The sequence below is a fragment of the Bubalus kerabau genome, chromosome 9 (assembly GCF_029407905.1).
Source record: "Bubalus kerabau isolate K-KA32 ecotype Philippines breed swamp buffalo chromosome 9, PCC_UOA_SB_1v2, whole genome shotgun sequence".
In the NCBI taxonomy this organism is placed as follows: Eukaryota; Metazoa; Chordata; class Mammalia; order Artiodactyla; family Bovidae; genus Bubalus; species Bubalus kerabau.
In genome coordinates this window covers 61628613-61772791 of record NC_073632.1, presented here as the reverse complement: position 1 = coordinate 61772791, position 144179 = coordinate 61628613, and the positions used below count along the sequence as shown (strand labels likewise).

Below are 144179 nucleotides of genomic sequence, written 5' to 3'. Positions count from 1 at the left end.
CTGAATGGAAGATGTGTAAAATATTTGAACTGGAATATTATTTAAGAATCCTTAGTGACCACTGGTTTGAACATTCTTTGGCATTGCCCTTCTTGGGGGTTGGAATGAAAACTGACCTTTTCCAGTCCTGTGGCCACTGCTGAGTTTTCCAAATTTGCTGACATATTGAGTGCAGCACTTTAAGAGCATTATCTTTTAAGATTTGAAATAGCTCAGCTGGAATTAAATGACCTCCACTAGCTTTGCTCATAGTAATGCTTCCTAAGGCCTACTTGACTTCACATTCCAGGATGTCTGGAACTAGGTGAGTGGCCACACTATCATGGTTATCCAGGTCATTAAGACCTTTTTTGTATAGTTCTGTTTATTCTTGCCACCTCTTCTTAATATCTTCTGCCTCTGTTAGGACCTTACCATTTCTGTTTTCTTGATTGTGCCCCTCCTTGCATGAAGTGTTCCCTTGATATCTCCAATTTTCTTGAAGAGATCTCTAGCCTTTCCTCTTCTTCTGTTTTCATCTATTTACTTGCATTATTGACTTAAGGAGGTCTTCTTATCTCTCTATGGTATTCTCTGAAACTCTGTATTAAGTTGAGTATATCTTTCCCTTTCTCCCTTGTCTTTTGCTTCTCTTCTTTCCTCAGCTATTTGTAAATCCTCCTTACACAACCACTTTGCCTTCTTGAAATTCTTTGTCTTTGGGATGGTTTTGGTCGGTGCCTCCTGTACAGTGTTATGAACCTCCATCCATACTTCTTCAGGCTCTGTCTACCAGTCAGATTCCTTGAATCTATTCATCACCTCCATGTATAATCATAATTTAGGTCCTATTTGAATGGCCTAGGTTTTCCCTACTTTCTTCCATTTAAGCCTGAATTTAGCAGTAAGGAGCTTCATGTTCTGAGCCATAGCCAGATCCAGGTCTTGTTTTTTTCTGACTATAGAACTTCTCCATCTTTGGCTGCAAAGAACATAATCTGATTTTGGTATTGACAATCTCGTGATGTCTATCCATAGAGCTGTCTATTGGGTTGCTGAAAAAGGATGTTTGCTATGACCAGTGTGTTCTCTTGACAAAATTCTGTTAGCCTTTACCCTGCTTCATTTTGTACTTCCGGGCCAAACTTGCCTGTTATTCCAGGTATCTCGTGACTTCCTACTTCTGTATTCCAATCCCCTGTGATGAAAAGGACATTTTTGGGTGTTAATTCTAGAAGGTGTTTGTACGTCTTCATAGAACCGGGCAACTTCAGCTTCTTTGACATCAGTGGTTGGGGCATAGACTTGGGTTACTGTGATGTTGAATGGTTTGCCTTGAACTGAGATCATCCTTGTTTTTGAGCTTGTTCCCAAGTGTCTGCGTTTCAAACTCTTTTGTTGACTATGGCGGCTACTCCATTTTTTCTAGGGGATTCTTGCCATAGATATAATGGTCATCTGAATTAAATTCACCCATTTGCATCCATTTTAGTTCACTGTTCCCTAAAATGTTAATTTCTATTGCTTTCTCATGTTCTAAAAATAAGAAAAACTTAAATAAAAAGCTTTTCTCTAAGGTTTACTCTTTTTTTTTTTTTTTCCTATGCTGTGAACTTGAAGGATCACATGAAATGCTGGCCTCTGTGGCTCATGTTCTGTTTATGCTAGTTGCTCATGAGCTGGCTGCATCTTCAATTCAAGGCAGTGTTTTTCTGCTTTTGTTCCAGAAACACATTGGAAATATAAGAGTTCTAAATTCTTAAATTTTTACTAACTGAATTTTTGTAGTTTTCCTCATAGTAAATAGGTCTTTGGTAATTGTTTTGCCCTGGTTGCCTTGTTACTTTAATAACAACATTAACAAGTGAATACTTTAAAGTTGATAAAATAAATGTATTATTTAGAATAATAAAAAGTTGGAGTAAATCAGATACAAGAGAGATTGGATTATATAGGAAACGTAGACGGTCAGGAATTGATTCTTGGGACATGACAGTGGCAACTTTGTGCAAAGAAAGGAAAAGATGAAGCTTTTGGACAGTTGTTGTTGTTCAGTCGCTGAGGCATGTCTGACTCTTTGTGATCCCATGAACTGCAGCATGCCAGGCTTCTCTGTCCATCACTATCTCCCTGAGTTTGCTCAAACTCATGTCCATTGAGTCAGTGATGCCATCTAACCAGCGCCTCCTCGGTTGCCCCCTTCTCCTCTTACCCTCCATTTTTCCCAGCATCAGGGTCTTTTCCAGTGAGTCGGCTCTTTGCATCAGGTGGCCAAAGTATTGGAGCTCCAGCTGCAGCATCAGTCTTTCCAGCAAATATTTAGGATTGATTTCCTTTAGGATTGACTGGACCATTGTATCTACTACTGTGGGCAAGAATCCCTTAGAGGAGATGGAGTAACCCTCATAGTCAACAAAAGAGTCTGAAATGCAGTACATGGATGCAATCTCAAAAATGTCAGAATGATCTCTGTTCATTTCTAAGGCAAACCATTCAATATCATAGTAATCCAAGTCTATGCCCCAACTGCTAATGCTGAAGAAGCTGAAGTGGAATGGTTCTATGAAGACCTACAAGACCTTCTAGAACTAACACCGAAAAAAGATGTCCTTTTCATCATAGGGAACTGGAATGCAAAAAGTAGGAAGTCAAGAGATACCTGAAGTAACAGGCAAATTTCACCGTGGAGTACAAAATGAAGCCAAGGCAAAGGCTAACAGAGTTTTGCCAAGGAAATGCCTGGTCATAGCAAACACCCTCTTCCAGCAACACAAGAGACAACTCTACACATGGACATCACCAGATGGTCAATACTGAAATCAGATTGATTATATTCTTTGCAGCCAAACATGGAAAAGCTGTATACAGTCAGCAAAAACAAGACTGAGGGCTTACTGTGGCTCAGATCATGAACTCCTTATTGCCAAATCCATAAATAATTGAAGAAAGTAGGGAAAACTACTAGACCATTCAGGTATGACCTAAATCAGATCCCTTACGACTATACAGTGGAAGTGACAAATAGATTCAAGGAATTAGATCTGATAGAGTGCCCAAAGAACTGTGGACCAAGGTTTGAGACATTGTACAGAAGGCAGTGATCAAGACCACCCCCAAGAAAAAGAAATGCAAAAAGGCAAAATAGTTGTCTGAGGAGGCCTTACAAATAGCCAAGAAAAGAAGAGAAGCTAAAGGCAAAGGAGAAGAGGAAAGATATACTCATTTGATTGCAGAGTTCCAAAGTATAACAAAGAGAGATAAAAAAGACTTCCTCACTGATCAGTGCAAAGAAATCGAGGAAAGCAATATAATGGGAAAGTCTAGAGATCTCTTCAAGAAAATTAGAGATACCAAGGGAACATTTCATGCAAAGATGGGCACAATAAAGGACAGAAATGGTATAGACCTAACAGAAGCAGAAGATATTAAGAAGAGGTGGCAAGAATGCACAGAAGAGCTATACAAAAAAGATTTTCATGACCCAGATAACCATGATATTGTGATCACTCACCTAGAGCCAGACATCCTGGAATGTGGAGTCAAGTGGGCCTTAGGAAGCATCACTATGAACAAAGTTAGTGGAGGTGACGAAATTCCAGTTGAGCTATTTCAGATCATAAAAGATGATGCTGTTAAAGTGCTGCACTCAATATGCAGCAACTTTGGAAAACTCAGCAGTGGCCACAGGACTGGAAAAGGTCAGTTTTCATTCCAATCCCAAAGAAAGGCAATGCCAAACAGTATTCAAACTGTCTCACAATTGCACTCACATCACACACTAGCAAATAAAGCTCAAAATTCTCCAAGCTAGGCTTCAACAGTACATGAAGCATGTACAACTTCCAGATGTTCAAGCTGGATTTAAAAAAGGCAAAGAACCGAGATCAAATTGCCTACCTCCATAGAAGCACATCTACTTATGCTTTATAATTACCCCAAAGCCTTTGACTGTGTAGACCACTAAAAACTGTGGAAAATTCTTCAAGATACGGGAAAAGCAGAACACCTTACTTGCCTCCTGATAAATCTGTATGTAGATCAAGAAGCAACAGTTAGAAGCAGACTGGTTCCAAATTGGGAAAGGAGTACGTCAAAGCTGTCTGTTGTCACCCTGCTTATTTAACTTATATGCAGAGTGCATCATGTGAAACCCCAAGCTGGATGAAGCACAAGCAGAAATCAAGATTGCCAGGAGAAATATCAATAACCTCAGATATGCAGATGATACTATCCTTATGGCAGAAAGTGAAGAGGAACTAAAGAGTCTCTTGAAAGTGAAAGAGGAGAGTTAAAAACTTCACTTAAGACTCAAACATTCAAAAAACGAAGATCATGGCATCTGGTCCCATCACTTCATGGCAAATAGATGGGAAACAGTGGAAACAGTGACAAACTTTAATTTTGGGGGCTCCAAAATCACTGCAGATGTTGACTGCAGCCATGATATTAAAAGATGCTTGCTCCTTGGAATAAAAGCTATGAGTAACCTAGATAGCATATTAAAAAACAGAGACATTTCTTTGCCAACAAAGGTCTGTCTCGTCATGGCTATGTTTTTTCCAGTAATCATGTATGGATGTGAGAATTGGACTATAAAGAAAGCTGAGTGCTGAAGAATTGACACTTTTGAATTTTGGTGTTGGAGAAGACTCTTGAGAGTCTCTTGGACTGCAAGGATTTTAAGCCAATTAATCTTAAAGGAAATGAGTCCTAAATACTCATGAGAAGTACTGATGCCGAAGCTCCAATACTTTAGCCACCTGATGCGAAGAATTGACTTATTGGAAAAGACCCTGATGCTGGGAAATATTGAAGGCAGGAGCAGAAGGGGACACCAGAGGATGAGATGGTTGGATGGCATCACCGACTCAATGAACATGAATTTGGGCAAGCTCTGGGAGTTGGTGATGGACAGGGAAGCCTGGCATGCTGCAGTCCATGGGGTCGCAAAGAGTTGGACATGACTGAGTCACTGCACTGAGCTGAACTGAGGATTGTCTGGTTTTATCTCCTTACTGTCCAAGGGAGTCTCAAAAGTCTTCTCCAGCACCACAGTTTGAAAGCATCAATTCTTTGGCACTCAGCCCTCTTTATGGTCCAATTCTCTTCTGTATGGACAATTGGAGAACATAAAAATAATGTAAAGAGAAGAGGGGACAAAGCAGCAAGTTATCAACTGATAAAGATTTACCAAGTAATAATAAGGTTGTATAAAAACACTGTGTTAAATAGAAGAAAAGTACAAATCTGTAAGCAGATAATTCTGGGTTCATATCTCATCTGACTATTTCAGTTCAGTTCAGTCATTCAGTTATTTCCGACTCTTTGTAACCTCATGGACTGCAGCAAACCAGGCTTCTGACTATTTAATAGCTGAGAAACCAAAATCAAATTTCTTAGTGTCTCTAAGACTCCTTTTGGAAATTTCAATGTTAAAAATAAATGCAGGCCACACTCACCCTCTGTGATGGCCCACTCTCTGCGGAGTGTGCTTCTCTTTGAATCTGAATAAATTCACTTCTTGCTGCTGCTGCTGCTGCTAAGTCGCTTCAGTCGTGTCCGACTCTGTGCGACCCCATAGCAGCCCACTAGGCTCCTCTGTCCGTGGATTCTCCAGGCAAGAATACTGGAGTGGGTTGCCATTTCCTTCTCCAATGCATGAAAGTGAGAGGTGAAAGTGAAGTCGCTCAGTCGTGTTTGACTCTTAGCGACCCCGTGGGCTGCAGCCTACCAGGCTCCTCCGACCATGGGATTTACCTAGCCATAAATAAATAAGTGAAATGGGAAAAGTTTATGGCATATTTTACACAAAAAAGTAGGCAGTAAAATTTACCCATGTTTCCTCCATCAAGATCAGTCTGTTCTTAAGGTATGAAAAATGGGAGTCACTTTCTGATTATCTCCCTATCTGTGTGGCCTCACAATGTTTTCAGGTTCCCGATTTAAGCCAGGCCCTAACTGTAGGCAGAGGCTGTGTAACCTAAGATAGCAGCATCCTACTGAGAAAATGTGCTTTTATTTCTAATGGCAGCCTGAGGAGTTGATGAACAGTATGTATTATTACAGCATTTGTAAGAAAACTTCAGGCTAGATTTGCATCCTGTTCAATTCAGTAGGACAATTTTGTGATTACCTTAAAAGTTTCTATGCTGCTAACCAGGGAAAGAATCCAACCTATTAAGAACAATTATATGTGGTTTTCAGCTCTCTACAATGGAAGTTGAAATTCTGTGTAATTAATTATACTTTATGCAGATAAAAAGAAAAGAAGTTTAAAAGCAAACCATTCTGCTGGTAAAAGTATGAAAAATATTGAAATCCCATTAATATCAGTAGTTTCATAAACATTGCTAAGCTTTGTTCTAAAATTTTAAATATATTGGGTTGAATTTTATGGAACAAAACGTAATTGTAATATTTTTTAGCTTACATGACCTTCCTTTCAAGACTCACTGAAAACTTCTTGATCACTTATTAAAGCTGCTGAACAGTTAGTGAACTTCTATTCAATAAGGACATTTTTCTGGCTGTTGAGACAGCCACCTCTAAAATGGGGTATGGAAATCCATAGGCAAAATAAAAATTGATTATAAAAGGAAATGACTCTTCATTTAATTGAAACAGCAAGGTGCAGAAAAGCCCCAGCTTTGATCCCTGGGTTGGGAAGATCCTCTGAAGAAAGAAATGGCTATCCACTCCAGTATTCTTGCCTCGAGAATTCCATGGACAGAGGAGCCTGGCAGGGTACAGTTTATGGGGTCGCAAAGAGACACAACTGAGTGACTGACACTTTCACTTCAGAAAACATACAGGTCATAATTAATTACCAAGCTTGGAAGGTGTCTGAATTTTTGGAAAACTGTCCAAAGTCAATTTCTCTTTATTCCAAAATTATTCTCCTGAAACACACAAAAAAGTTTATTGACAGATACCAGATATAAATAGCCCAGAATGTATTTGAAAGTTCATTTTTTTCAAACCAATTATATACATGAGCTATGTACTTTCTTAAATTTGCCTGTCTTCCGATAAATCAAAATACATGCATATGTATATACACACTCAGTACACACACATATAGATATTATGTACATATAAATACATACTACCAAATACATAAACATGTATAGTCTCATGCAAATGCAATACATACACGTACACTTGAAAATATACTTACACATCACACATCAGTAAGTGAACTGAAAGTCACTCAGTTATGTCCGACTCTTTGCTACCCCATGGATGGACTATAGCCCTTCAGGCTCCTCTATCCATGGAATTCTCCAGGCAAGAATACTGGAGTGAGTTGCCATTTCCTTCTCCACACATCAGTAAACATATACACAAATATACAGATACACACACATATGTGTGCCTGACATTTAAATATTTGAAATTCAAAAAATGCCAATTCTTAAATTTGCTATAAAGACGAAGACTCAACTTGAAGAGGGAAACCATAGGACAAACAAAAAGACGTGAAAGGTAAACCCTTTACAAACCTAGATGAACAAGGTAAATCTGACTTCTGTTTGTAGTATTTTTTTCAGTATTCCAGTTTCCATCTGGATCTTCTTTATCCTTGTGGAGTCGTTCTTTTCTTTTACTCCTTCTTCGAGCACATCAGTCCTAAGAATGAAGCAGGCCCAGGAACACAGGCAGTCTCTGCCTCTACTTTGGAAGGGGTAGAAATATATCATCATTGTAACTGTTAAAAGTGGTAGAGAAGTACAGCATCATTATAACTGTTTTTAAAAGATAATTGTATGTGACATTATGATTAGGTTCTATAAAACCCTACTACTCACTTAGACAATCCCTGCTTTTCCTAGGAAATCATATCCAATATGAAATCAAATCTACACAGCAAAAAAGGTAAAAAAATAATAATATCTAAACAGACTGTGAAATACAATTCATGCAGAAGAGTGCATGTTCTTATATCATTTGCTTGAATTATTGTCTTTATTCAACAAACATCTTTAAACTAGTATGTGAAAGATTCAGTGCAAGATAAATGCTTTAGATTAGCAAATGAATAAACTTGCATGAATCAATTTAAGAGGCAATAGAACAGAATAGTTCTTATCAGACTTACTACTCCGAAGGGCAATTTAATTCTGTGGTTAGGAAGCCACCACCTACATCCTTTTACCTTTGCCTCCCTGGACTCAAACCTTGCCCTTGTATTGAACTCAGCATGCTCGTTTAATAAGTGCAAAGAAAGTTATAAAAACTCTTAACTAGAGATGAAGTAAGAGAAGTTAGCTTTATTTTTCCTGCGTTTTCAACCTTTAAATTTTTAAGAAATATCTGTTTTGACAGCATCTGCCCTTTACTTCCAAAGTAGGGACATCAGATAGATGGGTTGGAAATTAGAACGTACTGGTGGCTTAGATAAGAGGAGACAAGCAAGACATAAATAAAAGGGCATAGGCATATGAGCTATAGTTTTCTAAAAGCTCTGATCAGAGAAGGATGAGTAGCCACCAACTCACTTAATTCACATGAAGTCATAGAGTTACTAAAGATATTGTTAATTGGAAATAAAATGATACAATCAACTTCTCTAATATGTTATACCCTTGAGACTTGAAGAGGGTAGGGTGGAAGAAGAGGGTTTAATTGGAGGAAGGGGATTTAATTATGAAGCCCTCAGTTCAGTTCAGTTCAGTCGCTCAGTTGCGTCTGACTCTGCGACTCCATGAATCACAACACGCCAGGCTTCCCTGTCCATCACGAACTCTTGGAGTTCACTCAAACTCATGTCCATCGAGTCCGTGATGCCATTCAGCCATCTCATCCTCTGTCGTCCCCTTCTCCTACTGCCCCCAATCCCTCCCAGCATCAGAGTCTTTTCCAGTGAGTCAACCCTTCCCATGAGGTGGTCAAAGTATTGGAGTTTCAGCCTCAGCATCAGTCCTTCCAATGAACACCCAGGACTGGTCTCCTTTAGGATGGACTGGTTGGATCTCCTTGCAGTCCAAGGGACTCTCAAGAGTCTTCTCCAACACCACAGTTCAAAAGCATCAATTCTTTGGCATTAACTTTTCTTCACAGTCCAACTCTCGCATCCGTACATGACCACTGGAAAAACCATAGCCCTGACTAGATGGACCTTTGTTGGCAAAGTAATATCTCTGCTTTTCAATGTGCTATCTAGGTTGGTCATAACTTTCCTTCCAAGGAGTAAGTATCTTTTAATTTCATGGCTGCAATCACCATCTGTAGTGATTTTGGAGCCCCCCAAAATAAAGTCTGACACTGTTTCCACTGTTTCCCCATCTATTTGCCATGAGTAATGGGCCCAGAAGCCCTGATGTTAGTTTTCTGAATGTTGAACTTTAAGGCAACTTTTTCACTCTCCTCTTTCACTTTCATCAAGAGGCTTTTTAGTTCCTCACCAGTGTGTTCTCTTGGCAAAACTCTATTAGCCTTTGCCCTGCTTCATTCCGTACTTCAAGACCAAATTTGCCTGTTATTCCAGGTGTTTCTTGACTTCCTACTTTTGCATTCCAGTCCCCTATAATGGAAAGGACATCTTTTTTAGGTGTTAGCTCTAAAAGGTCTTGTAGGTCTTCATAGAACCATTCAACTTCAGCTTCTTCAGCATTACTAGTTGGGGCATAGGCTTGGTGCTATTGAATGGTTTGCCTTGGAAATGAACAGAGATCATTCTGTTGTTTTTGAGATTGCATCCAAGTGCTGCATTTTGGACTCTCTTGTTGACCATAATGGCTACTCCATTTCTTCTAAGGGATACCTGCCCACAGTAGTAGATATAATAGTCATCTGAGTTAAATTCACCCATTCCAGTCCCTTTTAGTTCACTGATTCCTAGAATGTCGATGTTCACTCTTGCCATCTCCTGTTAGACATGTCCAATTTGCCTTGATTCATGGACCTGACAGTCCAGGTTCCTATGCAATATTGCTCTTTACAGCTTTGGACCTTGCTTCTATCACCAGTCACATCCACAGCTGGGTATAGTTTTTGCTTTGGCTCCCTCCCTTCATTCTTTCTGGAGTTCTTTCTCCACTGATCTCCAGTAGCATATTGGGTACCTACCGACCTGGGGAGTTCCCCTTTCAGTATCCTATCATTTTGCCTTTTCATACTGTTCATGGGGTTCTCAAGGCAAGAATACTGAAGTGGTTTGCCATTCCCTTCTTCAGTGGACCACATTCTGTCAGACCTCTCCACCATTATCCGCCTGTCTTGGGTGGCCCCACACAGCATGGCTTAGTTTCATTGAGTTAGACAAGGCTGTAGTCCATGTGATCAGAGTGGCTAGTTTTCTGTGATTATGGTTTCAGTGTGTCTGCCCTCTGATGCCCTCTTGCAACACCTACCATCTTATTTGGGTTTCTCTTCCCTTGGACGTGGGGTATCTCTTCATGGCTGCTTATGAAGCCCTGCTGCTGCTGCTGCTGCTGCTAAGTCGCTTCAGTCGTGTCCGACTCTGTGCAACCCCATAGACGGCAGCCCACCAGGCACCCCGTCCCTGGGATTCTCCAGGCAAGAACAGTGGAGGGGGTTGCCATTTCCTTCTCCAATGCATGAAAGTGAGAAGTGAAAGTGAAGTCACTCGGTCGTGTCCGACTCTTAGCGACCCCATGGAGTGCATCCCACCAGGCTCCTCTGTCCATGGGATTTTCCAGGCAAGAGTACTGGAGTGGGGTGCCATTGCCTCTCTGCAGAAGCCCTATTGAGTGACTATTATTTGTATGACAAAAGATGCATGAACACTTTAAAAACACTGTATTTCCTCCTTTGTGTCTTTTAGTTTTTTGTCTCTGTAAATGTCACTCTGCAATTTATGCATGAGATCCCTACTGTGTTCATTTCATCTCTATTTCCTTTGCCTCCCATAGCCTTATTTTCTCTTTACCTTGTTTTCCTCTTTTCCCTTAGTCTCTATGTCTCCCATGCTTCTAAAACATTTAGATTCTTCCATTTTACAAAGTCATTTTGGAAATATAGGAGCTCCCAGTTTTGCAGGCCACTGTGGCATCTACCCAGGGGCACTTTAAAAGTTACTTTAATTTTAGGCAGATATAGCATAAAAATACAAGTTTAACATCTTTAAATGAATACCTATGGCTTTAAATTTCTTTTATATGTTTGAATAAAAACATTTACACTTCAGAGTAAAGATCTTATATAAATACTAAATAGCTTTATATAAAAAACTAACTTTCATATCTTGACTATGTCCTATTTAAACTAGTATTTGCCCTAATTTGGAGAGGTTCGGAGTAGATTTCCATGCTACAGGAGTAACAAATTATGAAGACTAGATGTATCTCTAAGATTTGTTACTATAATTAAATAAAACCTACAGCAATGCTAATCTAAAACATTGAATCTGTCTATGGATTGCATAATATTATAATTCTGCATAATTATTAGGCATAAATGTTAAGTCATTCACATAAATGTCATTAAGAATTACTTTTATAGAGTCAAACTGACTTTTTGTTTTTTTTCTTCCTATTTTGCCAAGTGGGGCTGTTAGTGGTAATAGCTTCCCCAAATACCATATGTATTTTATCATGATGATCATTAACACAAACATCATAAAATAAATGCTTATTCCATGAATAAAAACAAAATCCAAAATCTTAAGTTTCTATCATTGGTAGTCTTTTCAGTGAATCCATAGATCTGAATCCATGATTAAAAATTCTTGCTGTGGTTTGTCTGTATTTTGAGACATCATGAAGGAGAAGAGAAAGAAAAGCACCTCTAATCCATTCTAATTATCATCATTATCTTTATTTCTGCTTTTACACGAAATTTATTTAAACCAAGCTTGATAGCTGTGCTTCTCAAACTTAAATGTCCCTTGTCATTGTTGTTCAGTCACTAAGCTATATCCAACTCTTTGTGACCCCATGGACTGCAGCACACCAGGCTTCCCTGTCCTCCAGTATTTCCTGGAGTTTGCTCAAGTTCATATCCATTGAGTCAGTGATACTGTTTAACCATCTCATTCTCTGCCACCCTCTTCTCCTTTGGCATTCAATCTTTCCCAGCATCAAGGTCTTTTCCAGTGAGTTGGCTCTTCACATCAGGTGGCTGAAATATTATGGCTTCAGCATCAGTCCTTCTAATGGATATTCAGGGTTGATTTCCTTTAGGATTGACTGGTTTGATCTCCTTGTAGTCCAAGGGACTCTCAAGAGTCTTCTCCAGCATCACAGTTCAAAAGCATAAATTATTCAGTGCTCAGCCTTCTTTATGGTCCAACTTCCACATCTGTACATGCTACTGAAAAAACTATAGCTTTGTATATGGACCTTTGTTGGCAAAGTGATATATCTGCTTTTTTCTTTTATGCTGTCTAGGTTCTTCATAGCTTTTCTTCCAAGGAGGAAGCATTTTTTAATTTCATGGCTGCAGTAACCGTTCACAGTGATTTTGCAGCCCAAGAAATCAAAGTCTCTCACTGTTTCCATTTTTTCCCCATCTATTTTTGATAAAGTGATGTGACCAGATGCCATGATCTTAGTTTGTTGAATGTTGAGTTTTAAACCAGCTTTTTCACTCTCCTCTTTCACCTTCATCAAGAGGCTCTGTAGTTCCTGTTTGCTTTCTGTCATAAGGGTGGTATCATCTGCATATCAGAAGTTATTGATATTTCTCCCAGAAATCTTGATTCCAGCTTGTGCTTCTTCCAGTCCAGCATTTCTCTTGATGTACACTGCATATACGTTAAATAAGCAGGGTGACAATATACAGCTTTGATGTACTCCTTTTCCTATTTGGAACCAGTCTGTTGTTCCATGTCTGGTTCTAACTATTGCTTTTTGATCTGCATTCACGTTTCTCAGGAGGCAGGTAAGGTGGTCTGGCATTCTCATTTCTTTAAGATATTTCCACAGTGTGTTGTGATCCACACAGTCAAAAGTGTTAATGTAGTCAGTGAAGCAGAAGTACATGTTTTTCTGGGATTCCCTTGCTTTTTCTATGATCCAGTAGATGTAGGCAATTTGATCTCTGGTTCTTCTGCCTTTTCTAAATCCAGCTTGTACATGTGGAATTTCTCAGTTCACATACTGTTGAAGACTAGCTTGAAGGATTTTGAGCATTCCCTTGCTAGCATGTGAAGTAAGCGTAATTTCTTTGGGATTGGAATGAAAACTAGGATTTCTAGGGAGCTTCTAGCTGAACTGTTACTCTGTGAATTACACTTTGATGGCTCCATGAGACTCTAAAGGCAGAGACCAATTACTTCAACAGTTCATGAACAGGAGCCTTTGAAACTCCCACTTCATACAGGTGTTTTAAAATTCCGTGATTCTCAAAAAATTAAATTGAAAATTTTACATATATATGGATATGACTATTTTTTTCTTTTCTGGAGAATGATTTCATAGTTATCAGATTCTGCAAGAGGGCTGTGACCTAATTAAAATAAGTGGCTACTGATTTAACCCATTTCATTTTCAGATGAGTAAGGTCTCAGTTCAGTTCAGTTCAGTCGCTCAGTTGTGTCTGACTTTATGCGACCCTATGAACTGCAGGACGCCATGTTCTGGCCCAAACAATTAATTACAAATCTAGGACTTGCTAGGTCTCTGGCGCCTCGTCCAGGGGCTTTCAGTGGTACTACATTGTCTTTCAAGTGATGACTAGAGAGGATGAAGGCTTAATAATTCAGTAAATGAAAGAAATATTGAAGGGCCAAATAGGTGACTATGAACACATTCATACAAATAAGGTAGGTGTTTTTTGTTTTTTTCTTCTAGGAAAAAGCATACTTGGCCTTCACCTAGACTGGAGGAGAAGCTGGTGGTATCAGTGAGATTTAATGGCTTTCATATGTAAGAAAGTGGGGAACAGCAAACAGAAAAAGGAGAATAAAGGCAACAAAGACAAAATTTAAAGATTAACCCCTCAATTTATCTTTGTCTCTATCTGGATGAAGCTATGCAAATGCTCAGTCAGTTAACCTCTAGTGTGAAAATAATCAGTTGTTAAATCTTAAGAAAGAAAATAAGTGTTTGAATTTCCAGAGAAATACACTCATAATCTATATGATGTTTTCATTAGCCATTTATGCCTAATTATGAAGAATGGCAGAATTACAAGTGCTTAGAAGAATGACTCCAGTGATGGGTGAGCTGACTGGGACAGAGTTTAATAGTGAATTTATAGTATCAGTGAAACCTGCATATCAACACTGGCCAAGACTTTAAGCTGGGCTATGATTTTGAAGGTATTAATGTTTCCAGATAAGATAGCTAATTAAAGCCTAAAATGAATACTTGAAGCATGCTTGTGAGACCACCTCATCTTATGTGGGTGGTGCCTTAAACAGAGAACAGTGCTTCCATGCCTTGCCCAAAGGTCAGTGAACTAGTAAGCAAGATGTTTAAGATGACAATGGACACCTTAGGATAAAAGTAATGCAAAATTTATAATCATAAGAGTTTTAAGAAGTTGTGGTTTTCTATTTAATTACCAATTGTGGAGTCAAATCAGAAGAGGAGTAAAAATTTTCAGAGGAAAGGTGCAAAAACATTGCAAATATTCATTAAAGAGGGTCCCCTGTCCTATTTGGATCAGATGAATTCACTGCTATCTTGAAATCTAAGACAGGAGTAATATTAGAAAACTAACGACATCTCAGGCTTCTGTCAGCAGAATGTCTGGCTAATAAGGCAAACCACAAACCACCTTTTCATTCTCCCTCTGTGCCATGATCTATCTAAACTATAAAGTTAATTTGGAAAAGAAAACGTGTTGGAGACTATGAGGAAAATATTAGGTAACTCTCTTTAAAGCTGTCATGGTTAAACGCTATTTAAAGAATTCAGAAGAGGTTTGGCATTTCTAGAAAAGCACTTCTCTTCCAGAATAGTAGCTGGAGAAAAATACGTCCAAGATGTTCTCCATCAGCTGCCAGGAATCTATTTAAATTGCAAATCTCACTAGGTCCAGTCTGCTCTTCAGCATCCATCAATGGCTTTTAATTGACCTCAGAATAGTGTTTGTACAGCTTGAAGTGGCCTTGAAACCTTTCCTGATCCATTTCTAGTTTATGTCCCAAATCTCGTTTCCCACTGGTCCTCAGTTCATATTTTAAGCTTTAGTAATACTAACTTGAAAGACTTTCCTTGCACTCATCTATATGAAAATGTGGCTTATGCTCTCTTTGTACACTGAGCTTCCTTCTTGGACTGGTTAATTAACTCAAAACTAACCTATTAACTCTTCCAGGAAAACTTCCACAAATGAACAGCCTGGGATAATTAATCCTCACTCCTGGTTTTCAATATCTCTACCTTAGCAGTTAATACTTTATTCTAAAATTATGTTAGTGTGCCTGTCTTTCCCTCTGCCTTGTGTGATAAGACAAGAACCATGTTTTTCATCTTTGTATCCCTATCACTAAGATCAGTGATGGGCACATAGTAGGTCCTCAGGAAATGTTTGTTGTTTTTAGCTTTATTGAAGTATAACTAGCAAATAAAATTTTAAGATATTTAAAGTATACATGAGGGTGACTTGATATACCTGTACTTCGTGAAAGGATTCCCATCCTATAGTTATTTAATACATCTATCACCTCACATATTTCTCCGTTCTTTCTTTTTTGTTTTTGGTGAGGACATTTAAATTCTACTCTTTTAAGCAGTTTCAGTTATATAATTCAGTGTAATCACCTGTAGTCACCATGTTGTATATCAGGTTATAAGACTTTATTCCTCTTAGAGTTGAAAGTTTGAACCTTTTATCAACCTCTCCTTGTATTTCCCACCCACCTAGTCCTGGCAACCATTTTTCTACTCCCTGCTTCTATGAGTTTTAATTTTAATACATATTTTTAAGATACTATGTATTATAAATCAAACCATGCAGTATTTGTCTTTCTCTGTTGGCTTATATCACTTAATATAATGCCCTCAAGTTTCATCCATGTTGTTGTAAAGGGAAGGAACGAGAGCTCGTTTTCTTCGTCATGGCTGAAAGATGTTCCAGACAAAGAGTGTGTGTGCATGTTTATGTATCATCTCTTCTTTATCTGTGCGCCCATCTGTGGACACTTAGGTTGTTTCTCTATCTTGGTTATTGTAAATAACGCTGCTGTGAACATATGTGTGCAGAAATCTCTTTGATATCCTGTTTTCATTTCTTTTAGACATACACCCAAAAGAGATTTGCTGGATAATAAAGTAGTTCTTTTTTAATTTTTTGAGTGATCTCCATGCTATTTGCCATCATGGCTGTAACAATTTACATTCCCACTGATAGTGCACAAGGATCCCCTTTTGTCCACATCCTTATCCAAACTTGCCATCTCTTGTCTGTGATAGCCATTTTACCAGTATGAGGTGATATCTCACTGTGGTTTTGATTTGCATTTCCCTGTTGATTAGTTATGTCAAACCCATTTTCATGACCATTTACATTTCTTCTTTAGAAAAAGGTCTGTTTAGATCCTCTGACTTTTTAAAAATTAATGTTTTGGGGGTTTGTTTTTGTTTTCAGTATTGAGTTGTATGTTTCTTATCTATTTTAGATATTAACCCTTTATCAGATATGTGATTTGCAAACATCTTTTCCGATTCCATAGATTGTCTTTTCATTTTATGAATGGTTTCCTTTGTTGTGAAGAAACTTTATAGTTTGAAATATTCCTCTTGTTCATTTTTGCTTTTGATGCCTTTTATTTTTTAGTCAAATTTAACTAATCATCACCAAGACCAATATCATGGAGCTAAAATGCTGTCTATGGGGTCGCACAGAGTCAGAGACGACTGAAGCGACTTAGCAGCAGCAGCAGCAGAGCACCACTATATTATATATGCCATTGACTGAAACCAAGGTGAGGGAGTTCAACTAGTGCCAGTTGTGTGAATTGCAGGCACGAAACATGGAGGAACTTTTCAGCTCTCAGGGTTTGTGGTGGTGACCCACTCCTTTTTCAACAATAATCATGTCCATACTTACTGCCTGCTCTCCGCTAGCTTCCCATCAATTCATGAGCATACCTCCAAAACCCTTTAATCATTAGGCCAATAACTTTGTCCTTAGTTTATACCATGCACCCTTTTCCTCATTTTCTTTCATTCCATTTCTTGAACTTGACAATTTTGTTTTCCCAACAGGGCCTGTGCATTCAATCTCTCTGTCTGAGTTCCTCTTCATGTATCCAGGTCTCAATTCAAGCCATGCCTCCTCCTAACAGAAGTGGTCTTACTCGCTGTATCAGAAGGAGCCAAACTCCCTGTTTCAATCATAATATCCTGTTCTGTCATGTTCATATTATTTATACCATTTGAAAATTTACATCTAGCAGTGATCTTGTTCTTTCTCTATCACTTAATCCAGTCCACACATTAGCAAGAGATCAATAAGTATGTGTAGACCTAATGATACATTTCATTTACATATTGGGATTCTTATAAAAATTATATGTAAAAGGGGTTTGGATTAAAAATATATGAGAAGATCATCCCACTTGGACTTTTGAATTCAAAGTATTTCTCTGTCTCTTCCTTCTTGCTTGCTTTCCTACTTTCTTTCCTTTTTAGTTTCAAATATTTATTAGATTTATGTTACATGCCAAGTGCCAGTAACTAATACATCATTCTGTGTACTAAGATATTTAAAATTTCTAACTTGTTTGGAATATTATGTTATCTTGTTAGGCAGCAAGTATAAATGATTTGTCCTTGTTATTCAAGTTCATAACATGGTGGCTCTACATACTTGTTTAAATGGTCCATGTATCCAAGGTTCATTTAGGAGAACAAAACACGTACTATTTGAGACTCTGAAAAATTCCAACCAAGAAGAACAACAATAAATTCATTTATTTATCCATCAACTCACTAGTGCAGTCATGTGGTCTAAATGGAACATTGCCTGGCAGCTGGTATTCCAAAAGTGAAAAGGCACAGCAGTGCAGAACCATGCATGTTCCTGGAACTACAGATATTCAGTGTTCTTGGAGAAAAAAAAAAAGATGGAAGTATTAATAGAAATGGAAAGGAAGTGGTGGGAGGTAAGGTGGTACAGATAAGGAGCAGATCACAAAATACATTTAATGACAGGTAATTGAGCTGAAATTTTACTCTGTAAGTGATGACTCTGATTATGTAGGCTACTGGAAAACCCAGTAGAGGGTTAGAGAGGGTAAACCCAGATACAGTACTTCAGCTGAAAGAAATGAGGTGAGAATGGTGCAAAGTGTGTAGAGGAGTGTCTGTGCTGTGCTATGCCTAGTCTCTCAGTCGTGTCTGACTTCTGCCAGGCTCCTCTGTCCATGGGGATTCTCCAGGTAAGAATACTGGAGTGGGTTGCCATGCTCTCCAGGGGATCTTCCCAACCCAGGGATCCAACCCAGGTCTCCTGCCTTGCAGGCAGATTCTTTACCATCTGAGCCACCGGGGAAACCCATGAAGACTGGAGTGGGTAGCCTATCCCTTCTCCAGGGGATCTTCCCAACTTATTTTGAAAGGGGTATCAATGGAAATTGAATGAAGGGTTGAAGGTCAAGAAGCAATCTATGATTATTCCCTGGTTTTAGGCCTGGTGGTAACATTTAAAAAAAACTGGAAGGGGGTCAAGTTTATTGGGGTTGATATTACAGCACTTTCTCTGCACTTGAACTTTTATCATTTTTGTTTGTTTTGAATCTATAGAAGGTATAGTGAGAGGGTGAAAGAGAAGAAACTGATCCACCAGAATTTTCAGATTTTGAACCAAAGTATTTTTTCTTTGCCTGCTACTCACTGCCCACTCCTTCCCATCTGTGGCCCAGTTCCTTAGTCTTCCTGCTTCTTTCCTGTACTTGGCAGGTGTGCATCCTAATGTCTGCCTATACTCCTCTCCATTTTTCACTACCCTGGCCAATCTTGTAAAGCACGACTTTGTAAACATTCTGTCTGTACCAGTGTCTTCCTCATTTAGTAGACTGCCAACTTCTTAAGGGCAGGGTTTATGTGTACCATGAAGCACCTACCAAGTATTTAACAAAACTAGTATTTGATATACTAAATTCTTATTCTTAGTTCTTCCTTATTGTGCTTTACAAAATATACAATTTATAATCTATATGTAAATTGCATAAACCTTGTATAAGTGACTCAAAACTAAATATAATCTTGTTGCTAGTCCTTGAATATAAACAGACATCTATCCATATCAAGATAAATCATTTTCCATATGGTTTTCCTTCTAAAAGCATGTTTCTGCATAGTAAAATAATATCAATCCTGCAGAGGCATTGGCAGTGTAGGGTGGGAGAAACAGACGGGGCTCAGTGACTAACCCAGCCCTGGTATGGACTTAAGAGGTGCATCTTTTAACTGTCCTGTATGTATTAGAACATTTCTAAGGGTATCTCTAGCTTCAAATTTCTCTGATGTATGTTTTTTTGAGACTGTATTTAGGATGTAAGCAATCTGTTAGTTTATTTATAGTCATCCTTTCTACCTCTTATTAATCCTGATGAGTCTCCTCTTGTCATGGCCTAATCCTGTGGTGGAGAAATATCATCCCCTGATATTATGCTTCTATGGACATAAAAGACAGCAATTATTATATGGAGAATTTAGGAAAAAATGGCTTACTAGAAGTGTCCAAGAGATTAAAGCAGATTTTTTTTTGACTGAAATTGACTTTCACTTCATTCTTTGCTCATAGAGATGACTACAGCATTGTATTTCATATTTTCATATCCTACTCAAAATTAAAACAGCATCCATAAGAATACATACACTAAATAATCTAGAAACTTTCTACAGGATGCCAAATATTTGCATAATTGTTTAATATTATTCTTTTTTTAATTGGATTTTTTAAGCATCTGAAGTATTTTTCTCTGTTTCTAAATTAAAATTACAATTGTTTTCTAGTTCTGTCTCTCAGTCCTGTCTGACTCTTTGTGACTCCATGGACTGCAGCACACCGGGCTTCCCTGTCCTTCACCAACTCCCGGAGCTTGCTCAAACTCATGTCCATTGAGTCAGTGATGCCACTTGACTTAAGTCCATCGAGTCAGTGATGCCACTATTTCCTGGTGACACTGCAATAATTTCAACAATAACTAGCTCTGATTTTACACTGAATTATTCTTTATTTTTTTAAATTTTATTTTATTATTTAACTTTACAGTATTGTATTGGTTTTGCCATATATCGGCATGAATCTGCCACAGGTATACACATTTTCCCCATCCTGAACCCTCCTCCCTCCTCCCTCCCCGTACCATCCCTCTGGGTCGTCCTAGCGCACCAGCCCCAAGCATCCAGTATTGTGCATCGAACCTGGACGGGTGACTCGTTTCCTATATGATATTATACATGTTTCAATGCCATTCTCCTAAATCATCCCACCCTCTCCCTCTCCCACAGAGTCCAAAAGACTGTTCTATACATCAGTGTCTCTTTTGCTGTCTCGTATACAGGGTTATTGTTACGATCATTCTAAATTCCATATATATGCGTTAGTATACTGTATTGGTGTTTTTCTTTCTGGCTTACTTTACTCTGTATAATAGGCTCCAGTTTCATCCACCTCATTAGAACTGATTCAAATGAATTCTTTTTAATGGCTGAGTAATACTCCATTGTGTATATGTACCACGGCTTTCTTATCCATTCATCTGCTGATGGACATCTAGGTTGCTTCCATGTCCTGGCTATTATAAACAGTGCTGCGATGAACATTGGGGTACACGTGTCTCTTTCAATTCTGGTTTCCTCAGTGTGTATGCCCAGCAGTGGGATTGCTGGTTATTCTTTAGATTTCAGCTGCCATAACATGTCTCAAACAGTTGGGAAAACAAACAAACAAAGTGTCTTTAGCACTGTTTTGGTTGACGTTATAAAGAGAAGAAAATAATTATGAAAAATAGCAACATCTTATATTTTATAGTTTCACAGAGCCATTAAGATTCCAATATATAGATATATGCATATATATGTGTGTATATATATATATATATATATATTTGTATGGGTGTATATATGTGTATGCAGACACACATACACATTTTTTTTTCTTTAACAAAGAAATAGAAGTGTACACAACAAGTGGTTTGTAGCAAGTTGTATAGTTAGAACATTTTCATTTCCTTTCACATTTTTGCTACTAATGCAATATTTCTTTTGGACATTATCATCAAATTGCATAAGTGCCACTTTTCAAGAACTTGCCTCCAGACTGGAGACTGACTGACAACTCTCATGCCTACCTCCACATGTCCCCAGGTTCAATCTGGTTGGATAAGAATTGAAACTGGATGCCAGGTTGTGTTTACAGGACCCACAGTCTCCCACAGCCTCTGATACATGGGTGAAGTGAGAATGGTTATAGTGGCATCATCACAACTAACAGTTTTAGACCTGGAGGCAAGGAGTAGAAATCCTGCCCTAGAATATAAATATGGTATTCCCAGATAGGTGTTAGAAATGATGCCTGCATCTGGTAGCTTCTTATTTTAATGAACAGGTGCCAAAAATTAATTCTTAAGATTGTTTCTTGGAAATTTTAAATCCTTTAATATTTTCTATTTTATTTTGAAAAATGTAAAACACATAGAAAATTTGAAAGAATTTTATATATGCTCTAGATTCCAGGGCATAGATTCTATGATTAGCATTATATTATGTTTATTTTGTGCTTGGGTATCTATTTATTCCTGTGTCAATTCATTGTCTTTTTTTGGATACACAGGAAATTAGAAACATCAATATACTTTATCTGTACATTTCAACATATATATCTTAACTAGAGTTCAGGGTATGTTGATAATTCTTTTTTTCCCCTTTTATTTAATGTGGATTTGAGGGATTGATATTTTAGAGATTAATCAAATCTTAAAAATAATGAGACCTTAAACCCTACTTTGACAATAAGAACAATATCCACCATTTGCTGAGCTCTTAATTTGTGTGATAGACCCTGTTTTAAAGATTTGTGTGTATTAACTCACTGAATTCTCACAACATCTCAGGGAGGTAGGTCCTATTATTATTCTCATTTTGCACAAAAGGGAATTAGAGCCTAAAATGGGTATTAATAAAGGCTTCATTTATTAAGGTCTCTGTGCAAATAAAATACACACTCAGCATTTTAGTTGTCTCTATAATAGTGGTTATACAATATCAGTCTACCATTGTGGTCCTTGACTAAATTTTCATTGGTGTGGCAAAGTAAAATGCATTTAAAAAGTAGTGAGTTTTTATAAACTTTATTTCAGTCAATTCATAGGATTCTCATTTATTCTATAAGATTATACCTCATAATTGTTTGATGTCAAGTGAAATTGCTCTTATTAAATTATAATAACAATAGCTGGCAGGTATATGTTGTATGGTTGATTGTTTTTATTTAGTTGTTTTATTGCTTGTACTGGAAAGAAAACATCAGTATTATTTTATTTGAAGATCTTTTGGTTCATAAAATCCCCAAATCTCATAATCCTCAGTGTTTAGCACTACATTAAGAAATCTTATACATATAAATTTTAGATTTAAGAAAATTAACAGAATTATGATTAGTTATTCAGAAACAGAGTTACTATGAATGATTAATCTTGCTTGAATAGCATAGTTTTCTTTCAAATGATTGGAAAAATGATCCCACCGTACCTTTTTATAATCTCCCAGGGCTCAAGTCAAATGGTCTGTAAGGTTTCTGTTCTGACACTTGATTCTTTTATATACAAGGGACTATTTTTTGAAGAGTGTAAGAGAAGCTGCACATACATTTTTAAATGACAAAGAAGATAGGGATGTCAGTATCATTTAAAAAATAATTTAAAAACCCAACATTTTGTTGTTATCTGTAAATTTGATCAAGAGTTGCTAGCCTCTACAGGTTCAGGCTTCAGTCACTTTGGGATAATCTTGTTGTCTTTGACTCCATTTGATTCTGTCTGCTTTTAATGTGACTTTGACTCTGACTTGTACCTTTCAAAAGTAATATTTGATGTAAAAAAAATAACCAATTTATATGACTATTTGGGTGAGTAGATATGGGAAAGAGGGAGGAACAAAGTACCAGAGACATTAGAACTTACATAATAATTTTTGTACCTGTCCCACATTCAAAAGAAAATTAATGCACATGTGTATAAATGAAAGCCTTTCTTCTTGGCAATTTTTCCATTATCTATAATTTGCCTCTAAACTGAAAGAATGATACCTTGAGCAAAAATCAAGTTAAAACACCATGACCCAAATAATTGCCCTTAATCCTGACTGATTCCTCGTTGAATTTCCTGAATTTAGATATTTAACTTTTGTTGGCACAAAGAAGCAGGCTTTACTTAACAGCCCATTTGCATTTATAATTACTTAAATTTCAATTGAAATATTCCAAAAATCCTTATCTCTTGAAAAGCTCAATCATGCTGATAAACTAAAAACTAAACATACCAATAAAGAAGCAAACTATATTTGCCAACAGTGCTGTTATATCAAATATTTGACATATTTTCTTATATTGTTTGATATTTTCATTGACACGGTTTCTCACCTAGCAAAAAAGAATGAATTGAAACTCTCAGATTAGATCAGTAGTTGGTTCAGTTTCTTTTCCTAAATTAAAATCACATTATTTATAATGCAGTCTGTACTGTCTTCATGATAAAAAATATTTTATTTAGAAATACTTTTAAAAAATTGTTTAATTACCACATTCATGAGTAATATGAAAAAAAGTGATACTTTTGTTACTCTAGTTATAAAAGTACTGTTGTTTAATTGTTACTTTTAAAAAATTGTTTAATTACCACATTCATGAGTAATATGAAAAAAAGTGATACTTTTGTTACTCTAGTTATGAAAGTACTGTATAAATAAATCATGTTAGTTCAATAATAACAATCTTAAAATAAGTCAATTCAGCCTGTTTATTTTAACATTAATGACAGCTGTTATGTATCATCTTATATGTTCTACCTGTCATATGAGTATTTTAAAAGGCCAGGGACCAATCTCATTTGATAAATGCAGGCACAGTATAGGGAGTCAATCTAGATTTGGTGCAGGAAAGGGGTACCATGGGCCAGGTTCGTTGGAGTGGGGAATGTTGGATTCAGTGAGTTAGGCATGGGGTACATGGATCCTTCAGCAGGATAAGATGGACCAGGTTGTTCCATCAACCATCACTATCAGGGGCAAACAAGGAGGTAAAAACCAGAAAGCAAAGGCAAATCATGCTGGAACAAAGTGGCTGGTGGAAATATCAGAGCAGGGCCTCAGCAGCCAAAGACGGTCAGGCTGGAAGAAAGAAAAGCGGCTATTGTAGAAATGCAAGAGCAAAAATCAAGAAGAGTAAGTTGAAGCACATGGGGCTAAGAGTGCCAAACAGAACTTGACCTGGCTCTCAGATGCTATTCCCGATGTCTTTTATTTTAGGTTGTCTTGTTTGCAACCTATGGCTGGTTTTTAATATCGCCATCTGATATATTCTCTTTTTGAGTCCTAGTTTTTCAATTACATTTTTCATTTTTGAGCATGAGTTTAAACTAGACACTGTACTCAATACTGTGAGCAAGCGTGTATGCTCAAGTGTTTCTGACTCTTGGCGGCCCCGTGGACTGTAGTTTGCCAGACTCCTCTGTTCATGGGATTTCCCAGGCAAGAACAGTGGAGAGGGCTGCCATTTCCTCCTCCAGGGGAATCTTATTGACCCAGCGATCAAACACATGTCTCTTGCGTCTCCTGCATTTTCAGGCAGATTCTTTAGCATTAGTGCCCCCTGGGAAGCCCATGTTACTTTAAAAAGAAACAAAACAAAACAAAAAAAACCCCCAAGGAATGAGAAGCAAGTAATAACCATCCAAGACAGCAAATTACTATTTGGAATTTGACTAGTGAGGCATGAGACAGAGAAGATTCAGGGTATGCCCAGGGATCCTGCAAATGGTTGTGTAGTTCCTGTTGGGTAGAGGGTTAAACAAAAAGAAAGAAAGGATAGGAAGGAGGAAAAAACCTACTTCCAAGTTTTTTACTTGGGCAGAGGGTGAAATGATAGTTCTAGTCGTGAATATGGGGGCTAGAAGACAAGACAATAACTGGTTAGTTTATTTTGTTTACTTACTTAAGGTCACTATGATACTGTGCTGAATCCAGATTTAAAAAAAAAAAAAAAAAGTGCATGTTCCCATGGAACTGAAGCTCAGGGAAAAAAAAAATCTGTGCTTGAGAGTCTGATGAGCATGTATCCATTCATTAAGCAGTATTTCTAAACACCTCCTGTGTATCTGGTGTGCTGCAAAATCTGGTGTGAGCAAAGTACATTGGAGCTGATCCAAAGTCTAGTTTTTGGGTGAGTTTCGTACAGATTCAGTGAAGCCAGATAGTAAAGACCAGGGACCTTCTTTAAGTCAGATTTCCTGCAACTAGGTCCCCACTTCAGCATTTTATTTAATCTTATTGTCCAGTTTCCTATCCTCTAAAATAGACACAGGGACTTCTCTAGTGGTCCAGTGACTAAGACTCCCTGCTCCCAATATAGGAGTTCAATCACTGGTCAAAGAACCACATGCTGCCTCTAAGACCCAGTGCAGTCAAATAAATAAATATTAAAAAAAAAAAAAAACTAGACATAATGATAAAATTATCTTTATTTGTAGTTTTGCAGTGAGTTAATATATGTAAAGTTTCTAGAAAAGTGTCTGACACTTGGTAGCTTTTTAATGAATAGTTTGGAAAGGCAAGAAGGCAACTGTGGCAAGGGTATTATTGAAGTAAGAGTTCGATTGGTTTATGCCAGAAAGTAGCAGTTAAGAAGTAGAGGGGGACATACAGAGTCTCAGGGAATAGTCTCTTCTCCATAAGACATGGCCTCATTCTCATTATTCTCTGGAATCCCTAGTTCCCAGGCCGCTGTTCTGTGGCATCTCAGAATTACACAGGATAGTAACATTGTTTCCTGAGATGCCAGTCATCCATGTATTAAAACACATGCTATTCACTGATAAAATTCAGTATTTAAATCACATAATAAAAACATGTACATATGCACAATTTATGTATCTCAGTCTAACCAAGGAATTTTTTTTAATCCACCTGGGATCCCCAGGTGGCTCAGTGGTGAAGAATCCGCCTGCTAAAGTGGGAGATGTGGGTTTGATCCCTGGGTCAGGAAGATCCCCTGGAGGAGGAAATGGCAACCCACTCCAGTATTCTTGTCTGAAGACTCCCATGTACAGAGGAGTATGACAGGCCTGCAGTCCATGGGGTGCAGAGTCAGACATAACTGAGCATGCATGCGTGCATTATTAAGTCAGTTAACAACTCCTTACTTTTCCTTGTCTTATGTGAATCCATGCTTATTTCAAAGTCAACATCCAAGGGAAGCTATAAATGATGGATCTGAACGGGAAGGGTGGTTCTAATACCAGTCCATGTGTGATTCAGTGAAAACAAGCAGGAGATCCAGCAGATTGTTGGCCCCAACTTTTTCAAGTTCAGGAAGGAGAAACACTAATTAGAAAATATTTTTTACTTTAAAAAAAAATCTCTGCTATACCTATCTTCATTATTTCCTCTGGATTATGAATTATTTCAGCATCTATTTTCATTTACAGAAAAGAGAGAACCCAGGACTTGGATTATAAGAAAACCTTGGTGAAAGGATGAAATTCTCAACATGTTGGCATAGCAAGATGGACTGAACAGTTGTCAGATGTCAGATACCATATGAAATACTATATGTCATTTATTCCTCATAATAATTCTATATGACAGATAGGATCTTTATTTTCAAATTCAGGAAAGTGAGAAATAAGGTAGTTGCCTAATGGAAGGATAGTATGAATCTAGCTATACTTGAAATGCTTTTCATTTTGGCTTATGATTATTGTATTCATTCATTTCTGCCATGTTTACTGAGCACTTAATATATGCCAGGAAATTATGAGTAACAATATCTCTATTCATATGAAATAGTGTTTTATTTTTGTTAATCCATGGTGAACAACAAGATCTCCAAAAATCTTGGGAAGAGATTTATGATGCAAAACTAGCTATATTGCCCCTATGGAATAGCCTCTTTATACTCGACGGACTTTAAAAAAATGCAGCAATAAAATTAAGTACCTACTAGGGGTTTGGCACATGCTAGAAGATTTAAGCTTTATAATAAACATTAAAGAAGGGATTCTATTTACAAGAGAAACTGACATTCAAAGAAGTTAAGTAACTTACTGAGCTAATAAGTAGTGGAGACACAATTGCCCAATATGTTCAATAGAAGGTTTGTCTCAGAAAATGGCTCTGGACTCAAATAAAGGATGATATGCAGCAAACTCTAAATCCTCAGTAGTTCTTCTCAGTGTATGTTGCCCTGTTGAAGTTTTTAAGAAACTGCTGTAGTAATGAGACCCATTCAGTATTACTGAAGTTATCATTCCCAAATTTATGTGACCATCTCTAGGCTGGATATTAGCAAATGGCACCATTTAATCCAAGCAACTATACAAGGTGTCTCACCAGATGAGATCTGTTTCAATTCCAGAATTTCTTTACTTTCAGGTCACAAGATAAATCCATGTCTAGTCAGGGTTTGGTGCTTTCTTCAATGTGTCAGATAAAACTAAGAGTTATCCCTGAGAGCTGGGGAGAAAGGAGTTGCTTAATAGTATCTAATGGGGATCTTTCAAGCAAGGTTGAAGAAAGTCTTTCTGGAGGTGCCTTCCCAATAGAAAAAGTCTCCAGGTTGCCAGGTGTGATGTTTAAGGTCTTCATGTTGTGAGAGTGCACTGTGCAAATGTTGCTCTACCAAAACCTAATTATTTTTAATAGAAGCTGTTAGGCATTCAAAATATTGGAGTATCATTCCCTTTATAAACTGTGGGTCAAAAAAAGGCAGGGATCAAGTGCACTGGGGGTCCTAAGACTATCTCAAAGGCTGAGAGTTTAGGAGTTCAAAAAGGGCTGAATATGAGATTTAGAAGGATCAATGGCAATGCTTTACAACAACAACAATGACAAAGGTATTTGGAGGAGTGCGTCTAAAATGTTGCCAGTTGAATCTTTAATAATACCTTTGTTGTTTAGTCTCTAAGTCATGTCCGACTCTTTGGGACGCTATGGACTGTAGCCCACCAGGCTCCATGAGATGTCCTAGGCAAGAATACCAGAGTGGGTTGCCATTCCTTCTCCAAGGGATCTTCCCAACACAGGGATCAGGCCCATGTCTTCTACATTGGCAGACATGTTCTTCATCACTGAGCTACCAGGGAAACCCTAGTAATATCTTTAGTACATGCAACTAAACCAGAGGGTCGAGGGTATTAAGTGCAGTTAAAATGTTGAAAAACCAGAAAAATAGCACAGACTTGTCAAAGTATCTGACCAATCAAATGGGTTCCTCTGTTGCTGTGAAGTTCAGGAGGAGCCCCCCAGGTAGGGATGATCTTTTAGAAAGGACTTTACCTACAGAAGAGGCAGTAGCCTATCTTCCAGAGAAGGCTTCAGTCCAGTGTGAAAACATATAGATCATGACTAAAACATACTTATATCCATGAGTTGGAAGAAGTTGTATGAAATCCAATTGTCAGACCTCAAGTGGTCCATTAGGCAGTTTAAAATGTCTGGGAACAATATAAATAGGCTTCCCTGGCTTGTAGTTTGGAACAGTGGGATAAGTGAGGTAAGCAAATTTTGTGACCTTGTTAATATTCCCCAACCAATATTGATTCACAGAGTCTATCATGACCAATGATTTAATGCATGGACAGTGGTTAGGAGTGGGGATTCTGGAAGAACTGGGTTGGTATTTGGTCCAAACTAAGATGTTCTCTTTTTACCAAACCAAAAACTGTTTCCAACAATCTTGTTTTGCTTTCTTTCTTTCTTTCTTTTTTTTTTTTTCTTTGAAGCCAGTTACTGGACTTTTCTAGTCAATTTTTTAAAGTTATCATTTGGGGAAATAATCCTTTGGACCATGACACAGATTTGGCTGCTGCTCGTTCCTTTAAGGGCAGCATTTCTTGCAGAAATGAGAGCAATGTGATTTCCCTTAGCTTCTAGAGAGTCAAGTTGAGAATGCCCCATAATCTTAATAATAGCTCACATGACAGGTAACAGTATTGTATCCAATAATTCCTAAACATCAGAGAAATTTTTAATTTTATTTTGCCTGGATGTAAGGAAACCATGTTGCTTCTACGACATGCCCATGAGCTGCTCTGAAAGCATATCTACTGTCAGTACAAATATTGTCAGGTTTGCCCTTGGCTAAAGTAGAAGCCCGTGTAACAGCATTTAATGAAACCCTTTGAGGTGAAATAGCCATAGGTAAAGGTGCTGCTCCAATAACATCAAAAGGAGTTGTAGTAGCATATCCAGCATAATATTTGCCATTGTCACATTTTAAATATGAACCATCAGTGAACCATGAAAAGTCAGTGTTACCCAAATGAATTTACTGCTAATCATTATGAGGAGTCGGGATGATCTGTCAGCATTAAGCAGTTATTAAGGACTTTCTTGGTGATGGAAGGGAGAAGTGTAGCCAGATTAGGGTTATGTAATGAACAGTTAACAAAAAGGCTTCATAGGAGGTGAGCTAGCTACTGAGAAATGTTGAGTGTGATGAGAATTTGGGAAGGCTTCTACTGCATGAAATGCAAAAATGATTAAAGGGGATCCCACAGTTGTTTTCTTGTTGGCCTTAACTAGAAAGGGCAGTGGCAGTAATGACTCTAAGGCAAGGGCTGTATCTCCATTCCATGGGGTCCAAAAGCTAGTTATAATACCCTCTGAGCTGTTGTTGTTGTTGTTTTGTTTTGTGGTGAGTACCCCAAGGTCATTCCTTTCTTTTTCTTATATAAAAAAAGAAAGGAAAAAGGGAATCTGATAATTAGGATGGCTGAAGACTGGAGGGGTCATCAAACTTTTCTTTAAGGCTTTAAAGACTAAATCATTTAATTTTTCTAATAAAGAACTGAGTCGAGGTTGTTCAGATCAGATCAGATCAGTCGCTCAGTCATGTCCGACTCTTTGCGACCCCATGAATCGTAGCACACCAGGCCTCCCTGTCCATCACCAACTCCCGGAGTTCACTCAGACTCACGTCCATCGAGTCAGTGATGCCATCCAGCTATCTCATCCTCTGTCGTCCCCTTCTCCTCCTGCCCCCAATCCCTCCCAGCATCAGAGTCTTTTCCAATGAGTCAACTCTTCGCATGAGGTGGCCAAAGTACTGGAGTTTCAGCTTTAGATTCTTTAGTAAAACATGCATAAGAGAACTTGAGAACTTTGGAACTTGATAGCTGATTCGATAGCCTGAGAAAGCCTCACAGTTGGCACTTAGTTTTGGATTTGAGGAAACTTAGCACACCATGAAGTCTGTCTGGATGTAGATGTAGCCCCTGTTCTGATATCAGATGCCCTAAATATCAAACCTGGGTTTTGGCAAACTGCAATTTTCGCTTGGTCACCTTATGTCCCTTTCAGTATAAAAGCGTTAGCAAGTGGATACTCTCTTCCTGTTAGGAAGATTGAGAAGCATAGCAAACAGATCATCCCCATATTGCTGCAAAGTAGAGCCCCTAGGGAACTTTAATATCATTCAGATCAGCCTTCTATATCTGTGAGAAAAAAGTGAAAGTGAAGTTGCTCAGTCGTGTCCAACTCTTTGCGACCCCATGAATGGTAGCCTACCAGGCTTCTCTGTCCATGGGATTTTCCAAGCAATGGTACTGGAGTGGGTGGCCATTTCCTTCTCCAGGGGATCTTCCCGACCCAGGGATCGAACCCCGGTATCCCGCTTTATAGACAGACGTTGTACCGTCTGAGCCAAACAAGAACTCTCTTAAAATTGGGAGGCATTTTTGTCCAAGTGAGCTGTTTTTTTCTATACAAGTGAAGGCAGAAAGTTATTGGCTACCTTCATCAACTGAAATAGAAAAGAATGCACTGCATGAATCAATTGCATAAAGAATTTGCTTCCAGAGGGAATGGATTTTCGCAGCCTATGAGAGTTAGGAACAGCAAGGTTTTGAGAGATTACAGTGTTGCTTATTGCTTGGAAGTCCTGGACAAATCTCTACCCTTGGCCATTAGATTGTCTTACCAGTAAATGGGAGTGTTATAAGGGCTGGTACAAGGGATAATGAGACCTTGAGCCTTCTAATTTGCCATTATGGGCTTTATTCCTTGAAGGGCTTCTTTACTTATAGGGTGTTGATTAGTTCTGGGGACAGGTTTTGAGGGATTTATTGGACTCTTGATAGGGAGGTTTGCTGTGAATTTTGCCACTATTAGTTGGAGATTCTGCCCTTAAAGAGGATGGTAAGAGGAGGATAGTTGATTTGATGTGGACACGTGATCAGTGTTTCCAGAATCAACTCTACTGTCATCAGAGATGGAGTAAATAAAAGAGGTCAAAAAGTTATTTAATATTTCCCTAATTGGTTACTTTGACGACTGATATGAAATTCTAGAATTATTTTCTCCTTTTGGGAGAAAATAAAAATCAGCATTATGTTTATTTAAGAATTCTGAGCATAATAAATGAACAGGGGTGAAGAGATTAAGGAGACTGGGTGTATACATATCAAAAGACCTAAAACAGAGTAGGTTCAGAGGCGGGAACATCTTGAGGTTAATCGAAGAGCCCCATTATTTGAAATATTTTAGATATTATAATATAATATTCTAGAATATATATTATAATATTCTTTATAATATTATTATAAAGAAACCCCTCTGAAGTAGGGTTTCTTTATAGTAGGGAGATTGAGCACCAAGAGTGTGGCTCTCACATCAACCAGGACTGGAAAAGCCAATCTGGAAAAATGTTTTTCCAAGTTAATTTAGAGGAAAGATTGGGAAGAGCCCCCTGTATTTCCTTGGAACCTCTTGGAAGGCTGAAGGAACCTAAAATGCTTAAATTTGTAATAATTTCTTTTCCAATATCCTGGCTCTATGCAGTAATACCAGAAATTAGGAGAAATTGAAAGTTCAAAGTATAGTGACTTTTCATTGGCTGAGTTATGACAGCCTCTCATTGGGTCATCTTTTGCCAAGATAAAACCTTTCTTCTTGTTGGGCTTTGCTGTTGTCATAGGGTATGAGAGCACCCCATTCTGGCGGTCTATTTAAATTGATGTTTCTATTTGTTATTAATAGTTTTTACAAGCCCATGAAGCTGTCTCAGTGTTTAACACAAGATAAAATTATATATATCTATCATCTGAGCCATCAGGGAAGCCCATATAAATATATATACATACATACACATGTATATATAGGTATATTTTAACAGAAACAGTGCTCTGTTTACCATCATTTCCCTCCATTAAAAATGCAGTCCATGTTCACTTTGTGATTTAGTGTTCCATTCATGGGTAGCTGTACACTTAATTATTTAATTCAGTGCCCTTCAGGCTCTCTTAACAGGAAGAGATTTTTTTCCTTCCAAATGATCACAAACTAATATTGTGAAATAGAAAAACACATTTGAATATCTTAGTCATGTCAAATTGTTATAAAAGTATCTAAACACTTATTCTCTCTTTCTCAACTTATCTCAGTGGTGATTGGAACACATAGTTTGTGTTCCGTACCACGCTTTGAGTAGCACTGATCTAGGAATATCCCACAGTTGTATTTTAATTGTGAAGATGATTATTTTATGTCAATCCCCAGTAAGGAACTGATTAGAATACTTCAGCTTTTTAATTCACTTATGAATAATAAAGGAAAATATAGCTGTCATGTCTCTTTTACATTTATATCCTATGAAATTGTATTAAACAATTTTAAAATTGTTTTCTGCTTGTTATACTTTCATTACATATTGTCCTTAATAAAATAATTTGTGTCCCATTTAATGTTTTTTGTCTTGGAAACTCTCTTGCCTGGGGCTGAAACAACAATCAACATCTGCTTTAAACTTCTCAAATACTTGCATAGCCTTGCTTCCCCTTGGATGGGGTGTGTGCAAAGTCACTTCAGTCATATCTGACTCTGCGACACTATGGACTATAACCCGCCAGGTTCATCTGTCCATGGGATTATCCAGATAAGAATACTGGAGTGGGTTGCCATTTGAATGGGGTAGTAAAGAATAAGTAGAATTTGGGTAATCTCTATATCAAAGTCCTGTATATGAGATCTAGAAATGGTTTTTCTTCTGCCACTTGTATTAAAATAGCAGATGGAGAATAAGCTCTATAAACATGCATAACAGCTTTTAATTTGCTTTTATTAATTGTTCATGTAAACTTAGATTGAACTTCCCTTGATCAAAAAACATGCAAGGAGTTTTAAAACCTTCTCTTTTTCATGACCATCACTGATTGAATTCTCAAGATAGTACTAGCTGAGAAGAAAAGGCAACTTTGATGCAAGCAAATATAACTAATGTCTAAAAACTTAACACTATTAGTCAATCATCTAATATAATAATTATATCACATAGTTGCAGTATACCTACTTCTTGATTATGTATGGTGATATTAATAAAAGAGAGCTTTAATAGATGCAAACAGATGCATTTCATTTTTTTTACTACCAATCTCTTTTTAAATGTTTAACAAATTTGAAAAGTGGTAAGTTATTTTAGTTTGTATCTGCCTCTTTCCTTGTATGTCTAATATTAGAAAGTATTAAAGACCAGTAAACTAGACCATTCTGGAAGGTGAAGAGAAAGCCATCAACCCCCACACTCCACACATTTCCTGAATAATAAAGAAATAGAAAGAAAAATAAAATTCAATTGCTAAAGCACTCCTATAGCCACTCACTTCTAAGAAACTCTACATTATCAGAGTAAAACTGGACACATTTTACAGCATTGATTTTATAAACTCACACATGAAAAGTTCAAAATTATTCTCTCTCAACACCGAAAGCTTGGTTAAAACCTCCTGCTTCCATATGCTAAACTGGGGAATTCTTTGGTACAGAAAATTAAACACAGGATAAAAAGCAATATGTCCATGGAAAGCTGCTTTTGGAGAATACTAAACATGAGACATCAAAAGAGGCAGCAGCACTCTGGATAAATCAGAGGTGTTAAGCAATTTAAGGAAGCCTCCTTGAAAAACCTGGGCTCCCTTACATTTTATGATGTCTGTAAGAAAGCTATAATTAGAGTGTATGTCTTGGACTTTAGGAAAGGTAGAGAAAACAAAAACAACTACAAATACATATAATTAAGCATAAGAAAAAATATGGAAAAATATCTAAAGTTTTTCCTTCTTTATACATACGTAGTTCGGATGACCTTATAATAGGTAATCAGAATGTTTCCTTGTTTTCAAGAATAAAACTGACCCATAAAGTTTGCTTCTGTTCATTCATGTTCATAAAGTGATGTGTTTGTGCACTGTAAGTCTGTTCAGGATACAGCCAAGAAACTAGATGTGTTTATGTTCTAATAGAAAACACCCTGACATTTCTTAGAGTTGACTTTACCACTTACTAATAGTGGGGTCATGGAGAACAACACTAGAAGGAATCTAAGGTCCTTACTTTTTAGCTAACTTCCTGTTTCTTCTCTAAAGCATTGTCTCTCTTTAGCCATTCCTGTTCTACTCTTATCTCACAGCTGCTGCCACCTTCCTCCCCTTCAATTTTTTGAATTTTTTGAAGTATCGTTGATTTACAATATCATGTTAGTTTCAGGCATACAGAAAAGTGACTCAGTCATATGTGTTTTTTTCTTTTTCAAAATTTTTTCCATTACAGGTTATTATAAGATGTTGAATAAAGTTCCCTGTGCTATAGAGTAGGTTCTGTTGTTTAGGTATTTTATTTATAGTAGTGTGTGTGTATTAATCTCATACTCCTAATTTATCCCTCCCTTTTTGGTAACTATAAATTTATTTTTTATGTCTGTGAGTTCATTTTTGTTTTGTAAATAAATTCATTTGTATTATTTTTAGACTCCACATATAATAGATATCATATAATATTTGTCTTTCTCTGACATTTCATTATTATAATCTCTAGGTTCATTCATGTTATGGAAAATGGAAATATTTCATTCTTTTTATATTCTGTGTGTGTGTGTACACACCACATCTTTATCCATTCATCTGTTTATTGACATTTAGGTGCTTCCATGCCTTGGCTATTATGAATAGTGCTGTTGTGAACATTGGGGTCCATGTATCTTTTCAATTTAGAGTTTTCATTTTTTCTGGATATATGTCCAGGAGTAGGATTGTTGGATGATACGTTAGCTCTATTTTTAGAGCTATTTTCACGTATGAGTGCTCAGTCCTGTCCAACTCTTTGTGACCCTAGGAACTGTAGCCCATCAGACTGCTCTGTCCATGGGGATTCTCCAGGCAAGAATACTTGAGCCAGTTGCCATGCCCTCCTCCAGAGGATCTTCCCCACCCAGGGATTGAACTGAACCAGTGTCTCCTGTGTCTCCTGCATTGGCAGGTAGATTCTTTACCAATGAGCTACCTGGGGAGCCCAATTAGTTTTTCAAGGAACCTCCAGACTATTTTCCATAGTGGCTGCACCAATCTCCTGCATTTTTTTTATCTTCCTTCCTTTTTACATCCGAGGTCTTTGTAGCTACCACTGAAACTTCACCTGTGCGCCAGGGAGGGATTAGATGGGAAGGGGAAGGAAAGAGAGGAATAGGTAAGAGAGCCCAGAGAGTGAAAGCACCCCACCTTGTCTGCCTCTCTGAGCCCTGCCCACAATTTTTTTTTAACCAATAGAATCAAGAATAGGATAAAGAAATTAAAATATTTTCTCATCTAAACACAAACCAGCAGTCATGATGGCTTAATCTAGTGAGGAAGATAAAGCGAAACATTTTTTATTTCTTTCTAATTGGTTCGTGTACTTCATAGAACGAGAGGGACCAATAAATCGCAGGAGGTCTTAACACAGATGATAGTCACGGGGTTCATATTTCTTTCAGAGGCCTTTGAAAGTCATGAGACCTAAATGACATTACATAAAACTAAACTTTGAAGTAACTGTTAAAGCTATTTATACACACTAGACAATTTTCTCAAGATTTATTCTTTCTGTCTCTCAGATTCTCACTAGAGTTCCATCATCAAGTTTTAATTCACACATGGGGATAAGTCTCCAACCACTCTAAACAATTTTTAAAATCTGTAAATTAAAGACATTTGAAAGGAGTACACAAGATCTCATCCGGACTGTCGCTTGATCTTGTTCGATATTCGTCAGTGTTCCTTTTATATTGGGTCAATGGCAGAAAGGCTGTAACTGATACCATCATTTCAGCTCTGGAAACGTGAGGCACTTTGCCTTGGGTTCGGTTCTATTCTGTTGCGCAACTACCATTTGTCAGTAGGTAAAAACTTTTCCCATTCCCCAGAAGGCTGTACCTTCTGTGAATAGTTGCTTTAGACAAGCAGTCATTGTTCAGATGGTTTGATTCCTCACTGAGCAAAAGCTACTGGCATTATAAAGATGCCAGTTTAAATTTTTTTTAAGCTTGAATTTTTAAAAGCTAGAAAGGAACCCTCACTGTTGAGGCAGTCATGAAAGAAAACCTCTTTTCACAACCCCTACAACAAGTGGATGAAGAGAGTAAGAGTAAAAGTGCAAAGACTGGGAAACTGGCTTTTTTCCAAGAAACAGAAAAAGCCACAGTTAGAAAAAGTAATTGAACACTTTGGAAATCTCTTTGAAGACCTAATGCAGTGGAACTTTTTTAAATGAATAAAAGCTAAATGCATAATAATTCCATGTAAAAAAATATAAATGAATGTTTGAAGTACTAAGTAATGAATTTATAAATGTTTAATGTAGTGAGACCAAGCCCCCTTTGTTAATGTGTGTTTTAACATTAGCAATATTGTTACTTGGAGGAGACCACTGCAAAACCTGGCAAAGTTTTACTGCTTGATATTTTGTGTGTTGAATGCTTTGTCTGGCTCATGGTAATGATATTTTCTGTATTGATCATCCTCACTCAGTGGAATTTTGTGCTCTTACAAACTGAATTTTGAAATCCCAAAAAAAGATAATTAGACTAACTACGACAATTCTCGGGACTAATGACACCTTAAACCGTCGTATACATCAGAATATATATAAACTGTACAGGCAGTTGCATTCATACAGAAAATATAGAAGTAGATTTTAGCCCTGTTAATAGAACACACTGCATGATTTTAACACCTTATTACATGTGGTATTTTATGGAAATCATTGGTATTTGCAGTTGATATAAAAACAAATGTGAGTAGAGGATACTGGAGGGTGAGATCTAAAATGGAAAATGCCTCAAGAGTGTTTCTCATGTTGAAAGAAAATGTGTTTTCTGCTAAAAGTAATAGATGTTACCTATTTAGTAGATGATATCAGGTGCTGGCAATCTTCCCAAAATATCCTCAGGGTTCCTTTGTGCCAGCTTTCTTAAGACTCATTTCTCCATTGTGATCTGAAGCGACTCTATCTGCAGAAAGTCAGAGAACAGGGTTAGGCCCACCATCAGCAGACATGGACACTGGCACGCATGCATATCTACAGGTTCATATCATTCTTCTTCGGAGCAATGATTTCACTCCAGACCATGGAGATAATGCAGAGGAATAATAGCTGCCTAACACACAGTGGATGGGCTTCTCTGGTGACTCAGTGGTAAAGACTCTGTCTGCCAACACAGGAGACTTGGGTTTGGTCCCTGGGTTGGGAAGATCCCCTGGAGAAGGAAATGGCAACCCACTCTAGTATTCTTGCCTGGGAAATCCTATGAACAGAGGAGCCTGGCGGGCTATAGGCCGTGGGATTGCAAAGAGTCGGACACGACTTAGCAGCACAACAACAAAGCACACAGGGATCTAGAAAGAAGGGGGAACTCTGATGTGGTGCAGTGTGACAGGATCCTGAATCAGAAAATAACCTTTAGATTAGAAGGGATTTAAAAAATCAACTGTTCATCTTTACCTCATTCACTGTGCTGAAGCCCAGTTCTGACTCGTGTTACCTTGGAAGACCACTACTTTCTAGTTCTTGTTTTGACTAGTTTCTGGAATGATTTCTTAGCCTGTCCTACAGTGTCGCCTCTGAGTGGAATAAAAAAAAGTTACATCTTTTTTTTTTTTTTTCCTAAAGTGTGAAAATAAAGCAAGGAGACTGACTTTGTGAGTCATATCCGATCTCTAAAAGCAGTTCCCTAAATGGAGTTGCCAAAATATTCCACAGCATGGCAGCATGGTTGGAATAGGCTTATTGAGGTGAATATTGCAAATGCTATCTTTATTTTTTTGTATCTCTGGAATCACATCCTGAACTTTAATACGAAACTTTAGTAATTTTAAGAATAAAAGAAACACAAGAAAACACACTGCTTATTGTTTGCATTGAGCAATAGCATAATTTCTTTATTAGATCTAACTTTGTGAAAGCAGAATCTGACAAAATTTCATCTTGCTCTCATTCAGTTATCTACACACAAAGAGTGATCCTGATTTGAATTAAAACTTTCTGTTTGTCAAATTGAACAAATGCAGACTCACCTATGGGGGGGCTTCCCTTGGAAATAAACTCTTTAATTCAATAACTATCTAATCCCAGAATATTCCACAGACTATGAATACCTAGTTAAATTCAAGTACCAAGTAATATTTCAGCAATAACATTTACATACTAATTTAGATTTAATGACACAACATAAAACACAGAACCATTGAATATACAAAGGTTATTTTGAATTGTTTAGGGCTTCTAACATCATTAACATATTAATAGAATATTTAAAATAAGCAAACCCTTATCATTTTATTTTTAGTTAAGATTATTTGGAACTTGCAGTACACTTGCCATCTGCAGAGACATTACTAGCTGGACATCCACATCACAGAACTCAATTAATTAAAAAGACCTTTTATAACATTGAGACAAGGTGTTTGAAGACAGTAAATGTGTTGTCATTTTGTTTCGTTTCTCTTTGTTTTGACAAAATATTACAAAAGGCCACAAACGTGAGTGAGTTTGTATACATGATGCTTTTATGTTTAATGATCATTAAACTTGAAATTCACTAGTAATCACACGGGTTTTTTTAATCACAGAATTATAGGAATAGCAAAGCATGTGTATCTTTCTTTAATTTTATAATTTACCTATTATAGTATGTGAATATTAATATACTGGTGTCATTGAAGCTAATTCTGCAAAAGATTTTATTGAGGTATAGTTGACTTACAGTGTTGCATTAATTTCTGCTGCACAGTGGAATGATTCAGTTATGGCTTCCCAGATGGCTTAGCAGTAAAGAATCTGCCTGCAATGCAAAAGACACTGGAGTCTTGGGGTTCGATCCCTGGGTGAAGAAGACTTCCTGGAGGAGGAAATGGCAAGCCACTCCAGTATTCTTGCCTGGATAGAATCCCATGGACAGAGGATCCTGGTGGGCAACAGTCTAAGAAAGTAATTCTTCCTCTTATTTAAACTCACTGGAAAAGACTCAAAAAGAGACAATGAGATGATTTTAATGTTTGAACCAGCAAACCCTTGGCTACATTCTCAGGGGTACCACCTATGTGGATCCATTTATAACTTATACTGGCACAATTGCTGCCAAATGCATAGGCTATTGGGACTCAAAATCCAGAAATATTGGCATCTCACATTTTGCTTAGCTCAGGTTAACCACTGATGGAGAAGTTGCTTCTCCATACCAGCTGTCTATGCTAGGAAACTCATCCTTCATCTCACTGTTAACATGATTATCACAATGTTTACCTATAGTCACATAGTTCTCTGGGAAACAAGTTATCTGTGAATGGACTACTGCAGTCGGGCCTGTCTGATGGGGATGTGAGCTGAATGGAGGTCACAGGGAGCATAGTACAGGATCATGTGGAAAGTGATGTTGTGATCATGCCATTTAGGCAATACTTGAATAGGATGTGACTAACAGATAAGTGCATGGTAAGGACAGTAATGAAAAAATGAGGGCTGATGGCATTGTTACAACCAGTTGCTCTTAACAGAGTCTACTCATTACCTATGATAGAAGTTGGCACTGACCTCAACTTTAAGTCCTCTTTCTTTGGTGACAACAGCACACATTAATCTAAATTCCCCCCAAATATGTATAAAAGTAGTTCTAATATACAGTTGTTCCTCATTATATTCAGGGAATTGGGGCCAGAACTCCTGGAGGGTACCAGAATTCATTGATGTTCAAGTCCCTTATACAAGGACCCCACCCCCATATCCCCAGGTTCTGCATCTGCAGAATTTTGTCGATGGTTGATTGAATCCAAAGATGCAGAACTGATGAATAGGGAGGGCCAACTGTATCACAGTATCTGGGTCTTGAATCAATTTGATATTTTTCTCTATGATGCTCTTGGCTTGTTTGAGACCACGGTCCTGCCAAACCATTCTTCATATTTAGCTTTCACCTGTGTGCACATATGCTCACATGTGCATACACACACACACACACACACACACACACACATCACTCCCTCTGCTCCCAGCTTCAGTCTCCATTAGATATTTCTGAAGCTGAATGGTTAGGAAATCCCATTACTGATAAATCTAGTGTGTCAGCCAAAGCACTGAGGAAGATGATCTTATATTTATGAAGAGATGATATAGAACACTATTTGTTAAAATATGTTATTAGACTGGTTACATCAGAATCCTCTAGATACCAGAATCTCCTAGACTGAAAATGTAGATTCCTTGGCCTCACCCCGAATTTGTAGTAGAGATCAATAAATCTGTATTTTTAGCGAGCAGTCTTGTGACTTCTAAGAACAATGATAAGTAGAAAGAACACTGAATTAAATATTTCTGGAAGAGTCATTTGTTTTACATGAAATGAAGGCTTTTCCTTTCTAAGTAGACCTGACATGTTATAAAAGTGTTCTGGGCTTTAGTTTTCTCTTCTATAAAACAGAACAATTAAATCGGATGGTCATGGAAGCTAGTGCAGGTCTTATCAGTATAATTGATTGTCCAGTTGTTCAGTTTAAATGTTTTAAAAGGAACTATCCAAACAAACAATACCCTCTTAGAGGATTTGCCCTGCAATTCTACTGTTTCTAGTGTGCCCTAGTAAGCCTCCTATAGCCACAAGATCAGTAACACTTAGGAAAGAAAAAATATATATATATTTAAGGAGGGGAATGCTGATGGTTACAAATTCCTGGCAACTTGCTCAGTCTTCTAAGGAACTGGCAATGTGGCTATCCATCCAATACAATGGGGCGTGATCAGTATGGTAATGAGCTAAATACTGTTGTGTCTCCTTGAGCTGCCAGTCTATGAACTTTCTGAGGAATTTATATGGAGTTTAAAGAAGTTTGAATTTTTAAAAGTGTTAGCATTGCTTTGCTTTCTGTAAAATTTTCCCTGTAGAGGTTATGTGCATAAAAAGCCACAAAGCTGCTTCTAAGCCTATTATTTTTTAATTTTAGTTATAAGTCATATGCTTAAAATACTTCATTTGAAAGTTTTGGCCTATATGTCATAAAATACAAAACTGAGAGAAAGTTTTCAGTAAGAAGACTTAACAATTATGAGCTGCAAGATAACAGAAAGAAATAGATTGTTGTCACATGATAATGGCCACTGACTATGAGATAAGTGTCAAGGCAAAGTCATGGCAAAGTCTGGCCATTTATCAAACGTAAACATTGAAGAAAAATAGGATACATTTATCAAGCAACTGTTCTAGTCCAAAAGTTTTATTTTTCTCTTCCTAGCCAATCTATGATTTAGATGCTGTCATTTCACCTGCCAGCTATTTGAGCAGCTAAATGACTTGGGTCACTGTGGCATTCTTTAGAGTTATATAACCTTGATTTTTTTTTTGAGTGATATTTTGTTTAGTCCAAAATATGTCTTACAGAAAGAAAATAATTGAGAAAGTTAATTGACTTGGCTTACTTTTAGCTTCTTTTTCTTTGTGTTTAGAATTCTATATACTTTCATTTATTTCCTAAATGTACTTTAGTAAGTTTCACATTAAAATGAGTATTCAGTAGATCAGTAGGCTAGAAATTCAGGCTTTCCTGGTGGCTCAGCAGTTAAAGAATCAGCCTGTGATGCAGAAGAAGCTGGAGTCGCTGGTTCAATCCCTGAGTCAGGAAGATCCCTTGGAGGAGGAAATGGCAACCCACTCCAGCATTCTTGTCTGGTAAATCCCTTGGACAGAGGGGCCTGGCAGACTACAGTCCATTGATAGGGTCACAAAGAGTCAGACACAACTGACAAAACACACACAAGCTAGAAATTCAAATAAAAAACTAGAACTAAGGAGAATAATACTCAAAATTATTTTAATATTTATGAGACATTTCTAACAAGTAGACACTAATTGCTTCTTTACCTCTTACTGCCCAACATGTGTGATCTGTTGAAACACAGGTCTAATATTATCTTCTGATACTGACTACTGTCATCCATAGGCTTTATATCCATAGCTGCTCCTAAATTACTATTAAAAGAGGCCATCATTCTCCTAATTTAACATATTTTTCTATGTTGCAATCATGATGGTGAATTTAGAATCCAGTGCCGCTAAGTCACTTCAGTCCTGTCCGTCTCTGTGTGACCCCGTAGACGGTAACCCACCAGGCTCCCCCGTCCCTGGGATTCTCCAGGCAAGAACACTGGAGTGGGTTGCCATTTCCTTCTCCAATGCATGAAAGTGAAAAGTGAAAGTGAAGTTGCCCAGTCGTGTCCAACTCTTAGCGGCCCCATGGACTGCGGCCCACCAGGCTCCTCCATCCATGGGATTTTCCAGGCAAGAGTGCTGGAGTGGGGTGCCATTGCCTTCTCCGTTAGAATCCATTAAACTTCTTAAAACAGTGGGACTCCCATATACAAGCATCCATAAATGGAGAGTAAGCCCTGATAATTAGTAAGCTGAGAAAGTATGAAGAAATCATTGTATAGCTGATACAAATATACATACTGTGTCTTCAGAACTACTTGAGAATAACTTTACTTGGAGTATATACATCGTAAATATTTTCTTCATTCTACTCCCTAAATTTTCAAGGAGCTGAATATGGTGTACCTCTTCTAGAATTTTGCCTAATACCTGGATCTTACATACTCAGATTCTCTCAGTTGTGAGAGGTTGAACCAAATTAATTTATATCATGAACCATAAAAAAAAAAAAAAATGGTCGCCTAAAAACTTTTCATTCCATCATTGCTTTCTTAATTCATTCATGTATTCAACCAAAGCTTATTCAATAGCTGCCATGTGTAGGGTATTGTATTTTGTTAAAAATCAAAAATATATATGTAAATGAAGACACAATCCTAACCCAATGCATATGTGTATATATATATGTACTCATTACATTGTGTATACACACATATATGTACACAACCTATACATACACACATACAACTTAATGAATATGTACATATATACATACACACATATGTATATATATATTTCGATAAGGAAGGACAAGTAGTTCAGTACAACTGTGTGTGTGCTCAGTCAGTCGCTCAATCATGTCCAACTATGAGCAACCCCATGGACTGTAGCCTTCCAGGCTCCTCTGTCCGTGGGTTTTTTCAGGCAAGAATTCTGGAGTGAGTTGCCATCTCCTGCTCCAGGGGATCTTCCTGACCCAGGGATCAAACCCACATCTCCTGCATTGGCAGGCAGATTCTTTACCACTGAGCAACCAGGTAAGCCCCTCAGTACAACTAGGAGCATATATTAGGGGTAAGATAGAGGAGCAAGCATGAAGTGTCTGGAAACATAAGACGAATTTAGAATATAAAACATCTTGTGTACTTTGCTGAGGAGTTTAAATTTCATCCTGTACAGAACAAAAATCATGGAAAGATTTTAAACATAAGAATGATTGAGTCATGCCTGACTATATTAAAGGCATTATTGAAGACAATCAAATAGCTGAGATGATTTTTGCCATACTGAGTTGGTGCTTGCTTAAAATAACAAAGAGACCATAGAGGTGGAGAAGGATGCCACCTAAGAATATGTGAGAGACCAAAATGATAGGCTTGGTAAATTATTTAGGAATATAAGAAGAAGCAATGACTCAGGGATGCCTCTGATGTTTTTAGCTTGGAATCACAGAATTGTGGCTCTAAAAAAGAAGAAATCCTGAACAATAGAGTTTATAGTGAAATGAGACTCTATAAGTGATTTCACCACTTTTCATATCAGTGGGCAAATGTTCAAACTCTTTGTGCCTAAATTTTCTTACTTATAAAGTAGTATAATAACTGTTTCTACCTCATAGGATTTTGGGGAGATTTCATGGATTAATATATGCAATGCTCTTTTAGTAGTTCCTGGAATATAGTAAGTGTTGAAAAAAAAATGTTTCTTGTTTCTATTATATCAGTCATCATAGAGCATCATTATTTTTTAATGATGCCATGAAGCCATTACCCAAAATAAAATAAAAATTCCAACAGGGAAGATTATTTTAAGGAAGAACATAAAGAATCCTATTTGGACTGATCAAACATTTTGTCAGACATCTAGGTAGAAATGACAAGTACATAATTAGCAATGTAGTTCTAGAAATAGATGATAGCTAACTCAACATTCAGAAAACGAAGATCATGGCATCTGGTCCCGTCACTTCGTGGGAAATAGATAGGGAAACAGTGGAAACAGTGTCAGACTTTATTTTTGGGGGCTCCAAAATCACCGCAGATGGTGATTGCAGCCATGAAATTAAAAGACGCTTACTCCTTGGAAGGAAAGTTATGACCAACCTAGATAGCATATTCAAAAGCAGAGACATTACTTTGCCAACAAAGGTCCGTCTAGTCAAGGATATGGTTTTTCCAGTGGTGATGTACGGATGTGAGAGCTGGACTGTGAAGAAACCTGAGCACCGAAGAATTGATGCTTTTGAACTGTGGTGTTGGAGAAGACTCTTGAGAGTCCCTTAGACTGCAAGGAGATCCAACCAGTCCATTCTAAAATAGATCAGTCCTGGATGTTCTTTGGAAGGAATGATGCTGAAGCTGAAACTCCAGTGCTTTGGCCACCTCATGCAAAGAGTTGACTCATTGGATAAGACTCTGATTTTGGGAGGGATTGGGGGCAGGAGGAGAAGTGGACGACAAAGGATGAGATGACTGGATGGCATCACTGACTCAATGGACGTGAGTCTTAGTGAACTCTGGGAGTTTGTGATGGACAGGGAGGCCTGTCGTGCTGCGATTCATGGGGTTGCAAAGAGTCGGACACGACTGAGTGACTGAACTGAACTGAACATATAAATTTGGGAGTCTGTCCTGTACAGGTCACATTTGAGTCTGTGAAAGAGTTTGGATTGCTCAAGAGGATAACACAAAAAAAGTTGGGGGGGGGGTGGCGGGGAGGACAGAGGGATGATATGAATCAAAGAAACCCTCATGGAAATACCAATATTTAATCTATGGATAGAAAAGGAGCCATCATAGTAATCTGAAGATCACTCAAGAGATCTAATGGAAGAATGTGGAAAGATGGGTGAGATAACCAATGATATAGATCCCAGTAAAGAAGAAGATGAAGAAAACTGCACTGTCAAGTTCTAAAAATATGACATAGCCTAAAGAGTGCTCATTGGAATTCAACAAGTGATTACTATGAATTAAGTAATTAACTAATTTGATAATTGGAAAATCACTGGTGACATAGCAAGCTATTTTCATCCTATCCTATCACATTGATTAGCATCTGAATATATTAAAAATAAATATTATGGAGAAGGCAATGGCACCCCACTCCAGTACTCTTGCCTGGAAAATCCCATGGATGGATGAGCCTGGAAGGCTGCAGTCCATGGGGTCGCTGAGGGTCGGACATGACTGAGTGACTTCACTTTCACTTTTCACTTTCCTGCATTGGAGAAGGAGATGGCAACCCACTCCAGTGTTCTTGCCTGGAGAATCCCAGGGACGGGGGAGCCTGGTGGGCTGCCGTCTATGAGGTTGCACAGAGTTGGACACGACTGAAGTGACTTAGCAGCAGCAGCAGAGAGCACTCCTGCTCTTCCCCCATGTGAGGACACAGAAAGAAGAAGGACATCTGTCAGCCAGAAAGTAGGTTCTCACCAGACCCTGAATCTGCTGGTGTACTGATGCTGGAATTCTAGACTCCAGATCTGTGAGAAATGTTTGTTGCTTAAGTCACTTAATCTATGATAATAAAAGTAAAATAAAAATAAATAAAATAAAAAATAGATCTTTTTCATGTTCCAATAAACTTATTTATAGACAATGAAAAATAAATAAATATTAGACTAAAAAAGTAGTTTAAGTGATGTTAGCTTGAATGAAATTCAGATTTCAGAAGACTAAGTTATTAATGGAGAAATGAAGGAAGCTATGCCTTGGCAAAATTATTATTGTAAACATATTATTCTATTAAAGTGAATTATGTTCCATCTAAGTTTGCTGCCATGCTATTATTTGCATCATAAGAACAGATGAGCAAGTGAATTTTGCCCATGGACTGAGGAAAGAAAACAATAGTAAATGGAAAGCATAAGCAAATTCAGTTCAGTTTAGTTCAGTTGCTTAGTCGTGTCTGACTCTTTGCCACCCATGAATCGCAGCACGCCAGGCCTCCCTGTCCATCACCAACTCCCAGAGTTTACCCAAACTCATGTCCATTGAGTCAGTGATGCCATCCAGCCATCTCATTCTCTGTCATCCCCTTCACCTCCTGCCCCCAATCCCTCCCAACATGAGAGTCTTTTCCAATGAGTCAACTCTTTGCATGAGGTGGCCAAAATATTGGAGTTTCAGCTTTAGCATCAGTCCTTCCAAAGAACACCCAGGACTGATCTCCTTTAGGATGGACTGGTTGGATCTCCTTGCAGTCTAAGTGACTCTTAAGAGTCTTCTCCAACACAACAGTTCAAAAAGCATCAATTCTTCGGTGCTCAGCTTTCTTCACAATCCAACTCTCACATCCATACATGACTACTGGAAATACCATATCCTTGACTAGACGGACCTTTGTTGGCAAAATAATGTCTCTGCTTTTGAATATGCTATCTAGGTTGGTCATAACTTTCCTTCCAAGGAGTAAGCGTCTTTTAATTTCATGGCTGAAATCACCATCTGCAGTGATTTTGGAGCCCCCAAAAAGAAAGTCTGACACTGTTTCCACTGTTTCCCCATCTATTTCCCATGAAGTGATGGGACCAGATGCCACGATCTTAGTTTTCTGAATGTTGAGCTTTAAGCCAACTTTTTCACTCTCCTCTTTCACTTTCATCAAGAGGCTTTTTAGTTCTTCTTCGCTTTCTGCCACAAGGGTGGTGTCATCTGCATATCTGAGGTTATTGATATTTCTCCCGGCAATCTTGATTCCAGCTTGTGCGTCTTCCAGCCCAGCGTTTCTCATGATGTACTCTGCATAGAAGTTAAATAAGCAGGGTGACAATATACAGCCTTGACGTACTCCTTTTCCTACCTGGAACCAGTCTGTTGTTCCATGTCCAGTTCTAACTGTTGCTTCCTGACCTGCATATAGGTTTCTCAAGAGAAAATTAACTGGAGACTAAAAGAAGTAAAATTTTTGAATTAAATATACTGCCCAGATACAAGCAAGCCAAAATCTTAAGATTTCCTTTTACAAGTCATAACCAGTTAGAAGTTATAGTAGAAAAATTACTTTATAGGAACAAATGTGAAATAGCACTAAGAATCAGCTTAACAAGAAATGAATAAGACTTATAATATTTTGTTTGAATTAATGGAATGAGTAAATAAATATTTGAATGGGAAGACTGGAAACAAATTTACTTCCAGATTTTTTTATATATTTAATTTAATTTCAAACAAAATCCCAATAGAATACCTTTAGGAAATTTAAAAATCAATCTTAAAATTCACATAAGCAAACAACTTTGGTTAGATAATTTGGAGAAAGATGAGTAAATAGCAAACAGAACAAATTACTAAAGCATATTTTTTTAAACAAAATAATTAAAACTTAGAAATCAATGAAAGAGAAAAAACTCAACATAGTTCATGAATAAATTATAAAGTATTCATTAATTTAGAAACATAATCACTAATGAAATAAAGAATATTTCACTTTATTAATAATAAAAGTTGTACAAGTAAAAGGCACAATAAGAAATATCATTTTGCACTTTCAGTTACCTTATATGTGAGAGGCACTTATTCTATTTGACAAAAATAATATGCTTTAAATGTCTATATTATTTGTCCTAGTATATGTATTTCAATGCTGCTAAATTTTAAAGATTGAAATGTAAAAAAGACATTATTTTAAATATACTTATTAAAACATTAATTATAATAGCCTAATATTGAAAGTAACCTAAGTGTCCTACAAAACAAGAAATGTTAATTATGACCATTCAAGTTATGTAATATTACACAGGCATTAAGATTATAATTACATAAGAAATCATTTTTATAAAAGTTTGAGTTAAAAGCTAGATGCAGACATATATATGCAATTTCATTTAAACCAGGATATTTGTAATATCTCTTAGGTATTTTTAAACCATTTTTTTCTTGGGATCTGAATTATATATTGCTTTGGTAAGAATACTGTAATCTAAATAGAAAAAGTAAAGTGTATATAATGAAAGACTTATCAGATAGCTGTTTGTCTGCTCACTTAAATTCAGTGCATGTATTTAATATTACCACCATGTTAAAATAAATATGAGCACCTTCCAAAATTAATTGATCAAAAGTGGCATTAAAACAATGTTGGTCAATTAAAGTAGTAATGTATATAGGAAAAAATTCTTTGAAAGTTAGCTTTGCATTTACAAATCAATTAAAAGCAAATAAGAAATGTGAAAGGTAGTGGAGGAGTTTCCAGAATCAGAGCAAGTGTTAAAATTCTGACAACTGATGTGTCTATAGCAGAAACTGACCTCAGGTTAGGGATTGTACATGAAGAACAGGTACTGGAATAGTGTCCTTAAGTAAATATGTATGTTGACCTATCTCTGGGTGCAAGTTATCTCAGAAGGGATTTTTTTCTACTTGTTGGCAAGCAATAACATCTTCCTAGAGGTGTGTATCAGAGAAGGCAATGGCACCCTACTCCAGTACTCTTGCCTGGCACGACTGAGCGACTTCACTTTCACTTTTCACTTTCATGCATTGGAGAAGGAAATGGCAACCCACTCCAGTGTTCTTGTCTGGAGAATCCCAGGGACAGAGGAGCCTAGTGGGCTGCCGTCTGTGGGGTCGCACAGAGTCGGACACGACTGAAGCGACTTAGCAGAAGCCGCAGCAGCAGAGGTGTGTATCATGGGAGGATGAGGATGAAAAACATAATGTTAACTAAAGGATTTAAAACAATTTTCACAATGTACCCAAATATCTTGATCATTAGTTTTCTGCTACTTTTCTTCACTCAAGTAAACCATCACAAAGGAAATAATTCTAAAAGTAAGAAATGGTTTTGTTTGTGGTAAATCAATTACATAGAAGATGAATTTTAATAGTCATTTTAATGAAGAATATAAAGAACGCTGGCCTGCAATTCTGGACACCTGGAAACTGTACTAGTTTAATCATTTACTACATAAACAAACTTGAACAAGACTTACAGTTCTAAACTTCCATTTCCTCAACTGTAAAATAAAGGATTTGTTTTAAAGTTATCACTAATGTCGCTGTTCTTGTTTCTATGACCATAATTACAATAACAACCACTCCACAATTTTAGCAGTATTAGTTAATTGCATTTATTGTTGCTATTTAGCCAAGTGTGGCACAAAATACTTTCTATGCATTATTCTATTTAACTGTTTTAATGACTTCATAAAATCGGTTCTATTATTAGCTCTATTTTTAATGAGATAATTGGAGCTTAAAGAGGTTAATTAACTTCCCCAAGGTCACCTAGCTGCAATTGGCAAAGTAAAGATTCAGACATAGTTGACAGCAAATCTCAAACTGAGAACCATTGCACTGTACTTCCGCTCTATCTCTACCAATATCTCATTTCAAAGAAAGAGTACTTTGACAACTTGTTGCAAGTATGTAGGATGCTCATTAAATTCACTAGATAATGTAGAAAGTTGTGCTTTTGTTGAATAAACTGAAAGACAGCAATTTTTTTCTCCTTGTACCCACTAGGATGGGATCTGTAAAAAATAATAGGATGATGTTGGAAATTAGTAGTGCATAATAGTTGACATACACAATTTTCTGTAAATTTGGCACACACTTCAACATGGTATTAACATAGTTACTTTTCTAATGTCTTTGCTACACTTTTTTCATAAAAGGATCAAATGTTTTTCTATCTGAATAATGAAATGCATTATTCAGTTTATTAGCAAAATACAGGATTTTCTGAAGCTACCATTTTGTACTGAATTTCAGTTATTCAGTATAAACATATTTTGCTGTGAGAAATGTATAAATGTAGCTAAGTAAAGTTTATGATTATGCTGACTATAAATACAATTGGATACTTTCAGTATTTTGAGCAGGTCATGATTATACACCACACACAAGCTTTATGTGGCAGGCGCATTGAAGTCAACCTATGCAGGCAATAGAATTACAAAGAGGAACCAGAGACTCTTCCTATAGTTGGGAGCCTTTCAGTCTAATTGGACAGATACTTGTGAACAATCAGTCAGGACAAGACAGATGCTATAACTTGTAACATAAGCACAGGGAACAGCACATTGTTTCTATCCAAACAGGAGATGCCTCACAGGAGATGAAATTTGTATTCTTGAAGAAGCATTGAAAAGAGGGAGAAGCGCATTACTGATAAACAAGCAAGTCAAGTAAGGACCTAAAGGTCTATGAGCGTATAGTAGTCAAAAGAAAATAGGAAACCTAGGACGGTATATTGAGTGATATTCATGATATCTCTTTCCAGTGCAACCTCCCTTAGCTGTATAACCCCATATGACACTGGCACAACTTTTGTTCTGTATAGTGAGGGACTGAGACTGATTCATAATTCCTAACCTGAATCCCCAATATAATAACAGAGTTCTTCATAAATTAAAAATCCATGTGATTTTCTTTCTTTCTTTTTTTTTTTTTTTTTGCTGTTGGTAACAGCCACATTTTTTTTTTGAATTTCAACTTTTATTTATTTATTTTAAAATATAAATTTATTTATTTTAATCAGAGGCTAATTACTTTACAATATTATATTGGTTTTGCCATACATCAACATAAATCCACCACAGGTATACACATGTTCCCCATCCTGAATCCCCCTCCCTCGTCCCTCCCAGTACCATCCCTCTGGGTCATCTCTATTTTCCAGTGTTCAAAATAACAGTATACATTTCAGCTTGTTCACTCATTTTAAATCCTTCAAAATCTCTAGGATCTAGAGTTAAGATAATAAAAGTATTGTTACTGGTGAAAACATTGCAAACCATTAGCCCAGATGGTTACTAGAGGCCCTGGTAGTTCTGAAGACTTATTCTAACAGCTCATTGAATACTTGCAATAATTGATTTTTCTCCATAAAATGGATACTGCACCAAACAATATTCATTCTGTCCCCAGCCCTCAGAATGCAGCCTGCCTGGCAGCTGCACATGGCCTGTTAGCACTGCAGTTTACATAAAACATGATGGAATCTATTTTCTCTGGTTTGTTAAAATACAAAACGCAGAATTTAAAATCAAAGTAATTTCTTCAAAGGAAGTTAAATAGTATAATTAAAGAAAGAATTAGGAACATGAATTTCCTGAAGAAGCCTAGTTTATTGATACCTAATTAGGAGTCAGATTTTCATTTAATTATAAGATTCTTGGAAGAAAATAAAATTAGCCTTCTGGCATGTCACTTTTTTAAAGGGATAGGATCATATAATTGCTCTCACCCTGGAGAAGGAAATGGCAACCCACTCCAGTATTCTTACCTGGAGAATCCCATGGACGGAGGAGCCTGGTGGGCCACAGTCTACGGGGTCGCAAAGAGCTGGACACGACTGAGTGAATAGTCTAGTACTTCACAAAGATTTTCTCAAGAACATTTTGAAAACAATCTCTTTGCTCTTTCAAACTTTGGAGGTCAAAAACAAGATCATGTAAAAATAATGTCATCAACTGACATAGCCATATTATTTAGAAGGAAGTGATTTTTACCACTAAAACTTTGTTCTTGTAAAAAATCAAATATTGTAACTGTAGTACACCAACAGATTGATGAGATTTTAGTTTTAGACATTGCACTTAAATACATATTTTATATAATATAATGTAAATTTTAGCTTTTAGACTTTGCATACATAAATAAATATGTATTTCTGCCTTATCAAAAAGACCCAGTTACTAACAGAAAGCTACTGCATCACATAAATCAGAAATACATCAAGAACTTGGTTGTGTTGAAAGCCAAGTTTGAAACTAATGATGGTAAAAATTGTAAACAGTAGGGAAACAATGAAGGTTTTATGTTGTTCTCTTTGGATGCACAGTAATAAAGTTATTGACTAGAAATTGTTTTAAAAAAAACTTGAGAAAGTTTGGAATCCCAAAATTTTAACTTTTTACCATTTCATATTTAGGATCTGGAGGAAAATGACAAATCCTGTGCTCCAGAAATGAATCCCACTTTTCTGACAAATAAACACTAGTTTTCTTTCTTGCAGAAGCTGATTTGCCAAATATAAAAACTCAAGTCACAAATAATTTTCATTTTCTTAACATTTAGTAATTTATTTCATTATATTTTGAAAGGAAAATTAATGTATTAAATATTTTATACACTAGGATATTCTTGTAATATGAATGTGTAAGTGAGTCTAATGGAAATTAAAACACATTTTAAACTTTTAAACTTTTCAAACTGCTTATCTCATTCAGTCTGTTGCTTCTTCAGTTGAATATTAATATCAGTTGCTTCCTTGAATTTCAGTTCAACTTAAATTGCACTGACTGACTTGACAGAAGTTCAATAAAAGAGCTCTATAGGATTCTAAAGTTTAATATGCACATTATGTTCATTAAAGAAGTGACATTTCTCCATTTACATGTTTTGTAATAGGTATTAACAAATATTTATAGCTCCAAACTATTGTTAGAGCAGCCTTTGTCTTCTACCTCTTAAAACGTACCACAAAAGGGTACTTACACAAGCTATGCTATTCACACTGTTTCACTGGCCTATTATTTACTATAAATAATGAAATGACTGTGAGGGTCTGGAGTGAGCTGTGACTAAAGGCAGTCCGTTTCTTGGTGGGTAATACTTCCACAGGATTCAAAATAGCCCAGATTTTCAGCAGCTTTCGTTAGGAGCAGATACAAATAAACAATGTCTGCATTTACTACATCAGTTTTAAAAACTAATATTGAGATTTCAGGAAGTATGGGAAGACTGACTTTGCAGGGGAGGCTCCAAAGGAGGATATGTTAATAAGTCATTAAAATATCTTTACAAAATGTCAAGAATGGTACATTCACTTCATAAACAATCTTACTGGTAATCTGGAAATTACCTGAGGGCTTTCAAGTGCCTGCTGAATTAATTTATCCTAACTTGTGAATATAAATTACAGTCTTTCCTAGTTTTTTTTTTTAATTTATGTATTTTTAACTGGAGGATAATTACAATATTGTACTGGTTTCTGCCATGTATCATCATGAATCAGCCGTACGTATACATGCATCCTCTCCATCTTGAATCTCTACCCCTCTAGGTTGTCACAGAGCACCAAGTAGAGCTCCATGCATCATACATCAAATTCCCACTGGCTATCTGTTCTGCGTATGGTAATGTATATCTTTCCGTGCTACTCTCTCAATCCATCCCACCCACTCCTTCCCCTGATGTGTCCACAAGTCTGTTCTATATGTCTGCATTTCTACACATAGGTGAATCACTACCATTTTTCTAGATTCCATATAGGTGTTAATAATTTGATAGCTATTGCATTGAATCTGTAGATTACTTTGGGTAGTGTAGTCATTTTGACAATATTAATTCATCCAATCCAAGAAGATGGTATGTTGGTATGGTATGTCTTTCCATCTGTTTGTGTTGTTTTTTACTTCTTTCATCAGTGTCATATTTTTCTGCATACAAGTCTTTTGTTTCTTTAGGTAGGTTTATCCCTAGGTATTTTATTCTTCTGTTTCAATTGTTAGTGGGATCGATTCCTTAATTTTTCTTTATGATTTTTCATTGTTAGTGTATAGTAGTACAAAGAATTTCTGTATATTGATTTTGTATCCTTTGACTTTACTAAATTCACTGATTGACTCTGGTAATTTTCTGATAGTATCTTTAGTATTTTCTATGTATAGTATCATGTCATCTGCAAACAATGAGAACTTTACTTCTTTTCTAATCTCAAATCCTTTTTTTTTTCTTCTTTGAATGACATGATTAGGACTTTCAAAACTATGTTGAATAATAGTGGCAAGAGTGGGCACCCTTGTCTTTTTCCTGATCTTAGAGGAAATGCTTTCAGTTTTTCACCATTGAGAATAATGTTTGGTCTCAGTTCGGTTTATCATATATGGCCTTTATTATATTGAGGTAGGTTCCTTATATGCTGATTTTCTGGAGAATTTTAACATAAATGAGTGCTGAATTTTGTCAAATGCTTTTTCTACATCTGTTGAGATTATCATATGATTTTTATCTTTTAATTTGATACTATTGGTGTATCATATTGATTGGCTTACATATATTGAGGAATTCTTTCATCCCTTGGGTAAACCCAACTTGAATATGGTGTTCAGTTCAGTTCAGTCACTCAGTCATTTCCAACTCTTTGCGACCCCATGAATTGCAGCACGCCAGGCCTCCCTGTCCATCACCAACTCCCAGAGTTCACTCAAACTCACATCCATCCAGTCGGTGATACCATCCAACCATCTCATCCTCTGTTGTCCCCTTCTCCTCCTGCCCCCAATCCCTCCCAGCATCAGAGTCTTTTCCAATGAATCAACTCTTTGCATGAGGTGGCCAAAGTACTGGAGTTTCAGCTTCAGCATCATTCCTTCCAAAGAACACCCAGGATTGATCTCCTTCAGAATGGACTGGTTGGATCTCCTTGCAGTCCAAGGGACTCTCAAGAGTCTTCTCCATCTTCTCCAACACCACAGTTCAAAAGCATCAATTCTTTGGCACTCAGCTTTCTTCACAGTCCAACTCTCATATCCATACATGACCACAGTATTTCTCTGTCTTTTCATTTTATCTAACTTACTGTGTTTGAGTTCTCCTTTCCCCAGGCTATAGAGTCATAGTTCCTCTTATTTTTGGTCTCTGCCCTTTGTGGGTGAGGTTAGTTCTGTGGTTTGTATAGGTTTCACATTGGGAGGGACTTGTGCCTGCATTCTGGAGAGAGGAGGTATTTTTCCCCCCTCTCACAGGTAGGGCTGTGTGAGGTGGTGTTTCTGGATGTCTTTGAGAAGACTGCTGATGATTGGGTATATGTTCTTGTCTTGCATGTTGTTTAGGTGACGCATCTTGTGCTGGGCCCTGCCAGCAGTTGAGTAGTGCTGGATCTTGGATACAGGTGGAGGCCTTCATGGAAATTCTCACTAATTAATACCCCCTCAGGTGAGGAGTTCTCTGAAAGTCTAGTGTCCTGAACTTAGCATTCCCACCCCACAGGCTCAGGCCCAATCCCTGGTTGGGGAACCAGGATCCCACAAGCTGTTCATTATGGCAGTATTGGCTATTTAAATGAACACACAAAAAACAAACAAAAACTTAGGGGGAAAGAATGATCCCCAGACAAATGATAAATGCAAAATCAGACAAATAGTAACAAAAAGGAACATGCATACACACACACATGTTATAGGCACACAAACAAAACTAATATACTCCAAAGCAAACAAAGTGTAAGAGAGTGACCTGGTGAATAAAGGAAATAAAAAATGATAGAAACTAATTAAAAACAACACTTAACTAAACACACAACAGAAAACAAGTACCAAAGCAGAGAGCTAACTGAGGAATAAACAAAAGAAAACAAAATAAACTAACAAGCATAGTGAAAAGCAGAAAGAAAAAATAGAAAAGCAAAATTAAAGTATATAAAAAAGATTTATATATATTAAAAAATAACTACACCAAGAAAAGAGCAATAAATAAAAGCAAAAACTGGAAAACAAAAACAAAAACAAACCCCCACAGAACAGTGAAGAGCCATTTGTAGAGGTAGAAGTATATAAAGCAAATAAAAAGTGTAGTTAAAAATTTGTTTTTAAAGTTCTCAAAAGCTTAAATAGATATAATAATAACAACAACCACAACAATAGAGAAAAAATCTAAAACCAACTACGGAATGAATAAAAATATAAGAAGAAGAATAATGTTTTTCTCAGGTCTTAGCTGTCAGTGTCCTTTCCCCTGCCGTGAGTTACAGCCCACCTCTGCCTCGCTAGGAGGCCCTATAATATTGGTGTGGGAGTGAGGGGCTGGTCTCTGGATCTACTGTGGGGACAGCTCAGACTCTAATCAGGCCTTAATCCTGCATATTCTTGCCTCTAATGTCTACAGCTGCTAGAACTGGAGTGCTTTATTTTGTGGGAACATTCGTTGTCCTTTTATATATTCCATAGACCCAGAGTCTACCTAGTTGACTGTGTGGATTTAATATGCATCTTGTATAACTGGTGGAAGGATTTTCAATCCCCTTCCTTAGCCACTCCTCCTATGAAGCTCAATTGTGGTTTTATCCCCACCTCTGCTTGTGGATCATCCACATGAGTTTGCTCCTGAGGCTGCGCTGCAGGACTTGGGTTTGCCCCAGTGAGGACCGAGTGTGGAGCTGGTGCAATTGCTTGAATCATGGGGACCCTGGGAGTTCCTGGTATTCAGGGAAGCCAGTGACCGTGGGTGCAGAAGATACTGCACTATTAAAATCTTTTCGTAGCCTCTGGAAGCTGGCCTTCAAAGGACCTCCCTGGCTGGTCCTTCTGTATTTCTTGGAGCATCAGGCACTCAAGAGCCATCTCTCTGGGATCTTTCTCGATTAATCGGCTCCCGGCACTCATATTTGGGGAGAGAAAGGCAACAGTGATAGCTCCACCGCCTGCGCATGACTCGACAGTAGCACCCTGCCTTCACGGCTGCCTACCTTTCCCTCAAAGGCATTCCCTGCCACAGTCGCCTCTCTCCCATCCCCTTGGGCCATCTCCCTGCAATCAGCAGGAGTCCTTGTCCTGGAATTGCTGTCTAATCCCTATGCCCCAGCTCCCAGCCACTATCCATTCCCATGGACTTGAGTCCTTTTCTGGGGTATGATCAATAGTTTTTAACAGTATTATGATTATGGCATAGAAACATTCCTGATGTAATTCGCTACTCTCCTTCTATAATTTTTAGCATTATTAGAGATAATAATTTCTTTTTTACTTACATGCTTGGTGTTTAATGTAACTCTTCCTAACATTTCCAGTTTATCAAATCTATCAAAATCCTTTAAATTTTAAGCTGATAAAGTTATAAATTTTAAATATAAAGATTACCATATGATCTATCAGCTTCTTTTCTCCCTCTTGCAAACTTTCCTGCTGGAGCATGCTACCTTTTCTTTTTTCTCACACTCAACTAATGTGATCGGTTGTAGAATTTCTTATTGACAATCACTTTCCCTTAGATTTTAGTTTCTATTGATATCTAATTTTACTACTGAGAATTCAGAAGCTGTTCCTTTTTTCTGTTTCATTTTATGTGATCTGGCCCCACACCATTTTAGAATCTTGATTATTTACTCTTTATTTCTGGAGTTCTGAAATTTCAAGAAGAAACACATTGGTATGTATTTCTTTATATAATATAATTGTCACGTATTCAATGAGCATTTGCAGTCCTGCACTTAGTTTCTTGTTTTCTCTGTTCTTTTATTTTCTTGTTGTTTTTAAAAATGATTTTAAATTGATTTCCTTCTTATCTTATTCTAGAATGCTATGAATTAGACATAATTCACTTTCACTTTTCACTTTCATGCATTGGAGAAGGAAATGGCAACCCACTCCAGTGCTTTTGCCTGGAGAATCCCAGGGATGGGGTAGCCTGGTGGGCTGCCGTCTGTGGGGTCTCACAGAGTTGGATGCGACTGAAGTGACTTAGCAGTGTCCCCGTGTTTAGAACAACTGTGGTTTATTTATTTTTTTCTTGAAAATATATGTGTGGTTTGTTTTCCATGCTGGTAGTCACCTTGTTTTTAAAGGTGGGAAAGGAAGACCAGGGAATATCAGATTCCATATACATCCTCTTAAGCCACCCTCCATTTTCAGCAACTTCTAATTTCCATGATACCTGGTATTTTCAGATGCTGAGCTTTTCAGGATGCCATGGCTATAGTGACCAGCTTCTTGTTCTCCCTCTATTGGGGTATTTAGTGGAAGCTTCCTCCATGAAGTTTAGTTCAGTTACTATTCTTGCATTTGCCTTATATTTCCTCCTGAAATTAGTCCCCCTGAATATCAGCTGCTGCTATTTCTCTGTTTCTCCTTCTCTTTTGAGTGTTTAAAAGCTTTTCATTCCTCTGCAGTCATTTTTTCCTGGTTATTAATGTGGTTTAATCTCTTTCCTTGTATTTATGTCCATTCATGTTCCCTGTTCTCTGAAATTCTTATTTGGTCATTTACATATTTTTTATTGATTGTCTTATATTTATTGATTTGTAGAAATTTTATATTTTAAACATTATAACTTTGATATAATTTTGTAAATATTTTATTTCAATTTGGGTCTTATTCTTCTACTCATTTTATAGTATCTTCTGATAATAAAAATACATTTTTAAATTGAGTCAAATTTATGAATATTTTTGAGTTTGGACTTTTTGAATCTTCTTTAAGATAATGTTTCCAAACATTGAATCACAAGAATATTCTCCTATATTGTCCTCTAAAACTTTTAAAGTTTTGCTTTTACATTTAAATATTTAACATTTCTTAAAACAAGTTTTATGGATGCCACCTGTAGGGATTTAATTTCATTTGTCATTTTGAACAAATATCTAAGTCTCAGCACAATTCTTAAAGTAGTCTATTACTTTTCCAGTAAATAGTAGTGTAACAGATCAAGTCTCCATACATGTTTAGGTCTACTTTTATTTTTCAATGTTTTTGTGTGTGGGTATCTTTTTAGAGTATTTTCTTCTACTGTCTGTTTCCTATCCCAAATACCATGATATCATAAATAGCTAAAGCTGTATAATAATACATCTTGATGTTTTATATAGGAAGTTTCTTCACCTGATGTTTATTTTAGAGTCTTGGCTATTATTCCTTTATTCTTCTGTATAAATTTTAAGTATTTTTCAGTATTCTTTAAAAAAAACCTTAAAGTTTTAAAATTTCATTGTCTATATGCTAGTTTTGGGAAAATTGCAAACTTTAACATACTCAGCCTTTCCATCAGAAACATGGTATACCTCTCCACTTGTTTTTATTTTTTTATGTCTTTTAATAAAGCTTTATAATTTTCCCCAAAGGGTTTTTATATATTTTATTTACCTACTTGTTTCCTTGTTTATAGGTATTTTATGTGTTTTTTGGCATTAGAGGGTGTTCTCCCCAGCCCCAGGTTGCCAAGATGTACTAGAAGTAAGCATTTTTTTGAAAATTTCGTAACTGAAATATTGCAATAGCCTCCTAACTGGTTCTCTGCTTCCACTTTTGACTATGTATAGTGAATTCTCCTCACTTAACACCTTATGAAACTTTTCTGTTTTTTGGTGTGCTTGTTACCTGTCTTTTCTCACCAGAACTCAATGTCTGAAAGTAGAAACTTGGTCTTTCCTTGTCAACAGTGTATCACCAGTGTCTAAAATACAGTGGTCATTTTAAAAAATTGCTGAGTAGGTGAGTCACATGTATTGTTAGTATTTTAGAGTGTATAAGTCCACACAACATTTTGACTTCTCAAAAATAAATAGATTGTCTTGGTTATTAATTAACCAGCATGGGCTGAAATTGTGGAATTGCAAACCAAAGAATAGTATTTGTGGGTAGCAGGTAATATAAAAGGGAATGGTGACCATTTGACTATTCTTTTCTGTTCTCTGGATACATTCATTTGCAATTTATCTTTGAACACAGGGTATAGACTAATATGGTTGATCACAGGTCACCTAGTTCCACCTGTCATCCAATGTTCCAAACCCTCTATTGTATCTTTGTCGAGCAGCCACAAGACTTCCACTTGAACACCTTCAGTAACAGGTAGCACACTCTCTCCCCAGGTTGCCATTCCATTTTCAAGTAGCTCTTATATTAGAGTTCTTCATACCTAACTAAATTTTGCTTCTCTTGGGTCACCATCATGGTTCCAAGCTCTGACTACTAGATCCTCAAAAAAAAAAAAAAAAAAAAAATTGTCTCTTTTAGTTTGATAGCACTTCAAATATTTTAAATAGCCTATGGGCTTCCCTGGTGGCTCAATGGTAAAGAATCTGCCTGCTAATGCAGGAGATATGGAATCAATCCCTGGGTCAGGAAAATCCCTTGGAGAAGGAAATGGCAACCTTTCCAGCATTCTTGCCTGGGAAATCCCATGGACAGAGGAGCCTGGTGGGCTACAGTCCATGGAGTCACAAAAGAATAAGATAGAACTTAGCGACTAAACAACAGCAACTAGTTATACTAATTTTTCTCTTATAATCCTTAACATCTTTACTTTCATATGTGCATCTTTTCAGCAACTACTTGAGTGTCCACCACATGCTAAGCAGAGCAGAGATGAGCAATAATAATTTATAACCCTGTGTACGAGACAGCAAAAGAGACACTGATGTATAGAACAGTCGTATGGACTCTGTGGGAGAGGGAGAGGGTGGGAAGATTTGGGAGAATGGCATTGAAACATGTAAAATATCATGTATGAAACGAGTTGCCAGTCCAGGTTCGATGCATGATACTGGATGCTTAGGGCTGGTGCACTGGGATGACCCAGAGGGATGGTATGGGGAGGGAGGAGGGAGGAGGGTTCAGGAAGGGGAACACATGTATACCTGTGGCGGATTCATTTTGATATTTGGCAAAACTAATACAATTATGTAAAGTTTAAGAATAAAATAAAATTTAAAAAAAAGTATACTATGTTTACAACAAATTTAAAATACAAACTAGGCAATAGAGAGAAGATTGGTTATAACATAAAGCAGTATACATGACCTAAACATTTAAACAAAGGCTTAAGATCAATGAAAAAAATAAAGACTGAAGAACAAATAAAAATTCAAAAGACTGTCATTGATATCTACATAAAAATAAGATACAATAACATTTTTTAAAAGTCATTCACTGTAGAAATAGTTCAGATTTTCCATTACTGTGAACTAGGCAAATTTTTATATACTTAGCTATATTAGTGGCTAAAATTTTGAAACCCAATGATATAAGAAAAGAAAAATCAGCTTCCAGCCTCCCACCCTCAATGGTTGCCTTTTACAGAAAAAAGTCTATTATCTAATTTCCCTTTGTATTCTAAATATCTAAAGACAAGGTCAAAAATATGCAAAGTTTTAAAAGATAATGATTGTAGAACAAGAACTATAGTCAAATTTTAGTTCACATAATATGAGATTTGGCAAACCATAGCTTGTGTACCAAACTTGATCCACCACTTGTGTCAATAAAATTTTGCTGTAACATAAAAAAAAAAAAAAGAAAAAGAAAATGTTGCTTCTCACATGTCATTATATGACAACCCCCAAAACTAAAATTAACTTTTCAGGAAATACATCTCAATTTAATAGATATTTAATAGATACTTAGAGCTTCTACTTAATTCTAATTACAAAGATGAAATAGTTTTCATAAAAAAGTGTAGAGGAAACTTAAAATTTTTTTACAAAGAGACAAAAGTGTTTAATCACACCAGTAATCAGAATATATAGATTACATTTTTCCATTTCCTGTCAAAATTCAATATAATTTTGAGTTGCTTCTCCAAAAAGTTCTGTCAAAAAAATCTTAGGTTTCCAAGAAAGACCATCTGGTATTTCATAAGTGTTATGTATTCTTTTTAAAGGTATAGACTTAACCTTCTGATTAAGAAGTTAAGTTCTTTGAATAAAAAACTAAACTCAAGGGCTTCCCTGGTGGTCCAGTGGTTGCGACTCTGCACTTTTAATGCAAGGATCATGGATTGATCCCTGATTGGGGAACTAAGATCCCATATGCTACACAGTGCAGCCAAAATATTTTTTAATTAATAGAAGGAACTAAAACCAAAAATTATGCCACATTTCAGTCGATTTTGACCACAATCATCCTTGTCAACTGAAAATACTTATCTAAATTTCCATAGTTCATCATTAAACTTATCAAAACTTGACCCTAGCTGATTTTAAAATTGAATATTGATCAGAGTGCAAAGTTAATTTGATCACATATCCATTTGGGACTGCCTGCTCTTATGCTCAGCTGTTAGCCAATTAGACTTAACATATGCAAGTACATGTCCCATTGTAATTGGAAAGAACTGGCTAGCAGTATGAGAATCCTAAAACTTATATTCAGTTCAGTTCAGTTCAGTTGCTCAATCACGTCCGACTCTTTGTGACCCCATGGACTGCAGCATGCCAGGCCTGCCTGTCCATCACCAACTCCCGGAGTTTACCCAAACTCATACTCATATATCCAGTGGGAAATTATATTTTATCCTGTATACCACAGACTACTTTGAATCCCCAGATGCTGAGCCTTGTATTACTCATACTCATCAGCGTACTGTTGTCCCCTGTCTCTCCAGTGGGATTTCTCCCCTGATCATTGATGTCCATTTGTTTCCTCCCACACCCCATAGACATTCTGCTCAATGTTTGATATATGTATGTACATATATGTATGTGTATATATATGTGTGTATATATATATATGTAGGGATATATATATAAAATCCCTAGTTATATATGTATCCTTGTGAAATTTACAGTTTTGGGTGTGTGCATAGTTTTTAATTTACATAGAGACTATTATGATGTATAGTGTGATATCTTGTTCAGTTTCTTGTTTACTAAACAAGATCTATCCCCATAGCTAAATGTATGTAAAGATTTCCCTGGTTCAGTTCTTTGGAAGGACTCGCCAGACTCCACAGAGCTTGTACCTAAATATAAAATATTCCAGCACAACCAAAGAGTGCAAGAGAGAATTAGAGGTCCAAGAGATATCCCATTTGCAAAGAGCAGGAAACTCAAGAGACACAGATTGGATTCCTGAGTCGAGAAGACCCCCCAGAGTAGAAAATGGCAACCTGCTCCAATAGTCTTGCCTGGGAAATCATACAGACAGAGTTGCCTGGCAGGCTACAGTCCATGGGGTCACAAAGTCAGACACAACTGAGTGAGTGACTGAGCATACATATTATTAAGAAAATACGAAGAAAAATTTCCCAGGGAAGCCATATTATATCTCTTTGGCAGCATCAACCAGCCGGACTTATCAGACCCCAGTTGACTAGTTGCAACTACTTTCTTTAAAAGTATTTACTTATTTATTTGGCTGTATTGAATCTTCATTGCAGCAGACAGGATCTTCATTGCATCACACACAGTGGAATCTTTCATTGCAGCACACAGATTCTCTAGTTGTGGCACATGGGCTTAGTTGCTCAGTGGCATGTGGGATTTTCATTCCCCAACCAAGAACTGAACCCATGTACCCTGCATTGCAATGTGAATTCTTAACCAGTGGACCACCAGGAATGCAATGATTCTTAAGAAAGTGGACCTGTGAGCCCCCAACAGATCATAAATTCTACTGTCTCTTTTCTTGACCAAGTATAAAAACCAAACCACCAGGTGGCCCTGAAATAAAGATAGAATTCCTCAATACAACTATTAACAACTCTACCTCCACAATATATATTTCATTTATTTTTTCCAGTTGCTTGGTATTAATAGTATTTCATGGTTTTCATTTTTAAGTATTTTTTAATCATTCTCTTGGAGATCCAGGTTGCCTCCGGTTTCCAGCTACCAAAGCAACGTGGTGATGTACGTTTCATACATATTCCGTTGTAGACCTGTGTGGATTTCCCTGGGAATCTCAAGTGTAGAATTGCTGGGTCATTAGTAGAGCAATCATTTAACTTATCATCCACACCTAATGTTGAGGCTGGAAGAGGGCATTATTGATAATACTATTGGAACAACAGCATGAATGAGAACCTGGCAAACAAGAATATATGGTCTTCTGAATCATAGGTGTATGCATGCACATAATACACCAACCTGTTTTCCAGATAGCAACAAGATATCTGTCTTCATCTTCCTTGTCAACACAGTATTTTCAAATTTCTAATCTTGCTGTTTGAGACCTTCAGTGTTCTTTTCATCCGTATTTATCTGCACTATAGTCTTCTCTTTTAATTTCAAATTCACAGATTTTTCTCACTTTTAATACACATTGGATATCAGGTTTAGAGTTGGATATTATTTTCCCTCAATTAGTCACTTACCCATCAACTTTGTCTTTGAACAGAAGTCCTTAATTTAAATGTAGTGAATCAATTAGTTTTTTAGCTTTTAGTTGTACTGTATGTAATTTGTTTAAGAAGTATACCTCCATCTATAGATGTTCTTTTATATTTTCTTCCATTGGCTATATGGTTTCGCCTTTCATAACTAGAATGTTAATTTATAATTAACATAAACTAATGGCCTAATTTTAGTTTTTCAGTATATGAAAAGCTCAATTTTAATACAGAAGTTTTGACTTTGTTTCTAACCCTTATTCTCAATGAAGCAATCTTTATCTACCAAATACCCTTATATTTTCTCAGTTAGTTAATAGTTTTCTCCACTTGGTCTCTGTTTTTAGCCCCTACACTAAAAGAAACTATCCACACTCAGGTATTTAAAGGACAATGTTGGCAGCAGGACCCTGCTGTCACAGAGTATAGGTTTCCTGCAGTTCAGGAGTTGCAGCCTGCCAATTTTTGGTTAGCACCTGTGCCTCCAGTATAACTTGCAGAGGGACACATGCCATCTTAACACATGGGTATCAGAAAGGAGCCAAACAATTATTCATTTGGGTGAAGACCAATTCTCAGCTTTTTTTCTTCCTGTCATACCCATTTTTTTTAAAACCTAGCTCTTATTTTTAAATGGGAAAAAGTGTTATACACACAGATCCAGAAACTGAAGTTGAAGATTTGCCTTCTTTCAGATTATTTGGATAGTTTTTGTCATCCATTTTATCTTGGCTTATAAAACAAAATTCTCCGTTGTTGCTTTAGTATTTTTAGAATACACTTTTAGCTTCTCATTGTCTAAATTCAAGTAATGTTATAATACTTTACTTATAGTGGGAGACATTGTAATAGTTGACTTCTGTTCCCCCAACCCCAAACTTTGTGCTGTTGTTGTTAAGCATTTCACTTCTCCATATCCTATAAACCTTACCATCTGTTGTTTTTATTTTTGCTTTAAATAGTAAATTTTCTTTTATAGAGACTAAAAATAATAGAAAATTATTCTTGATATACCAGTATGTACCTATGTATAAATTCAAATTTTCATCTGAGATCACATTCTTCCTGCTGTAGGACTTCCTTTAACATAACTTGTGTAAAAACATGCTTATTCTGAAGATTTTAGCTTGTATATGTCTGAGAGAGTTTTTATTTTGTCTTTATATTTTATTTGAAAGACATTTTTCTTGGGTATATAATTCTGATTTTAAAATGTTAATGATGTTTTACCACTGTTTTTTGGCTTCCATCGCTTCTGATAATAAATCTGTGCTGTGCTTAGTCACTCAGTCATGTCCAACTCTTTGAGACCCCATGAACTGTAGCTGGCCAGGCTCCTCTGTCCATGGGGATTCTCCAGGCAAGATTACTAGAGTGGGTCACCATGCTCTTCTCCAGGGGATCTTCCCAACCCAGGGATCGAACTCAGGTCTCCCACAATTGCAAGTGGGTTATTTACCATCTGAGCTACCAGGGAAGTGATAAAAAATCTGTATTCTAGTCTAATCTTTACTATCAGTAAATGATATTCTTTTTTCTTTGACTACTTTTAAGATATTCTTACTTTGTTTTTAAGCAATTTCATTCTGATATCCTTTGATATAGTTTGTTTCAATTTTCTTGTGCTTATAGCACAAGACTTCTTGCTTCTGTATATTTACAGCTTTCATCAAGTTTAAAAGTTCACAAGCATATTTTTCCAAATATTTTTTCTATCTACCTCTCCTTTTAGGATTCCTATTACTTGTATGTTAGGTGGCTTGAAATTTTCTGAGAGCTATCTGATATCCTACTTTTTTCTTTTCTCTTTGTGCTCCATATTGGATAGTTTCTATTGCTTTATCTTCAGTTTCACTAATTTGTTTTCTGCAGTATCTAATCTGTAGCTAACTCCATTTAGTGCATTTTTATCTCCAAAATTGTAATTTTATATCTAAAATTTAAATATGAGTCTTTAAAAAATATCTTCCATATTTCTATCATGATCCATTCTTCCTCTCCTTTCCTAAACATATGGAACATCTTATTTTCTTGCTTCCTTGAATGCTTGGTTATTTTCTGCTGGTTGCCATGTATTAGAATTTTTACTTTGTTTTTGTATATCTACGAATGTTATTGACTTAATATAATGCAATATTACAGTTAACTATGTAGTCTGTCATAAATATTTAACCTCAGTTTAACCATGAGAAATCCAAATACAGAATTTGAGATATTTTGTTAAATAGGTTACAATATTATCTTTAAAAAATTCAATTTTGTGAAAATCAATATATAAAGAACCCCAAAAGTCAGTGCTGCTCTTTTATAGAAAGGAAACTAAGTCATTACAGCTAATAGCAATGCATGAATATTGATTGTGTCTGAAAGTAATCAGTTTCAAAAACATTTAGTACACAATTGAAAAATATTATACTTGAGACCCATATTATATGATATGCCATTCTTTTGTCTTCTTGAGGTATGATAATGGCATTGTGGTCATGCAGGAGAATGCTGTCTTTCTTAAGATATTTATTCTGAAATATTTAGCTAATAAGTGATATAATATAAATAAAATATATCTGAAATATATTTTCATATAGTTAAGCAGAGAGAAAGAGAATGAGAGTAAGAAAGAATGAAACAGAACAAGTGAAAGAGAGAAAACAAATATGACAAAATCTTAACTATCAATAAAACTAGATAAAGAGTGTGGAGATGTTCTTTTTAATAATACCTCTGTCTATCAATTTGAGAATTTTCAAATAAAAAGTTGACAAGTAGGGACAAAACCAGGACCAAATGGTTTTAGAACAAAATTTCATTGAATCTGTAATAATTTTGGGGTGAGAAATTATTTTGAGAAATAAGAATATCCATACTAATTTCATAATGTGAGTGTAACCTTGAAACTAAATCAGATCATAATAGTTTGAAAAGTGCAAATTTTAGTATATTTCTATAAACATGAAAACAGAAATAAAATGTGATAAAATAACAAATTATAACTAGCAGAGTAATAACAATATGTTATGTTCAAGTAGGATTTATCCTAAAAATACAATGATATATTAATGGATTAAAGAAAAATCATGCAATCATCAAATAGATCCCCAAATAGTCCACAACATAGGACTAAACAGCTGATGAAATGAATAAACTGTATCAGCATGCATCTTCATAAAAATGTCTTTGAAAACATGATGCTGAATGTACCAGTAGGTTGCATTTGATGTCACAAGTATAAAATTTAAAAAATGAACAAAAATAGTATATAATGTTTGTGGCTACATATATTCAAAGTAGTGCCTCCTAGTTTGCTCAGTGGGTAAAGAATTGACCTGCAATACAGGAGATGCAGGAGTCACAGGTTAGAACCCTGGATTGAGGGGATCTCCTGGAGGAGAGTATGGCAACCCACTCCAGTGTTCTTGCCTGGAGAATCCCATGGACAAAGGAGCCTAGTGGGCTACAGTCCATAGGGTTGCAAAGAGTCAGAGTAAAGACTGAAGCGATTGAACATGCACACACAAACATATTCAAAGTAAAATAACAAAAACTTGAATGTTTAGAGTAAATCTTTTTATGATATTCCAATGGCTTGTACTCCTAAGATGAATACTGAAATCTTCACTACAGACTCTAAGACTTTACATGGTCTGATATCAGCCAACATTTCTAGAATTGTCAGATATTACACTTCTCCCAGCTCTGTGTGTTCCAACCTTGCCTGATTTCATTCACACACTTGAATGTATCATACTACAGCTCACTGAAGGGGCTTTGCTTGTATCATTTCCTCTGTATGAAACTGTCTAGCCTTATTGCTTCTGCATAATTTCTATTTCAACTCTCATTTCATTTCTCACTTACTCAGGAGACACAAGGTCATATTCCCCATTTTATTCTTATAATGTTCCATGCTATTCATTCCCTCTGGGGTTCTATATCAGTTATTATTTCTCATTTATTGATGAGGTTGGATGATTAGTATCTGTCTTCCCATTAGGTTTGTACTCTACTGCCACCCTCACTAAAATCAGAGACCACATCTGCTTGCTAACCAGTATATCCGCAGCACCTAGTGCAGTTCTTACACATTAAAGGTGCTTACCAAATATTTAAGTTAGTGAATGAAATGGCAAAGTTCCTTTCTTTCATAGGATTCATTTATTTTAATTGTAATCCCTTTGATATGATTTTCTTTCTGTGGATTATTCCATGTTCTCATTTATCTTTCCCAGAATATGATCTGGGTATCTCTCCCTGGATGAGAGGGAATAGATACTATGATTAATCTATTAATCTAGAACCATTAATCTATACCATCTAGAACCATGGAGATTGAATGGAGCATTTCCTAGACAAATGGAAAGGATGTGATAATCTTGCCTTTATCTATATAGATATATAGATATTTATGTGAAATTGCATAATGGAGTTAATAAATTAAGCTGTATTAGGAATTAGGATATATAACAGAAAAGATATTCTGCAACAAAAATTAGAATTGAAGTATGCTTTTCTTCATGTCTACATTATTTATGAATGTATAATCATCACTTTAAAGAAAGAATAAAAATGTCTTCAAAAAGTTATGAATAAGATGATCCAAAAGTATGATTTTAGCAGCTATTTAATGGAGGGTGAATAAAAAGAAAATGGCAGCTCTTTTCAGCATTTGCATCTTTCCAATTTAACAACTATTTATTGAGCATATGCGGAGAAGGCGATGGCACCCCACTCCAGTTCTCTAGTCTGGAAAATCCCATGGACGGAGGAGCCTGGTGGGCTGCAGTCCATGGGGTCACTAAGAGTCGGACACGACTGAGCAACTTCACTTTCACTTTTCAGTTTCATGCATTAAAGAAGGAAATGGCAACCCACTCCAGTGTTCTTGCCTAGAGAATCCCAGGGACGGCGGAGCCTGGTGGGTTGCCGTCTATGGGGTCGCACAGAGTCGGACACGACTGAAGCGACTTAGCAGCAGCAGCAGCATTGAGCATATGTATGTGTAAACCATGGAAATTGTGTGAAGTGTGTGATAAATAAGTAAGGAACTCTGTCATCAGAGAGCTTTCCATGTGGAGGAAGGAGGTTTGCTGACATAGCTACAGTGCAAGGCAGAGACTAAGAACTTTTTAAAGGCAGGGACTTTGCACATCTTAATCTGTATAATAGTCCTTCAGAGGAAGATACACATTACTATTCCAGTATTTGCAAGTGAATAAATTAAGGAAAAGAGGAGTTGAGAAATTTCCCTGTGGTTGCACAAGGATAGAGCCAGAATGAAAATCCATATTTGTATGACTCCTAAGCCCTGGTTTGGTGCACCGCAGGCCATGTATATAAAAGTTTGGGTGAACCTAGTAAACCTGGAAAAGTATACATGCTTCTCCTCTAAGTCGGTATTTCCTCAAATGTGATGCTGTGCTGGGAAAGGTCAGCATAAGGTCAAACTAGCTTGGGAAATTATGCGTGTCATATACTTAAAGAACTCTGAGAAAGTTTTTAGTAAAGAAACAGGTTTTTCATTGCTTAACACAGCACTTTCTGAAAGGTACTTAAACAGGGAATTTTTCAAATGTAGCATATCTTGGGAAACTGTTCCAGGCAAGAAGGAGTAATAGAGTCTTCTCTTTTTGGTGGTGTTTCTTTTTCTAATGTAGAACTGGGTTTTGGAAAGACACTTTTGTAGAGTCCCATGCCCTTTCTCACCCCCTACTTCTGCTCTTTGCCTGAAACACCCATGCCCTTTTTGTGATACATGATACATTCTCATTTATACATTAGTTCAAATGTCAGATCATCTGTGAAATCTTCTGTTAACCCTTTACCCACATACATACACGTGTACATGCACACACAGCATAAGCACTAAAAGTTTTAAAGTAATAGAATAATATTAAAGACTTCTAACTTTCATGAGCATTTACTATGATAAGACTTGGCTCAGCACATCACAAATTTAATGTAATGCTCACAATTATTGCTCCTTGTCCCTTTCATTTCCCTGTATCTCACATATCATTTCTCTGATCCCCTGGTCTTCCATATGTCACTGACAACTCCTTCATGGTCTACTTTGCTGGTTCTTTTCATTTCTACAGAGTCTAAATGCTGGCCTACCCTAGCCTTTTGCAGTCATACCATTGGTAATTTCATCACATTTCATACTGAGTATCATGGCTAAGAGCACGGATCTTTTGGCTACATGGTCTGACCTTGAAATGCAGCTCAACTACTTTGTTAGATGTGCAACCTTGAGCTAATATTCTATCCTTTCTCACCTCAGGTAGCTCATCTGTAAAAACTGGGATCTTAACAATGACTATGCCATAGAATTGTTGGAGCATTAAATGAATTAATATCTGCAAAAGTGCTTAGAATAATTCCTGCCACTATATGTGTTTGCTGTTATTATTATCTGTACTCTAGTGACTCATAAACTGTGTCTAGTGTGGAATTCTGCCATGAATCTGTTACTCATGTGATCCAACTACCTACACAGTGTCTGCAATTGGAAGTCTAATATACACTCAAGTTCATTATGTATAAAATAGAAAATCTTGTCACCCTTAAGCCAGGGTGAGCTCAGTAAATGGCAACTACATCCTGTGGCATGACTAAAAGACTTGTAGGCCTCTTTGACTTTTCTCTTTCTCTTAAATCATCCATCCAGCCATCAAATCTAGATTTCTCTGCCTTCAAGTTATCTAGACTCTTAGCACTTCTTACTCTTACTTCTTACCCATCCTAACCTTCATCCATGCTTCCAGGATCTCTCACCTGAAGCTAAGTACGAACTTCCTAATTTATCTCTCAGTTTCTGCCTTTGCTTTCTTGTGGGCCATATTTAAAATAGAAGATTATTGTTGCTGTTCAGTTGCTAAGTTGTGTCTGACTCTTAACGACCCCATGGACTACAGCATGCCAGGCTTCCCTATCTTCACTATCTCCCAGAGTTTGTTCAAACTCATGTCCATTGAGTTAGTGATGCCATCCAACTATCTCATCCTCTGTCATCCCCTTCTCCTCCTGCGCTTAATCTTTCCCAGAATCAGGGTCTTTTCCAGTGATTATTTTATTTTAAAATATATCAATCAGATTATATCACTCCTCTGATCATAAACTTTGGTGACTTCCTACCTTATTGACTAAAAACTGGAATCCTTGCAAGGTCTTATAACAATTTTCCTAATCTGCTGTACCCATGGTCTGAATCTCTCTAATCTAATGTACAATCGTCACTTCTGCCCCTGCCCAGGTCCTCCAGCAACACAGGAGTGTTCTTCTTTCAGGTTCTTTACACTTGCTATTCCTTCTACGTGGAATATTCTTTTCTCAGGCATCTACATGGCTCTCCCTGTCACCCCTTAGTTATTTTCTCAAAGTCCACCTTCCCACAGCATTCTTTGACTACCTTATTGAAAATTGCAACTCCACTCTACCTCAGATGTCTTTGCTTAATTTTTCTCTGTAGAATTTACGACAATCTGGCATACCATAGCTTTTATTCCTTTGTTTATTTATTGTTCAACTTCCCCCTCTAGTTTATACACTCAGTGAAGAATTGAGTTTTTATTTCATTTGTTCTTTGCATATCCTCAGTATGTAGCAGAGTATATAGCACATAATTGGCATTTGAGAAATAGTTATAGAATAAGTGACTCCCCCACACATAATGGATGAAGAAAGCATAACTCATAAAAATAAGTATTTTGCTCAGAGCATCCAAAATTTGCCTAAGGCATCCAATGTCAAACTACAGAATTAGAAGATGCAGGTCAGCATCTAGGGTGCACAAGCTTAACTAATATGTAATTTACATAGAATAGTTTTTGAGTGGATGTACATACTCCTTTTCCTCACTAGAAATTGGCTTCCTTGTGATAAGCAACAGTTCTAGTCATCTTTATGGCCAAGTACCTAATACAGTATTGGAATCATAGAAATAGCAATGTATTGGAACAGATTCCCCAGCTTGAGAGTGCCCATTCTATGCCTCTCTTCTAACTCTGCTTTCAGTCATGTGCGTTGTTTTGCTGTTTTGTCGCTAAGTCGGATCTGACTCTTTGCAATCCCATGGACTACAGCCTGCCAGGCATCTCTCTCCTTGGGATTTATTTTCCAAGCAAGAATAGTAGAGTGGGTTGCCATTTCCTTCTCTGGGGGATCTTCCTGACCCAGGGATCAAACCTGTGTCTCATGCATTGACAGGCAGATTCTTTATTACTGAGCCACCAGGGAAACATACCTTGGAATTGGTTTTGTAGAGGTATTTACACTATGATAATCACTAAACACTCCAACTCAAGGCTTTTTCCCCAGAGAGCTGGTTGTTAAATATGTATCTTCATAAATGCATACAGTTACAGAAAAGATACTTTAAAAAAATTTTGGTACATGAATGAATATATTGGTGAATGAAACGTATAGAGTAGAGGTTATATGCCAAGGTTAGCAGAGAATGTGAAAAGAAGGTGGAGGCTGGTGAACAATAGCTTTCAATGAACATAACAAAACAAACACATTAAAAAATAAAGTCTTTGCTCTAGAACAAAGTTCAACTTACTACTTTATGAGAAAATTTTATGTAAAGAATCCTTTAAGGGGACTATCTAGAAATTGCCAAAAATAAAAATTTCCAATGAGAGGGAAGCCAAGAAAATCAGGCAGAGTTCTGCTTCTTTTCAGGATAAAAAATTTAGATTCATATTTCTTTCCAAGAATAGTAGCCCACACAATATATTCTCATTTTGCATTTTATTATGCCTGTGAATATATCTGACTTTTCCATTAGACAAGTCCTTCCTAAACATTATTAAACCATCATTTTGTTTAAGAGAATCACCTCCATATAAAAATCCAAAGATGTATAAAATTGTGCATGCAATTTCCAGAGGAGCATGCCTTCTAAGTACCCTCCCTAACCCTCTAGTTGAAGAACAGGAATACTGTGCTAGAATGAGAGAACCCCAGGGGTTGACTCTGTCTGATTCATTTCCTATTTCCAGTAAGTGTCTGGCACACTGACACTTTAAAAAAGAAAACAAAGGGGAGAAATGAAGCCTTGTAGATTGAGTAAATGGGTGTAATGAGCAATTAATCAATTTAGATGCCTATTACTGCCCCTTAGATCTTTTTTCAAACATTTCCCATTTTGTCAACTATCTAAAGTATGATTTCCAAAGCCTGCAATTTTCAAATCATCCTCCTCTTATGATTTCTCCACTTTTCACCATTCATAATACCAAACGCAGTGTTCTTGCTTGGTAATAGAGAGCATCAAGCTCTTTGCCTTTTTACCCTGAAATACATAGTTTTTCCAGTTCAAGATTCCATTAACTTTCTAGGCAACTTTATTATCACCCATGATCCACAGTGTGTTTTCATTTAGCTAAAACACGGCATCTCTTTTATCTGAAAGACTATTAAGCTGAGAATTCCATTCCACTGTTCCTCAGTAGAAATTTAAACCTAACTCTACATTTTTACTATTTAATTCCATTCTCAGTTTCAACGCACTTTCTACTCTCTTTGTAAATTACATAGCATACTAGCTTGAGCTCTCCATTTAGAGTCATCCCTAAATGTATTGCTTCCCTTGTAGCTCAGTAGGTAAAGAATCTGCTGGCAGTGCAGGAGACCTGGGTTTGATGTCTGGTTGGGAAGATCCCCTGGAGAAGGAAATGGCAACCCACTCCAATATCATTGCCTGGAAAATCTCATGGACAGAGGACCCTGGTGAGCTGCAGTCCATGGGTCGCAAAGAGTTGGGCAATACTGAGGGGCTAACACTTACTAAATTTATTAAATATGCCTTAAATAATATCATGGAATCAAATACTTGATTAAAAATGAAACAAAGGAAGGTCTGATAAAGTAATCCAGAGGTCTCCTGCAGTTTGACATTGATCCATCAATTAATTAGTAATGCTGAAGAAGTTGAAATGAATGGTTCTATGAAGACCTATGAGACCTCCTAGAACAAACACCCAAAAAAGATGCCCTTTCATCATAGGGGACTCGAATGCAAAAGTAGAAAATCAACAAATACCTGGAGTAACGGGCAAATTTGGCCTTGGACTACAGAATTAAGCAGGGCAAAGGACAATAGAGTTTTGTCAAGAGAACACACTGGTGATAGCAAACACCCTCTTCCAACAACACAAGAGAAGACTCTACACATGGACATCACCAGATGATCATACTGAAATCAGATTGATTATATTCTTTGCAGCCAAAGATGGAGAAGTTCTATACAGTCAGCAAAAACAAGACCAGGAGCTGACTGTGGCTCAGATCATGAACTCCTTATTGCCAAATTCAGACTTAAATTGAAGAAAGTAGTTTCCCTACTAGACCATCCAGGTAACCCACTAGACCATTCAGGTAACCCAAATCGAATCCCTTACGATTATACAGTGAAAGTGAGAAATAGATATAAGGAACTAGATCTGATAGAGTGCCTGATGAGCTATGGTCGGAGGTTTGTGACATTGTACAGGACACAGGGATCAAGACCATCCCCAAGAAAAAGAAATACAAAAAAGCAAAAGGCTGTCTGAGGATGTCTTACAAATAGTTGTGAAAAGAAGAGAAGTGAAAAGCAAAGGAGAAAAGGAAAGATATAAACATCTAAATGCAGAGTTCCAAAGAATAGCAAGGAGAGATAAAAAGGCTTCCTCAGCGATCAATGCAAAGAAATAGAGGAAAACAATAGAATGGGAAAGACTAGAGATCTCTTCAAGAAAACTAGAGATACTAAGGGAACATTTCATTTAAAGATGGGCTCAATAAAGGACAGAAATGGTATGGACCTAACAGAAGCAGAAGATATTAAGAAGAGATGGCAAGAATACACAGAAGAACTGTACAAAAAAGATCTTCACGACCCAGATAATCATGATGGTGTAATCACTGACCTAGAGCCAGACATCCTGGACTGTGAAGTCAAGTGGGCCTTAGAAAGCATCAAAGCTAGGGGAGGTGATGGAATTCCAGTTGAGCTATCTCAAATCCTAAAAGATGATGCTGTGAAAGTGTTATACTCAATATGCTAGCAAATTTGGAAAACAGCTGTGGCCACAGGACTGGAAAAGGTCAGTTTTCACTCCAATTTCAAAGAAAGGCAATGCCTTAGAATGCTCAAACTACTGCACAATTGCACTCATCTCACATGCTAGTAAAGTAACACTCAAAATTCTCCAAGCCAGGCTTCAACAATACGTGAACCATGAATTTCTAGATGTTCAAGATGGTTTTAGAAAAGGCAGAGGAACCAGAAATCAACTTGACAACATCTGCTGGATCATTAAAAAAGTAAGACAGTTACAGAAAAAAACATCTATTTCTGCTTTATTGACTATGCCAAAGCCTTTGACTGTGTGGACCACAATAAACTGTGGAAAATTCTTCAAGAGATGGGAATACCAGAACACCTGACCTGCCTCTTGAGAAATCTGTATGCAGGTCAGGAAGCAACAGTAGAACTGGACATGGAACAACAAATTGGTTCCAAATTGGAAAAGGAGTACGTCAAGGCTGTATATTGTCACCCTGCTTATTTAACTTATATGCAGAGTACATCATGAGAAATGCTGGGCTGGATGAAACACAAGCTGGAATCAAGATTGCTAGGAGAAATATCAATCACCTCAGATATGCAGATGACACCACCCTTATGGCAGAAAGTGAAGAAGAACTAAAGAGCCTCTTGATGAAAGTGAAAGATGAGAGTGAAAAAGTTGGCTTAAAGCTCAACGTTCAAAAAACTAAGATCATGGCATCTGGTCTCATCACTTCATGGCAAATAGATGTGTAATCAGTGGCTGACTTTATTTTTCTGGGCTCCAAAATCACTGCAGATGATGACTGAAGCCATGAAATTAAAAGACGCTTACTCTTTGCAAGGAAAGTTATGACCAACCTGGACAGCATATTAAAAAGCAGAGATATTACTTTACCAACAATGGTCCATCTCGTCAAGGTTATGGTTTTTCCACTAGTCATGTATGGATGTGAGAGTTGGACTATAAAAAAAAGCTGAGTGCTGAAGAATTGCTGCTTTTGAACTGTGGTGTTGGAGAAGACTCTTGAGAGTCCCTTGGACTGCAAGGAGGTCCAACCAGTCCATCCTAAAGGAGATTAGTCCTGAGTGTTCATTGGAAGGACTGATGCTGAAGCTAAAACACCAATACTTTGGCCACCTGATGGAAAGAGCTGACTCATGTGAAAAGACCTTGATGCTGGGAAAGGTTGAAGTCAGGAGGAAAAGGGAACAACAGAGGATGAGATGGTTTGATAGCATCACTGACTCAATGGAGATGAGTTGAGTAGACTCCGGGAGTTGGTGATGGACAGGAAGGCCTGTCCTGCTGTTATCCATAGGGTCGGGAAGAGTCAGGCATGACCGAGCAACTGAACTGAACTAAACTGATGCAAAGCACTGACTCCCTTGGAAAAGACCCTGATGCTGAGAAAGATTGAAGGTGGGAGGAGAAGGGGACGACAGAGGATGACATAGTTGGATGGCATCACTGACTCAATGGACATGAGTTTGACTGAACTCCGGCAGTTGGTAATGGACAGGGAGGCCTAGCATGCTGCAGTCCATGGGCTAGCAAAGTTTCAGACACGACTGAACGACTGAACTGAACTGAACTTATTCATTAGGAAAGGTTTATCACCTAAAGATTCAACAAACTGTCTGGTAATATTACTCATATATATTCATCTTAACCATAACAGTATCTTAGGACTTATTTCCAATGCTTTGTTGAAAGCCAGATGATTCAGATGAGGCAGCGTGTCCTCTGTGAAACTTTTCCCTGAGATTCAGATGTACAAACCTCCTTTTTGTTCCCATGAAATTGTGTGAATCCTTGTAATAGTCCTTACCACAACATACTAAAGTTCTTTTTGTATCTATCTCCCTAAATATTGTGAGGTCTTCAGGGAATAAGTCCATGTTTTCTTTCCCTTTACATTCCCAGAATCTTGTGCACAATTGTTATTCAATACATATTTGTCAAACTGATGAGAAATAATAGATTCTCATATGCTACCTTAATATGTAGAGACCTATATAACATGTACAGTTTTCTTTGGACTTATTCTAGGATTTAAATCACTAAAAATAACTCACAGCATTTGTGGTAATAAACAAATCAGTTCATCTCTTTGTGTGCCTCATTTAAAACATTATAACTATTTTAAATTCATGCACATATGGAATGTGTGACTTGTTTTATTACAAATAGATAATTTCATCCTTTCAAGCTAAAATTATCCATGCTATCATTGTTATTCTCCTTTTCGTTCTTTTATACTATACCTTTTGTATTTTTTTAAGTGTCAGAAACAGTGTCTCATTAACACTCTTCAGAGAACAGTTGCCAATGTTTCCATTCATAGACCTCCTAATGTCCCGGAGTGCCTCCTTCAACATCATATGAAAATGATAAAATGCAGCAAAATCATAATATACTGAATATTTATGCAATCTGGTGCAGTGTATACAATTTACATTGAACTCTGTTCCTTGCCTGATACTAATAAACTTTTTCATGTATTTGGAGAATAAAATGCCATTATCTTATGTGGCCTTTTGATGGCCAGAAATATATCCATTTTTTCATCAAAGCCAAGTTGTAAGGAGATACTCACTGATGAAATATCCAGTGTTCCTGCACACAGCTTGAGTAATTAATATCTATTATAGACTGAAAAATTCAATAGAAGAAAAGCAAAGTGACCTTGTACCTGATGTGCTATCTTTATTAATTGAACTGTAAGCTAGCCCTTGAGATTTTTATTCAGTCTGCAACAGAAAGGTCAATGAAATACCAATAAATCTTCTTATATTTGTAGTTCATTCTGCAAATGCAGAAGTTGGGAGAACGTTGATTCCATAGCTTTGTAACCCAATATTAAAGGGGTAAAAGTGATTTTCTTTTAACCATCTTATATTTACATAGAAAGGAACATTTCCAAGGAAAATCAGAGGAATGTTTTAGTACTGTTGGGTACATTAGAGGTTGAGCATATTTTATATTTTTTTAACATGTCAATGTCTGGAAAGAAGTTACTAGTTCGAATTGGAAACTAATACATATTAATATTGAACAAAAACTATGTTTAAGGTACTTTTATATGTTCCAAGAATACATCATAAATAATTTAGTCAATGACCTAAAAAATTAAGACTCTAATGGGAAACTATAGTATTGAGAACTCACTTATAGGGTAAACTAAGGGAAATACTTTTATATCAATATGAAATAATACTGTGGATTATTAGGATTCAATAAATACTTGAATCCTACTTCAATAAAGGATTCAACAGTACTTCCTTTCTTCCTCTCTGCTCTCAATTTTCATTTCCCAAGTGAACAGAATTCTTAATCCTTCTTGTTACTCACAGAGTCATTACTACAGCATTGTCCCAACTACCTGCCAAATATGAATTAAATCTATGAGGAATATGTTAATTCCATAAGGCTGCCATGACAAGTTATCACAAACTGGGTGGCTTAAAACAAATATATTCTTTCAAAATTCTGGAAGTGAGAAGTCCAAAATCAAAGTGTTATCAGCTTCTCTCCAAAATCTCCAGGAAGAATCAATCCTTGCCTTTTCTAGCTTCCAGTTGTTGTTGTTCAGATGCCAAGTCATGTCCAACTCTTTGCAACCCTGGACTGTAGAATGCCAGGCTTCCCTGTCCCTCACCATCTCCCAGAGTTTGCCCACGTTCGTGTGAATTGAATCAGTAATGCCATCCAACCATCTCATCCTCTGTCACCCTCTTCTGACTTCAATCTTTCCCAGCACCAGAGTCAGCTGTTTGCATCAAGTGGGCAAAGTATTGGAGCTTCAGCTTTAGCAAGCATCAGTCTTCCAAAGAGTATTCAGGGTTGATTTCTTTTAGGATTGACTAGATTGATTTCCTTGCTGTCCAGGGGACTCTTAAGGCTCTTCTCCAGCACCACATTCAAAAGCATCAATTCTTCAGTGCTGTGCCTTCTTTTGCCCAGCTGTCACATCCGTACATGACTGCTAGAAAGACCATAACCTTGTGTATACTGACCTTTGTCAGCAAATTGATGTCTTTGCTTTTAACATGCTATCTAGGTTTGTCATAGCTATCCTGCCAAGAAGCAATTGTCTTCTAATTCCATGGCTGGAATCACCATCTGCAGTGATTTTAGAGCCCAGGAAGAGGAAATCTGCCACTGCTTCCACTTTTCCCCTTCTATTTGTCATGAAGTGATGGAACTAGATGCCATGATCTTAGTTTTTTTAAATATTGAGTTTTAAGCTGGCTTCTGATGCTTCCCACCAAACCTGATGTTTCTTGATTTGTGGCCACCTAACTCCAATCTCTGTCTCTGGCTTCATGTGACCTTCTTTCTTAAGTGTCTCTGAGTCTCCAAATTTTTTTTTTTTTCTCCTCACAAGAAGACTAACTAGATTTAGGGTTCATCCTAATCCAGGGTGACCTCATCTTAATTTCATCACATCTGCAAAGACTCTATTTCCAAATAAGGTCCCATTCACAGTTACTGTTCATGGGGTTCTCAAGACAATAATACTGAAGTGGTTTGCCATTCCTTTCTCCAGTGGACCATGTTTTGTCAGAACTTTCCACCATGACGTGTCCATCTTGGGTGGCCCTATATGGCATGGCTCATAGTTTCATTGAGTTAGACAAGGCTGTGATCCTTGTGACCAGTTTGGTTAGTTTTCTGTAATTGTGGTTTTCATTCTGTCTTCCCTTTGATGGATAAGGATAAGAGGCTTCTGGAGGCTTCCTGATGGGAGGGACTGGCTGTGAGGGAGTCTGGGCTTTGCTCTAATGGGTAGGACCATTCTCAATGAATCTTTAATCCAACTTTCTGTTGATGGGTAGGGCTGTGTTCCCTCCTTGTAGTTTGGCCTGAGGCCAGATTATGGTAGAGGTAATGGCTGTAATGGTTAATTTCTTCAAAAAGACTTATGCCAGCACACTGTAGCTCCCAAGATTGTTGCAATCCTAAAGAAAGGCAATGCTAAAGAATGTTCCAACTACTGCACAATTGCACTCATCTCATATGCTTGCAAAGTAATGGTCAAAGTTCTCCAAGCTAGGCTTCAACAGTACGTGAACTGAGAAATTCCAGATATTCAAGCTGGAGTTAGAAAAGGCAGGGGAACCAGAGATCAAATTGCCAGCATCTGTTGGATCATAGAAAAAGCAAGAGAATTCCAGAAAATCATCCACTTTTGCTTCATCGACTACACTAAAGCTTTTGACTGCATGGATCACAACAAACTGTGGAAACTTGTTAAAGAGATGAGAATACCAGACCACCTTACCTGACTTCTGAGTAATCTATATGCAGGTCAAGAAGTAACAGAACTGGATATGAAACAACAGACTGGTTCCAAATTGGGAAAGGTGTACGTCAAGGCTGTATGTTGTCACCCTGCTTATTTAACTTATATGCAGTGTACATCATGTGAAATGCTGGGATGGATGAAGCACAAGCTGAAATCAAGATTGCTGGGAGAAATATCAGTAACCCCATATATGCAGATGACACTATCCTTGTGCCAGAAAGTGAAGAGGAACTAAAGAGCCTCTTGATGAAAGTGAAAGTGAGTAAAAACCTTGCTTAACGTTCAAAAAATGCAGATCATGAGATCAGGTCCCATCACTTCATGGTAAATACATGGGGAAACAATGGAAACAGTGAGAGACTTTATTTCCTTGGGCTCCAAAATCACTGCAGGTGGTGATTGCAGCCATGAAATTAAAAGATGCTTGCTCCTTGGAAGAAAAGTTATGACCAACCAACCTATACAGCATATTAAAAAGCAGAGACATTACTTTGTTGACAAAGGTCCATATAGTCAAAGCTATGGTTTTCCAGTACTCATTTATGGATGTGAGTGTTGGACCTTAAAGAAAGCTGAGCACAGAAGAATTAATGCTTTTGAACTGTGGTGTTGGGAAAGACTCTTGAGAGTCCCTTGGACAGCAAGGAGATCAAACCAGTCCGTCCTATAGGAAATCAGTCCTGAATATTCATTGGAAAGACTGTTCCTGAAGCTGAAGCTCCAGTACTTTGGCCACTTTATGTGAAGAACTGGAAAAGACCCTGATGCTGGAAAATATTGAAGGCAGGAGGAGAAGGGGATGACAGAGGATGAGATGGTTCGATAGCTTCACCGACTCGATGGACATGAGTTTGAGCAAGCTCCAGCAGTTGGTGATGGACAGGGAAGCCTGGTGTGCTGCAGTTTCATGGGGTCACAGAGTCATACACGAGTGAATGACTGAACTTAACTGAACAGTTACTGGGATTTAAAACCAATAAATCTGTGAGGAACACAGTTCAGTCACCATAGGAGTGGGGAAGTGGGTGTGGGTGGCTAATATTAGCCATGTGACTAGGTGTTTAGAAGGACTGCCAGATCCATTGATTAAATCACTTTGTATCAAAGTCAGAATAACTTTGGGGTTCATTTTTATTTTACTAAGGACTTTGTAATACAAATGTTTCAACAATGAATAGACTGGGAACCATGAGAGCATTCCTGGGTACCTTCTTTCTGTTCAGACCTTCCAGCTCTATCCTCAGCAAAGCCAATGCCAAATGTTCAACTACCTACCCACTCACCAGAGTGGATCAGCTACAAAATGAAGAGGAGATTTACAGAAATTTAGATTTTGTAGCTTATTTCATTTACCTTTAGAATGTTGTCCTCTTATGATAACAATTTGAATATTTTCTTTGTATCAAATTATATGAATAATGGCTTTATACTTTATTTGAAATTTCTGATGTGAATGTGGATTTAGATAGTCCCCATATAAGGCCCATATATAAAAGATATGTATAAAAAGACATGACAGACATTCATGCAAAAATGTTGGCAACAGAAAGCTACACAAACAGAAATGGTTTCAGCATGCATGGATTTGTTTCCTTTCAAAATGCTTCCTAAGTGTGAACAAAGTAAAAGTCTTTACAAAGTTTAAATCAGGTAATCTGGGGTCTTCTTCCTTGCTTAGTAAAGTCAATTGTTCTTTCATAATCATGGAGCACTCATCCCGGATGGGCTAAGGATAGAGGAAGGTGGTACCTTTATTTAGGCCATTAAAATCCTAAAATTCAGGTTTTAAATGATCCAAAAGGTGATGAATGTATTTTGAAGCAAAATGCTTCTCCTTGTACACAATGAGTTGGAGTACAGTTTTGTGTAAAATCACCCTACATTCTGAAAAATATGATATATTTCATTTTTTAATAACTTGGTTTATTCTTATATTGCATGCTATCAGTATACAGCTCAAATCATTATACTTCATGCAGTAATTATAGTTCAAATTGGAATAACTTCTTTTTCTTTCCAAAAACATTATTTGATAAAGAGAATTTAATAATAAATTCTGATTTTTAAAACCCTTTCATCAATTTAAACTTTAGAAAGAAAAAAATACATTTTTCTAAATTAAGTAACCATGGTATGAAAATATCTATCTACATTTTTTTAGGTTTAACTTTTCTTTTTTGTTGGTTATAGAAAAACATATTGTGTTTAAAATTATTATTTTGATTATTAATTTCCCAAGAGACTTTAGTCTGAATTAAAATGCTACAACTTAAGTCTTATCATTAAAATTTATAGCAAAACATTCATTTTTCATGCAATTAATTTGCACTCAAGAAAAACATTTAATAATTATTTAAATAATCATGAGTTTCTATTGTCCCTTTTATTCAAATGTTTGAACACTCTGGAACTGACCCCAAACATCTGCCACAAATTCCACTGGGAAGTAGGGGCTTGTTATATATAGAAATTCTGAACCCTACCTTGCACCCACTTATCAACATCTCTGGAAATATAGTTCATGAATATGCCTCTTATAAGCCATCTAGATGATTCTTAAGCTTATTAATATTTGAGAATCCAGGATTAAAAGGGGCAGATTAATTGATCTTAAACCTTGTCAACACTGGTGATCTCTGGGCTCTGCAGTACATGGGGTGAACCTATTCAGTGATGGTCAGCTTCTTCAAGAGGAAGTTATCCAAGGGGTAGAAGAAGAGAGAAAGCCTAGCCACCACCCACTGCTCCCAGAGTTCTCGGGTCCTGGCCAAAGATAGCAGGCAGCATCTCTTCCCTCCTCTCTCCCTCCATATTGTCCTCCTTCCCTCCCTTTCCTGCTTCCTTCTTAATGTCTTCTTCAGTATTGTTAGAAAAAAGGTGTTTTGTAGGGGTGATGGAATTTCCAGAAGATAACAACAAAATCCTTCCTTATCACATCTACCTGGCTCAATCTCTTTGAACACTCTCAAAACAGGTTCTTACAAAGGAAAGTGTCCATTTTTTGTGTTATTGTCATGGACAAAAAAAGAAAAGAAATAGTGTCATCAACCATCTGTCCCTGGCCTTTCTCCCATCTTTGGTCCCAGTGAGACATCACTCTCCCTCTGGATAAGTGTGACTGAAGATGGATATAAATATCATGCAGTCTTTGTCATGACTTTACTTCCTATCTCCCATTTTCAGATCCCTCTTCCAGGGAAGGTTTTAACAAGTAACATCAGAAATCAAAACACCATCTGAACAAGCAAGGACATCTAAATCTGTACTTGCTTCTTGGGAGCAATCACTGGAGCTCAGCCTGATGCTCATCATGTCCATCCAGAAGTCCCTGGGCTAATGGCTGACTTGCCTCTCCCAAGACTGTCACATCACAAGTCAGGGCTTATCATTCTTTGTATTAATTACCCTAGACCCTTCCCAGACATAGAGAAATGGGGAGATAGAGTGCTTAAACTTTTTTGATTCAATTTAAAGATAGGAAAAAATGAAACCATTTTAAACCCAGTCTCAGTGAAATTGAAAAAAAAAAAAAAAAAAAGACTTTGTTCTAACCCGAAGGTAGCAAGCTATGGTCATGAGCTGAATCTGACCTGCTGCTAGTTTTTGCAAATGAGGGTTCAACGGGCATATAGCCACAGCCATGAATTTATATGTTTTTTTCTGCTTTCACACTGTAATAACAGAATTGAGGAGCTGTGACTGGAACTATGTAATAGATGAGTATCTGTGGAACATCCTAGACTTTAGCCTTTGGCCTGCAGTGCCTAAAATAGTTATTATATGGCTCCTTAGTGGCTCAGAGGGTAAAGCGTCTGCCTGCAATGCAGGAGACCTGAGTTCGATCCCTGGGTCAGGAAGATCCCCTGGAGAAGGAAATGGCAACCCACTCCAGTACTCTTGCCTGGAAAATCACATGGACAGAGAAGCCTGGTAGACAACAGTCCATGGGATCGCAGAGAGTCAGACACGACTGAGCAACTTCACTTTCACTTTCTTTAGTGCACAGTTTACTAGTCCACAGTCTAAATCAAAACGTTCATGATTTATTTTCTCCAGCTTCTGAAGGCAAAACATTATATTTTTAAAAAATCCCCATAGAAATAGAAAATAGGAACAATAAGAATAGATCAATTATTAGTACGGAGATAGAGTCAGTAATAAAAAATCTCCCAATGAAGAAAAATCCAAGACCAAATAGGCTTCACTGAATTTTGCCAAACATTTAAAGAATAATTAACATCAATTATTCTCAAAGATCAAATAGAAGGGAACACTCTCAGAGTCATTTTATGAGGCCAACATTGTTCTAATACTAAAACCAAAAAATGATACTACTAGAAAAGAAAACTATAGGCCTATAACTCTGATGAATATTGATGTAAAAATTCTCAGTAAGATACTCACAAACAAAATTCAGCAGTACATTGAAAGGATTATTCAGTATGATCAAGTGGGATTCATCTCTGGGGTACAAGAATTGTTTAACATACACAGATTAATCACTATAATACACTGCATTAACAGAATGTAAGAAAAGGATCATGATCATCTCAGTAGACACACACACAAAAAGCAATTGACAAAAGTCAACACCCTACCTGAAAAAAACTCTTAATAAAAGAAGCATAGAAGGAATGTATCCTAACATAATAAAAGCCATGTATGACAAGCCCACAGCAGATATCATGCTCAATGGTAAAATGTTGACAGATAACTCCTCTACTGTCAAGACAAAAGTGCCACTCTCACCACTTCTATTAATCACAGAACTGAAGTCCTAAATAGAGCAATCATGTGAGAAAAAGATATAAAAGACATCAGAATGGAAAAGAAAGAGCTAAAATTGTCTATATTTACACTTAACATGATTTTATATACAGAAAACTCTAAAGGTGACACCAAAACAGTGTTAGGTCTAATCAACGAATTCCATAAAGTTGCAGGGTACAAAATTAACAAACTAAAATCAGTAGCATTTCTTGCCCTAACAACAAATTTTCTGAAAAGATTAAGGAAATTGATTCCATTTACAGTAGCATAAAAATCAATAAAATACTTATAAATAAATTTAAACAAGAGGTGAACAATCTATACTATGAAAATTACAAGTTGTTAATGAAAAAAGTCAAAGGAGACACAATTAAATGGAAATATATCCTGTGTTCATGGATTCGAGGAATTAATACTGTTAAAATAACAACACGACCAAAAGCTATCTATACGTTCCATGTAGTCTCTATCAAGATTTCAATGACATTTTTTACAGAAGCAGGGAAAAAAAAAACAAACACTTCTAAAATTATGTGAAACCACAAAGAACCCCAAATAGAAAATCCTAAGAAGAACAAACCAAGGGGCATCACACTTCTGGATTTCAAGCTATACTATAAAGCTATAGTAATCAAAACAGTATGCACTGCTATAAAAATAGACACATAGATCAGTGGAACAGAACTGAGATCCCAGAAATAAACCAAAGTATATACTTATGGTCAGCTAATACTTGACAAGGTATCCAAGAATAGTCAATACAGAAAAGAAAGTCTCTTCCATTAATGGTGCTGGGATGATTAGACAGTCACACGTGAAATCATTGAAACTGAATCCCTTTCATACACCATTCAAAAATGTTAACTCAAAATGGATTAAATGAAAAACATCAACTTGAAAAGATATCTGCACCTCCATATTTATAGCAGCATTATTTATAAAATTGAAGACATGGAAACAACATAAGTGTCCACTGATGAATGAATGAATAAAGAAGTCATGGTGTGTATAGATACAGATATACAGATAAAGATATATAATGAAATATTATTAAACCATTAAAAAATCAAGAAATCTTACCATTTTCAGCAACATGAATGGACCTTGAAAGCATTATGCTAAGTGAAATATGCCAGACAAAGCCAAATACTGTGTGATCTCACTTATATGTGGAATCTAAGAAAAAAAAAAAGCAAAAAAAATAACTTAGTCATAAGGTATACACTTCCAGTTAAAAGATAAATATTACTAGAGTAGTAATGCACAACAATGATGATGATGACTATTGTTTATGACAATAGGAAAACTGTTAAGAGAGTATATCAAAACAGTTCTCATCACAAGGGGGAAATGGTTTCTTTTTTCTTTTCTCTTTATTGTGTCTATATGAGATAATGGGTGTTAGCTAAACCTATTGTGATAATCATTTCACAATATATGTAAATTAAACCATCATGATATATACCTCAAATTTATACAGTAAGGCAGGTCAGTTATTTCTCAATAAAACTAGAGGGAAAAAAGAGATTTTTCATACTGTTAAAACATACTATTTTTTTTCTCACTAACCAGCATAAGATAACCCTAAATATGTGGGAATAACTGCTCCATTCCCAATAACCAGAACAGCACCTGTCATAGTAGGTATTCAATAAAAGTTTGGTTAAATAAAGAAATCTTTTAAAAATGTATGTGCATGATGCATTATGTTTATGACATATCTCTATTGTGGAATAACAAAATTTCCCCAAATCTTTGAGTAAAATGGATGCTCTAGGAAGCTTGCACAATGAGGTTTCGGTGCTGCTTCAAACCCCAGGTGGGAGAATCTCAGTGGTTTGCCCTGAAGGGTTCTGCCAGGTTTTAAAAGAACAAAGGAACTCTAGCTCCTCAAACAGTGCATGTTGAAAGATATTTCTATGGATAAAATATAGATATAACTCAGGACAAATCAGTTTCAAACATCTAGTATAGCAATTGCTGTCCTGTATTCCAAGCATAAGAATATTTTAAGTCCTCGAGATCCTAATATTTGTTAATGGTCCTATGTGCTACTAATTCCCTGTCTCCTACAGCAGCTCAGCAAGTAGAAGAGTCTGCATTTGTCAGAGCCAAGAATCTCTCATAATCAGTTCTGGTCCCATTCACTGCAGTTCATAAGAATCTATGTCATATTCCTATAAGGAATAAGAGTCAGACAGGTCATTCAAGCCAGCTATAGAAGAGAGAAGGGAAGAAGAGAAAAGTGCAACATGTGAATGAATTTATACAATGAAAATAACCAAGGAGCTACATAGAAGCAAGCACAAATAATACTATTCCTTTAGCCACTTTTCTCTTCCAGCTTCTGCAGAGGTGTGGACGACATGGCCTTAAAACCATTTAACCCGGAATTTCCCCACAGTAAAATTCTCAAGGAACATTTATTGGTTCCCTTCCTCTCCCCTTGCCTCTTTACCTGGCCTTGTGCTTTTAGTTTCAGGATTCTTATTTCCATTTCTACTTAATATAAAAAACAAACCAGCATCTTGTACTGTGAGAAAATATTACTCCTTTTCTGTGTATATTATGCAAAAAAGAAAAAGAAAAACTTTTACAGCTCACCATCCCATGTCGATCAGATCTATGTGACCAATAGCAGAGCTCTGAAATCAGTCTCCATGTGTTCTTGTCCATTGGCACCATCTGGAAGTTGGGTGACTTTGAGCAAATTGCTTAACATCTCTATGCTTCATATTCTTCTTTAAAACTGCGAAAACGTTTTCCAGGTTGTCGATAAGATTGAATGAGAACCTGTATATAAAACCCTTAAAACTGTGCCTATATAGAGTAAGCACTCTTTTATTCCTAGGAGGTATTATTCTTAGTGTTAATGAGGTTCAAGCTCTCAGCCTGACCAAAGTGTCTCCAATGGCCAGCCTCTGCCCACCTCTGCTGTTTCTTGCCTGCTCTTCATCACACAGCCTATCTCCCAGATTACTTTTTAGTCCTGAACTATGAACTTTATTCTCTGTCCTCTTTATCTTTGCTCATACTGCACTGCCTAGTTATCATTCAACATTCACTTTACAAAACCTATTTTCTATTAAGCTCCAGCCAAGTGAAATTGAATGTTGCAACATTTGTGCCCCTAGCCAGACATTTTGTGCAAGTTTCTTCATTTCTCTTTCCTTCATTCCTCCTCTCGACTAAGAACCCTTCAAAGGCAGGAGAGTGTTTTAGTCAGCGTTTTAGCCATAGTACCTAGCAGCTGTTATATAGAATGCATTTAGAAAAATGTATGTTGAATTAAAACAGACTTCAAGACCCAGCCTGGTAGTTCTGAAGTAATAAAATTCTGTTTAAAGTACAACCACAGGAACTGGCTCAACGACCTCTTCTGGCAGCATATTTCATTTATTACTATGAACTGCATAAAGTAATTGTTTTTATTTGTTCAAAAGTCACTGCCCTTTGATCACATCTAGTGAATTTAATTAAGGAACTTACTTTATTAATGGAATTCAATTTTGAATATAACAGAGATGTTTCTAACATCACTCAGAATACTTTAAAAAATGTTTTCTTTATAAGAAAAGTAGTGCTCCTCTTGGCTGTTTTCCTATTCTTTCATTTATAAGAATCATATGATGTTTTACTTAATCATTTATAGTATCTTAATCAATTGGTTCAACAATAATTTTTAAATAGCATATAAAGCAAGAGTGTGTCTCTTTTTCTCCTTCAGTGAATTTTACCCTAATTAACTGAAGTACCTACATAAAATATCTAAGTAATTTGTATTTTTCTATTCATCCTTTGTTAAAGAAAAACAAAGCACTCTACAATAATGGCTCAAAAATGCATTTGAGTTTGTGAAACAGTGAAATTAATGAATAGGATTTTATACTTTATTAAAATACATTCAATATCCAAACATTTCTCTTCATTATCATTGTCCCCAAATTTACCACCATCATATCTCAACTACTGCAGTACTCTTTGAAGGCTATTGCTTCTGGACTTGTCTTTCTACTAGTCACAGAATATTCCAAATGATCTTTTAAAATCTTAATCAGATCATGATAATCCCCTGGTCAAACCTCTCCTAACTCCATTGTATCACAAAGTCTGAACCCCTTAGCCACTATCTGCCTATCAACCTCCAACTCTGCCACTCCTCCCCTCCTCCGGGGCCCTGGGTCCCTACGCTACAGGCACACCATTGTTGCTTTCTCCCTGCTCCTTGAATATGCTATGCTTGTTTCTGTCCTAGCCCTTTGCACCTAGTGTCCCCTCTCCTTATCTTCAGTTCAAACATGACCTCCTCCAGGAGGCCCCCCTTCCCTGACTGCCTCCACTCAGTGTGACACCCAGTCCTCCTGCTGTGGCCACTCTCTGCTAACACTTCTCGCAGTCAGTTTTTCTCAGCTCTGTGTCTGCCCAATGGCCTTGCAAATTCAGTCTGCCCTGGATCTTGGCTTCCAGGCCCATCAGAGTCTCTGCTGTTACATATATTGCTACTTCCCTCTTCTGCCATCTACTTAAAGCTGAAAACCTTATGAACCCCTGTGACTGGCTCGTTTTGCTCCCAGTAGGCTCAATTTTTCTCAATTCATTATCCATGCCACACAGTAACCTAGGGAGATGGGATTGTGATTTGGGCCTCTTCGTGTCGTTGGTCTCTCATGATATTACTGGTCTCAGTCAGATGTTGGCTTTGGATTTTACAGCATAACAATCTCTTCTCAAACCCATAAGCTGAAGCCCTTCAAATTCTCTCAACCAGGAATTTCTAACGCTTCTTCCCTTGGAGGTTTGAGCTCAAAAAGCTGGGAGGAGGACTTCCCTGGTGATCCAGTGGTTTGATCTCTGCTTCAGGAAGATTCCACATGCCACAGGGCATCTAAGCCCGTGTGCCACAACTACTGAGCCCATGCATTGCAACAAGAGAAGTGACCACAATGAGAAGCCCATGCACCACAACTTGAGACTAGGCCCCACTTCCTGCAACTAGAGAAAGCTCGAGTGCATCAGTGAAGACCCAGAACAACCAATAAACGAATAGCAAACTTGCAGGAGGAAACAAGAGCTGCAGCAGCCACTTCCCCCTTCATTTTACTGGGGCCTTCTTCATCCCCCCTCTTCTGGCATTTCTCATAAGAATAGGTAAAGAAGGCTTTCTTCCTTTCTACAGAAATGAAGTGATCTTTCTACAGGATTTAAACTCCTTTACATAAAGTTTTGTTTCTTGCAAACCTAGTAAAACAAACATCAAGATGAAGAGCAAAAATCTGTGAGTCACTTTTAATGTTTCATCCTCATTGAGTCTCTGGATCTTGGCAAAATATCCAAATAATAGACGAATCCACCACACCTTGCCTCTGTGTGTAAGGGGGAAGAAAAGGAATTTAGAATTTCTTCTCAAGACTGCCTGACTTTAATCCATACATCAAAATAGTGTTGTAAATGACAGAAGCTAAGTGTCTGTGCCCACCTCTACCCCATGTCAAGCAGATGCCTTGACTGCCCTAGGAAGAAAAATAAGTCTCTAGGTATGTAGAAAAGAAAGTCTATTGTAATTGTTTGACTGGGTTAGACACAAAGGTAGGAAATTTAAGAGAATAATGGTTTCCTCACATGTAATACAAAAAGGAGAATAGAGATAATAACTTTATTCAGATAAAACTTTATCAATAAAAATTAATAACCATATAAGAGTAACTCCATACCTTGAGTGTTATTTGTTCAGCATACTGTATCATTATTCAGGTTTGAAATACACACATGAACATATGTACTTGTTGGCTGTTATTATTTGCTTTCTTTCTAGATAGGATTCTAAATGTTTGATTTTTCTGACTTTTCAGCCATGCTCACTTCAAAAGCATCAAATAATATGTTGGGTGGTTAAAAACACAGCAGGAATGGCATTTCATGCTGAGACAGAAAACCATAAAAAATAATTCACAGATGCTCAACTATGAATCTGAAACCATTGACAAAGGTGTAAATCCCCCTTCTCTATTTTTCTTAATTTATTAGATATATTGGTCCTTTATGTCTTAATTTATAACCAACACATTACATATGTTATATGCAATCACTGTATTTGTAGTGTTCCTCATTTAACAACTCTAAACACAAGATATAGCATTTCAACAGAGAAACTTAATCTGTCTTAAAATATATCTCAATTTTTATTTCAGATTGGAGACTCAACTGGTATTGAACACAGATATCTAGGCAGAATTATCTTACAGTATTAGGGGAGCCATATGCAAGGAAAGACACTTTTGAGTAGATACTTTGAAGTTAGGGCTGAATTTGACTCCCAGCTACAATACCTTTCAGCTTCTTAATATGTACAAGTTGTTTGAATTATCTGAACCCTATAAGATGAGGATAGTAAAACCCACCTTACCCTATTATTCAATGATAATTTGACAATTACACAAACCTAAAAGAACATTCAACACTTATTATAAAATATAGATGAGTTTTCATCTACTTTCTCATACCTTTGTAAAGATAACAATTAGGTGAGATTTGATGTTAAAGACAAGCAGAATGGCCACATCTACTCTCCAAATTTTGCTTATCTTTAAATGTGTTTGCATCCACTATTGAAATGTAAATAAAAGAAAAAAATGTACTTAAGTAAGGAAACACATCCAAATAATAACACTATTAGGGTATTCTTTCTACCCTCTTCTGATGCCTATGTCAGAAGCTTTCTCTATCTCCTTTATACTTTAATAAAACTTTATTACACAAAAGCTCTGAGCGATCAAGCCTCGTCTCTGGCCCTGGATTGAATTCTTCTCTGGAGGCCAAGAATCCCGACGTCTTTTTGTGGTTCAGCAACAACCTTTCATCTTAGGGGCTCGTCCGGGATTCTTCAGAACAAGATGGGAGCTAACAATTCCAGCCTCACTCCTTTGAACTGTATCCTGAAAAACTGGGATAGATTTGATCCTCAAGGCTTAAAGAAGACACACCTGGTCTTCCTATATGATACTGCATGGCCACAGTATCCATTCAGATCAGATCAGATCAGATCAGTCGCTCAGTCGTGTCCGACTCTTTGCGACCCCATGAATCACAGCACACCAGGCCTCCCTGTCCATCACCAACTCCCGGAGTTCACTCAGACTCACGTCCATCGAGTCACTGATGCCATCCAGCCATCTCATCCTCTGTCGTCCCCTTCTCCTCTTGCCCCAATCCCTCCCAGCATCAGAGTCTTTTCCAATGAGTCAATTCTTCGCATGAAGTGGCCAGAGTACTGGAGTTTCAGCTTTAGCATCATTCCTTCCAAAGAAATCCCAGGGCTGATCTCCTTCAGAATGGACTGGTGGGATCTCCTTGCAGTCCAAGGGACTCTCAAGAGTCTTCTCCAACACCACAGTTCAAAAGCATCAATTCTTCGGCGCTCAGCCTTCTTCACAGTCCAACTCTCACATCCATATATGGCCACAGGAAAAACCATAGCCGTGACTAGACAAACCTTTGTTGGCAAAATAATGTCTCTGCTTTTCAATATGCTATCTAGGTTGGTCATAACTTTCCTTCCAAGGAGTAAGCATCTTTTAATTTCATGGCTGCAGTCACCATCTGCAGTGATTTTGGAGCCCAGAAAAATAAAGTCTGACACTGTTTCCACTGTTTCTCCATCTATTTCCCATGAAGTGGTGGGACCGGATGCCATGATCTTCGTTTTCTGAATGTTGAGCTTTAAGCCAATTTTTTCATTCTCCTCTTTCACTTTCATCAAGAGGCTTTTTAGTTCCTCTTCACTTTCTGCCATAAGGGTGGTGTCATCAGCATATCTGAGGTTATTGATATTTCTCCCAGCAATCTTGATTCCAGCTTGTGTTTCTTCCAGTCCAGGTAGGTGTTGCAAGACGGGTCATGGTGGAGAGATCTGACAGTATCCATTGGATGATAGCAAACGGTGGCCGGTTGGAGGGTCTCTTAAGTATAATAATACTGTTTTACAATTAGATTGGTTCTGTAGAAAACAAGGGAAATGGGTAGAAGCAGCATTTCTCTCTGCGAAATATGCCAGACTTATGTCCTAAGGGTATAGATTTGGGTGTGACTCCTTCAGTTCCCGCCTGTCCTCCTACTTTGCTAGATGAGATGGAGGACAGGAGACAAAGAGATAAAGAAAAGCAGGTTTCTCCAATCTGTCTGTGGGATCATATGCACAGAGCAGCCAGAGAGAATGAGGAACAGCCACACAAGCTGTTGCCTCTTCATGAAGCACCCACCGGGAGAAATAATCAGTCTATGAGAGTTAATAAACCTTTTTCTTATCAAGAAATACAAAGAATCAAGGAGGATCTGGGAGACTATTTAGAGGACCCAGAAAAATACATTAGAGCTTTTAAAGGTGTTACTCTGCTTTATGACCTTACTTGGAAGGATGTGATGTATATCTTGGGACAAACGCTGACTCCTGACTCAGACTTGAGTTTTGGGAAAAGCGGTTGCTTATGGAGATGAATGGCTTGGTAATGAATCAGTAGGGAAGAGGGAGGACAAGATATCTGCCTTCCCCACTGGAAATCAGGCAGTCCCAATCAGCTAAAGGAAGATGGGATCAGAGTCATTTTGTCAGATGTATTCTTGAAGGACTCAGGCAGGCATGTGCTAAGCCTTTAAACTATGGCAAATTGGCAAACATAGAACAGGAGGAGAAGGAAGCTCCTGGTAAATTCCTAGATAGATTGAGAGAAGCCCTTCACAAATTCACCGAGATTGATCCTTAAAGTGAAGAGGGAAAAGTGATCTTAAAGGATAGGTTTCTCACTCAGTTGGCTCCAGATATCTGCTGTAAGCCATTAAAACAGGCGTATGGACCAAATCAGTCTTTAGATAATCTGTTACAACTGGCTCAGTCTATTATAGTAGGGAATATGAGGAAAAGAAAGGCAGAAAAAGACAAAGGAACAGGCAGAAGCCCTCTCAATGGCTATGAGAACAGTTCTTAAATAGCTTGAGAAAAATGCCCAGAGGGACCCAGGTGAAGAGAGATGGGCTTGCTATTACTGTGGAAAGGAGGGGCACCTCAAACGGAATTGCCGTCAGGCATCTAGGCCACCCCCTGCTCCATGTCTGGTCTGCAAGGGACCACACTGGAAGAGAGACTGCCCCCAGAGGTATAGGTTTCAGGGGTCGGTCTCTAAAGACAATCAGGACTGCTCCAGCAGCCTGGATATCAGCCTGAAGGGGTGAGCAATGTCAGCGGATGATGATGTAGCCTCTGACTCATAGTACGGAACTACTACATGTTTATTTCAAGCTTCAGGTTCTCTTTTATACTTTGACAAAAGCATTAGGTCAGAGGTTTGACATTTTCAGTTTCCCCCACCGAGATTTACTGGCTCCAGAAATCATTGTTGTCCTACAAACCGAGTTCCTGCTTCAGCGATTCTCTCAGAATTGGCTTTACTATCAATTATCTAGAGCTTCCCTGGTGGCTCAGAGGTTAAAGCCTGCAATGCAGGAGATCTGGGTTTGATCCCTGGGTTGGGAAGATCCCCTGGAGAAGACTTTCTCTTATGTGTCCTATACTTAACTTGTGATTACATTGTAACTCATGCTACATTCCTCAGTTTATTTATCTTTCTAAATCCTGTTTGCCCCTAGCATCTTAAGATCACTATCTCCTAAAAAGGCTTCTAGCTATTCTGAATTATTCCTAAGCCCTAAACTCAACAAACTTCTTTGCCATAAATATTTCCCTCACAAACAGGTCTCAGATAACAATCCTTCCCATGGCCTCAAGCTGCTGCCTACGTGCTCATCCTGGGACATTCTTTGTAAAGATCCTTGAACAAATGTCAATGGTTATTTTATAGATTATATTCTGGGCACAACTGTAGAAGGCTTTGTGCTTTCTCATTCTTCTCTCAAGCACCTTAACATTCTTTCCAGCCAACTCAACCAAAGAAAGGAAAGAACAAGTCAGAATCACAAGGCCTAACTCCTTCATCCCTGGACCGTACCTGCGAGATGAGGAGATGGGGTTGGGGCCGTGCCTCCATTTTGTCAGTAATGCCTAATGTGGCTCCTGACACCCAGGTATTAATAATTTTGGGGGGCCAATCCTTCGATTTCCTTTTAGATACTGGGGCAACTTACTCCGTGCTCACTGAAGCCCCTCGCCCACTTTCTCCTTGATCCGCTTCTGTAATGGGACTCTCTGGACAAGCCAAAAGATGGGCCTGATAATCTATGTGAGCCTACTTCTGCTGACTCCAAAAATCCTGAGTCTGCCATTTGACCCTCAAGACAATGCCTTCCTGTCCTGTGCTCACTCCTACACAGCATTTCACAATCAGTCTAACTGCTGGGTCTGTGGAGCACTCCCCTCTTCATCAGTGGAAGGCTTCCTGTGGTGGACATCTCCACTTCAAGGAAAATATTTTTTCCAAGTCTGCAAATACCTTAAACAACAATCACATGTGATGCCTCTTCTTAAACTGATGACATCTAACAACCTTAAGATGGACTGATGTGACTATGGACATAATGTGACTTTTCATTTCGATTTTAACTTGGTTTAATGACTATTTTGCCTTATGTCTGTAGCTGTAAAATGGGGTCTAACCATCTAAAAGCTTTTAAGTTACAAATGGCTGTCCAAGCTCCTATGAGTGCAACAGACTCCTCCAACAATTACTTGGGGGCCTTGGATCAGAGACCCTCAATATGGGGGTTAGGAGAATATGTTGCCTCAACAATTTTGGGGCCACACCCCTAAACAGCAGAAAGTTGTTATGGAATTAAAACGATGCCCCTTTCCATTGGCAACATAATTCTCCTAAAAGAAAAAGGGGGAATGAGAGAGTCATTTCCTAAGCAGGTTGATAAGAAGTCTAGGGGTCCCAAAGAGAGAGGGGTCTGGAATTCTCAAGGAGGAAGAAAGGACACATTTTTTTCCTCTACATTCCTTCAGCTCAGTTCAGTTCTGTCGCTCAGTCGTGTCTGACTCTTTGCAACCCCATGAATTGCAGCACACCAGGCCTCCCTGTCTATCACCAACTCTCGGAGTTCACTCAAACTCATGTCCATCGAGTCAGTGAAGCCATCCAGCCACCTCATCCTCTGTCGTCCCCTTCTCCTCCTGCCCCCAATCCCTCCCAGCATCAGAGTCTTTTCCAATCAGTCACCTTTGCATGAGGTGGCCAAAATATTGGAGTTTCAGCTTCAGCATCACTCCCTCAAATGAACACCCAGAACTGATCTCCTTTAGGATGGACTGGTTGCATCTCCTTGCAGTCCTAGGGACTCTCAAGAGTCTTCTCCAACACCATACTTCAAAAGCACCAATTCTTCAGTGCTCAGCTTTCTTCACAGTCCAACTTTCACATCCATACATGACCACTGGAAAAACCATAGCCTTGACTAGATGCACCTTTGTTGGCAAAGTAATGTCTCTGCTTTTCAATATGCTATCTAGGTTGGTCATAACTTTCCTTCCAAGGAGTAAGCATCTTTTAATTTCATGGCTGCAGTCACCATCTGCAGTGATTTTGGAGCCCCAAAAAATAAGTCTGACACTGTTTCCCCATCTATTTCCCATGAAGTGATGGGACCAGATGCCATGATCTTAGTTTTCTGAACGTTGAGCTTTAAGCCAACGTTTTCACCGTCCTCTTTCACTTTCATCAAGAGGCTTTTTAGTTCCTCTTCACTTTCTGCCATAAGGGTCGTGTCATCTGCATATCTGAGGTTATTGATATTTCTTCCGGCAATCTTGATTCCAGCTTGTGCATCTTCGAGCCCAGCGTTTCTCATGATGTACTCTGCATATAAGTTAAATAAGCAGGGTGACAATATACAGCCTCGACGTACTCCTTTCCGGATTTGGAACCAATCTGTTGTTCCATGTCCAGTTGTAACTGTTGCTTCCTGACCTGCATATAAGTTTCTCAAGAGGCAGGTCAGGTGGCCAGGTATTCCCATCTCTTGAAAAAATTTCCACAGTTTATTGTGATCCACACAGTCAAAGGCTTTGGCATAGTCAATAAAGCAGAAATAGATGTTTTTCTGGAACTCTCTTGCTTTTTCCATGATCCAGAGGATGTTGGCAATTTGATCTCTGGTTCCTCTGCCTTCTCTAAAACCAGCTTGTACATCTAGAAGTTCATGGTTCACGTATTACTGAAGCCTGGCTTGAAGAATTTTGAGCATTACTTTACTAGCGTGTGAGATGAGTGCAATTGTGTGGTAGTTTGAGCATCCTTTGGCATTTCCTTTCTTTGGGATTAGAATGAAAACTGACCTTTTCCAGTCCTGTGGCCACTGCTGAGTTTTCCAAATTTGCTGGCCTATTGAGTGCAGCACTTTCACAGCATCATCTTTCAGGATTTGAAATGGCCCAACTGGAATTCCATCACCTCCACTAGCTTTGTTCGTAGTGAGGCCCACTTGACTTCACATTCCAGGATGTCTGTTTCTAGGTCAGTGATCACACCATCATGATTATCTGGGTTTTGAAGCACTTTTTTGTACAGTTCTTCTGTGTATTCTTGCCACCTCTTCTTACATTCCTTAGGATTATATAACAATGTATCCTGCCTGAAGACAGTCTCTGGATTAAACCTTCTGGCTTATCCTGTTATCTTAAAATGTAAATTATGGGAGTAGGTCTGGTGAAGTCTTTACAACCTCCAGAAATTCTTTTGATTCATTAGAGAGTAAAAACATCTATTTCTGCTTTATTGACTATGCCAAAGCCTTTGACTGTGTGGATCACAATAAACTGTGGAAAATTCTTCAAGAGATGGGAATACCAGACCACCTGACCTGCCTCTTGAGAAACCTATATGCAGGTCAGGAAGCAACAGTTACAAACGGACATGGAACAACAGATTGGTTCCAAATCAGGAAAGGAGTACGTCGAGGCTGTATATTGTCACCCTGCTTATTTAACTTATATGCAGAGTACATCATGAGAAACGCTGGGTTCGAAGACGCACAAGCTAGAATCAAGATTGCCGGAAGAAATATCAATAACCTCAGATATGCAGATGACACGACCCTTATGGCAGAAAGTGAAGAGGAACTAAAAAGCCTCTTGATGAAAGTGAAAGAGGACGGTGAAAAAGTTGGCTTAAAGCTCAACGTTCAGAAAACTAAGATCATGGCATCTGGTCCCATCACTTCATGGGAAATAGATGGGGAAACAGTGTCAGACTTTATTTTTTGGGCTCCAAAATTACTGCAGATGGTGACTGCAGCCATGAAATTAAAAGGTGCTTACTCCTTGGAAGGAAAGTTATGACCAACCTAGATAGCATATTGAAAAGCAGAGACATTACTTTGCCAACAAAGGTGCGTCTAGTCAAGGCTATGGTTTTTCCAGTGGTCATGTATGGATGTGAGAGTTGGACTGTGAAGAAAGCTGAGCACTGAAGAATTGGTGCTTTTGAAGTATGGTGTTGGAGAAGACTCTTGAGAGCCCCTAGGACTGCAAGGACATCCAACCAGTCCATTCTGAAGGAGATCAGCCCTGGGATTTCTTCGGAAGGAATGATGCTAAAGCTGAAACTCCAGTACTTTAGCCACCTCATGCGAAGAGCTGACTGATTGGAAAAGACTCTGATGCTGAGAGGGATTGGGGACAGGAGGAGAAGGGGATGACAGAGGATGAGATGGCTGGATGGCATCACTGACTCGATGGACGTGAGTCTGAGTGAACTCCGAGAGTTGGTGACGGACAGGGAGGCCTGGCATACTGCGATTCATGGGGTCGCAAAGAGTCGGACATGACTGAGCGACTGAACTGAACTGAACTGAACTGATATAACTCCATTGCTAACACTAGCAAGCACATACTCTTTCTATCCCCTTCTGATGCCTATGTCCGAAGCTTTCTCTATCTCCTTTATACTTTAATAAAGCTTTATTACACAAAAGCTCTGAGAAAAAAAAAATAAGACTATTAAACACAAGCCAAGACTTTGAGCAAATTCAGAAAGAAATCTGACTGAATTTTGTTCTAAAATCTACTGATTTCAGGAAGAAAAAATGTTAGGTATTTGGTGGATATTCAATAGGAACAAGAGATATGGTTGTGGTTGTGTGTGCACATGTGTGCATGTGTGTGTGTGTGTGTGTGTGTGTGTGTGTACTGAGTATAAAGATACCTAACCACCAAATTTTGTTACCATGAGAGGCTTCTTTGATTATGTTCTAAAGCAAAGAAAAAAATTGACAGTGTATGAATTCCCATAACAGTTTTAGGAGGCACTATTTTAAAGAGAAAACTAAACCCACTTTTTATTGTACTCAAAATTATTCCATAGTTTGATGACATTTGTGCTCACCATTGGGGAGATGAATGTCAGTGGGTAGGTTTCCCACTTTGTATTAGAGCTGATATCTTCATTCATTACTGATAAGAAATCTAATATGGTTTGAAAGCACTTGCTCCATTTATACCCAATCATGTATTAGGGCAAGTGCCTTAGCCCATTTGGGCTGCTATAAAAGCATTAATACCACAGCCTTATCAACAACTTATCAACAACAGACATTTATTTCTCACAGTTCTGAAGGCTGGCATATTGGGTGTTTGGTGAGAGCTTCCTGGATCATAGGTACCAACTTTTCACTGTGTTCTCATCTGGTGGAAAGGCAACGGAGCTCTCTGGATTCTCCTTTACAAAGACACTGGTCCCGTTCATAAGAGCTTCTCCCTCCTGACCTAATCACCTCTCGATACCATTAAGATTTCAACATAAGAATTTGAAGGGGGAGGGATACAACATTCAGACCATAAAAGAGTTTTCATCCATTAAGGTGAAAATTAAAGATGTTCAGACAAATCATCTAAAAACTTGGTCTTTGTTCTGTCAAGCATCCAGATAATAATAAACATCCAGATGATTTAGTAACATGTTGTTTTTGTTTTTTTGTGCTTTAGACACAACTTAGTCTGTAAGTGGAAAGTACGAAAAATAGAGACCATGAACTATATCTAGTTAACAAAATGTATTCATTTCCTTAAAGTTTTAATGACACCATTTATTCTTTTAATAACATTTCTTATTGTCCAGGCATAGCTCTTTTAATAATATTTCTTATTTGATTGTGCTTTGCTTTATTGCACTTTGCAGATACTGAGATTTTTTTAAATTGAAGGTTTGTAGCAATACTGCATCAAACAAGTCTGTCAGTGCCATTTTTTCCCAACGTTATTTTTCCCCTTCATTTGTCTGTCACATTTTAGTAATTCTCCCAATATTTCAAACTTTAACATTATTATCATACTTGTTAGGATGATCTATGATCAGTGATCTTTGAAGTTATTGTAGCAAAAAGATTGACTCGTTAAAGGCTCAGATGATTGTTAGCATTTTTTAGCATTATTTTTAAATTGAGGTATGTGCATTGCATTTTAGACATAATGCTCTCACACAATAGGCTACAGTATAGGGTAAATGTAACTTTTACATGCAGTGATATAGCAGAACATTAGTGTGATTCGCTTTATTGCAACATCCACCTTACTGCAGTATTCTGAGACCTAACCTGCAATTTCTCTGAGGTCTGCCTATATATTGACATGACTTAAATAATCCAATAACATTTGACTAAAAATGAAAAAAAAATCATAATATAGGAAAATGACACAATAATACATAAAGATCTATGTTTATGTTTATAAGGTATATTATTTCTTTTTGTTTTCTTTGGTTATTTAACTACGTATATAGTAAACCCAGCATATTTAGCTCATTTTTTCTCTCTCTGTCCCAACAGGTTTAGAATGTAATAATTCAAGAATTTTATCATCAAGTGGAATAGCGTAACAACTGTCTATGTGCTTCCCATGATATGTTCTCTACAGTGTAAGTATGTATTTACTTTCCCAAGCTGGCTGGATTCTGAGAGAAATGTGTTCAATTGGAACTTATTGGTAACTTAGATTGTTTAAAAGTTTACAAACTAAAATTCATCTTAAGTAAAGAATAGTTTCAGAAGTTTATCTTATATGAAGAGATGTTGGACTTAACATTATATCAAAGTTAACACTTAACATAGTTATGTCATATGAGGTAGAATAATATACCCATGATGTTTAGTTGTATTTTTATAATTATTATACTTAATATCTTTAAGATTTCTATACTGTTCTTTATTTTTTAAAAAAAACTGTAAATATTATACCTGTGAAATTTTATTCTAAGATATTATAATTTCTTGAAATATCTTTTAAAAATTATAATGCATAATATTTCAAAATCAGGTCAACTTCTTTCTATGTTAGTTATATTTTTGAAAACTGGTTTCAGTTTTGGCAAGATAATACCTATACCACTAAATCATTCATATACACATGTGTGTGTTTGTGTGTGTGTATGCATGCATATACATATATGTGTGTATATATATGCACACGATTTCATTGATAAGCTAAATAAAAAGAATAAAAATAATTTATACTCCAAGGAAACCTCTTACTATTAGCTTCATAATGCTGAAAAGTAAGGAGAAAGGTGGAAGGCTGGGGTTCTAGTCCTTGTTTGTGAGTTGAGAAGTACTAAGAGAAAGTGCTAACCCATGGCAGTGGGAAGGAGAGGAGGCAGTCCAACCTCTTTTTCCTCAGAAGAAAGTAAGCCATGAACTGGAGCCCCTCAGTAATCAGAAGTGCTGCCCAATATATGGCATGTTTAGAGCATCAGCAGATGCTGTTCCTTGACAGCACCTGACACTGTGAGACCTACAAGGCTCAAGTCAAGCCTTACTCTGCTTTCTTCTAGTCCTTTCCTTGTTGGAGCCCCTGAGGTTATAAAATCTATCAAAAGTGACTTGGAACTTACTGACTCTTGATCCTGCTTCAAGAAGGCAGGGAGCTGGAGCTGCCTGCTGGTATTTTGTGGGAGCTGGAGGTAGCAGTGGGCAGACTGTTAGCATGTCATTTCAGAACACTGAATGCTTTTTGACACAAAATACCACTTTAATACACAATATGTGGTTCTAAAGCAGTGCTTTCTGAAGAAAATGTAATGTGAGACACGTGATTTCATTTTTCTAGAGGTCACATTTCAAAAAGTAAAAAGAAGCTGGTAATATGGGTTTTAGTAATACAATGTATTTAACCTTATATATTCAAAATACAGTCTTTTTAACATATAATGAATGTAAAAAATATTAATGGTCCTTTTAGCATTCTTTTTTTAATATTGTCTTTCAAATCCAATGTGTGCTTATAGTACATCTCAATTTTGATACTAAATTTTTACTGGGTATACTTGATCTATATTTTGATTTCATAAAATTTACAGTTGATAAAGATTCACAAAGCCAAGTTGTCCCATACATAGTTGAAAGTTTTTTTTTCAATAACTAAATTGAACATCAGTTTTTAAACCTAAACATATATACTATTGATACTATGTATAAAATAGGCAATGGATGGGAACATATTGTGTAGCACAAGGAACTCTACTTGATGCGCTGTGGTGTCCTAAATGGGAGGGAAGTCCAAAAGGGAAGGGAAACGTGCATATGCACGGGTGATTCCGTTTGCTATACAGTAGAAGCTAACACAACGCTGTAAAGCAATTGTACTGCAATACAATTTAATTCATTTAAAAAATAAATAAAACCATCAAAATAAAAGCCATGGCTTCAGTCACACTGGTCACATTTTATGTACTTGGCAGTCCTATGTGGCTAGTAGCTGCCATATTGGACAACTTTTCCAGAGAACTGATTTAATGATGTAATTCTGCTATCTAATGGATTTTGTAGGCAAACCTCAGCACATCAAAGGAGCATAGAACTTCAAAAACCTTAATGAGACGTTATCTGATCCTATACTTCTAACTTAAAATAAATTTTATAGAACCAGCTATTTATGAGAAATTATGGGTAATAAAATATACAAGGTGTAAACCTTCAAACTATAATACATTGGAATTTGTTCACTTTTTATTTGCTTCAGTGTACATACTCTTGTCACTAAAGGCATTATCTGATCACAACCCTTCTAAATTAAAATGTGAACCAAAAGCAATATATATATATATTTTTTAATTGTTCTGTGAAAGACACTGTTAAAATAATGAAAGTATAAGCTTCAGACATGTAGATGACATATCTGATAAAGAAATTGTACCCAAAGTATATAAAGAATTCTTAAAAATTAATATAAAAATTTAAAAATTCATAAAAGATCTGAATTTTAAAAAGAAAATATATGAAAAAGCAATAAGTATATGGGAAGATGTTTAACATCTTTAGTCATTAAGAAGCTACAAATTAAAACCATGATGAGCTACCACTAGAGAGCTTTTAAAAGGATACATTAAAAAAAAAAATCTGACAACATGAAATGCTGATGAGTATGCAGAACCACAGTGATTTTAATTTATCATTGAAGGAAATTCAAAATGGTCCTGCACTTTGGAAACCTCTTTGTCATTTTGTTTTAAAATTAAACATTCACTTACTATATGATTCAGCATTCTCACTCTTCGGTATTTACCCAAGTGAATTTAAAACTTGTCAGGTTTCTTCCTAGGATACTTAAAGATTTTATGGCTATGGAGAATATTTTAAAGTTATATTTCCTAAATGAATTACAGATTAAAAAATAATTTATTTTCTGCATGTTTATTTTTATCCAACCTCATTGAACTCTGCATTTTTTAAAATTCTCTGGAATCTTCTAAGAATACTGTCATACTCTCTAGAAAATAAAAGTGTGATTTGAAAAAAAAAAAAACATAGTTTCACACAAAAACCTATATATAAATATTTATAGCAAGTTTATCTGTAATTGCCAAAATGTCAAAATAATGAAAATATTTTTCAACTGGTGATTGAATAAACAAACTGTAGTACACCTATAGAGGGATGGTATGGGGAGGGAGGAGGGAGGAGGGTTCAGGGTGGGGAACACATGTATACCTGTGGCAGATTCATTTTGATATTTGGCAAAACTAATACAATTATGTAAAGTTTAAAAATAAAATAAAATTTAAAAGAGAAAAAAAAAATAGAATACTTGTTGTTCAGTCACTGAGCTGTGTCTGACTCTTTGCAACTCCATGGACTGTAGCACGCCAGGCTTCCCTGTCCTTCACTGTCTCCTAGAGTTTGTTCAAATTCATGTCCATTGAGTTGGTGATGCTATCCAACCATGTCATCCTCTGCCTACCTCTTCTCCTCCTGCCTTCAATCTTTCCCAGCATCAGGGTCTTTTCCAATGAGTCGGCTCTTCGCATAAGTGGCCAAGGTATTGGAGCTTTAGTTTCAGCATCAGTCCTTCCAATGAATATTCAGGACTGATTTCCTTTAGAACTGACTGGTTTGATCTCCTTGCAGTCCAGGGGAGTTTCAAGAGTCTTCTCTAGCACCATAATTCAAAGGCATCAGCCTTTGGCACTCAGCCTTCTCTATGGTCCAGCTCTCACATCCATACATAACTACTGAAAAAAACCATAGCTTTGACTATACAAACCTTTGTTGGCAAAGTGATGAAAAGGAAAGAAAGATTGATTCATGCACTATCATGGATGAATCTTTATTTTGTAAGTGAGAGAAGGGTGACACAAATGACTGAATGTTATATGATTCCATATGTATGAAACTCCAGAAAAGATAAAGACATGAAACAGATGAGTGTTTGCCAGATAGAGATACAGGAGGATTGATTACTTCCTACTTTAGGAAGTGTCTTCTTATGTGTAATCTCATCTTTCTACCTCAGTGTAATTATATTTTGCCATTTTTCTCCATTTACTCCAAGTTATTAAGAACCTCTGTTCTCTATTTGCCATAAAATGTTCAATCATGATTTAAAATTTAAGAATTTTAAGAACTCTTTACATACATTCGTATTTTTAACAATTCACACCATTTGAACCAAAGTTATGATTCAAAGTTTTAATATAATTTTAAAATCATTCAAAGTTTTAATGGCCATTTGGTTCTATATTCTTGGCAATATTATCTTGCTAGTCATATAGACATTAGTTTTAATTACATAAATGGTTGGGTGTTCAGATACCAAATAAACCAGTAAGTGGCCAAAATAATTCTAATGCCATTTTAAAATTAGGATAATTAAGGACTTATGTACTTTATGTGACACAATAATAATATTATGAGGCCCAAATTTTCTTACACTTTTTTAAGAGTTTTATAAAGTTTTCTTTATACATATCAGCTTTGCAGTAAGCTTGTAAAGTAGGAAATTCTGCACTCCTTCTAAATAAGGAAAGAAAGAGCTCTCTGAGAGGATGAGTGATTTGCCTAGAGGAGGACAGCTTGTAAGGACTGAGTGTCTACAGTCACTCCTTCCTTAAATTAACCCTTTGGCTTTTGTACCATTTTGTAAAGTCCACACTGTATGGAAATATTCTTATTGGTTAGAGTATGTTCTTGCTTTTTAAATTCCAGAGATGACTGAGCTCTTTTCTATAAGTGACATTATAATGAATTTTATTTCATTAAGAAAATATTAACCAGGTGATACTAGTGGTAGAGAACCCACCTGCCAATGCAGGAGATGTCAGAAATGTGGATTCAATCCCTGGGACGAGATTCCCTGGAGGAGCGTATGGCAGCCCACTCCAATATTCTTGCCTGGAAAATCACATGGACAGAGGAGTCTGACAGGCTGCAGTCCATAGGGTTGCAAACAGCTGGACACAACTGAAGTGACTTAGCACACACACAAAGGCAAAAATCTCACATGAAATATCTTTCTGTTGAACTTCAAAATCTGACCTAAGCTACTAGATTGAAAGTAATTCTTGCTACATTACTTATGCTATATTAGATACAGTGTGCTTTCACATCAAGGAAATCTAAGATGAGAATCAAAAAGCTTCACAAAATGCATAAACTGAGTAATTATTTTTTTTTAATTATAAAATGATTATCTCACAAAAACATTTATCATGTCTTTTCTTAGATAACAATCATCTCTGGTACAGTTTCATTAGATTTCCACATAGTATTTAAGAAGAAATACATTTACTTTATAAAGCAAAGCATATACCCTTAGACATTGTGATCTTTTCTTTCGTACTTGCATCATTATCCCTGTCTGCTGCAATTTCTCTAAGTTGAAATGATCTCATCATCTACAGGCAGTTTTAAAATGAAGAAAATTTATAGCATACTCTCACTTATCAATAAATCAGACTTTCTCCCTATTGCTTTGTGATCACAATGCAGATTTCTAAGGGAACTTATTATATTAGGTAATTTGAAAATACTTTATTAGACTATTTGAAAAGCTTCTTGAATATGAGAGGATGATAAGTAATAAAGGAAGATATATCAATAGAAAACATGTTTTATACCCTCAAATAATAGTATAGTAGATAGAGAAGAAAAATGCAAAACTCAGTCTGGTTCATCCTATGCTTAACTCTCATTTGATATCTGTTACAATGCATAAAAATGCATTGAAAGAAGATTCCCAAATCTTTCTCTCTGCCATATTTGAATGCTAACAGCTATCACTATTTTCTTTCTTCTAATCGAAATCCCTTCAACTATAGTAAAAGCCTTATTTCATTTTTGTTGTTGTTATTGCTGTTGTTTAGGAGGTTATTCAGAAAGATTCCTTTTTGTAAGATCTGTCTCTTTTGTACTAAGCCTTCCTATTATACTTTCTGTTGAATAACAGATACTTAAAAATAGTTGAAGCTTTGAATTTCTAAATAAAATGCCATTGAGCACATTTGTAATCAAAGCACAGTAGGATATTAATTTAAAATTTGAGGCTTTAAATTAATGTCATTTAAACCCCCCAAAACAAATATAATGATTTCTCCTTTCTTATGTTTGGAATGTCATAATCTATCTCACAGTAAACCTCTATGCTGCTAAGAGGTAAAATCTGGTATATGCCCCTTTGGTTTTATGGGTGCACAATATCACATATTCATTATGCTCAGAGTTGAGGTTGAAGATGGAAAATTGTCTTACATGATAAAATGAGGAGAACTTATAAGTAAGTCTTCAAGGAACAGAAAATAAGCAATGTGCTAGACAGCTATAAGAATTTTAGGGAAGTAGTATTAATTCAACATTAACTTGTTTATACTGCTATGAAAAAATACCACTCCATCAAAAATTTCAGAACTACCTGTCAACTATATCTTGTTTGAAAGTTTAGGAGGAAATTAAGAGATGAGTGCCATATCCAGGTCAAAGCAGTCAGAGAGAAAGGAACATTTATGGTAGAATTGGAAAAGCTCCAGTGTAGAAATTCAGAACACCAAAAAATCAGAAGTTTATATAATCCCTAGAATTCTCATTTGGTACATTGAAATTTTTTATAGAGCATGGAATAATTGATTAGAAACCTCAAATGCAGAGATTGCTATTTAAATCTATGTTACTTTTGTTGTTGTTTGGTCACCAAGTCATATCTGACTCTTTCTGACCCCATGAACTGTAGCCCACCAGGCTCCTTTGTCCATGGTATTTCCCAGGCAAGAATACTGGAGTGGGTTGCCATTTTCTTCTCCAGGGATCTTCCCAACCCAGGGATCAAACCTGTGTCTTCTGCATTGGCTGGCAAATTCTTTACCACTGAGCCACCAGGGAAGCCCTTAATTTTGTTATTATACAAACATTAAAGCAATATTTAAAAGCTCAAAAGATGTATTATACTTAGAATCCAACCACCCTAGAAATTCACATAGCCTTTTGTCTGTTTCATTTCTAATCCATATGTATCACAACTTTATGTAGTATAATTATCATTGTGCTTTGATTTTGTTTCAATACCAGATCATAAACATTTTAACATAGTCATTATTTTATATGTCCTAATAATGAGTATTTACTTAGCTCTTTTCTCATATATTTGGGGGTTGGTGGTGTTACTTCAAATACCTATATTTATCAAACATTTTTGTCTTCATTTTGAGTCTTTTTCTCTAACAGAGGAAGTAGAATTCTGGCTTAAGAGCAAGTCTCTAAATATTCAGAGTATACTAGATATGTGGCTATGGAAATGGTTCTAAATCTTCCTAGCCTTCCTTTCATCAAGTGAAAAAATGGAAATAAAAATAGGGTTTATATTGTAGAATTGTTAAAAGGATTAAATGCAAAACTGTATAAGATTATGCAGAGTGTCTATTTGGGCAAATTCCTAGAAATTAAACTATCAAGGCAAAGAATATGACTGCGCATATTCTTTCCAAAATTGTTACACAAGTTGTTAACTTCCAGGGTATTCAGCTGCTAAAAAAAATGAAAATCATCTTCAATACCTTAAACAAAAAACCACAAAGCTGAATTGATTGCTAACTTAAGGAAAGGAGAAGTATATTGTTGGGGTAGAGACTTTCAGAGCAAAGGCTGCTAAGGTTCTGAAACTTGAAAAATGGTTACTCAGTGAAACAGAAACATATTTATGCCACCCCTTATGCTCTGCTGGGGATGGGAGACATTGAAAATTATCAATTATATGCAGTGACTTATCAGACTTTGAGGCATTTGAAAGCAAAATATTCTCTGCCCCTGCTTCCAACTGGGAGACTGAATATGGTCTCTATAAACGTGTTCATAATTTCAAGCTACACCTTGAACTCTTGTCATTTGATATTATAAACATACTTATTTGGTTTAAATAAATTCCATGGAGCACAGACAATGCCATTTCTGCATTCTTTAATTTTCTTGTAGGGTTTATTAGAGCATGATCAGGCAGACAATGCAAAATATAAATTGATGACTAAAAGGGAAAAGAACAACCATCTATAATAATGTTAAATAACTGAGCAAGGAATTTAGATCTAAAGGTCAAGGGTTATTAACCTAAATAATAATTCATAAAACACATTTTATGAAGTTTCAGGTTATTATTTAGCCTGAGAGGTAATAATTTCTATTTTTAGAAACTACTTTTTCTTTCAATAATTGTAAAGGACTACTTGGGACAAATTTAAATTAATATATTTTAAAAGTAACTGACTCAGCTATATAAGTATCAAAAATTTAGGGTAACAAAACAGATACTATAAACAAAGCATTTTTATTTGAAAACTTGGGAGATATATTTGCAAAAATATTATATTAGACAAGGGCTTAATTTTGTGAAATGAATTTCCTGAAAAACAATAGACTTCTATTCTGTTACGAAAATGCCTCTCAAAAGTCAGAAATGGAGGTGTCCTGGTAGATTCACTACAAGTAACGAGAATGAATGAAACTTTCAAACACTTCTATTATTGCTAAAATTATTATTATTCAACCTGCCTTTACATGCTCCTCCTTAAAGGATACAGAAACCATTCAGGCAATGCACTCATTTTTTCTTCTACACAATTTGAATTGTTGTTGTTGTTTAGTTGTTCAGTTGTGTCTGACTCTGTGGGACCCTGTGAACTGTAACCCTTTGGGCTCCTCTGTCCGTGGGATTCTTCAGGCAAGAATACTGGATTGGGTTGCCATTTCCTCCTCTAGGGGATCTTCCTGACCCAGAGATTGAACCCACATCTCTGGTGTCTCCTGAATTGCAGGCAGATTCTTTACAGCTGAGCCACCAGGAGCAAGTTTTCAAACTTAGTATAAGGATAAAACAGGTGTTATCTTTCTGACTCATTCTAAAGCTGTTTCTTGTGCAGTGTCAGAGGAGCCCTTGGAACTTTGTCTTTCTTCTCCTTTAATAATACAATCTTTACGTGTGTTACTCTCCAGCCACTTCTGGACTCACTGATTTAGAAGCTCCTCAAAATTTAATCTTTTTTTACCCTGACTCTATTCAGGGAATCAGTACATCAGAGTGGTTACCCTTGCTTGTAAAACTGAGTCAATAATAGTACCAACTTCACTGTGTTGATTTGAGAATTATATGAAATGACAGACATTAATACAAAGCCCAGTGCCTAACTTACATGAAAAGTGAAAGCGAAAGTCGCTCAGTCATGTCCAACTCTTTGCAACCCCATGGACTATACAGTCCATGGAATTCTCCAGGTCAGAATGCTGGAGTGGGTAGCTATTCCCTTCTGCAGGGGATCTTCCCAACCCAGGAACCGATCCCAGGTTTCCCACATTGCGGGGCTTCCTTGGTAGCTCAGAGGGTAAACCGTCTGCCTACAATGCAGGAGACACGGGTTCCATCCCTGGGTCGGGAAGATCCCCTGGAGAAGTAAATGGCAACCCACTCTGGTATTTTTGCCTGGAAAATCCCATGGACAGAGAAGCCTGGTAGGCTACAGTCCATGCAGCTGCAAACAGTTGGAAACAACTGAGCTACTTGACTTGCACTTTTCTCCCGCATTGCAGGCAGATTTTTTACCATCTGAGCCACCAGGGAAGACCTTATGTGAAATCTTCAATAAATGAGTTGCTAACATTTCTTTTCCATGAGTTCCTGCTGCTGCTGCTGCTAAGTCACTTCAGTTGTGTCCGACTCTGTGTGACCCCATAGGCGGCAGCCCACCAGGCTCCCCACCCTGGAATTCTCCAGGCAAGAACACTGGAGTGGGTTGCCATTTCCTTCTGCAATGCATGAAAGTGAAAAGTGAAAGTGAAGTCCCTCAGTCATGTCCGACTCTTAGCAACCCCATGGACTGCAGCCCACCAGGCTCCTCCGTCCATGGGATTTTCCAGGCAAGAGTATGAAGTGGGTTGCCATTGCCTTCTCCCCATGAGTTCCTAGTTTCCTTCTATTCAAAATGTCACTACAAGCTCTATATTTTGCTCCTTTTCCAGTTTAAATTTGATATTGCTTCAATTGCCAACCAACAATCTATATGAAGCCAAATGACCAAAAAATGAAGATAACATACCATGAATGACTATTTCCCAAAATTCAGCTATCCGGAATTGTACAGATAACACTGTGACTTAAAAAATAAAAGATTCATGCACCCAATGTTCACAGTAACACTATTTACAATAGCCAAAATATGGAAGCAATCTAAGTATCCCTAAACCAATAAATGGTTTCAAGAACAAAAAAGGATTAAATTGTGCCATTTTCAACAACATGGATGAACCTATAGGGTATGATGTTTACTGAAATCAGTCAGGCAGAGAAAGACATGTACTCTATATTATCCCATACATGTGGAATCTAAAAAAGATAAATGAACAATAACAGAAAAAGGGTGGCTTCATTTTCCTCATTTTCAACTTTTTTTCCTTTCCTTCTTCTTCCCTATTTATATTTGAAGTGGCCTTGAAGTACTCCTTTCCCAATTTGGAACCAGTCTGTTGTTCCATGTCCAGTTTTAACTGTTGCTTATTGACCTGCATACAGATTTCTCAGGAGGCAGATTAGGTGGTCTAGTATTCCCATTTCTCTAAGAATTTTCCACAGTTTGTTATGAGCCACAGTCAAAGGCTTTGGAGTAGTCAATAAAGCAGAAGTAGGTATTTTTCTGGAATTCTCTCACATTTTCTATGATCCGATGGATGTTGACAATTTGATTTCTGGTTCCTCTGCCATTTCTAAATCCAGTTTGGACATCTGGAATTTCTTGGTTCACATAATGTTGAAGCCTAGCTTGGAGAATTTTGATAATTACTTTGCTAGCATGTGAGATAAGTGCAATTGTGTGGTAGTTTGAACATTCTTTGGTATTGCTTTTCTTTGAGATTGGCATGAAAACTGACCTTTTCCAATCCTGTGGCCACTGCTGAGTTTTCCAAATTTGCTGGCATATTGAGTGCAGCATTTCACAGCATCATCTTTTAGGATTAGAAATAGCTCAACTGAAATACCATTACCTCCACTATCTTTTTTTGTAGTGATGCTTCCTAAGGCCCATTGACTTTACATTCCAGGATGTCTGGCTCTAGGTGAGTGACCATGCCATTGTGGTTTTGACTCATTAAGGTCTTTTTTGTATAGTTCTGTGTATTCTTGCCACCTCTTCTTAATATCTTCTGCTTCTGTTAGTCTGTCCTTTCTTGTGCCCATCTTTGCATGAAATGTTTCCTTGGTATCTAATCTTCTTGAAGAGATCTCTACTGCTGCTGCTGCTGCTAAGTCACTACAGTCGTGTCTGACTCTGTGTGACCCCACAGACGGAAGCCCACCAGGCTCCCCCATCCCTGGGATTCTCCAGGCAAGAACACTGGAGTGGGTTGCCATTTCCTTCTCCAATGCAGGAAAGAGAAAAATGAAAGGGAAGTCGCTCAGTCGTGTCCGACTCTCAGCGACCCCATGACTGTAGCCTACCAGGCTCCTCCATCCATGGGATTTTCCAGGCAAGAGTACTGGAGTGGGGTGCCATGGCCTTCTCCAGAAGAGATCTTTAGTCTTTCCCGTTCTATTGTTTCCTCTATTTCTTTGCATTGATCACTGAGGAAGGCTTTCTTATCTCTCTTTGCTATTCTTTGGAACTCTACATTCAGATGGATGTATCTTTCCTTTTCTACTTTGCCTTTGGCTTCTCTTCTTTTCTCAGCTATTTTTTAAGGCCTCCTCAGACAACCATTTTGCCTTTTTGCATTTGTTTTCCTTGAGGATGGTTTTGATTACCACCTCCTATACAACCTCTGTCCATAGTTCTTCAAGCACTCTATCAGATCTAATCTCTTGAATCTATTTGTCACTTCCACTGTGTAAGCATAAGGGATTTGATTTAGGTCATACCTGAATGGTCTAGTGGTTTTCCGTACTTTCTTCAATTTAAGTCTGAATTTGGTGATGATGTCTGAATTTGATGGTGATGTTACACTCCCCCAAATGCACACACACACCTTTGTTTTAGATCATTGTTGAGCTTAATTATAATTCTTTAACCAAAAAAAGAAATCAGGCATTTGCTCCAGATTCCCATCTCTGAGGGAAAAAAAATCAATCAACACAGCTTCATATTCTACTGCCGCTTGACCTTCAACAGAAGTATGTGGTTGTTTTCTAACCTCAGGATGCTTCAGGGAATCCTAGTTTCCACAAATTCATTCCCTGAGTCTTCTGGGAGTCACTCCCACAAATCCCCCCAAAGAAATCAATATTGAGAAAAAATTTCCTATTACTTTTCAGATACCACAGAAACCAAAAGAAGTCACCTTTTTCCTCTACCCTATAACATAGGGAAAATTTTCTCTCCAGTTCCCAAGGAAGTAACAATTTCCCTCTTGTATGGAGAGAAATTAGGAAAGGGTTGGTGATCTAAAATTTGTTAATTGCCTAAAAATATGTCACTAAATTATTTTTGACTATCACCATAGTCTTATGAAGAGGTTATCATAGTCTCCATTTCTCTTCTGAGCAAGCCTCTGAAATGTTGGAGATTTGCCTGTTTCTCAGCATGAAATGGAGCAAAGCAAATGATGCCATCTATCAATTGTGTTTCCTTCCTTCCTCCCTGCAAAATCCCCAAATTCCCTATAATTCACCGTGTTTCTCCACCCTAGCATTTGCATCACTTGATATTTGAAGAAAGATGAAGGTCTTTTGTTTTATGTTATATTTTTGTCACATATTTTTCTACAAGCTTTAATAATTTGCTTAGGATGGGAATTCTTTTCCTCTAAATTATACATTTTTTGTAAATATTCAACATCATTCAAGGGAATTAAGCAAAAAATAGTGTTTCAAGGTCTTACATATCTGCTTATTCTTTTCCTAACAAGCATTTATAATCTGTTTCTGAAAATGAGCAAAATGTCAGTTCCTTTGCCTCAAATAGAATGTGTTCTCTAACTTCAGCTGCGTGTCACGTGTATTTGTTGTGTGTATGTATACAATCCACAGCAGAACCGTTGTTCACATAATAGAGGAAGATAAATTAAAATGTAGAAGACACATATGGGAGAATATCTTCAATATCTTCTCAAAAAAGCTGAAAATTATTCCTGGACTAGAGAATGGGGAGGGGTGACAGTTGGAGGGCTTATCACGACTTTTGCTGGTCATTTATGCTTAGTCAAACTTGTTTTGTTATCTTCTGTTTTGAGTGATTTGGACATACTTTTGATGACAGAAAATACTTTATAACATGTTTTGAGATACTTTAATAGAATTTGTGCTAAAATATAAGAAGCATGTATCAGACCTTAAAAGTTCTCTTAAAAATGTTGTGAAACATCACCCTGAACAAAACTCTGTTGGCAGACTCTTATTTGACAATGAAAAGCACATATGCAAAAAAAAAAAAAAAAAAAAAAAACATGTAATTCTGTTTGGTTCCGAGCATTTTTCTTTTTATTAATATTCTTGCATATTTATGAAATTAAGATACTTGCTCCTTGGCAGAAAAGCTATGACAAACCTAGACAGCATATTAAAAAGCAGAGACATTACTTTACTGACAAAGGTTTGTCTGGTCAAAGCTATGGTTTTTCTGATAGTCATGTATAGATATGAGTAATGTATGGATATGAGAGTTGGACCATAAAGAAAGCTGAGTGCCAAAGAATTGATGCTTTTGAACTGTGGTGTTGGAGAAGACTCTTGAGAGTCCCTTGGACAGCAAGGAAATCCAACCAGTCCATCCTAAAGGAAATCAGTCCTAAATATTCATTGGAAGGACTGATGCTGAAGCTGAAGCCTCAATACTTTGGCCATCTGATGCAAATAACTGACTCATTTGAAAAGACCCTGATGCTGAGAAAGATTGAAGGCAGGAGAAGAAGGGGATGACAGAGGATGAGATGGGTGGATGGCATCACTCACTTGATGGAAATGAGTTGAGTAAGCTCTAGGGGATGGTGATGGACAGGGAAGCCTGGCATGCTGCAGTCCATGGGATCACAAAGAGTCGGACACAACTGAGCAACTGAACTGAACTGAACTGATGGATAGTATGGACCATTTGTGTTTGTGTTGGGGTGTGTATATATGCATATACTGAGTATTGATATAAAATGTACATCTTATTATGGGTCATAGTCATAAACTTTAAATGCCATTGACCCCCCTAAAACTAGCACTGAAGAAGAACTCTTAAGAAGTTTTTCCCATATAGAGAAGCCAATCCTTTGCTTTAAATACTACCTTTACTCTGTGACACTATGCTTAAATAACTATGAAAGTGGCTATAAGAAGAGTACTGGATAAAGTGAAACCTAGAAAAGGAAAAAAATTAAATCACTTCAAACACTTGAGCAGTTGGTTGATTTTTTTTAAATAATACAAACATTCCTTAAAATTCACTTAGGAAATGATTAAAGCAGATTAGTAGGGCTCAGACCTCAACTCTGCAACTTGCTGATTGAGGAAACCTGGATAGTTATTTAACCACATGAGGCTAGACATCCTATCTATGAAATAATGATTAATCTACCCCTGTATCTTTAGGCAGTTAACAGAATTAAGTTGTATAATTCATATGTAGTGCCTCACGGGTAATAACTTTTCAACAACTTTTAACTGTTCTACATCTCTACAGGAAGGAATACAAAATATTAATTTATAGACTGACCTAAGATTCTGTTCTGTTTTACCTGATTTTGTATGCTTGTATAGTTTATATACACTGTTAATATTATTTACAAAATTAGTAATCTCACCGACTCAGTGGACATGAATCTGAGCAAACTCCGGGAGATAGTGAAGGACAGGGGAGTCTGGCATCCTGTAGTCAGTGGGATCACAAAGAGTCAGACACAACTGAGCAACAAGGGAAAAATAAATTTTTATCTTTGATCTTTGAAGAGATATTATTTTTTTTAAGTTTTGGTCCAGTGTGGATAGTAATAGCTTCACTTAAATTTTTACTGTAAAAACTTGATAGTAGATAATTAGGAGTAATTTTTTATATAATTTCAGGCTAATATGTTTAAGTACTTTCTTTTTCACAACTTCTAAGTAGAGAAGGACCACAAAATATGAGATCGTCAAGTTTAAAAATATCAGACACATAAGTTTTGGAGAGAGTTACAAGAGAAAAATAAAGAGATGTAAATGATAGAAAGAAAAATATGTTTAAAATAGAGTATTTTTCTCATTATAAAATTAACATTTGTTCATTCTAAAAATGTAGTTAGTAGAAAAATAAAGAGAACAATGTTAATATCTTGATCTAGATTTTAAAGGTATTTTTGTCCATATTTAGAGCTAATAGATTCTTTTGATAGGATTATAACATAGAGTTTTATAAATTTCTTTTGTCTTTTTACTATATCTTGGATGTTTTCTATATCCAATAGACTTGTATTATGATGTATTAGCACTATATAGTATTCTGTTCTTTGTTGGACATAATTTTAATCAGTTACTCATTCAAGAACATTGTTAACAATGCTTCTATCCTTTTACAAAGCTCTGTGTCTTTCAAATATTTTTCCTCTAGTTCCCAACTGTGGGCATCAATTGTTGAATGGCAACTAGGTGATAATCACAGTGTTAATAGCATTTCTTTTTAATTACAAAAATTCTGTGAGACCCGTACCAGCATTAACTCTGTTTTATCAAATAGAGTGGGCTACCTACATGGCTCTAGTCATAAAGAACCCACCTGCCAATGTAGGAGACATAAGATACTCAGTGTTCAATCCCCTGGGTCAGGAAGATCCCCCGGAGGAAGGTGTGGCAACCGACTCCAGTATCCTTGCCTGGAGAATTCCATGGGCTGGCCAGCTAGGGTCCATAGGATTGCAAAAAGTCAGACACGACTGAACAGACATATCAAGTAAAGTTACTGAAGATTGATTCAGTTAAATAATTTTATAAAAGTCTACACAAAACTAGAATTAGAACAAGCAGAGGCTGATTTAAAAAAAAAAAAAAAACTATATAACCATTACATATACTACCCTGCTCTTATATGTACATCTTAATTTTTTATATTGTTTAATAATGTTTCCAGAAATTTTAATTAATTTTCAATGAATAATCTAAAATCTGTTGTATAGGACAGTTGCAATTCATTTTGTCTCTAGTCTCTAGTGCATGGTCTATTATGAAACCTCATCAATAGCCACATGACAGATTTACATTTCATGGCTTTTGCAAAAAAAGACAAATCACACAATTGCTGAGGCATTTATAAAACTAGTTGCAAAATTAAGAACTTACATGTTCTTGGAAAGAAAGCAGGACAAATTATTGGTAAAATTTCTTTATCAAATGACTTTATTGAATATCACATATCATAAATTGCAGACAGTGTTGAAGAGAAACTCTCATTGTCTGAGTTTGCTAGCTGATAGTTTTCTCTGCACTTACATGAAAGCTCAGATGTGGGTAGTATAATAGATTGTTAGTAGATATATGGTTGATATACATGAGGGGCATTTTGTTCACCAAAAGTATGCACTAGTAGAGAAGAGATAAGTCTTTAGTTCCTACTTATTATTCTTTGGAGAAATATTGGAGCCTCAGACAAAATTTTACTGGGATTAGAAATAAATAAGATGAATAAGTACCAGTTATTGTGCCCCAGGGAAGGGTGCTAATAAGCAAATGCAAGAGGTTGCGCATTAATGCCAATACTTAAACTGCTTTGGGCCAAAGACCAGTTGACCAACCAACCTAATTAATCCTGACTGTAGTTCAGCAATGGCACCCCACTCCAGTACTCTTGCCTGGAAAATCCCATGGACGGAGGAGCCTGGTGGGCTGCAGTCCATGGGGTCACTAAGAGTCGGACACGACTGAGTGACTTCACTTTCACTTTTCACTTTCATGCATTGGAGGAGGAAATGGCAACCCACTCCAGTGTTCTTGCCTGGAGAATCCCAGGGACGGGGGAGCCTGGTGAGCTGCCATCTATGGGGTCGCACAGAGTCGGACACGACTGAAGTGACTTAGCAGCAGCATAGTTCAACATCAGTAATAATGGTAATAATGAGCATAGGGAGTATAATAAGATTAAGGGCATTATATGTATTGTGTGAAGATATGCACAGTAAATTTAAAATCCTGGTTTTCCTCTTCTGCAGTATACTGTTTGTTGAAGGGAGAAGTTCTTTTGAAATGAGAGAGATGGAACAAACCTTTCTTCCTATGGCTAGTATTGCCGTCTCTGTGATTTCCTGCGACTTGCTCAAGCAGCACATCTTAATGATATATTCAGTATCTAGCATAGCTAGAACCAATTACTCATTGCTAGAAAAATGACTTTTCTAAGATGAAGATAACAGGATCCCTTAACAAGACCAAAAGAAAATCATGCAAAAGACCTGATCACTTGTAGATCAACTTTTCCCTAAAACTTGATGCTTTCCTTTGTTTCCTATCCTATTTATATCTTTATCACCTGAGAATTATATTGATGGTATTTTATTGGGCATATTTAAAAATGACATCCATATGCTGCATTAAATCATAAAGAAGTTATTTCAGACTAAAGTACCATCAAAGAGTAATTTAGAAAGTTCATTTTCTTAACCTTGACCTCCTAACTGGAGAGGGCAATGGCACCCCACTCCAGTACTCTTGCCTGGAGAATCCCATGGATGGAGGAGCCTGGTAGGCTGCCGTCCATGGGGTCGCTGGGAGTCGGGCACGACTGAGTGACTTCACTTTCACTTTTCACTTTCATGCATTGGAGAAGGAAATGGCAACCCATTCCAGTGTTCTTGCCTGGAGAATCCCAGGGACGGGGGAGCCTGGTGGGCTCCCATCTATGGAGTCGCACAGAGTTGGACACGACTGAAGCGACTTAGCAGCAGCAGCAGCAGACCTCCTAACAGTTGAGTGAGTTGAATCATTTTATGTTGACTTAATACTGGATGAAACACAGGAGGTTGGATCTCAGTATTCAAAACTATCTAACAGGGCCTCTGAATGCTTGTTGTAAATCTTAATTTAAGATATAATTGAAAGTTTAGATCTAATACTAAGAAATGAAATGCCCTAGAACATATTTATCCTTGAGATAGAAATGAATGGCATCACCCTTATTGCAGTTATAATTGTATTATGTTCTATTATAGTTTACCTTTGTCTTTTAATTGTGATAAGTATCTTCATGTATCTAAAATTGACAGTCTTTTTGCCTGCTGAGTATCCATTAAGTGGTCTACAGATGCTGAAAGATTGATGTCATGCTTAGAAATATTTTCTTCACAGCCCTTGGATGCTATCCCAATGCTTTTTAAATTCAGAGAAGAGCAAATTTTATTCCAAAGAAGTGTAGAAAATCACTTAACTGTGGCAGAGTTGTGTAGGAGTTTGGGAACATTTGGAGGTTTTAGAATGATAGGAAAAAAGAAATAATTATGATGGTACTCTCAAACCAAAAGCTATTCTCACATTTCACAAATAATCAATTTGGGATCAATCAATGTAAAAAATTTAGTGTGACTTTTCATATGACTTATGAGTATAAAGTTTAAATATAACCTATAAACCAGATTTTATCTCTACAGAATACATACTACATACCAGAAAAAAAGAATAAAGTACAGGAATGTGGAAACTTAAGACAGCATTTATAAATCTTTGACATTTACCTTTCCTTGTTTTCTGTATGCATCAAGCAAATATTTAGATTCTTGCTTATCTTAGATTGATCAGCAAATATTTATCAAGAGCTTATTAATTTAAGGCACAGTCTAAGGCACTGTAGTAATAGAAACCATGAGACATGACTTATTTTCTCAAAGTGCCAGTGTTCTCATTTGCTTTTTACTTTTGTCCTCAATTCTTCCATTCATATATGTTTTCATTTGGGAAAGTACTGTAATTTTAATGTATCCCATAATAGTCCATTTCCTTGACTAATAGATCATTTGTCAAGGGACATGTTTCCTTGTCGATTGTATTCCTTGATAAAAACTGATCCCAGATTGCTTTTCATACTCCAATATCTAATTAATGCTTGTTCATTCAAAATGTAAAGAGATTCTAATACATTCTCCAATTAAAAAAGTACTGCTAAAAAAAAATATTGGGGACCTATCAAAGGGACAAAGGAGCAAACTGAAAGATATCCCATGGCCAATTTTGAGTAGCATATAACGGAGCAGTTTTAGTAACAAAAGAAATACTGTAGTATCACAGTATGTTGTTGTTGTTGTTCAGTCACTATGTCGTGTCTGACTTTTTGTGACCCCGTGGACTGTACCATGCCAGGCTTCTCTGTCCTTTACTATCTCCCAGAGTTTGCTCAAACTCATGTCCATTGAGTCAGTGATGCTATCTAACCATCTCATCCTCTGCCACCCTCTTCTCCTCCTGCCCTCAATCTTTCCCAGCATCAGAGTCTTTTCCAGTGAGTTGGCTTTTCACAGCAAGTGGCCAAAGTATTGGAGCTTCAGCTTCAGTATCAGTCTTTCCAATGAATATTCAGGATTGATTTCCTTTAGGATTGACTAGTTTGATCTCCTTGCAGTCAAAAGGACTCTCTCAGTATAACCCAGTGCATAAAATGAGTATCTTTGAGTGTATACTTATATGAATAAATGATTAAATAAGTAAACAAGGGTGAAAAGACATCTCCTGTTCAGAAGGATTCCAAATAATTTATTATAGATGCTTCATTCTCAAGGAGAGACTGTATAACTCCCAACTCCATAAGTGTGAGCTGCTGTGATGACTTCCTTCCAAACATTATAGCATGGTGATGGGGAAAGGGAACTTAACTGTGTTGAAACCTGACAAGCCTACCTCCAGCTCAGTCGTGTCCTACTCTCCGTGACCCTATGGACAGGAGTCCCCTACAGGTTCCTCTGTCCATGAGATTCTCCAGGCAAGAGTATTGGAGTGGGTTGTCATTCTCTTCTCAGGGGGATCTTCCCAACCCAGGGATCAAAACCAAGTCTCCTGCATTGCAGGCAGATTCTTTACCATCTGAGCCTCCAGATGATAGAGGTTAACAGCAGTAGTGATAAGTAAGGTTGATAGCCTGTATCATCAGAATGATGTGATAAGAATGATACTTTGCCTGTTTGGTTGTCCTCCCCAAAACCTTGTAACCTCAGTCTAACCAGGAGAGTAATATCAAATAATCCAAATTAAGTGATGTTCCACAGAATATCTGACCAGTGCTCTTCAATACTGTTAAGATAATTAAAAATAAGGGAAGTTTGAAGTTGTTATAGTAAAGAATTGCCTAAAGGAACAGGATGATTAAATGTAATGTGGTATCCTAGATGAGATCTTGAAACAGCAAAAGAACTTCAGGTAAAAACAAAGGAAATTCAAATAAAATATAAAATTTAATGAATGACATTATATCAGTATTGGTTCAATACTGATTGACTACTGAACCATAGTAATGTAAGACATTAATGACAAGGGAAATTGGATTTGGAGTATATTGGTACAGAATATCTCTATACTATCTTTGCGACATTTATATAAATGTAAACCCACCCTGAATTTAAAAATTTATTTAAAAAGTTGTATATAATGAGCTGTGCGCTCAGATCAGATCAGATCAGTCGCTCAGTCGTGTCCGACTCTTTGCGACCCCATGAATCGCAGCACGCCATGCCTCCCTGTCCATCACCAACTCCCGGAGTTCACTCAGACTCACGTCCATCAAGTCAGTGATGCCATCCAGCCATCTCATCCTCTGTCGTCCCCTTCTCCTCCTGCCCCCAATCCCTCCCAGCATCAGAGTCTTTTCCAATGAGTCAACTTTTCGCATGAGGTGGCCAAAGTACTGGAGCTTCAGCTTTAGCATCATTCCTTCCAAAGAAATCCCAGGGCTGATCTCCTTCAGAATGGACTGGTTGGATCTCCTTGCAGTCCAAGGGGCTCTCAAGAGTCTTCTCCAACACCACAGTTCAAAAGCATCAATTCTTTGGCACTCAGCCTTCTTCATAGTCCAACTCTCACATCCATACATGACCATAGGAAAAACCATAGCCTTGACTAGACGAACCTTTATTGGCAAAGTAATGTCTCTGCTTTTGAATATGCTATCTAGGTTGGTCATAACTTTCCTTCCAAGGAGTAAGCATTTTTTAATTTCATGGCTGCAGTCACCATCTGTAGTGATTTTGGAGCCCAGAAAAATAAACTCTGACACTGTTTCCACTGTTTCCCCATCTATTTCCCATGAAGTGGTGGGACCGGATGCCATGATCTTCGTTTTCTGAATGTTGAGCTTTAAGCCAACTTTTTCACTCTCCACTTTCACTTTAATCAAGAGGCTTTTCAGTTCCTCTTCACTTTCTGCCATAAGGGTGGTGTCATCTGCATATCTGAGGTTATTGATATTTCTCCCAGCAATCTTGATTCCAGTTTGTGTTTCTTCCAGTCCAGCGTTTCTCATGATGTACTCTGCATATAAGTTAAATAAACAGGGTGACAATATACAGCCTTGACGAACTCCTTTTCCTATTTGGAACGAGTCTGTTGTTCCATGCCCAGTTCTAACTGTTGCTTCCTGACCTGCATACAAATTTCTCAAGAGGCAGATCAGGTGGTTATATCCAACTCTTTGTGGCTCCATGGACTGTAGCCTGCCAGACTCCTCTGTCCATGGGATTTCCCAGGCAAGAACATCAGAGTGGGGTGCCATTTCCACCTCCAAGTGATTCCCCACCCAAGGATTGAACCCACATCTCCTCCATTGGCAGGCAGATTCTTTACCACTAGTGCCACCTGGGAAGCCTATATAATGGGCTACTTAAAGCTGTAATCTAAGAAGATCTATGGAGCATCCCAGAGACAACAAAAAGAAGGGAAATGTGTGCTCACGATTGCTCATCTGTTGAACAACTGAACTATTCTCTCAGTTTATTCTGTTAATGGAAATTCTACATACTTGTCTACAGTCTTATTGTCTCTTTCAGTGATATGCTACTAAAAGGCACAGATCTCATCAGTTTTGAATCAGTCCAGCCCTCTCTTGACTACACAATAGGGTAGCAATAGTTTTCTAACACAGAACTGGGCAATACGGTATGCTTGGGCAAAATGACTTTGCAGAGAAGGAAAGATGTATTTAAAGTCTTTACATAAAAGAGGCAGGATAATCTAAGCAAAGGTGGAGTTCTACTTTATTTTTGTTCTTTACTTTCTTTCATACACTATTATTTTCTTTCATTGCATTAGAAAAATAAAGCAGAATGTTGAAATGAAAAAAAGATAGCTTCCAAAGAAAGGTATATGAAGGAATATTCTTGGGTAACAGAGTCCAAGCACCTACTTTTTTTTTACACTTTGATGTTACCCCCCCCCCGCCCCCCCAGCAAAAAAAAAGGGAAATTGCAATGGTACTTCCTAATCAAAGAGAGAGACAACAAAAACTGTTAGCAAGATGGTTAGCAACAGTGTTGAGGATACAATTAACAGGCTGAAATGACGTCATTGTATAGTATCTCAGCAATCCAGAAGCTCTGGCAACCAGAGACAGGACTGAGTTGGCTTCATTAATAAGTTATCCTTTCACGTCCTTTCTGTCTACCTCTTACATCACTTATCCTTGTAATATACAGACATTCTTAAGTATCTTCAAATGAATTCTACTAATCAAGAAAGCCTGTCCTTTCTGTGGCACATGTTATCTCCTTTAGAATAGAATTTTCTCTTTCAGGAATATTTCATATTAGTTTAAAACATTCAGATAAAATTTCAGAGAAGAAGTATAACATAAATGAAACACCATGAAAGCAGAAGTCATCCTGTCACAAAAATTCTTCAACCAGTTACTGATTGCCTTCAGTGTGGAAAATGTAAGTCTCAGTCTCCAAGTTTAAAACAAAATTACACAGTGGCTAAAATTAGCATTATGTGCCAGACAGGACTTTATGAGTTACTTTCACCACTGAGAATGGTCTCATTCTTCATGTAGTGCTCAAATATCTAAGATATACTATGTATTATACACCTAAAATCTTTACAGAAATGCAGTTATATTTGAATGATAAATATATCATATCTTATATTGACCTTAAAAATAAGGTATTAATTAAGTCAAAATTTCAATCTCTGAACAATAAAGAAGAGCTTTTCTACAATATATTTTTTGCTAAATTGAGACAAACACAGTTTTATTTTTGTTTACTTGATTAGAATTAAAGTGATTTTCAAATTACCCCAAAGTTATTATGTTTGTGACAGGTTACCTATAACACAATATGGAAGCAATGATTTAAAAGTTTCTTCTGAAATGAGTTTTTCCTATTGGTTTTTATCCTTTAACAATCTTTATCCTGATGATAAAGTCCAGACAAAATATATAGACTACTGGATCATTTGCTCAAATATTGGAAAACTGGTAGTTCTGAGAGGTTTTTACTTATGTTTCTATGAAAAAAAAAAAGTGTTCCATTATCAAATAAATTTCAGGAATGTTTCCTACCATGGTATCCTCTAAGTTTCTATTAGCTTATAAAAAAAATTCTAGTTAATTATATAGAAAGAATACCTGACAAAAATGATAGCAATATGAATAAGACTGCAGGAGCAAACAGCATCCAAATTATGAAGGATCCTTTTGTGCTTCTGTGATAAATTTAGAGTTTTTCCAAAATTTCTTTTTAGGATGACCACTTTGGTAGCAATGTGAAGGATGGATTAGAGACCTATTTAGGGAATTTTTTCAGTAATCAAAAGAAAAAGGAAATGAACATACTAGTTACAATCATATTGCAAAGATGTAAAAGATTAAAAGTATATTAGAAAGGAAATATACTTTTGAAGAACAGAATTTAAAGATTGGCTGAATGTCAGAGATTACAATTCAAGAGCGAGTCAAGTTTATGTGGTATTTCTGATCCTTTGAGCTTCCCTAGTGGCTCAGATAGTAAAGAATCTGCCTGCAATGCAGAAGACCCGGGTTTGATCCCTGGGTCTAGAAGATCCCCTGGAAAATGGAATATTTTATTATTCTTTCTTGGAGAATTCTAGGGACAGAGAAGCCTGGAGGACTACAGTCCATGGGGTTGCAAACAGTCGGGCACAACTGAGCGACTTTTACTTTTCTGGTACTTTGGTTCTTAGTGGATATTAGAGCCACTTACTAAGATTAGGCACATAAAATGGATCATCAAAAACAGACTAAAATAGAAAATCTGTTACATGTGTGTTGAGTTTGAGTTACCTGCAGAAAATCAAGAAAAATATTCCCCATGTATAGTTGTATATAGGACCATAGGATTCCAGAAAAAGACCCAGACTACAAATGTATACCGGCAAATAGATGGTAAAGCAATTGGAATGGATGAAGGCATCAGAGACAGTAGTCAGAATGTGAACAGTAGGGAACAAAACAGCAACAAATGTCTTAAATAACTAAGTAGACTCTTCAGGTGGAAGGACATAAGTGAGCAGAGTCATAGAACCTAAGTGTAGGGAGAGTATCGAGAAAGAGGGAGTGATTATCAATAAGACAGAAAGGTTAAGTTGGCAATATATGAAAAATGTGCACTGGATTTAGTAATGAATCACTTGTTAGTGATCATGGCCAGCACAACCAGGCAAAAGCCAGATAAATGATTAGGTGGGAGATGAGGGAGTGGAAATAGTAAATGTCAGCAATTATTTACTTAGGAAGGACAATGACAAGATAGTAAATAGCAGAGACATAGGTAGAGAATATTATTTTCTTCTTCCTTTACCTTATACTTAAGAAGGGAGAGGGCCTGTAAAGACGGAAAACACTGAAAATATAGGCAAAGGGGTCTTTGATTAATTCAGATATATGAGAAAACAGAAAGGGACAAGATCTAGGAGGATTTACCTTTCACAATGACTAAAGAAAAAAAGGTGATGATAAATACACATAAAGATAACTTAGGTGTTTTTTTTTTCCATTCTGCACCGTGTTTTAGTTTGTAAATTAATTTTTATTAGAATATGGTTGCTTTACAATGTTCTGATAGCTTCTGCTCTACATAGAAGTGAATCAGTCATACATATACATATATCCCCTCTTTTTTAGGTTGTCTTTCCATTTAGGTCACCACAGAACATTGAGTAGAGTTCTCTGTGCTATACAGTAGGTTCTTGTTGTTGTTTAATCATTCAGTCCCGTCTGACTCTATGTGACGCCATGGACTGCACATACCAGGCTTCCCTGTCTTTGGTTCTCATTAATTATCTATTTTATACATGGTAGTATATATTTGTCAATCCCAATCTTCCAATCCATCCCATCTCCCCTTCCTCCTATGATATTCATAAGTTGATTCTTTACATCTGTGTCTCTGTTTCTGCTTTGCAAATAAGTTCAGCATATAACTTAAGTTTAAATGCATAATATTAAACTATTTTTCATCTGTCAGATTTTATATTCTCTTTGGAGTAAAAGGCAGTTTCTTCTACTAAGAATGAAAAGTGCTGCACTCAATATGCTACCAAATTTGGAAACCTCAGCAGTGGCCATGGGAGTGGAAAAGGTCAGTTTTCATTCCAGTCCCAAAGAAAGGCAATGCCAAAGAATACTCAAACTACCACATAATTGCACTCATCTCACACACTAGTAAAGTAATGCTCAAAATTCTCCAAGCCAGGCTTCAACAATATGTGAACCATAAACTTCCAGATGTTCAAGCTGGTTTTAGAGAAGGCAGAGGAACCAGAGATCAAATTGCCAACATCTGCGGGATCATCAAAAAAGCAAGAGAGTTCCAGAAAAACATCCATTTCTGTTTTATTGACTATGCCAAAGCCTTTGACTGTGTGGATCACAATAAACTGTGGAAAACTCTGAAAGAGATGGGAATACCAGACCACCTGACTTGCCTCTTGAGAAATCTGTATGCAGGTCAGGAAGCAACAGTAGAACTGGACATGGAACAACAGACTAGTTCCAAATCGGGAAAGAAGTACGTCAAGGCTGTATATTGTCACCCTGCTTATTTAACTTCTATGCAGAGTACATCATGAGAAACGCTGGGCTGGATGAAGCAAAATCTGAAATCAAGATTGCCAGAAGAAATAACAATAACCTCAGATATGCAGATGACACCACCCTTATGGCATAAAACGAAGAAGAAATAAAGAGCCTCTTGATCAAAGTGAAAGAGGAGAGTGAAAAAGTTGGCTTAAAACTCAACATTCAGAAAACTAAGATCATGGCATCCGGGCCCATCTCTTCATGGCAAATAGATGGGGAAACAGTGACAGACTTTATTTTGGGGGGCTCCAAAATCACTGCAGATGGTGACCGCAGGCATGAAATTAAAAGACGCTTACTCCTTGGAAGGAAAGTTATGACCAACCTAGACAGCATATTAAAAAACAGAGACATTATTTTGCCAACAAAGGTCTGTCTCGTCAAAGCTATGGTTTTTCCAGTAGTCATGTATGGATGTGAGAGTTGGACTCTAAAGAAAGCTGAGCATCAAAAAATTGATGCTTTTAAACTGCGGTGTTGGAAAAAACTCTTGAGAGTCCCTTGGACTGCAAGGAGATCCAACCAGTTCATCCTAAAGGAAATCAGTCCTGAGTGTTTATTGTGAAGACTGATGTTGAATCTGAAACTTCAATACTTTGGCCACCTGATGCAAAGAGCTGACTTATTTGAAAAGACCCTGATGCTGGGAAAGATTTAAGGTGGGAGGAGAAGGGGACAGCAGAGGATGAGATGATTGGGTGGCATCACCAACTCAATGGGCATGAGTTTGAGTAATCTCCAGGAGTTGGTGATGGACCAGGAGGCCTGCCATGCTGCAGTCCATGGGGTCGCAGAGACAGACATGACTGAGTGACTGAACTGAACTGACTGAAGAATGAAAAGAAGTTTAAATCATAGAGGCTTTAGAAAAGTTTTGAGGATTATAAAGGAGCCACTCTGAGGAATGGATGAGTGACTAGGGGCTTTTTTGTTTTTCGGGCTATTGAGGACCCAGTTGAGTTAGGAACAATGGATCTGTATTGACACCACACTACTTGGTTGCATGATTTTCTCTATAAGTGATCAGTGGTCTGAATGCAGGAAATGAAAAACCTGTTGGATTTCTCCAGGATCACAGTACCAAGGAGCTGAGAGTTTTGATGAGATATGTCTAAGAAAGGAAGGAATAAGTAGAAATCAGAAGGTTTACAGCTCAAGCAAATTCAATAGCACATATAGTGGAAGTGAGAAAGTGAGAAAGGTGGGAATCTAAGAAGTTACAGGATATTTGAGTGTTAAGATTTCCAAAGTAAAGCCACAGGTCATGGTCCTTCGCCGCAGTCCCCTGACGGCACCAGCAGCGACACGGCGGATCGGGCTCCGCCTGGCTGTCCTTGGCCATTGAAGAGGCTGGTAGAAAGACTTGCAGATGGATGTCATCGGAGGTGACATGGTTAAGCAACAAGTTGGTTATCAGGTTGAATGTATTATCTGTGTGAACACCGATATTGCCCTCAATTAGGGCAGGATTAGTTTAAAGAAAAAAAACTGGTGCTTATCTATTTCTTGTGTAGTAGTGTATATCTGGTTAATCCTATGCTCCTAATTTGTCCCTCTCCACTCCCTTTCCCCTTTGGTAACCATATGTTTCTTTTCTATGTCTTTCTGTCTGTTTTGTCTATAGATTCATTTGTATTATTTTTAGGTTCCACATAAAATTGATATTATATGATATCTTTCTCTACCTGACTTAGTGTAATATTCTCTAGGTCCATCCATGTTACTGCAGATGGTAATTTCATTCTTTTTATAGCTGAGTAATATTCCATTATATATATATATTTAAATATATATATGCTTATATATTTACTCTATCTTCTCTAACCTGTCATCTATTGATGAGCACTTGGGCTGTCGTAAGTAGTGCTGTATAGCACGGGGTGCTCTATTCAATGTATTGTAATAACCTATTTGAGGAATTATAGGTTATTACAATTAAAGTTGAAAGTCACATGCCAAAGAATTCAGAGGTCGTTGGAAAAAATAGGAAGTAGGAAAGTAGGTAGTAGAAGGAATAAAGTAGAAAGTAATCTACCTGGATAGCCAGAGCATCAGATACGTAAGGTTGTACCCAAAGATAGAGGGTAAAAAAATAGAGTGGTGTTGAGGAGAAAGGATTCTAAGGCTGGTAGTGTGTAGGAGGATGAGGAGCCTCAAGTACAAACCTAGAACTTAAGGCAAGAGTTCCAGAGGAATCTGAAAACTAAATTTATTTCAATAATTAAGATAGAAACATTGAGCATAGATGGTATAGGTATTAAGCTGGAGTGGGCAGAAAAGGTCTGGAGATTTAGGAAGTGTTTCCTAGAACTCAGCATTCTGGACTGTTGCTGTTTAGTCACTCAGTCATGTCCAACTCTTTGAGACCCCATGGACTGTAGTCCACAAGGCTCCTCTGTCTATGGGATTTCCCAGGCAAGAAGTCTGGAGTGGGTTGTCATTTCCAGGGAACCATACTGCCCTGTTAGAAGCCAGGAAGGAACCTCATGACTGAGGTTAGTGAAAGGACATTATCTAAATAATTTAAGCAGATTCCTCCCCCACCTCCCCATCTTCTCCACTTTGCTCTTTGCCTCTTGGAGATAGCTAACTCTGGTTGTGCACTTGTCTGAGAAAATCTTGGTTTAGCCAGTGAAGAGTTGAAGTTTTCCACATAAAAGGTGAAATGAACCTCTTAATCAGTGCGCTCTTCCCCTCCAATCTGATTCTCCTGTTTACTACTCTGTCCTTCCGTACTCTCACTTGACTATGTTTTCACAACAGAGGAACTTAGGCTGTATTGCACACACATGTGCTCACCTACACATGCATGTACACATGTCACATCTGTGACTTTTACTGTGGGCAGTAGGTTTCTAAGCCTCTTTCTTCCTTTGTGATAGTTTTTCCAATCAGTTGAACAAATGATGGCATTTGTCTGCAGCTTCCAGTGTTGCCTATAAAGAACACCAGTTATTCATTTAGGGAAATTGCTTGGTCAATGCTATGCCAGGCTATTATAAGGTTTTTCTGCTGAAAGGGAAAAAAGAGTAATATGCCAGATTGAAACAACTGGAAAAACAGATTGCTGAATTAGAAGTGAAAATATAATTAGATGCACCCTCCAATAATTGGTTAGAATTGGAAGCATTTAATTCTGTACATAATCAAATATTGCCTGGAAATGTTACAGCATCCTTATTTTATGCTAAATAGATTTTTATGGAAGGGCAATAAAGGAGGAAATCTGCTTGCTAATTTGATTAAAAACACGATGGATCTCTGTTATTTCAGCCATTAAGACTCCAAATAGGAAGAGGTTGATTAGAAAAGAAGAAATTAATTTCATATTTAAGATCTATTATCAAACGTGTATTTTGAAAGTAGAATTATTCATAACAATTGAAGATGCATTTTCATAATTACTCTCAGAAAAAAAAATAGATATATTCCTAGCTTCTCTTTAAAATTAAAAAAAATCTAAAGAAATAATAGCACTCTGCCATCAGTATTTATAGAAAGGAGAAAGTACTTTGTTAATCACATAATCCCATTTCACAGAAATACAACAGAGATTGAAAGAATTCCACTTGCTGAAGACTGTCCCCAAACACAGAATAGTAGAATTCCATAACTTAATGGACTAAGTCCATCCTCTTTTTGTACATTCATAATTATTTATTGTGTCATAGCTGTTAGTGAACACACCTTTTTTTGTCTTATTTTTCATCCATTAAACAGATATTTACAGAGCACCTACTGTGTGTCAGGAAGCATTTCAGGCACTGGGAACATAGTAGAAAATATGAAAGGCAAAGTTTCCATTAAGGATCTTGCAAAATATTTGAAAAAGCTTAATGAAAAATACGTACAATATATAGTGTGTTTTCTGTTAATAAATATGAGGGAAGGTAAATATGTAGAAAATGTGAAGTAGGGATGGGTTTTCATTTTAAAGATCATGGTTAAAGAAGACCTCACCAAGAAGAGCTTTGAGTGAAGATTTGAATGCAGTAAGGGAGAAGGCAATGGCACCCCACTCCAGTACTCTTGCCTGGAAAATCCCATGGACGCAGAAGCCTGGTAGTCTGCAGTCCATGGAGTCGCAAAGAGTCGGACACGACTGAGCGACTTCACTTTCACTCTTCACTTTCATGCATTGGAGAAGGAAATGGCAATCCACTCCAATGTTCCTGCCTTGAGAATCCCAGGGACGGGGGAGCCTGGTGGGCTGCCGTTGATGGGGTCTCACAGAGTCGGACACAACTGAAGCGACTTGGCAGCAGCAGCAGCATGGGATCTACCTACTTACACAGCCTGCGGTGGCTGCCCGGGCACAGGAGGGCTGAGAGGAGCTACTCCACGTTCAAGGTCAGGAGGGGCAGCCATGAGGAGACACCCCTCGTCCAAGGTAAGGAGCAGCAGCTGAGCTTTGCTGGAGCAGCTGTGAAGGGATATCCCACTTCCAGGGTAAGAGAAACCCGAGTAAGACAGTAGGTGTTGCAAGAAGGCATCAGAGGGCAGACACACGGAAACCATAATCACAGAAAACTAGACAATCTGATCACACAGAGCACAGCCTTGTCTAACTCAATAAAACTAAGCCATGCCATGTGGGGCCACCCAAGACAGGCAGGTCATGGTGAAGAGATCTGACAGAATGTGGCCCACTGAAGAAGGGAATGGCAAACCACTTCAGTATTCTTGCCTTGAGACCCCATGAACAGTATGAAAAGGCAAAATGATAGGATACTGAAAGAGGAACTCCCCAGGTCGGTAGGTGCCCAATATGCTACTGGAGATCAGTGGAGAAATAACTCCAGAAAGAATGAAGGGATGGAGCCAAAGCAGAAACAATACCCAGTTGTGGATGTGACTGGTGATAGAAGCAAGGTCCGATGCTGTAAAGAGCAATATTGCATAGGAACCTGGAATGTTAGGTCCATGAATCAAGGCAAATTGGAAGTGGTCACACAGGAGATGGCAAGAGTGAACATCAACATTCTAGGAATCAGCAAACTAAAATGGACTGGAACGGGTGAATTTAATTCAGATGACCATTATATCTACTACTGTGGGCAGGAATCCCTTAGAAGAAATGGAGTAGCCATCATGGTCAAAAAAAGAGTCTGAAATATAGTACTTGGATGAAATCTCAAAAACGATAGAATGATCTCTGTTCATTTCCAAGGCAAACCATTCAATATCATGGTAATCCAAGTCTGTGCCCCAACCAGTAACACTGAAGAAGCTGAAGTTGAATGGTTCTATGAAGACCTACAAGACCTTTTAGAACTAACACCCAAAAAAGATGTCCTTTTCATTATAGGGGACTGGAATGCAAAAGTAGGAAGTCAAGAAACACCTGGAGTAACAGGCAAATTTGGCCTTGGAATATGGAATGAAGCAGGGCAAAGGCTAATGGAGTTTGCCAAGAGAACACACTGGTCATAGCAAACACCCTCTTCCAACAACACAAGAGAGGACTCTACACATGGACATCACCAGATGGTCAACACTGAAATCAGACTGATTGTATTCTCTGCAGCCAAAATGGAGAAGCTCTATACAGTCAGCAAAAACAAGACCAGGAGCTGACTGTGGCTCAGATCATGAACTCCTTATTGCCAAACTCAGACTTAAATTGGAGAAAGTAGGGAAAACCACTAGACCATTCAGGTATGACCTAAATCAAATCCCTTATGATTACACAGTGGAAGTGAGAAATAGATTTAAGGACCTAGATCTGTTAGATAGAGTGCCTGATGAACTATGGAATGGGGTTGGTGACATTGTACAGGGGACAGGGATCAAGACCATTCCCATGGAAAAGAAATGCAAAAAAGCAAAATGGCTGTCTGGAGAGGCCTTACAAATAGCTGTGAAAAGAAGCAAAGTGAAAAGCAAAGGAGAAAAGGAAAGATATAAGCTACTAAATGCAGAGTTCCAAAGAATAGCAAAGAGAGATAAGAAAGCCTTCTCAGCGATCAATGCAAAGAAATAAAAGAAAACAACAGAATAGGAAAGACTAGAGATCTCTTCAAGAAAATTAGAGATGCCAAGGGAACATTTCATGCAAAGATGGGCTCGATAAAGGACAGAAATGGTATGGACATAACAAAAGCAGAAGATATTAAGAAGAGGTGGCAAGAATACACAGAAGTGAAGTGAAGTGAAGTGAAGTCGCTCAGTTGTATCCCACTCTTTGTGACCCCATCGACTGTAGCCTACCAGGCTCCTCTATCCATGGGATTTTCCAGACAATAGTACTCGAGTGGATTGCCATTTCCTTCTCCAGGGGATCTTCCCGACCCAGGGATCAAACCCCGGTCTCCCGCATTGTAGACAGACGCTTTACCGTCGGAGCCACCAGGGAAGTACCCAGAAGAACTTTACAAAAAAGATCTTCACGACCCAGATAATCATGATGGTGTGATCACTCACCTAGATCCAGACATCCTGGAATGTGAAGTCAAGTGGGCCTTAGGAAGGATCACTACGAACAAAGCTAGTGGAGATGATGGAATCCCAGTTGAGCTATTTCAAATGCTGATAGATGATGCTGTGAAAGTGCTGCACTCTATATGCCTGCAAATTTGGAAAAGTCAGCAGTGGCCACAGGACTGGAAAAGGTCAGTTTTCATTCCAATCCCAAAGAAAGGCAATGCCAAAAAAATGCTCAAACTACTGCACAATTACACTCATCTCACACACTAGTAAAGTTACGCTCAAAATTCTTCAAGCCAGGCTTCAGCAATACGTGAACCATGAACATCCAGATGTTCCAGCTGGTTTTAGAAAAGGCAGAGGAACCAGAGATCAAATTGCCAACATCCACTGGATCATGGAAAAAGCAAGAGAGTTCCAGAAAAACATCTACTTCTGCTTTATTGACTATGCCAAAGCCTTTGACTGTGTGGATCACAATAAACTGTGGAAAATTCTGAAAGAGATGGAAATACCAGACCACCTGACCTGCCTTGTGAGAAATCTGTACGCAGGTCAGGAAGCAACAGTTAGAACTGGACATGGAACAACAGACGGGTTCCAAATAGGAAAAGGAGTACATCAAGGCTGTATATTGTCACCCTGCTTATTTAACTTCTATGCAGAGTACATCATGAGAAACGCTGGGCTGGAAGAAGCACAAGCTGGAATCAAGATTGCCAGCAGAAATATCAATAACCTCAGATATGCAGATGACACCATCCCTATGGCAGAAAGTGAAGAGGAACTAAAAAGCCTCTTGATGAAAGTGAAAGAGGAGAGTGAAAAAGTTGGCTTAAAGCTCAACATTCAGAAAATGAAGATCATGGCATCTGGTCCCATCACTTCATGGGAAATAGATGGGGAAACAGTGTCAGACTTTATTTTGGGGGGCTCCAAAATCACTACAGATGGTGACTGCAGCCATGAAATCAAAAGACGCTTACTCCTTGGAAGGAAAGTTATGACCAGCCTAGATAACATATTCAAAAGCAGAGACATTACTTTGCCAACAAAGGTCCATCTAGTCAAGGCTATGGTTTTTCCCGTGGTCATGTATGGATGTGAGAGTTGGACTGTGAAGAAAGCTGAGTGCCAAAGAATTGATGTTTTTGAACTGTGGTGTTGGAGAAGACTCTTGAGAGTCCCTTGGACTACAAGGAGATCCAACCAGTCCATCCTAAAGGAGATCAGTCCTGGGTGTTCTTTGGAAGGACTTATGCTGATGCTGAAACTCCAGTACTTTGGCCACCTCATGCGAAAAGTTGATGCATTGGAAAAGACCCTGATGCTGGGAGGGATTGGGGGCAAGAGGAGAAGGGGAGGAGGATGAAATGGCTGGATGGAATCACTTACTCGATGGACATGAGTTTGAGTGAACTCTGGGAGTTGGTAATGGACAGCGAGGCCTGGCGAGCTGCAATTCATGGGGTTGCAAAGAGTCTGACACGACTGACTGAGTGAACTGAACTGAAGGGAGCTATGCTTTTAGATATCAGAAGAAAGCCCTTAAGCAGATGTGCAAAGGCCCTGAGGCATGATCATGCCTGGGAAGTTTGTGGTGAAAGAGCACATCAGTTAGATGCAAGGATGTGATGGAACATGGGTGGGAGGTGCTATTCTGTTAGACCTGCTAGGTCACAGTAAGGATTTGATTTCTAAGCATAGTGACTTCGGAAACTGGCTGATTCTGATCAAAAGAGAAATGATATATTTCATATGTGAGCTTCTAAATGGAGGCACTACTGTGGACCATACAGCTTATACATTTCTCTAAGTAGCCCAACATGGTAGCTCTTAAATAGGATTCAGAGATATATTTTAAGAAAATCATAGTTCCAAAGACAATTCCAATTTCCTTTTTGTTTGTATCCTATCACTTTGCTGGTTTGTAGACAACTCAAAGTTTTTTTGTCTACTTTATTATTTAGTATGCAATCAACACTGGAAAGTATTTATTAATGGTGCTTAACTTTTATGCAGCAAAACTAAAATATGGCTCTAATTAAAACACAAAAATGGCAAATTTGGAACCTGCAAAGGAAAACACAAGGGATCCTGTCTTTATAATCCAGTTTAAATGCCTGAAGAATAGATTCATTTGATAATAGTAAAAAAATTATCTTGATGCATCATGGATATGGTAAATATTCTTTGCTTTTACTTCTTTGGAACTACATTAAAGAGGAATAAATTGATTTTGGAGCCACTTTGTTACAGAAAGAAGCCAAAGGGATATCTCTAAATGTCTGTTTTATGAACCTTCTCATACATTTCCATGTAACCATAGAACAGCATTACTACTTGGTGAAAGTTTTGTTTTTTTTATAAAATGATAAAATGAAGTTTAAATTTACTTCAAAGGATACATCCAGGAGCCAGCTAAATATGCTCATGGGTCTGCTCCAACCATGGTGTTATTGCTCTTAATTGACAGGCCCTATTGTACAACACTAAATTTGGAACTGAAAATTCTCTTTCTTTGGATAGCTGTAATTTAATCAAGCTTGCTTGAGCTCTCTTATTATTTCATAATGAAATATAAAGTATCTTACAAGCAAATGCCTGTCTTCCAGAAATTAAATAGAGAGGAAAGAATTCACAGGCCAAAGAGTAACAATCAGTACAAATACAATTTACCTTCTCACATAGGAGATAAAGCAATGCTCCTTTTTTTTCTTTCCCAATATCAGAATAGCAGTCTTTTCTCCCAAACTTGTAAAAGTACCTACTATTCTCATCTTTATGCAAAAGCAAAACAAAAGGATAAGCAACTCTAGGATACAGAAATACTAGAGATATTGATAGGTTTTCTGAGAAAAATCAAGCTATGGAAAACATATAATTGTAAATCTTAAGCAGAAGACAGAAGATTTCTTATATCTGAAAACTATACAAAGATTCACAACTAGTAGTATCTCCAGTGAAAATTTCTTCTCTCTCCAACCCTCCTGTATTAATTGAAATGATGAAGACACCAGTGTGTTCGTCAAACAATCATCTCATGCAAAATGCTAAAGCATCACTTGAAGGTGGCTAGTCAAGGTAGATCCAGGCTTGCATAACTAATCTGCAGGAATACTTTGAAGATATAACAGCTGCGCTAGATAAAAGATATTCTGTGGCTAAGATACACTTAATATATTAGGCCAAAAAAGTACATTTGATATGGTTTTACACCAAAGATAAAGGTAAAAGGACCACTGAACATGGGATAAAGAGCACTGAAGGGAAAATTAGTTTTAGAGACAACTACAAAGAGAAGCCTTCAAAAGAAACATTTATGTTGGGAGAAAAAAAAGAAAGTATTGAAGCTGAGCAGCATATGTGAAATTAATTGAAGGCTGGTCCTCCGTTAAAAACCATTTTTAACCTACCACATACCTCATGGAGCTGATGGTAACTAGAATTCTTTCTCACTGCTTCTCCTAGTAGACTAATCAGTTACTAAGATAGAAATATGAAAAGAGAAGTTCTAGTCACAGTCAATTACAAAATGACCTTGAGCAGTTAACTACTCTATGTCTCAGAATCCTACCTGGAGAGTGAGAAACTAGGGCTAAATATATCAGCAAGTCCTTCCTATCTCCAAAATTATTTCAAATCTAAGGGCTCCATAGAGCTCTGGGAAGTTTGAAGGATAAAAGCTAATCAACAACCCCCACCAAAACCAAATAATCAAAACTTGAGTAAACAAGCTCAGTCATGTCCAACTCTTTGTCACCCCATGGACAGTAGCCCACTAGGCTCCTCTGTTCTTTGAGATTCTCCAAGCAAGAATACTCAGAGAAGGCAATGGCACCCCACTCCAGTACTCTTGCCTGGAAAAGCCCATGGATGGAGGAGCCTGGTGGGCTGCAGTCCATGGGGTTGCAACTGAGCAACTTCACTTTCACTTTTTACTTTTATGCACTGGAGAAGGAAATGGCAACCCACTCCAGTGTTCTTGCCTGGAGAATCCCAGGGACAGTGGAGCCTGGTGGGCTGCCATCTTTGGGGTCGCACAGGGTCCGACACGACTGAAGCGACTTAGCAGCAGCAGCAGACAAGAATACTGGAGTGGGTTGACATGCCCTTCTCCAAGGGATTGTCCCAACCCAGGGATAGAACCCACATCTCCTGTATCTCCTTCATCACAGGTGAACTCTTTACCTGGTGAGCCACTGGGGAAACTGCTGAGGAAACAGTCATCAAAAAAGACCCACCATTGAAGTGGATAAGGTGTAAGCGCTCTGTAGCACGTTAAAAGCAGACTCAGAATACTAGCCCTTTCAGATTTTACCATTTCACTTTTACTAAAAATTATATCTTACTTTTAGTAATCAGTTGAGCTAAGGAAAGGTGCTCTGAAGGCTCTTGATTCCTGGCTTCTTGATGCTTTCATTGACTCTCTGAGGATGGTAAAACATAATATTTGAAAGCCCAGAGTAGCCATAGGGAAGCTCAGGTTGTAACAGTTTTGTATTGCCCAAAATCTGAATTGCTCTGGGTATGTATTTTGCAATAGAGTTGAAAAGACATTTAAATATGAAAAAATCAAATAAGTACTCCTATTGATAGCACAAACAGTAAAGAATCTGCTTGCAATGCAGGAGACCCAGGTTCAGTCCCTGTGTCAGGAAGATTCCCTGGAGGAGGGCATGGCAGCCCACTCCAGTATTCTTGCTTGAGAATTCCATGGACAGAGAAGCCTGGCAGGCTACACCCCATGGGGTCGCAAAGAGTTGGACACAACTCAGCAACTTACGTATAAACATACACACATACACAGTTGTGTAAATAAATGAAAATTTAAATAAACCTAATGTCTTCATTCTAATGCAATACATTCCACAAATTCTGACCAAATGTTCTCCAGCTGCTTTTGTGTGACTAACTTGAAACTTGGGTGGTTCAATTTTGAACCACTTGAGCAAATAGACTACTTTCATTATATAATTCCCTAACATCATCTTACACAGTCAGTACTCTATGCATTTTTGCCAAATTGAATTTAATTCTTCTACCACCACCAGAGTGCTTTTGGTTTAATGAACAACATGATTATGAATTTAGATGACATGAAAGAGTTTAAGATAGACAGAAACAACAAAAACAACAACAACAAAAAACACTCTGCTGGAAACTACATTGAAACAGTTGGGGGATAAAATGGAAATATTGACTTAAAATTTATCCCACCATGCCTTACAACCAAAAATAGGCAAATTTTTTAATGCCTAAAACAAATGTCTTTACTTAATAACCCTTCTTGAAAAAGTACTCTTCTTTTACTAAGTTGATTGCCTAATTTGATTGCCTAAAATCAGGTTTGCATTATCAACATCAGGCAGAACTCAGTTATTCACAACCCTCAGCAGAGCCAAGAATAAACCTTATTGGAATATGGGCATTGCTAGTAAAAATACAGCTGTGAGTCCCATCAAAAGCAAACCTTTCTTGGCTTGAATTTTTTATAATTATAGAGCAACAGATAATCTCTGCCCACCTGGATCTTGACTCTTGTAGGAGAGACAAGACATATCCGGTAGTAACCTTAATATAGGAAAGAAATAATGTAAGCTAGAGACTTTCAGATGAAGCACCATGAGAATGCAAAATAAGTGATCAGGGATCAAGAAGTTGTAAAAGCAAAACCAAAAACAACAATTTAACCAAGTAAAGAGTGATGCACCTAATATAATTATACATAGTTAGAGGGCATATTCATTGTTACATTGTAAAATAATGTATTTCATTATGCCAGGCAAAATCTGAATTAAAGATGTTGCAGTTTTATATTAAAAAAAGAAATCATTGTCTAGAAAGTGGCATTTTTGATAGGCCTGGACTATCAGAGTGTGGGAATTAGAGAGTGGGGTTAGATCTAGCATTCCAAGTAGAGAGCAATGTGAGGGAAAGCCAGGGATGAAGGACATGTGAGGCATGTACCGAGAGGATCACCCATATATGTCAGAGAACAGTAGGCAATAAGGCATGAAATGATGGAGCTCTTTGGATACTTGACACAGCCTGTAATCATCAGACTTGGACAAGCATAGAGGATTTTGAGAAGGGGAATGACAGCACAAGAACTGTGCTTTGGAGATTTATTCTGGCAGCCATGAGTAGGATGGATTGAAGGAGGTGGTGCTAAAGAGCTCAGAGGTGCACCTACTCCACGAGCCACCAAAAATTGACCTGCCGTCCACGTCATAGCACACAATAGAAAGACCACCTACCTTTTTCCAAAATACACCAAATTCATGAACAGTTAAAACCTTTCTATGCTTGAGTTATTGGAGCATGTAATTTCCTAGGGTTGGGATAAAAGGCAAGAGAAGACTCAAACAACTCTTTCTTTGTTCCTATTTTAGATTTTGAAGTTTTATAATAGCAAGTTACTTAATTCATCTTGATATTTGAGCTGTGCCACTGATAGCAGCTCTCTGATGATCCTACCTTTATGAATGAGGCTACAGAAAGGAAAAGTCTGATTTCATAATTTAGATCTGCAGATAGCACATAGAACATTAGTTGATATTTTGGTTATGTGATTTTCAAAGACTTGGTAACAGCAAGAAAATGTTTTAACCTAAAAGTCATTTGAAGGCTAATATAGATGTGAAATTTGGACTCTAAAGGAAACTGAGGAGACTCCTGCTTCTTTGAGGCTTAATTGCCTTGAATTAACTAGATAGCGAGTAATAATACTTGGGGTAACTTCTACTTCAGATGAACCTCATTCCATGGGTTCGGTCATAGAGTATAAGCAATAGAAATTTAGAGCTTTTTTCCGCCTAGATGTATTACACTGTCTAAAGGAGATAATCTCATTTTAACAGAGAGAAAAGAAAATCCATCAAAGAGAATGGTAGAAATTATACTTTCCTTTCTTGTCTTCACTGCCTAAGGTGAAGTGAAATTGTTTGCCTGTTATCAGATCAAATGCAGACGTACTTTAAGGAGACTAGTCTTCCTGAAAGATTTTATTAAGTAAAGACATCAGTCTTGCCTTCCTGTTTGCTTCAGGGCACTGTGAATGTCCTCGGAGCACATGCATATGCTAGTTCTCTTGACAAAGTTATGTAGAACAAAACTCCTCTAAATTCTCAAGAGACTTGTTACACAAAGCAATGAAGAGAGTTTTGTTATATACAGATTCACTATCATCATCAATCATGAGCTTTGATTACAGCCAGGAGATTTGGGACCTAAGGAGCAATTTTTATCCTTTTTCTTTCTCCAGGAAGCAACCAAAGATATAAAAGGAGTTACATAATTGAGACATAACTGTGAACTTTTTGAAAATATTTTTGATTACCAGAGCCAGTTTCTTAAAAAAAAAAAGGATTGCTCAAGCTTCATAATTGTAAATAGAAAACAATGAAAATCTTGAAAAAATACAAGTAGTAAATGAGAGAGCTGAAGTTGCTGCTAAGTTGCTTCAGTCATATCCTACTCTGCATGACCCCATAGACGGCAGGCCACCAGGCTCCCGGGTCCCTGTGATTCTCCAGGCAAGAACACTGGAGTGGGTTGCCATTTCCTTCTCCAATGCATGAAAGTGAAACGTGAAAGTGAAGTCGCTCAGTCGTGTCTGACTCTTCGTGACCCCATGGACTGCAGCCTACCAGGCTCCTCCATCCATGGGATTTTCCAGGCAAGAGTACTGGAGTGGGGTGCCATCGCCTTCTCCGGCTGAAGTTGAGAAGCATTCAAAAAAGGATCAAAGTGCACGCTTATTCACAGGTCCACTTGATGCCAAAGCCTGTTGAAAATTTATTAGATATATTTAATGCCGTTGAAACTGTTCCCATCTTTGCTTAGGGTGAGATCAGTATAATGTTGTGAGAAACCACAGGGAAGGAGCCTGCATTTTAAAGCCTGATGTCACCCAGTTTTCTCTCTTTGGATACTGACCCTTCACTGGATCATCCTCTTCCTCTGTCATGGTTATAACTGTTACACAGTGTATATGCTGGTGACACCAAACTCTGTACATTCAGTTCAGATCTGACCCCTGAAGTTAAGATTTGAATAGTGAGCAAAAAATTTGCTTGCCATATCAGTAAGGAAGGATGTTGCAGCCATCAGTCCATTGCATTATAGCTGTCCAGAAGGGGATCCCTGAGGGAACTCAGGATGGAGACAAATGGGCTGCCACTGCCAAGCCCATCTAGCGGTCAACCACTGCAGCTACCCCTGACAGTGCACCCTGAGAAGACTCAGGATGAGAAAACTTGGGACACTGGCCCCAGGTAGCTGAGCTGCATATCAAAGGAATGATTTCAGTGACCCCCGACTCTCACATCTTACCATATATAGAAAAGCACTAAATTCCTTAACTTGAAATATCTGGTTTTCCTTTATTAACAGTAATCAAGCTGGTCTTTTGTTGCAAAAAAAAAAAAAAAAAAAAAACTCCTGCATATCCTGGTTCTCCCGCTTACCTCTTTGGAACAGTTTCTCAGGGTTATCTGAAATGCTGTGTCCTAGGCTTGAGTCCTCACATTTGTCCTCCAAATAAAACATAACTCTCAACTCTTAGGTTGTGCCTTTTTTTCAGTAGACAATAGTGACCTAGGTACGCACACAGATGTCCTTGTCTTCCACAGTACTCTGTCTCTACTCCTGGAACTCCTCATATTAATTTCTCTGGGCTATTTCACTGCCCCTCTCTCTCACTGGACCACAGCCCTGGGAGGGCTGGTTGTTGTTGTTGTTCAGTCGCTCAGTAGTGTCTGACTCTTTGTGATCCCATAGACTGCAGCACACCAGGCTTCCCTGTCCTTCACTATCTTCCCGGAGTTTCCTCAAACTCATGTCCATTGAATCAATGATGCCATCCAACCATCACATTCATCCTCTGTCATCCCTTTCTCCTCCTGCCCTTGTTCTTTCCTAGCATTAGGGTCTTTTGCAGTGAGTTGGCACTTTGCATAAAGTGGCCAAATTACTGGAGCTTCAGCTTCAGCATCGGAGAAGGCAATGGCATCCCACTCCAGTACTCTTGCCTGGAAAATCCCATGGATGGAGGAACCTGGTAGGCTACAGTCCAAGGGCTCGCAAAGAGTCGGACACGACTGAGCGACTTCACTTTCACTTTTCACTTTCACTTTTCACTTTCATGCATTGGAGAAGGAAATGGCAACCCACTCGTTCTTGCCTGGAGAATCCCAGGGACGGGGGAGCCTGGTGGGCTGCCATCTATGGGGTCGCACAGAGTCGGACACAACTGAAGTGACTTAGCAGCAGCAGCAGCAGCAGCTTCAGCATCAGTTCTTCCAATGAATATTCAGGGTTGATTTCCTTTAGGATTGATTGATTTGATCTCCTTGCTGAGCAAGAGACTCTTAAGAGTCTTCTCCAGCAGCAAAATTCGAAAGCATCGATTCTTTGGCACTCAGCCTTCTTTATGATGTAGCTCTCACATCCGTACATAGTTACTGGAAAAACCACAACTTTGATGATATGGACTTTTGTCAGCAAAGTGATGTCTCTGCTTTTTAATATGCTGTCCAGGTTTGTCATAGCTTTTCTTCCAAGAATCAATTATCTTTTAATTTCATGGCTACAGTCACCATCCACAGTGATTTTGGAGCTCAAGAAAATAAAGTCTGTCACTGTTTCAATTTTTTCCCCATCTATTTACCATGAAGTGATGGGACCAGACGCCATGATCTTAGTTTTGTGAATGATGAGTTTAAGCCAGCTTTTTTACTCTTCTCTTTCACTTTCATCAAGGGGTTCTTTAGTTCCTCTTCACTTTCTGCCATTAGAGTGGTGTCATCTGCATATCTGAGGTTATTGATGTTTCTCCAGTTTGTGCTTCATCCAAATCAGCATTTTGCATGATGTACTCTGCATATAGGTTAAATAAGCAGGGTGACAATATAGAGCCTTGACACACTCCTTTCCCAATTTTGAACCAGTCCTTTGTTTAGTCCAGTTCTAACTACTGCTTATTGACCTGCATACAGGTTTCTCAGGAGATAGGTAAAGTGGTCTGGTATTCTCATCACTTTAAGAATTTTCCACAGTTTGTTGTGATCCACACAGTCAAAGGCTTTAGTGTAGTCGATGAAGCAGAAGTAGGTGTTTTTCTGAAATTCCCTTACTTTTTCTATGATCCAACAGATGTTGGCAGTTTGATCTCTGGTTCCTCTGCCTTTTCTGAATCCGGTTTATACATCTGAATGTTTTCAGTTCACAAATTGTTGAAGCCTAATTGAAGCCTTGTTGAAGGGTTTTGAGCATTACCATGCTAGCATGTGAAATGAGTGCAGTTGTGCAGTAGTTTGAATATTCTGTGGCATTGCCCTTCTTGGCATTGGAATGAAAACTGACCTTTCCATTCCCGTGGCCACTGTTGAGTTTTCCAAATTTGCTGGCATATTGAGTGCAACACTTTCACAGCATCATCTTTTAGGATTTGAAATAACTCAGCTGAAATTCCATCACCTCTACTAGCTTTGTTCATAATGATGCTTCCTAAGGCCCACTTGACTTCACACTCTAGGATATCTGGCTATAGGTGAGTGAACACACCGTCATGGTTATCCAAGCCATTAAGACCATTTTCATACAG

The 144179-nt window shown here is 37.5% G+C and overlaps 1 long non-coding RNA gene across 1 annotated transcript; it reads left to right on the top strand.

The window, feature by feature from the left end:
• The first annotated feature begins 53568 nt into the window (after positions 1-53568).
• LOC129660029 (uncharacterized) lies at positions 53569-104138 on the top strand. The gene is made up of 3 exons (XR_008718315.1): positions 53569-53641; positions 101223-101311; positions 102224-104138. It is a non-coding gene; the product is annotated as an uncharacterized LOC129660029 (long non-coding RNA).
• Positions 104139-144179: the final 40041 nt, after the last annotated feature.